This window comes from Scatophagus argus, chromosome 14 (genome assembly GCF_020382885.2).
Source record: "Scatophagus argus isolate fScaArg1 chromosome 14, fScaArg1.pri, whole genome shotgun sequence".
NCBI lineage: Eukaryota > Metazoa > Chordata > Actinopteri > Scatophagidae > Scatophagus > Scatophagus argus.
The window spans coordinates 74,994-196,889 of record NC_058506.1 but is presented as its reverse complement, the minus strand read 5'-3'; the positions used below and the strand labels follow the sequence as shown (position 1 = coordinate 196,889).

The following is a 121,896-nucleotide window of genomic DNA, read 5'->3' as shown; positions in this document are numbered from 1 at the left end:
ATAGCTGATAATATTCTCTCTCTGGACGGCATTACTTTGGCCTCCAGTACGACTGCAAGGAACCTCGGCGTTATCTTTGATCAAGATGTGTCATTTATTCATCACATTAAACAGACCTCTAAGACCGCCTTCTTTCACCTCCGTAATATCGCTAAGATTAGGAGTGTCCTCTCTCAGAGTGATGCTGAAAAACTTGTTCATGCTTTTGTTACTTCTAGGCTGGACTACTGCAACTCACTATTGTCAGGATGTCCAAATTATTCTATTAATAACCTGCAGCTGATCCAAAATGCAGCAGCTAGAGTTTTAACAGGAATCAGTAAAAGGGATCATATCTCCCCCATCTTAGCTTCTCTTCACTGGCTTCCGGTAAAATTCAGAATAGACTTTAAAATTCTCCTACTTACATATAAGGCCCTAAATGGACTCGCCCCATCATACCTGCAGGATCTAATAGTCCCATATATTCCCAATAGATCACTCAGATCACAGAGCGCAGGTTTACTTACAGTTCCCAGAATTTATAAAAGTAGAACGGGAGGACGAGCCTTTAGCTATCAGGCACCCCTGCTGTGGAACCAGTTGCCAATCTGGGTTCGACAGGCAGACACCACCTCCACTTTTAAGACTAAACTTAAAACCTTTCTGTTTAGTAAAGCATATAGTTAGCACCAAATAAAGTGTGTAGGGCTGGTAGGCATAGTTTCACCCACCTCATGATATATAGCCACAGGTAGAATAGGTCTGACTAACTGTTAATCTTTAAATCTCTATCATAGCTAAGCTGCTATAGGCCTATGCTGCCGGGGGACACAAACATGATCCACCAAGCAGTTTCCCCTCCTCCTTTTCCTCTTCTATCCTCTCCCCTCGTCAGATTAACATGCAGTTCATTATTTTATGTCACTAACTGTGTGTCCAGTGCTCCTCGTAGTCTTGTGTCTCTCCCTCCCTTTCTCTCTCTCTCTCTCTGTATCTTTCTGCAGGTATCTCTCCATCCAGATCTTCAAGTTGAACTGTAGCCGGCTCTATGACCAACCCAATGTGTATTGTTGACATCTGCCTGTCATTCCTCTATGTACCGACTATGGGCGGGGTGGTTCTCCCTACGGGCCGAAATCGAACTGATAGGATAGTGATTCTCAACATCACATAAAAAAAAAAAAAAAAAGAATACATGAATGTTACAGCAGTTCATTATAATTTTCAATACTATAAATTTCCTATAACTTGTGAAATGTTAAAATCATATTGAGGTGGTAGCAAAAAGTGAAACTAAACCGTTGAGATTTTGTTTTGCTTATCTTTTTAGTAATGTCATTTCTCATGTTGCAAATTGCTTTCCTGCCTGTACAACATCCATTGCACGTCTGCCCGTCCTGGGTGAGGGATCCCTCCTCTGTTGCTCACCCTGAGGTTTCTTCCATTTTTTCCTGTTAAAGGTTTTTCTGGGAGTTTTTCCTTAGTCGATGTGAGGGTCGAAGGGCAGAGGATGTTGCTGATGTTATGTTAAGCCCTTTGAGACAAACTGCTTGTAAAAATGGGCTATACAAATAAAGTTGACTTAAAGTTGACTTAGGAGGTTAGTCATTTACACAAAACGATGCAGGTCGAGAGCTGAGAAGATCCTCAGGCAGCCCCATCACCCCGAACACTCACTCTTCTCCCTGTTGCCATCAGGCAGTCGGTTCCGCTGCCTGAGAACAAACACTGAGAGGATGAGGAAAAGCTTCTTCCCCCAGGCCATCCGTCTGCCCAACAGTGAGCGTTAATCTGGACAATCCTACTTCCACCTACACTAGATGTAAATACTGTACATGTAAATACTGCACATTTTCACATTTTTAATTTTATTATTATTATAAGGCTTCTATTTTACAGTATTTAATTTTACTCTTTCTATTTTACTTACCTATTTTTTGGTAGCAGGGACAAAAAGAATTTCACTGCACAGTGTACCGTGTATGATTTTGTGTGTGACAAATAAACCTATCTTGTATCTTGTGTGTGTGTGAGTGAGAGAGAGAGGAAGAAGGAGAGAAAGAAAGATAGAGAGTGTGTGTGTGTGTGTGTGTATGTGTGTGAAGGGCTGGGGGGTTGTCAGTGGTTGACTTCTCATCTGTTCATAAGCCTGACGGCAGGCGGAAAGAAGCTGTTTTTTGTGGCAAGAGGTTTAGGTCCGGGAGGACCACAGCCTCCTGCCAGAGGGGAGCACCTCAAAGAGTTTGTGTTCGGGGTGAGAGGGGTCGGCTGCCTCCTGCCTGAGGGGAGAGGGGCAAACAGTTTTGTTTGTGTGTCCCGCACCTGGAGGTTTAAATGTCTGTGGTGGTGGATAGGCTGTGTCCCACAGTCTTCTGTGCAGCTTTCATCACTGCAGAGCCTTTTTCTCTGCTGCAGAGCAGCTGCCGTGCCACACGATGATGCAGGAGCACAGGACGCTCTCCACCACACATCTGTAAAAGGATGTCAGGACTGAGCTCCCCAGTCCAGTACGCCTCAGCCTCCTGAGGAAGTAGAGGCGCTGGTGTGACTTCCTGATGAGGCAGGAAGTGTTGTTGCTCCAGGTGAGGTCGTCCGTTATGTGGACGCCCAGGTACCTGAAGCTGGAGACCACTTCCACTGCTGTCCCTGCAGCTTTGTGTGAGTTTATCCTCTGGAGGGTCCTCCTCACTTCTGTAGTCCTCCAGGTGCACCTCTCCCTCACGGACAGCTGTTTCCCTAAAGACCTGCCAATCTGTGCGCTGGAAACAGTCCTGTAGTGCAGGGACTGCATTGCTGGGCCACACAGTGATGGTCCTCTGTGTTGGCATGTGGCGTTTGAGCAGTGGACGGTAGGCAGGAACCAGCATGATGGAGATGTGGTCGGAGAAGCCGAGGTGGGGGTGGGGAACAGCTCTGTATGCGTCTCGTTTGTTTGTGTAAACACAGTCCAGCGTGTTATTTCCCTGTGTCGGTATGGTGACATGTTGGTAAAACTTAGGCAGAGTGTCTGTCAGGTTTACGTGGTTGAAGTCTCCCGCAACCACGTAGAAAGCCTCCGGGTGCTTGTTCTGGTGCAAGCTGATGTTATTGTGTAGCTCCTGTAGCGCTTCGTTAGCATTAGCACCCGGCGCGATGTAAACAGCCATAACAAACACCGCCGTAAACTCCCGAGGCAAATAGTGTGGCCGGCATTTCACCATCATATACTCTATTGCCTCAGAGCAGTGGCTGTTAACCTTTGTGCAGTTTGTACACCAACCTTTATTGACGTAGACGCATAGTCCGCCCCCGCGAGCTTTCCCCGACAGCTGGTTGCGGTCCGCTCGGAAGAGAAGCCGGCTGTCGATCTGGAAGGCTGGGTCTGACATGTTCTCGTTTAGCCATGTTTCCGTCAGACAAAGCACCGCACAGTTCCTCATCTCACGTGAAACCCCCGGCCTCAGTCGAAGTAGGTCCATTTTGTTGCCCAGAGAACGAACATCCAGCCAGTCCGGTGTTCTTAGCAGCTGCAGTCTGCCCAGCGAAGCTCTGAGTTGGTGTGAGGCCGTTGTTGTTGCTGTCGTAGTGGTCATGGTGCTCGAACCATCCCTTATTTTAAAAAGTTTGGAGTAGTAGTTCAAAGTGGTTGGTGAGACATGGTCCAGTCCGGCTGGTTTTCAAGGGTTTTGCCTTTTGAACAGCCTGTTCACGTCTCTCTCTGTGATAGAGAGAGCCACTCCACTGGTATGGGGGTGAGTGGGCAGAGAACCTGGGGGAACTGGTTGATGTGGTGAAAAACTCAGGAAATAAATCCAATGGGGTTGTTGCGCAGATGTTTATGAGTTCTAGATAGATCTTGGAACCGAGGCATCCACTGGGATAAAAACACAAAAACAGTAAAAATAGGGCTGCACCAAACACCCTGTCAACCATCTGAGGCGCCACCTTGATGTTCAAGATTTCCCATCTATCCCATATCTCATGTTGCTAACTGCTTTCCTGCCTATACAACGTCTGCCCATCCTGGGCGAGGGATCCCTCCTCTGTTGGTCACCCTGAAGTTTCTCCCATTTTTTCCTGTTAAAGGTTTTTCCTTGGTCGATGTGAGGGTCAAAGGGCAGAGGATGTTGCTATGATGTTATGTAAAGTCCTTTCAGACAAACTGCTTGTAAAAATGGGCTATGCAAATAAAGCTGTCTTGTCTTGTCTAGACCTCTCCCTCTGTTCTCTACACACATGGTGCATCTTGGCCATTCTTGCCTTGATTACTACAATGCTCTTTACTCTGGTATCAGAATCAGAATCAGAATTGTCTTTATTGCCATGTAAGTGAAGAGGTTTCACATTACTAGGAATTTGTCTTGGTGATTGGTGCATACATAGAATGTAAGAACGAGTAACATATAATAATACAATAAAATAGAATAAGGTAAACCAAAATAAAATAAGAAATTAAAATAAATATGGCTCTGGAGGTAGTACAAAAGTGAGGTAGTACAGAGTGGAAGTAGTGCAAGTAGGTGAGGTAAACAGTGCAAATGGTCAGCAGGTGGATCATGACATGAGCATAGATCAGTGTCTGTACTGAAGTAGCTAAAGTGCAGATATTTTAATCAGCTGGTGTTCAACAGACCAACAGCAGAGGGGAAGAAGCTGTTCTTGTGGCGTGAGGTTTTGGTCCAAATGGACCGTAACCTCCTGCCTGAAGGGAGTTTCTCAAAGAGTCCATGTCCAGGGTGAGAAGGGTCAGCTGTGATCCAACCTGCACGCCTCAGAGTCCTGCAGATGTACAAGTCTCAGAGAGATGGAAGGCTGCAGCGGATCACCGTCTCGCGCGCTGCAGTCTGTGCTTGTCCCTGGCAGTGGCCCCAGGGTACCACACGGCGATGGAGGAGGTGAGGATGGACTCAATGATGGCCGAGTAGAACTGAAACATCATCTTGACTAGCACCTTCAATTTCCTCAGCTGCCGCAGGAAAAACATCCTCTGCTGAGCCCTTTTGATGAGGGAGCTGATGGTCAGCTCCAGCTCCCACTTGAGGTCCTGGGTGATGGTGGTACCCAGAAAGCAGAAGGAGTCCACCATGGAGTGTCTGTCAGGGCGAGGGGGAGCGATGGAGCTGGCACTTTCCGAAAGTCTGTGATCGTCTCCACTGTCTTCTGGGCGTTCAGCTTCAGGTTGTTGTTGCCACAATAGGACACCAGACGATCCACCTCCCTCCTGTAGGCAGACTCATCCCCGTCCAAGATGAATCCGATGAGAGTGGTGTCGCCTGCAAACTTAATCAGCCTGACAGACTGGTGGCCGTTCAGACATTCTTCCCCAGCCTCACATGCTGTTTCCTGTTTGTCAGGAAGTCAGTGATTATCCTTATCCTTGCATGCTTTGCACCCTCTGTACCCTGTTTGCTGCTGTAATCCTGCAATTTCCCATTTATGGGACTAATAAAGGATTATCTTAGTTCTGAACAGGCTCCCAATGCCAGAACCGTCTGTATTTACTGGTGATCCTATCCAGTTCATTGAATGGAAGACATCCTTCATGTCGCTCATAGATAAAAAGAACATTTCTTCAGCTGACAAATTGCGTTACTTGAAAAAACATGTAGGAGGTCCGGCTCGAAAGACACTTGATGGCATATTTTACAGAAATGACAAAGAAGCCCCTAAAGATGCAAGGAACCATCTCAACCAACGGTATGGTCAGCCTTTTGTTATATAGAGAACATTCAGGGAAAAACTGGCACACTGGCAAAAGATCCATCCAAGTGATGCTGAGGGACTCAGGGCATTTGCTGATTTCTAAGAAGAAGAAAGTGACATATTTTGTCATTGGAGGGAACTCACTCCAATGAAATTCGTGCTCTGCATTTAACCCACCCAAGTGACGTGCACACACACACAGCAAACCCGGGGCAGTGGGCAACTGCGTGCAGCGCCCGGGGAGCAGTGGGGGTTAGGTACCTTGCTCAAGGGTACCTCAGCCATGGACACCGGGACGGGGAATTGAACCAGCGATCCACCGGTTACGGGTCCGACACCCTAACCGCTGATCCACGACTGCCTCAAAGGGAAGTTCCCATACCGGGAGTCGAACCCGGGCCGCCTGGGTGAAAACCAGGAATCCTAACCGCTAGGCCATATGGGATACATATAACCACAGGTAGAATAGGTCTGACTAACTGTTAACCTTTAAATCTCTATCATAGCTATGCTGCTGGGGGACACAAACATGATCCACCAAGCAGTCCTCCTTTTCCTCTTCTAGCCTCTCCCCTCGTCAGATTAACATACAATTCATTATTTTATGTCACTAACTATGTGTCCAGTTCTCCTCGTAGTTTTCTGTCTCTCCCTCTCTCTCTCTCTCTCTGTATCTTTCTGCAGGTATCTCTCCATCCAGATCTTCATGTTGAACTGCATCCAGCTCTATGACCAACCCAATGTCTGCTGTTGACATCTGCCTGTCATTCTTCTGTGCACCGACTATCGGCGGGGTGGTTCTCCTTTGCGGGCCGAAATTGAACTGAATTGAATTGATAGGATAGTGGTTTTCAACAGAATATGAAAACTAAATGAATGATACAGCATTTCATTATAATTTCAGTCTTGTGAAATATCAAAATCATATTGAGGTGGTATCAGAAGTGAAACTGAACGGATGAATCACATGAAAATTAAACATTTTTATGAGTTGAGATTTTGTTTTACTTGTCTTTTTAGTAATGTTGTTCTCATGTTGTTAACTGCTTTCCTGCCTGTACAACATCCATTGCACGTCTGCCCGTCCTGGGTGAGGAATCCCTCACCCTGAGGTTTCTCCCATTTTTTCCTGTTAAAGGTTTTTCTGGAAGTTTTTCCTTAGTCGATGTGAGGTCGCAGCAAAGACTTTAATGTCGACAAAAAAGGAAAGCTTGTTCACAATGCACGCTGAGTACACATGCAGGGCTCCGAATAAAATGGCTTGAGGCTTCACCTTATATACCTTAAGGTCTGGACCTTTCCACACCTATTGTCCATCCCTTTATCATCTTTATTTTTACAACATTAAGTCATCTTTTTGCCCTGGGTCAGCCGGGGACATTTTACACTATTAGGTTAGCTCGTTCTTGGTTAGTTAGGTACTTTCCCCAGGTCATTATTTTTGATTTATCTTGCATCTGCTTGTCTTATTCCAGGGTCCTTCCACTGATTTATTTATTTTTTTAATTACTTCCTAAGCATGTTTCTCTTCTCCTGGCCGGCTTCCAGTTTCAACCTAAGTCACAGCTGGCAGACACCATTATTTCTAGGCCTCTTTGTATAAGATTTTTTTTTAAAATAATTGTTTTATGCAAGATTACAACAAGAAGTTCGTTTAAGGCTTACAGTGATTATAATGAGGTTACAAAGACAGTGTTTTTCTACCATAGACAGTGTTTCACTACCATAAAACAGTTTCACAATTACACAGTTTTACCTTCCATAGCTTACAGGCCCTTAAACAATTGTACCTTTTTAATACAGCTGTATTTTGCTTTTCTTTCAATCAAAATCAAAACATAACATGACTACTTCATGCTCTCATATGGCATTGCATACTACAACTTTAGCTCATCACAACTTACTTAGAAATTATACCACAATTGCATGTAATCTTATTACTTCATTCCACGCTGTCCACTCATTACAGGTTAACTCAGAGAAACATCCTCTGAAAGAAAGGAAATCTAAATCCAGAGTTTTTCATACACAGACAGTTACAGAGGCTGAAACTCCAGGACAGTTAAAACCAGGTTCAAAGCCACCATGTATGTTGTGACGGTAGACATCATTTACATCACTGTCCTGAGTTCAAAAGGAAAGCTCTGGAGAAAGGAAGGAATTATGTGAAAGAAAAGAAGTTTCAGATATGCCTTCTCTGCTCCTTGGGAATAGAGAAGGACTGTGTTAGAGCAAGACCAGCCTCTGTACCATACACTAAATACAAGGGAAATGTTCTTTTATTGAACATACATTACACAGTTGTGAAAAAAGCTGTAATTATTTGAACTGTTAAAGAATTAAAGATTTAAATCTGTTCAGAAATTATTTTGATGTACACAGATCACTATGCGTGATCAGGCAGACCTCAACCCATCCCAGAAGTCCTATTTGACCACCAGGCTCCAACATTAGAACCATTTGAGCTCAAAGAATCCATGAAATGAGGACAAGCAAAACATTGTTTGTAAAAGTTTTTATTTTACTTGGTCTGTTTAACAATGATTTCTATAAAGATGTTTATCAAGAATTTTCAACACCATATGCCCATGCTTTCATCACAACTTAAATGACTAAATATATCAGCTGTAAGAGAAAAGAATAGTAGATGTCACTTAAAACAAACAACAGTGTTTGGGTATGAAATGTTCACAAACTTGCATGGATACCCAAATTAAATTCTTCTGGAATATCTGATCTGACTAGACATTAGGTGTAATCTTTCATTATAAGACAGTTTTAAGTACTTAGTATTGAAAAATTGTCACATTTTGGTCGGTACCAAAAATGTTTGGAAGTTCAATAACAAATCCATGTCCATTATGGCAGATAAATGACTACAAAGACAACTTAACAGCCCCTGAAAATAATACTAAGGCTACAGTGAAGGTTAACAGAACACAGATCTAAAATGCAACAGTAAACAGCATCTTGGCTAAAAAATATGACTTATTCTTGTGGGCAAACATCTAGGCAAGGATCTGGTGGTCTAGATACTGTACATTTGGTCTGGCTGTGTACCCAAAGCCTCTTCAGAATGCTTATCCTCCACACTTGAGGTGTGGAAGTAGTCTCTGGTTATTAATCCATATCACATAATAAGACGAATTTGGCCTTTCATGTCCACATCAATTAAAGAGAGATGCTGCAGTACCTTCAGCTGTGCATCACTCACTATCATCTTCAACTGCTTCATCTTCTGCACACTGATGGAATGACTGCAGGAGGCAAGAGAAACGGTTGTCAACCTTTTATTTCCTTCTTACAATTTTTTTTTTCAATAGAATTGAGGCAGCAGTGTCCCATTTCATGTTTATAGTAATCAGAGGGATTCTTTCTATAAAGCAAATCATCATGAGAATCTTTTATTGAACTGTAAAATTGGACTGAATACCAGTCTTGTCACTATATTTATACATTTATCTAGTATTTTCAGTGGATCAGTTAATAAAATTATTTAAAGATGGTTCCCCTGTCAAAGTTTCATCAAATGGTATGGATCATATGTCATTCTGTCTGTTGGTTGCCAACCTGTTGTCTTTGCTGAAGTGCTGCTGAAGCTGCTTGTAGAAGACATTGAGGTCAGCCAGTTTTATGTTTGAGCGTATGCTGAGAGGAACCATTTTTAAAAGTGCTTCACTCAGTCCCTCACACTCACAGTCTGTGGACACAGGGATGAAGATGTCAGTCAGTCACTTGATGCAAGAATACTGTATATAAACATACATTTTAACTAATCTAAAAGTAGATATATAGGTTATTATACTTTATTTCTTAATTTTCAATTTACACTCAAATTACAAAAGCATATTTTTTCACTTACTTATAATATCTGTTCATGAAGATAATCTTGGATTTATCCACGTTTTGAGATCTGACTCTGATATTATATGAAGAGTCCACAAAGCCTCTAAACATGGTGTCTAAAGTATCTACATTATGAATATCTAGAGAGACGTGAAAAAATAGGTTCTATCTTTCACTATCTTTTGCAATTTTCAGGTTCGGGATTTTTTTAGAATTCATTCTTCTTGGAAGTACACTACCAGTCAAATGTTTGGACACACCTTCTCGTTTGGTGGTTTTTCTTTATTTTTATTATTTTCAACACTGTATATTAACACTGAAGACATCCAAACATATGGAATTATTTAGTAAACAAGAGTGTTAAATAACCCAGAATGTGTTTTATATTTTAGATTGTCCAAAGTAGCCATAATCAGTTTTGATGACAGATTTGAACTCATTCACATTCTCTCATCAGATTTATGACACCTGGAATGGTTGTCAGTTCACAGATGTGCCTTGTCAAGAGCTAATTTGTGCCATTTCTAGCCTTTTTGATGTGCTTTAGACCATCAGTTGTCTTGTGCAGAGGTGGGTGGGTACGGAGTCAATAGCCATATTAATGCTACTACAACTACTGTACAAATCCTTATTATGGTGAGAAACACTCAGTTAAGTAAAGAGAAAAGACAGTCCATCATTATTTAAGGTCAGTCAATTCGTAAAATCTAAAGAACCTTTTTTTCATCAAACACGATGATCCTCTCATGAGGACCGTCCCAGGAAAAGAAGACCAAGAGCTACCTCTGCTGCAGAGGACAAGTTTATTAAAATTACCAGCCTCAGAAACTGCCAATTTACAGCATCTCAGGACGGACCAATATAAATCCTTCTTGGACTTCAAGTGGCAGACATATTTCAACGTCCACTGCTCAGAGGGGACTGCATGAGTCAGGCCTTCATGGTCGAATTGCGGCAAAGAAGCCATTACTTTGAAAGAATGACGAGCAGAAGAGACTTGCTTGGGTCAAGAAACCCAAGAAATGGACATTAGTTCAATGGAAGGCTGTCTTTTGGTCTGAATCCAAATTTGAGATTTTTGGCTCTCAACGCCATGTCTTTGTTAGATGTAGAGAGGGTGAATTGAGGGTTCCTGAATGTGTGGTTCCCACTGTGAAGCATGGAGGAGGAGGAGGTGTGATGGTGTGGGTTTGCTTTGCTGGTGACACTGCTGGTGACTTAGTCAAAATTGAGGGAACACTTAACCAGCATGGCTACCGCAGCATTTTGTGTCCTATCTGGTTAGCTTAGTGGAAGCATCATTTGATAAGAGAGTCTTTATTGTCATTGCACAGTTGTACAGTGTACATTAGTACAATGAAATTGGGGCGCTGTTCTCCCCTCGGTGCAAAAGTATCGAATAAATAATAAATAACTAACAAAGCAAGGCTAAAAATGCACTTATCAAAAAAGAGAGACACTTTCACGCACAATAAAAAAAGATAAAACAAAATATTGCATGTTAGGGTTGCACAGGTATGTAGAAAAAAAATGTATTGCACCCGTCTTGCCTGTGGCTGGAACAACACATGATAGTGTCAGATGTTTTCATTTAACAGGACTATGGGAAGAGTGTAGAGCAGAGGACTCAGTACAAAGAGAAGCCTGGCATAGTGCCCCTGCAGTTCCAGATGGGAGATGGTGATGTGGAGTGCTGTGCAGATGGCGTCCTCTGTCGATCTGTTAGCTCTGTATGTGAATTGAAGTGGACGCCGTGTGGGTGGGAGGTAGGACATGATGCAGCGTCGGACCAGTTTCTCAAAACACTTCATGGCTATAGGTGTCAGAGCAACTGGTCTATAGTCATTTAGACTGCGGATGGTAGTCTTTTTGGGCAGTGGGATGATTGTGGCCGACTTCAGGCAGGGTGGAATGAAGGACTGGGACAGTGACTCATTAAAGATCCTGGTGAAGACCCCGGCCAGCTGGTCTGCGCACTCTCTGAGGACCCTCCCGGTCACTCTGGTTTGTTTCCCAACAGGACAATAACCCCAAAACACACCTCTAGGTTACGTAATATAAAACATATTCTGGGTTATTTAACACATTTATGTTGACTACATAATTTCATTTTATTATTCTGTCATTGTTCAGTATTAATTTAACTGTTGAAAACAATAAAAATAAAGAAAAATCACTGAGTAAGTCACTCAAAGAGTTGGAGCAAGGCGTCTGTACTTGTGAAGATTAACTTGAAGACGTTTCACTGCTAATCCAAGCAGCTTCATCAGTTCTGAAAACTGTTTGGTGGGGAAACAAATATGGGTGTGACTAGGTGAAACTAATCAAACAAAAGATCTGATAGTCCTGCAATTTGCCTGTGTAGTCTGACTGCCAGTGATGGCCCTCTGTGTCTAACGACTATCTGTGTCTAACGACTGGCTAATGGCTGTGAGCCCGTTCTGAGTTCGGGCATGACCGGTTAACGACCTATTGTTCTTATGGCTTTCATGTGAATTGGAGTGAAACTTCCTGGGTATGGATGGACATGGAGGATAGCATTGTATGTTCAAGAGAGATGATGTCTAAGGCCACCACCTCTGTTAAGTGAAGGTTTTTCCAACTTGACATAGATGGCTCCCTTGACCTCTCTTTCATACCACCTGTCCTCTCTGTCCTCTCTTTAAAGGAATGTCCCTTTTCCTTGAGATGCAAGTGGACCGCTGTGTATTGCCATTCTTCTGTGGAGTGGTTGTTTTGTTTCACCAATGTACAGATGAGCATTCTTCACTGCACTGGACTGCATATATGATGTTGCTCTGTTTTTCCCTGGGGATTTTATCCTTGTGGACCAGTTTCAGTTTTTTCAATTTTCAACAACCACGACATCCCGGTCCATTTCAAACCCATGATTATACTTAGACAGAAACTGGTCAACCCCAAGGACAAAATCCCCAGGGAAAAACAGAGTAGGATTAGCAGTGAAACGTCTTCAAGTTAATCTTCACAAGTCCAGATGCCTTGCTTCAACTCTTTGAGTGAATATGACCTGGTTGACTGAGAATCTTCACAGACATCATTGAGTGAGGTGTGTCCAAACTTTTGACCAGTAATATACCTGCCAAAATGACAAGTCAAAATGAACTGTTGAAGAAACCATATCCAAAATCGAAGGGAAAAATCTAAGTCTGCCAGTAGAGATCCTGGAAGCAAAAACATTCATCTTAATATGTTTGGTCCATGGATAAAGGCTATTTTGTTTTTCTCCACATAATTATTATTAATTACTACATAATTACTAGCTTTAATAATTATCTCAGAATGCTTTATTTTTGAATGTTTTTATTTTCCCTACAATTACTACCATATTATGTAGCTCTTTCCCGTAAACTTCCAAGAGATTAGGGCCTGTAAACAGTTTTTACTCATAAACTGAAAAATACTGATCAAACCCTGGTTGACCAGCTGCCAATGCTTCATGATTCTATGGGAACGTGTATTTCAATTAAGTTTTCAGAGTGAGAAGAAGATTTAGAAAGAAACAGACTCACTTTGTGCCAAGTGGTGCATTTACCAGCAAACAGACCAGCTGGCAGACACTAAGTTTTCAGAATGAGAAGAAGATTCAGAAGGAAACAGACTCACCTGATAGCCGCTGATGGTCAGAAGCTACTGCAACAGGAGGCACCTGAAATTTTTTTAAAAGATCAGATAAAACAACCACACAAATAATAATAATAACAGCCTACAATCCTAATTCTGTTGCCTGACTGTGACAGGTAACCAAACATATGAACTTCTCTGATATTCACTCTATTCACTCACCATGCACAGCTTAATGTATCTTAATGTAACTTAAACCAGTGGAAGAAATAATGATAGCTGGGGGCATGACCAGTACAAATAAATGAGTGCTGTTCTTTTGTTAACTGTTTTGCTTCAACCATGTTTCATATTCAGATTCTAAGGGGAGATTACCACCTTTGAGGTTTTAAATGTTAACACCCCAAAAGGAATTGGGGAGTTTTATTACCATGAGCTGAAAATGAATCAACCAGCACAGCTATGAGCCAGGAAGGAACGTTATGCTAGCAAGATTCACAGTCAACTGCAACTACTACTACTCAGCCATGCCATTGTTCCCAAATCAGTTTCAGATTTTCATTTTCATTTCATTGTTGTGCTATCAAAGCTGTAAAATTGTTGTCCTGTTGCATTCCAAAGACATACAGTTTACAAACGACCTTGCCACCAGCAAACCACTGGAGGGTTTTTGTGTGTTGACTTTGTCACAGAGATTACTCATAAATATCAAGGCTCTGGCAGCCAATTGGGTCTTACCTCTGTTGTGTTCTCAATCAAAGTTGAAATCAGGAACTCTGCTGACTCTTGCACTGACTCTGTCAGTGGCTCAACCTGCAGCATGATTACAGAGACACGATGAATGAGCAGTCTGTAACTATAGCTAAAATCAGCGCAGAATGAAATGCAAGGAATGTTTTTCTGTGTCATCATATTCCTATATATTATGATTATGTAAAACGTAGGGTTTTCAGTTTTATTTTTAGGGCTTCTTCATGTAAATGTTCTGTAACACCTTTATTTAGACATGACAGGACCATTACGAATTTAAATGAAACTGTTGTACAAAAATGGGCACTTGGAAAGTGACATATTCTGTCATTGGAGGGAACTCACTCCAACGAAATTCGTGCTCTGCATTTAACCCACCCAAGTGACGTGCACACACACAGCAAACCCGGGGCAGTGGGCGACCGCGTGCAGCGCCCGGGGAGCAGTGGGGGTTAGGTACCTTGCTCAAGGGTACCTCAGCCATGGACACCGGTACGGGGAATCGAACCAGCGATCCACCGGTTACGGGTCTGACACCCTAACCGCTGATCCACGACTGCCCCTTACCTTATTGAATCTCGCTCAATCTGCCAAGACTTAAATTATATAGGAAGGCCCTACAGACAGCCAGAGCAGCCTATTACTCAAAATTAATTGAGGATACCAAGCATAATCACAGGTTTCTCTTCAGCAGTGTAGCCAGGCTGACAGAGAGCCACAGTACTATCGAGCCTTGCATCCCTGTGACCCTCAGCAGCAATGACTTCATAACTTTATTAACAAAAAGATTTTAAACATTAGAGACAAAATTCAACACCTACTGACCTCAGCTGGTACTGATCTACCATCAAACACTGGTGCTTTAGAAACAACAATAAAAACAGATAATAATCTTTACTGCTTTTCTCCTATTGACCCTCATCAGCTTTATTCACTTTCTTGCAAGCCAACAACACGCCTTTTAGACCCCATCCCCACTAAGCTACTCAAAGAATCTTTACCCTTACTTAGCATCTGTCTATTAGACATGATCAATTTGTCCCTAATAACAGGTTATGTACCCCAGTCCTTTAAAGTAGCTGTAGCTCAAACCTCTCCTTAAAAAACACACACTTGACCCAGAGGCTTTAAGCAACTATAGACCAATATCTAACCTTCCATTTCTTTCCAAGATCCTTGAAAGAACAGTTGCCAATCGGCTATGTGACTTTCTTCAAAACAATAACTTATTTGAGAATTTTCAATCTGGCTTTAGAGCTCATCATAGCACAGAAACGGAATTGGTCAAAGTCACAAATGACCTCCTACTGGCATCAGACAAAGGACTTATCTCTGTCCTTGTACTGTTAGACCTTAGTGCTGCATTTGACACCACTGACCATTCTATTTCATTACACAGACTGGAACACCTAATTGGCATCAAAGGAACTGCATTAAGCTGGTTTCAGTCTTATTTATCAGATTGATCTCAATTTGTTCATGTTAATGATATGTCGTCCACCCTCACAAAAGTTAGTCATGGAGTTCCCCAAGGTTCTGTCCTTGGGCCAATATTTTTCACCCTTATGCTCCCCATCAGTGACATTATTAGGAAACACTCCATACATTTTCATTGTTATGCAGATGGAACACAATTGTACTTGTCAATGAAACCAGATGAAACAAATCAGCTAGTCAAACTTCAGGCATCTCTTAAAGACATAAAAACCTGGATGACTTGTAATTTCCTACTTCTCTTGTTCTGGGCCCTGAACAACTTAGAAACAAATTATCTAGTGATATTGCAATGCTAGATGGCTTAGCCATGGCCTCAAGCTCCACTGTAAGGAATTTAGGAGTTATCTTTGACCAGGACATGTCCTTTAACCCACACATATTGAATATTTCAAAGACTGCATTCTTTCACCCCCGCAATATTGCAAAAACTAGGCACATCCTGAGTCAAAAAGATACAGAAAGATTAGTCCATGCATTCATTACCTCCAGGCTGGATTATTGTAATTCCCTTCTATCAGGCTGCCCCAATAAATCTATAAAGACTCTCCAGCTAATCCAAATTACTGCAGCAAGATCACTCACAAGAACTAGCATGAGAGATCATATTTCTCCTGTACCGGCTTACATTTGCTTCCTGGAAAATTCAGGATAGATATTAAAATTCTCCTCCTCACATATAAAGCTCTGAATGGTCAGGCACCATCCTATCTTAAAGAGTTGATAGTTCCCTATTATCCCACCAGAGCTTTGCATTCCCAAAATGCAGTGCTACTTGTGGTTCCTAGAGTCCTCAAAAGCAGATTGGGAACCAGAGCCTTGGTGGTGAATTGGTGCTATATAAATAAACTGAATTGAATTGAATTAAAGCAGTCTTCTCATCTATAGGATTCCCAGTTCTTCTCATGTCACTTCTAACACATTTCCCAGATCAAAAATATCATTCTATATAACAATGTGTAGCTGTTTGTAATTTGATGTAATTTCTATTTTATCACATGCTATGTGAAGTTTTCACACTGTTAGCAGATGACTCAAAGGTGAAACAATAAGATTGACTGTTTAATGTTGACTGTTTCCTCCCCCTCCCCCCTCAACCCTCCCCCTCCCCCCCTCAACTCAGACCTCCTACCAGCACTGAAGGTCAATGTGGAGGAGGTGCATCGGCTCTTCCAGAGGCAGAAGACCAGGAAGGCTCCAGGACCTGACGGAGTGTCCCCCTCCTGCCTGAGAATCTGCGCTGACCAGCTGGCACCCATCTTCACCCAGATCTTCAACAGATGTCTGGAGCTGTGTGAAGTACCCTCCTGCTTCAAACGTTCCACCATCATCCCAGTCCCCAAAAAACCCACCATCATGGGGTTGAATGACTACAGACCCGTCGCCCTGACGTCTGTGGTCATGAAATCCTTTGAGAGGCTGGTGCTGAACCACCTGAAGTTCATCACAGGCCCCCGGCTTGACCCCCTGGAGTTTGCCTACCGGGCAAACCGGTCGGTGGATGACGCAGTCAACATGGGACTGCACTTCATCCTCCATCACCTCGACACCCCAGGGACATATGCCAGGATCCTGTTTGTGGACTTCAGCTCTGCATTCAACACCATCATCCCAGAAATCCTCCGCCAGAAGCTCTCACAGCTCACAGTGCCGACCTCCACCTCTCAGTGGATCTACAACTTCCTCACTGACAGGAGGCAGCAGGTGAGGCTGGGGAGCATCACCTCCAGCACCAGAACCATCAGTACCGGCGCCCCCCAGGGGTGTGTTCTTTCCCCGCTGCTCTTCTCCCTATACACTAACGACTGCTCCTCAGGGGACCCGTCCGTAAAACTACTTAAGTTTGCGGACGACACAACTGTAGTTGGCCTCATCAAGGATGGTGATGAGGCTGCCTACAGACATGAAGTAGACCAGCTGGTCCTCTGGTGTGGTCAGAACAACCTGGAGCTTAACCCGCTCAAGACTGTGGAGATGACAGTGGACTTTAGGAAGAACCCACCCACCTTACCTCCCCTTACCATTCTCAACAACACAGTGTCTACTGTGGACTCCTTTAAGTTCCTGGGAACTACAATCGCCCGGGATCTCAAGTGGAAGTCCCACGTAGACCTAATCAGAAAAAAGGCCCAGCAGAGGTTGTATTTTCTGCGACAGCTGAAAAAGTTCAACCTGCCTCAGGAGCTGCTGACCATCTTCTACACCTCCATCGTCCAGTCTGTTCTCTGCACTTCCATCACTGTCTGGTTTGGATCGGCCACCAAACAGGACAGAAACAGACTGCAACGGACAATCAGGTCTGCAGAAAAAATCATCGGGGCCGACCTGCCCTCCATCCAGGACTTATACCAGTCCAGGGTCAAAAAACGGGCAGGAAGCATCACTGCAGACCCCTCTCACCCTGCACACAAACTGTTTGATCTGCTTCCCTCTGGTAGGCGTTACAGAGCTCTGTATGCCAAGACCACCAGACACAAAAACAGTTTCTTCCCCCAGGCTGTCTGCCTGATCTCTCCATAAACCACCTGCCATTGTGTGAACCATCACACTGTTTGCACTACCTCATTCCACTGTTTGCACTACATGTATATATATATATATATATTTTTTTTCTTGTAAATATTTTATTCTTCTTTTTATTATTATCATTGCTTTTTTGTATTTTGTATGGTGCACAGGACAGAGAAAAATCCGGAGTCAAATTCCTTGTATGGTCACACATACTTGGCAAATAAAGCTGATTCTGATTCTGATTCTGATTAATGATGTTACATACTCCATGTGCTTGTAGTATGTAAGTATGTTTATGTAAGTATGAGCCAGACATGAAATCGCCAATACATTATAGACAGTGTGTGTCTGGAATGTGTCCTAGGTCTTAATTTGACAAACTCTACCTAATATCTGGAACTTCAGTGAAAAGTTGACTAAACATTTTTTTCTTATTTCTATGCTCCAACTTTGACAAGAATAATTCAAACAACAGCATATGATCTGTTGCAATCTGTTAACATCTTAAATACAATCCTAAAATCATATTTGAGAAAAACTCTCTGACACTCAATTTTAGAATATCAAACACCTTCCAGAATGCCCTCCTCCATATACAGTATGAGTTCCTTAAAGTGGTATTTGAACAGTGAGTGTACCTCCACATCAGTACTCTGTTGGAAGTGTTGGATCAGCTCCATGACACTGCTCAGGTTGTTTCTGATGGAGTCCATTGACTCTTTCTGTGCAGCTGTGATCTCCTTCACCTGAGAACACAGCACTGTGTGTTTGGCCTTGATGACTCTCAGATTCTCCAGCATTATTGCCAGATTCTCCTGCAGACACAGCATCAATCATCAGCATTCATTTGCTTTCTGAAACATTCTTCCTTGTGTACTGACATCTAATGAAACAGCAATGTGGTAACAAACCAAGTGTCTACGTGTCTGACGTAAAGGGACAAAATCAGGACTTTTTCTCATATTGGTAATAATAATCTAAATGTCTTTCTTGCATGCTTTTCCTACATTTTAATGAAAAAAATATGTATGTGGATTAAAACGGCAGTGAGAACAATTTATACAGATTTTTAGATAATTTCCATTATTTAATTTAATTTTCATCTTCCCCCTCACTTTAGCTCTCAACATTCTGTGCAGTACACAACCATTATTAAATCAGAAACAGCAGGAAAATTTCCCAAAATTTAAACTGGGATTGTGGGAAGAGCATTCTAGCTACCAAAATGTCTATCCGACTAATTTAAGTCATTTACTAAACTTGAAATCACCTTCCTATATTAACGTATGCAGTCATTTAGAGCCTATACCCTCTTTAGAGTAACTAAATTCTAGAGTCAGGGGAGTCTCTAATTGCAAGGACTAATAATTACAAATGGAAGTTTTATGGAGTTTTGTTTTATTTTAATGTTTACAAAGAACAAAATGTAACAGGAACTAAATATTTTGATTTTTGCATTATGAGAATATGCTACCCTGTTAATGTTACATAAATGGAAACTTATTTGTACTTTGTGCTCATTTTTCTCAATTTATTGGTCTGTTTGTCTTAATTTATTACTCTGTTCTGTTACCTGTTGTTCAGTGAGTTACTATTATCTTTTGTCATGTGTGGTTTTGCGTTTCTTTATGAACTGAAAATCAAAATGTCATACTGAAAGCTATCAGCCGCTGACAATGATTTATCAAATACAGTAACAAATGTGGACAATAAATATTATTAATCCAATAACTGCCATATTGTATCTGATATATTGTATCTGTATCCATATTGTTTCTATCATCACATCTCAGGGTTCCCCTCAGAAGGCACCACTATTTCAAATATTCCTCTGTCCCTCTATCAATTGTAGACCTCAGCACCCCTTCTTTTTCTGATGTAGATGGGCATCTGCAATTGATTTATGAATGTATTTGTTGTTATGATGTGCAAAGTAACTTTACCATTGGAAAAATAATGTCTATCTTAATGTTAGATATGGTGTTGTATTGATCCTGTCTTTAGCTGTGCGAAAATATTAGGAGAAATAAGTAGTTCAGTTACCACCTCAGGACATCCATTCTCCGCAGTGTTGATGAAGTCCAGCTTCAGTCGCTTGTCAATGTATTCCAGGTCTGCCTTTGACTTCAGGAACTGCAAAGACAGTCTAGTTTATGCTTTGATAGTGCGAACTTTCTCAGCAGTAAATCTGGGGTTTCCTGAAAATTTTCAGTGCTAATATCAACTCTGTCTATTTCATTAAACAAATGTTCCCAAATGTTAGCTGTTGTCTAAACAGAAGTTGCTAAAATTGGCAAAATTTTTACCAAAATCAGAAACAAAGAACATGGTAGAAAATTACAAATGTGACCAGAAGTTCAGTGCAACTTGAGAAAAGACCTTTCCTTACATTTCAAGTGCATATGTGAACCTTGAGTCAAAAAGTTTTCCTCAACAAAAAAGTTTCACAATAAAAGCCAATAAAAGTTCAGAAATGGAGAAAGTTTCTGTCTACTGCCCTATTAAAGCAAATGGGAAAAAACATGTTTATAACTGCGACTTAGCTAGGTCAGAGTGCTACACCAAGGCTGCACTGAGGTGACCTCAGACTTGCAAAGAGACACTAGGCAACTGAGGAAGTACCACCACTGACACTGCAACAGGACATATCAGCGTGAGAAGCGAGGAGGTGTCAATGCTAGGCTAAGGGCCAATCCAGCGGACTGGCCATTCCTTCTGTCCTGTTGGCAAATGTTCGCTCACTGGAAACTAAAAAGGATTACATCAGCCTGTGGAGATCGCTACAGTGTGGAGTAAGAGACTGTCCTGTCTTTGTTTTCACAGACTTGGTTGACAGAAAAAATACCGGATTATGGAATTGAGCGAGTGAAGCTAACACTTCACAAAGTAGACAGGGTGACATCAACATCGGGTAAGCTCTGAGGAGCAGGTCTGGCCATTTACACAAACAATTCATGGTGCTTAACCCTAGAACACTAACGTCGGGTGATTTTCACCCACACAATTTTGAAGTGATCAAATTTTACAACCAAATGAAGGGATGTGTTGATACTTCCGACCAAATGTGTGCTCAGTACAGCTGTGAAAGAAAAACCAAGAGGTGGCCACTGTGTGTCCTATATGGCATGATGAACGCTGGTGTGATGATGAAAGTGAAGAAAGTGACATATTTTGTCATTGGAGGGAACTCACTCCAACGAAATTTGTTCTCTGCATTTAACCCACCCAAGTGACGTGCACACACACACACAGCAAACCCGGGGCAGTGGGCGACCGCGTGCAGCGCCCGGGGAGCAGTGGGGGTTAGGTACCTTGCTCAAGGGTACCTCAGCCATGGACACCGGGACGGGGAATCGAACCAGCGATCCACCGGTTACGGGTCCGACACCCTAACCGCTGATCCACGACTGTGATAAACTGTATTTTATCCGAGATATTATATCGGGTAAAATATACCCAACGTTAGTGATGGTGTTACTAATTTTAACGTTAGTGTTCTAGGGTTAAAGTGCTAGAAGCCAAATCAACTGGATTTCTTTTGGCTGTTGACGACGTTTCATCTCTTATCTGAAAGGCTTGTTCAGTTCATGGTACTGTGATGCTAGGATCACAAATTCTGTTCTCTTGGTGTTGAGTTCATGATTGTGAGATGCAAACTAGAACCCTCTATGCTTAAAGTTCATTTGCACTATACATGTGACATGTGATTAGTATTACTCACTTATACATAACATGAATGATGTTCCATCCACCGCTTATCCATCAGGGTCGCGGGGAGGACTGACTGACTGACTACGGGTGCCACACTGGCCAATTAACCTAATGTGCATGTTTTTGGTATTGTGGGAGAACGCCGGAGTGCCCGGAGAAAACCCACGCAGGCATAGGGAGAACTTGCAAACTCCACATAGAAGGGCCCATACCAGGATTCAAACCTGGAACCCTCTTGCTATGAGGCGGCAGTGCTAACCACTGCACCACCGTACTGCCCATGAATGATGTTCCATAACCACTTTAAACTACTTTGAAATGCTTTGAGTTTTTTAGATTACATTTTTAGATATTTTAGACATGCATGAATTCTGATAGGACAATGGACTATCCCTCCCTAGCCTTCAGCTGTATAAAAGTAGATCTAACTAGACAGAGAGGGGAGTTGCAGTGTAGTTTTCCGACTGCTGAAGACAGTTTTTGACTTTAATTTTTACTAATGTATTTTTGCTAGCCGTGCAAACAGGACAGGACTTCACTGGACCATGTTCCAAGGCCTTAAGCACAGCCCAGATTCCAGAGTGAAGGCAGAGTCAGTTAACAAATACAATAGAGTTTTTAATTTGAAAAGAATGTAGGAAGGATTAATTTGTGTAGTGTATTGCAGTAACTTTATGGGAGCAGATCAAAACAAGACTTTTGACAAGACAAGTGCAGGACAAGAGTAGTAGGTTTGTAGCCATCACAGACACACTATGGTGTGGGTATGTACAATTTGTTTTCAGTGACTCAAACTGTACACTCCTTAATTTAATTTAATTTAAATTTTAATTTAACTTCCGATCACAAGCTGCTTCTCCAACCTCTAGGCCACGGCTGCCCCTTTATTTTCAATAACTGGATTCGAAAATATATATATCGAAAATAGACCTAGTTCTACCCATTATCAGATCGTGACATGGTCCAGCATATCCTCTTGACTTGATGCAGTCTAAAAGTAGTCAGTGCAGCTGGTCTCTGCAGTTTTCAGATGCTTTGACAATACTATTGCACTGCTAGCTGTCTCATACAGTAGTGCAATGAAGTCAGAGCACCTGCTAACAGCTGAAACATGTCCTTCATTTTTTAGGTATCTTCGGCCAATTCCATTTCAATATTGCACTAATTTTCTAGCAGGGTAACCAGCAGTTGAATATTAACAGGGCCCTGGACAGATAATTAATTCATTCTTTTATTAGGTATGATTGGAATGGCCCCAAGGTCTGTCGCTCTTCTGTCTAATATTTCTGGTGGTGAATAGAAATGGGAGGAAAGTTTAAGAAAAACTAGTCAACTGATCAACTAATCATCGCTATCTTCTCCACAGCAGGTCCTGGCGCACAGTGGTGTTGCTTTTTCTGGTCTGATTGAATAAAACACAAGCATTTTTTTCCCTAATTTTTATTCAGTTGAAAATGTTCAACTTACAAACACTCCCTTTTTCAAAAATGCTGGTCAGAGGTCGGGAGGAATTCCTTGTGAAGCAATTTGCTTGTGTGTTGTGCAGCGAGTTGTTACAGTTAGTCTTTTGAACCCAAGCTCAAAAGCTAATGCCTGACCTTTGTACATCTGACAGCATCTCACTCTGTAAAAGTCCAAACTTTGAATTTAGCCAGTTTTTCACTGTTTCGCCTTGGATGGAGTTACAGCAGCGGTGAAGCAGACATGCAAAGTGCAAGTGCGATGCAAAGTGGGTATCCGCTCTCATTCTTCTTCTGCTCAGCCAGTCTTTGACATTCAAAATTCAAAAATTTTATTTGACAAACAGGTTATGAATTTGGGTGGTTGATGAACACAATTCTGAATGTCCGTGTGTCACATACTGGTAAAAATGTATATTTTTTAAGAATGTATATTTAAATGCTGTTCCTCTTACAAGATATAGTAAAATCCTACCAAAGGTGTTGTGGATATGTTAAGATTTCTACTTAGAGTTTTGATCCAAATATCAAAAATGTCATATGGTGTGACTGTCCAGCATATGAGTGCCCTCACAAATAAGAGCATATTTCCAAATAAATTATAATGTGTTATCAATAGCCACATAAAGTGTTGATGTCTATGCATATTGTCAAAACAAATTCTGTCCAAATACATTTTGTCCGCAAAATGGTCGTCATACGGTGTGACACTGTAATCTAAATTTTTGAACAGGCAATAATTTGGACATCTTAATTATGAAGAGGACCACCCCCAACCAGGAAGTTACAATAACATCTCTGGAGTGGAGCTGCAAAGTCATGAGTTGAGTTGATTTTTAGTTAAAAAGCTATGAAACTGACATCACCAGTAGTGGTCAATGTTTTGCGTCTTATGGTGTGACATTATTTGCATAAAAAATGAATATTTCTCACAGATTTTACTTATTAATTCTTAAAAAGCATTGCTGCCATGTGGCTAATTACATGGTAACTATTGGCTAGCTGTTTTAGTTTGCTAATAAATTAGCTTAACTGATCAGAATGTCATATGGTGTGACTGTTTTTTCCAAGTCACACCATGTGACATTCACTTTATTTTACATGAATATTTATGTATTTAAAAAGTTTGATCGAAAAAAATATCTATAGGATAAATAATCCACTTTCCAATTTTATATTTCATGCAACCATATTTTACAGTTTCTCATAATATTAAAAGATCTTTTTCCTGCATTTGTTGTAAGAGTGAGGCACATATGTCCATCAGGGAGAGGACACACAAGTACAGGGAAAGTCTGAATGCAGACCCTGTAAGGAGACAGGAAGTCCTCAGGGAAAGGAGGAAAAAGTAAATAGATCATGCCAGTTCACATAAGACAGACACAGCCATAGGAGGTTGAAAGTCTAGGCCACAACCAGCATAGTAATACTTTGAAAACTATTACTACTACTACTGCTTACTATGACTATGATAGTGAATCTGAAATTAAATGTTTAAAAATCTTAGTCATTATATATTTTTCTTTAACAGGTATGAAGAGAAGAAACAAAAAGGAAAAATTAAGCCCTTCAGTGACCTGGACGATTTAATAATAATATGCCTTAATGCCTTAAAAATTATTACTGAATACACAATGGTAAGAGGAGTAAATATTGAACCATTAAGGTTATGTGAATGCTGTTATTATGCTATATTTGAAATTCATGTGTAACCTGTTTCTTCAACTGTTTTGTTTGTGTGTTGTTGTTCTCCGTTGCATGATGTTTTCAAAAAATAAACTGAAATATATGAAATTTTAACAAGGAAATGTTAAATATCAAAGCAGTCATGATTAAAATGTTTGATGAAGGGAGTTAGAAAAAGATCTTTTCACTTAATATGAAATAGCTCTCATGTCACACCATATGACAATTTAAGGCACTGATAGAGCAAACTGATGAAAAAAATGCATATTTCAACTCAAAATCTAAAAAAACACATATATATTTCGAAAGTTAAGTCATAACAACACAAAAAAATAATTATAATAATATTCAAAGTTTTTTTTAAAAAAACTTTTTTCTGGCTTATATGTCATCCACCCACTTATGTCTGTCATTTATCATTTTTTTTTATTCATTTAATTTACTGTGCCTTACAAAAGTATTCCTTACAATTCAGTTTAATTCATTAAAATATTGCCAAATCACAACACTTTCCAATTATAGCAAGCCTTGACCAAACTCGTTAGTTTAGTTTGTAGTACAGAGAGACCCACTCTCCCCACACAAGCACTCTGCGACAGTGGAGAGGAAAACGTTTTTAGAAGACAGAAACCCTGGAGCAGACTGCAGACCTGGCTCTGGGTGAGTGGTCATCTACCTTGACCAGCTGGTATGTGTAAGTGGGGGGAGCAGAGATAACATACCTATTATTGTTGATGCATAGCAACAACAATAATAGGTATAGGAACTATAAAAAAACAATAATAACAAAAATAATAGTAAGAGTGGTAGTAATAATAATAATAATAATATATATATATATATATATATATATAATGATACTCAGTGCCAAGCAGAACCACAGCAGGAGGTTCAAACACCATCCATGGGAAACTGTGAAATGAGAAAGCACAAAGAGTTCAGGGAAGATGCCAGCAACCCCAGCAGCCAGAGCAACCTAAATCAGAATAACTATAACCTCCATCAAAAAGGGAAGTTTTAAGTGTACTTTAAGTGCAAAGGGTTCCAGAGTAGAGGGGCATGGTAACTAAAGGCTCTGGTTCTCATTCTACTTTTGGAGACTCTAGAAACCATGAGTAACCCTGCATCCTGGGAGCGTGGAGTTTTAGTTGGATAATAAGGTACTATGAGCTCTTTAAGATAAGATGGTGCCTGAACATTAAGGGCTTTGTACATATTTAAATTCTGTTCTGAATTTTATAAGGAAGCTGGCATAAAGAAGCCAGTACAAGAGAAATATGATCTCTATTACAAGTTTTTGTCAGTACACATGCTGTGGCATTCAAGATTAGCTGGAGAGTCTTTAGGGACTTACAGGGGCAGCCTGATAACAGGGAGCTGCAATAGTCCAGTCTGAAGGTAATAAATGCATGAACTCTTTTTGTGCATCTTTATGAGAGAGAATGTGCCCAATTTTTGCAATGTTGCAGGCGAAAGAATGCAGTTCTTGAAATCTGAGCTATGTGGGAGTTAAAGAACATATACTGAATGCTGATATTATTGGGAACCACTATTTTTATTTTCATTGTTATGCAGATGATGACTTGCAATTATAATTATCAGTGAAACGAGATGAAGCCAATCAGCTACTCAAACTTCAGGCATGTCTTAAAGACATCAAAACCTGGATGACTTACAATTTCCTACTTCTAAATTCAGACAAAACTGAAGTTATTGTTCTGGGCCCTGAACACCTTAGAAACAAATTATCTAGTGATATAGTAATCCCACCAGAGCTTTGCATTCCCAAAATGCAGGACTACTTGCGGTTCCTAGAGTCTTCAAAAGTAGATTGGGAACCAGAGCCTTTAGTTATCAAGATCCTCTACTATGGAACCATCTTCCAGTTTCGGTCCGGGAGGCGGACACCCTCTCTACATGTAAGAGTAGACAAAAAACTTTCCTGTTTGATAAAGCTTATAGTTACGGCAGGCCTAGGCCGGCCCCTAGTTATGCTGGTATAGACTTAGACTGCCGGGGGTCCTCCCATAACGCACGGAGCTCTTTCTTCCTCTCCCTCTCCTTCTGCACACATTTATGTCCCATTAATGTATATCACTAACCCAACTTCTTCCCTGCAGTCCTTGTGCTTTCTGGTCTCGCAGGTCCCATGGATCGTGGTTGGAACTCATGTTGCAGTCCTGCTCGAAACTCACTGCGATTACTACTGTTTAGTCATAATCTATTTTAATTCTGTTACTACTCTGTACAGCTACTACCATTATTACTGTTACTAATACTGCTATCATAATTCACCATAGTACCTCCTGTATACTTCATTATCATTATCTACAATTCCAGTGTTTCTAGTATTATTACTGCTGCTATGCATCTCTACTTGTGTGCTCCTTCTCTCATGCCCCACACCCCTCTCCCTCTCTCTCTCTCTCTCTCCCTCTCAACCCAACCGGTCAAGGCAGATGGCCGCCCATCTTGAGCCAGGGTCTGCCTTCTAAAAGGCAGTTTTTCCTCGCCACTGTTGCCAAGTGCTTGCTCAAAGGGCAATGTTGGGCTCTCTGTATTACAATTTAATTAAAGAGTTTGGTATAGACTTGCTCTAATTGGAAAGTGTCATGACAACTTTTGCTGTGAATTGGCGCTATATGAATAAACTGAATTGAAATTGAATTAAATAACACTGAAATCAGCTTAATGCAGTTCCTTTAATTCCAATTCAATGTTCCAATCGGTCTCATAAATTATAATGGTCAACAGTATCAAATGCAGCACTCAGGTTTAATAATATGAGTACAGCACAACACCCTCATCTAATGTAGAAGAAGTAGAAGGTCATTTGTGGCTTTGACTAGTGCCGTGCTGTGTTCTGTGATCAGCTCTAAAACCAGACTGGAAATCCTAAAATTAGGTATTATTATGTAGACAGTTGTGTAGCTGATTAGCGACTGCTTTCTCAAGGATTGAGAGAGAGAGAGAGAGAGCGAAGAAGGGTAGATATCGGTGTATCGTCACCCAAAACCTCTGGATCAAGAGTAGGCATTTTAAGGAGAGATGTGATTACAGCTACTTTAAAGAACTGAGGTGCAGAGCCTGTTAATAGAGACTGATTTATCATATCAGGTAGGGAAGTGCTAAGTAAGAGTACAACTTCTTTGAGCAGCTTAGCTGGAATGGGGTCTAAGAGGCTGATTTTCTGTTTAGATGCACTTATTAAAGAGTTTAGTTGGTGAAGGTCAACAGAAGAAAAGCAGTCTTGGTAATCATCTGGTCCTACTGCTGGTTTCTAAGGCTCCTGTGCCTGAAGATATATTGGTGCCAGTTGAGGTCAGGAGGTGATGAATTTTGTCTCTAATGAAGAAAATTTTGTCATTAAAAAAGTAACTACTATTTTACTACTACTACTTAGGGTTACAGGAGTACATGGCTCGATGGCACTATATAAAGACAAGTACTGTTCTCAGTTAGCTTGCAGACAAAATTTTAGAGGGACAATAGTTTGTATGAGAATCTTCGTTAGCATCACAGTGTTCGGTTATATAGACAGTACATGCTGACGAATCACTTCCTGTCCGATAAGGACAGTACTTTCAGATCTGGTGTAGGACCTTTTTCCTCGTGGCTACTAGTCAGATAATAGAAATTAGTTACTAAACAATGATCAGATAAAAGAGGACTTTGTGGAAAAACTATTAAATAATCAATTTCGATGCCAGATGTCAGAACAAGGTCGAGAGTATGATTACAAAAAAACAGTCGGTTGATGTACACACGGACAGAAGCTGATCGAATCTTATAAAGAGATAAATGCTGCGCAAAGGCTATCGTTGTTATTGTCCACATGAACATTAAAATCACCCACAATAATTACTTTGGTTGTTTTAATGACTAAACTTGAAAAACTCCATCCAATCCAAACTATGGACCAGGAATACAGTATACTGTAATAGTTAAAACTGACTGCGCTGTTTTCCAAGTTGGGTGTGAAAGACTAAGAATACCGCTTTCGAATGAGTTATAATGGAGTTTAGGCTACACCACCTCTTTGACTGGTCTCTAGAGTAATGTGAGTATTAATATGACTGGAGTGGATACATTTAGAATACATTCTTTGTGACGAAGCCAAGTTTCAGTTAGAGAAAATAAATCTAATGTTTCATAATCTACATTTAATTCTCCGATTTGTTTGAACTGCAGTGGTGTTTGGGTTAATCTTAACTGGGTTTTATGTTAAACTTCTCTTTCTGTATTTGATACAGTTTATTTAGGTGATTGGGTGACAGACCAAGTCTATGATTTATTTTAGGTGGATAACTGTTTTAAGGGAAGTGCAGAGGCATGTAGGACTGCAACTCTGCCTCCTGGTCTACAATTTGGGTTATCATAGTTTTAGTTTATTAAGACACCAATTCAGATTTCTAGATATGAGAGGTGGTCCATCATACAGTCAGGCAAATCTGTGTACCCTTCGTTCTTCCAATATTTCATTTTAAAACAAAAAAAGATTTAGTTATTTGGTTTTGCCAAAGGCAATAACACTATGTCTTTAGTGTGGAAGTTGAAGAAGATTCAAAATTCAAATTCTTTATTGTCAGACATGTCCAGACAAAATACAGTACACTGGGTCTGGCTTAGCAGCAGGATAATACTAATAAAGTAAAGCAAAAGTAGCAATAAATAAGATAAAAATAAGGTAACAAAATAAACAAGATAATAAAATGGATCTAAAAAGTTAAAAAAGAAATGTACGGTATACGGTATACTGCCTTGATTGTAACAGCAGTAGCAGCAGCAATCAGGCTAAACAGCACCATGCAGGGTAAAACAGCAGCATTCTGATAAGGTGCACATTATGTTAGTGTCTTAATGTCCATTGTTTATAGTGCAGACTTAGGGGTGTACAGTTTATCAGTCTGACGGCATCTCGAAAAGAGCTTTTACACAGTCTGGTGGTTTTGTCCAGATGTTGTGTGGCCTTCTACCTGATGGGAGCGACCATGTGCTGGGTGTGTGCATCTCTGAAGATGCAGGATGCTTTCTGCAGCCGATGATTCTCTGAGTAGATTTAACCACTCACTGCAGTGCTTTTCCGTCTGCAACCATGCAGCCGCTGTGTCAGACGGTGATGCAGGACGTGAGGATGCTGTCCACTCCACATCTGTAGAAGCAGTTGAGGACTGAGGGGCCCAGGCCACCCTGCTTCAGCCTTTGCAGGAAGTAGAGCCATTGACATGTCATGCTGGTGGTGTTGTAGCTCCAAGTGTAATCGTTTGCAATATGCACCCCTAGGTACTTGACGAACTCCAGTGCGTCTCCACTGATGCTGTTGGGGAGGGGTACATTTTCCGTGGAAGTCAATCTTTCCACAACCTTTGTTTTGCTGGTGTTGATGCAAAGGTTGCTGACTTTGTACTATGCCTCACACTCCTCTCCTGTATGCTAATTCGTCGTCTTATCACTGGCCTGTCATCTGTAAATTTCACAATGTAATTGCTTACATAGTGAGCAGTGCAGTCATAAGTATATATAGTGCCAGCTTATTAACCAGTGTTTGTGGGGCGATGGTGTTGAAAGCCGAACTCCAGGAATCCAGGAAAAGCACTCTGGCAGAGGAGTCCCTTTCCTCCCAGTGGGTGAGAGCCAGATGAGCCACGGAAGTGATGGTGTCAGCTCTGGAGGAGTTTTTCCTGTACTGATAGGGGTCCACAGTCATGTAAGTGGTCCTTTTTTTTTTTATCTCTGTCATTACCAGCCTTTCAGAGCACTTCATGACAATAGAAGTGAGTGCCACCAGGCGATAATTGTTCAGACAGGATACTGTGAATCTCTTCGGTACAGGAATGATGATGTTGCTGTTTTGAGGCACGTGGGAACAATGGACTGAAACAGTGATGGGTTGAATATATCTTTCAAGAAGACACCAAGCTCGCAATTTGTAGCTCTGAGATAATTTAGATTATTTTGGTTAATAGATTTTATTAATTTATATAAGATTGCATTAGTGTAGGCTGGCCAAGTACGCATTGAGAAACTTTACTCCTAAGACAGATAAATAAATCTCTTTGGAGCGAACAACTGAAATTTACATTAATTAAGTTTATTTTCTACATTCAATGACTGCCTTATGTTTAGGTAATTTATAAGGTGAATTACGAGGTATTTGATTTCTGAATTGATAGGAATACATCTTTTAGAGGTGGGTCATGAATAGCAAATAATTCACATTTTCTAAGTTTAATGTTGAAGCATCAGAGAATGATGTTTTTGTGGACTGATCTACCTTTTAAGAAACTAGAGTGTGTTTATAATGCATTAAGATTTGAAATCCCTTTTGAAATGACCAGTGAAGGCATAGGCTAATAGTTTAGCTGTCTGAATTTCTAAAAATAGCAGACTCTGTTTACTACAAATTTGGCATCTTATTAGGTTTTGGAATTCTTATATCTTCCCAGAGATATCTGTCAGTCCCCTGTACAGACCTGTGGTTATATTAAGAGAAAGGTCACCAATTATTGCATCAAGGTCTGGGAATTGTTATTTGGCTTTGGGAGTATAATATTATATCTATCTATATCTATAAATATCTGACAGCCCACTTCAGAAAATTTACAGCTGTAAAAATTGAAAGAGTCTTGAGACAAATTTTTCATCTGTGATTTCTACATTATCAACCATCAAAGATCTGAAATGATGTTATCCTTGTGCTCTTCAAGTCAAGGCAGATGGCCATCTACCTATAGCTGGGGTCTACTCCATAGTTTCTGTGTTTCTGCCTTCTTAAAGGTAGCTTTTCCTTATCACTGTCAGCAAGTGCTTCCTCATGGGGATTGGGTCTCTCAGTATTAAAGACTAAATTATAAAGAGTATGAACAAATTGAATTGATTTTTTTTTTCAAGGCCACAAAACTAGGCTAAGTTTTTCACCCCTCTTCTATCCACTTAGCTCTAGACCTAATAAATGTCCCTTCCCCTCTCTCCAGTATTAATTCCCTCTAGTCTGGTTGAAGCACGTAACTAACGAGTACCATGAACTGTATGGCGCTCTCTTTATTACCAGACAGCCCACAATTCATGCTAGGAGTTCGCTTAATTTAAATTAAATTAAAATAAAAAACTTAAATAAAACAGATTTCCTGTTCACCATAATTGCAGAGGAGTGCGACCATTATAACACAATTGTGAGAGAAGTATGTCTAATAAGTTTGTTTACTTTGGAAGGCTGCTATTGAGTCAAAACAACACTGATAAATATTTTAGTTGGATGGAAAATGACTATCCTCTAACTACACCGATATGTCTACAGTCCACAGGCTGAAGCTGAGGCCAGGTGTGTTGACTGTCTGCCGGCCTGTTATGATGCTATTTTACGAGAATATTTTATGAAACGGGACAACAGCCTTGTATCTTGAAGACAGCAGGAAACCGCTCTAGAAAGCACACGTCTGACTTTGTATTGCTAAAACACAGCATCCGCTTCTCTTTACGCCGGAGGATTATATTTAAACGCTTTAGTAATATTTTGTGTTTTTGCGTGGTGAATGGCGTAAAGGAACTTGAATTACGTACTAAGAGAGAGGAGAAAACCAAGACCTCACGGCTTTTATCGTAGTGGGCATTCCGTATAAATATAATCTATAATCAACGAGCTACTGATTTTCTGAAATCGTTCAAGAAGGATAAAAGCAATTCAGAATACGACTCTCTATGAAAATAAAATAGTTTTCCACTGCTTACCATCGCTTCCAGCTTTTCAACTGTTGTCTCCATGTTGAATAGTTTTCAACCTGATGCAAGCTCTGCGATTGGCCAGCTGTCAGGAAAGGAGGTAGTCGATTGGGCAGCTGTGTGAGAAGAGAGCGCCTGTCTGCGCCATATTGCTGTTTCGCTGCATTTTTTTAGAGACACAAACTTTATTTAAAAATATATTTACCACATTTTATATGTAACTGTGGAATACAGGAATCTTCTAGTTTTAGAGTAATCAATTGTCCTATATCAGAAAAAATAATGAAATTAATTTTTTACTGTTTTTAGCTTAACTACATTTTAAACAACATCCAAAAACAAATGGTTAAAAGAATCATTTATTTATCATTTTACAATATAGGGTGGCACAATGAAGTCTCTGATTTTCCATTCGTGGGTCCCATTTCATCCAGCCCGTTTTTTCGTGTCTATAAATTAATCAAGAGTGGGCTGGGTAGTGGACTAGCTTTCGGTTCAAGCTGGGTTAGTTGTTTTCTCTCTATTACTGGTGTCAGACACAATGCCAACCAGTGTGCTAGGTCCTATGTTCCCTGGGTACCATATTACCCAGTTCAAAATTCTGTTAACACACATTAACCATCTTACTGTATTTAGGTCAAATAAATCTAAACCACCAAGGATAAACTATTGACTTGAATCAGTTGTGTATGCTTGTCTCTTATGCCACATTTTGATTCGCTTATTTAACCCCACTTTCTCCATTAGTTTTCCAAAAACTATAAAAGACACATAGCTATATATCAATATACAGACATACATAAGACAAATAAAACAAATACAAAAGAGCTTAATCAGCTGATTATACTTCTATGTAAGCCAATCACTTGGTATGGGTGCAAGAACAGAACGCACATCCTTAATTTTCTGCACTCCCTCACTAGTCTTAAACCCAGTGTCCCAGTGTATTACATAGCACAGGGATTACAATTACTGTTTTGGTTATTCAAATTCTAATCTTCACTTAATCATTATTTGCATTTTGTGTATGCCTCTGGCTGTGTCCATGCAATTAATGGAGAACTGGAATAATAAGAAAACCTTCCTTTATTCCAACTTGTGACAATTCACCTATATTTATTTAGGAATCAAGAGTGACAACGAGATGGCAAATTACACAGAAGTTATTTTTCTTTTTCTGGGACTCCTTCTGCTTCTGCTCACTTTTGCATATCAACATTCAGCTGGGATGGAATTTGACTTGGGGTGAGTGTTGGATTTATTTAAATTTATTTAAATAATAATAATAATTGGTAGAAACCCTTTCTGACAGCTAAAGTAAACCATCATGAATATCCCCAAAAGAAAAAGAATCCAGTACAAGCAGAGAAAGCTATGTATATTTGCACAAATTTATTTGGCCATATGGTAATTATGTAACTGGAAGGTTAAAGATATGGTTTAAGACTATTATTTCTAATTTTCAACATGCACCACATCATTGTGGACTTTACAGTATACTGATCACTGAAGGACTTCATTGACTGTCTGAGGCAGCATCACAGGAAGTTCCAGCTTCTCACACTCTGTCAGCATCAGTGTTAAATGGTGAGCGATCTCATTAGGAGCAGTGAGCAGTGCAGCAGGAACATTCTGAAGAAGAAAGTAACATCTGTGTTAAACTGACAACAATAAATACAGTACATCATAGGAAACAGGGCAGGTCAGGGCTTTTAATGTATTCTGCTTACGAAGGCTTTACACAGAATCTTAAGATGAGTAAATATTTTGAATTTATAATTATTGTCATTGAAGAAAATGACAGTTTTTATTAAAATGCATGATATTGAGAGTTTCCAAATGCTGTAACACTGGCAGAATCTATGAAAATTTCTAGAATATAATTTATATTATAACAAACATGTCAATTATAATAGTGTTTATATGTTCAAAATGATCATTGGGATTCTGAAGAATTATAAAGTATTTTTAATTTCTGTGATTTAAAAAAAACTGAAAATGTATTTGTTGGCGCAAAAAAAAAAAAAAAATACGGTGATTAAATCATCTCACGTATTCCATCTGTCTAAGAGAAGCCAATCAAGAACTTGGGAATGACATTCGACTACATTCTGAGGGACAGCAATAAGCAGTAAACTGGGTACCTTTCTCACAGCTGTGGATAAGTCAAGCCTACCAGGAAAGGTCAAAACATGGATCTACCGGCATGACATTCTGCCACGACTCTGGCCGCGGCTAGTCGACAGTGTTCCACTGACTACCGTCAAGGGCTTTAGGAGGAAGGCTAGCCACTTCCTGCACAGATGGTTGGGCCTACCTCAGCAGCACCACCACACAAACTCCCCTTTAGTAGTATCACTGGAGTTCATGGCTGAGTCTCGGCTGTGGCACAACGAACTAGTGGGAGCATTGACATCAGGATGGCAGGGCTTGGTAGCAACCCGAGATCTCACTCCAAAAGAACCACAGAAAAGGAAATTCACAAGCTGGTGTAGGATGAGATCTGAACTGGGGAAGATGATGCCTGCTCCAGCAGGACACCATGTTGCAATAAAAAAACCAACACTGCCCAACTTCACTCAGTATGTGAGCTGCCCAACCAGAGAGGAGAGGCCCCTGGAATTAACGTATGCAAAGGTTAAGGATGCATACATATCTGTTATTCAAATAACAAAAAGGGCTTTCAGAGCTGGCAATAGGGATTGGGGGAGGGGGCTTCAGAGGGTCCCTGTGCTGTGGAAGACATCCTACCTCATTCCTGTGCCAAAGACGCCACGTCCTGGTGGCTTCAAGGACAAGAGACCTGTGCGAATGACCTCCCACATTATGAAGGCCCTGGAAAGACTTCTTCTGGAGCAGCTAAGGACTATGGTTAGGCCACTCCTGGACCCCTTCCAGTTTGCCTACCAACCCCAACTAAGAATTGAGGATGTCATCATCTAAAGGTAAGGGTCATGTTTTTTTAGTTTTCCAGTGCATTTAACGCCATACATCCAGCTCTACTACGTGAGAAGCTAACAGCAATGTAGGTGGATGCCCCCCCTCGTGTCCTGGATTGTTGACTACCTAACTGGCACAGATCATAGTATGTGCACCTACAACACAGAGTGTTCAGCCACAATGGGGCCCCACAGTTGACTGTGCTTTCTCCCCTCCTCTTCACTGCACAGAGTCTTGCCATCTTCAGAAATTTGCTGATGACTCAGCCATAGTTGGATGTATCAGTAAGGATGATAAGTAGAGGGGTGAGCAAAGGTAGTGGACTGAGGAGGACCAAAGCTCTGGTGACACCTATTTTCATCCAGGGGACTGCTGTGAACATGGTAGAGGAATACAAATACCTGGGAGTGTACACAGACAATAAACTGGACTGAATTAAGAACACTGATGCTGTCTACAAAAGGGCCAGAGCCACCTCTATTTCCTGAGGAGCCTACAAAGTTCATGCATACTGGATCCCCACCTTACCTAAAGACAAATATACATTTTTTTCAAAAATAAACATCCCTGATTGTCAGAAAGCTCACAAACAAGGTTGTCCACAATTTCAATACCTTCGGTCCAAAAATAATACATATGTAAAATGGGCTATTTTATTTTTAGCCCCACACCCCTCTCTCTCCCTCTCTCTCTCTCTCTTTCTCTCTCTCTCTCTCTCTCTCCCTCTCAACCCAACAGGTCAAGGCAGATGGCCGCCCATCTTGAGCCAGGGTCTGCCCTCTAAAAGGCAGTTTTTCCTCGCCACTGTCGCCAAGTGCTTGCTCAAGGGGGAATGTTGGGCTCTCTCTATTTTACAATTTAATTAAAGAGTTTGGTCTAGACCTGCTCTAATTGGAAAGTGTCATGAGATAACTTTTGTTGTGAATTGGCGCTATATAAATAAACTGAATTAAATTGAATTAATTAATTAATTAAACTGAATTAATTAATTATAGGTCACCTTCAGTTCTGCTATTTTGCTTTCCCTCATGCTGAACTCTCGTAGCATGAAATTCTTTCCGGCCTGGAATCAAAACAGAATAATAATTCATTAGTTATGTAGCCTTCACCGCAGTCAGCATCGATTTACATTTAAGTTCTATGACTTCCTCATTATGTACTGCACTTCACTATAACCAGAAAGGAGGAAACCAACTTGCCTCATAATGCAGTCGTGTATCATTTATTCGAATCAGTACTCCATCCACTCGTAGGAAGAAACGCAGCAACAAGAAGAAACTGGTGGGCATCACTCTCTGCATCGAAGACATACAACAACACGTTTGTTACATCTTACATTGTATAATGACACTGTATGTTACACATCTACAAAAAGTAACTTTCGGAATCAGTTTGTTCCAAATTCTACCACTGAACTGGAAAATCCATTGCAAACCCATCCTGATGTCACCTATTGGTTTATCAACTACAGTGATGTCGTGCACATGTAGGGCAGATTTGGTTATTAGAAGACTATTCGTTACTATTATGGATAATCATTAACAGTGATAGAATTGTTGACAATTTCAATTACGGGGCAAATGTGCGAGACAACCTTGCACTAGGGAACAATTGTGTTGTCAATTACGGGGCACCACCCTGTTACCAGGGACCAACATCCAAACTGGAAAAGCAGTCTCAATCTGGAGTTCACTGAGAAATGTCAATATCTGAGAGGCATTGGCAGTAGTCAAATTAACAGTGAATGTTCGAACCTGAGCACTAGCTGACAGAATCCAGCAGCTGTCACACATATGCAAATAATCACAAACAATGACCAGTTAAGCTATAGCAGAATTTATTAATAATAGCTATATTAATTTACAACCAACACCACTTCCAATCAATAAATATCTGCTATGGACTACACCTAAAGAACAAACACAAGCAACTATTTTATAAAGCAAAGCAAGAGCATGATTCATGTGGTCTGTGTGTGTATGTGTGTGTGTGTGTGTGTGTGTGTGTGTGTGAAAAAGAGAGAGAGCGAAGATAGCGGATGGGTTCACATGAGTGACGTGTCTCACTCGGTTCAATATGTTCAATATGAACAAAAGGGGAACAACGTGATCTAACACGTGTCCAAAAAGAAATGGAACAAACCTGAGTTATGCTACCATGTGATCCCGACACTCGTGGATGTCTGTAGTGTGCAAGAGGGTTACTAAGAGAGGAAAACGAGAACAACAGAAAGCAGATAAAATAGGGAGGGCTTTATTGGCTGGCAGTGACAGGCTCAACGAGGGGAACATTCGCGCAGAGCGTAAACAAAACAATAAGCAGATCAACTTAAGTTTAGCAAATAAAGGATGCGGTGGTCCAAAAAAATAAACGAGACACGGCGGGCCAACAACAACAAAGCAGTTAGCGGGAACGAGTTTAAACATGTTTTAAATGCTCAACAACAAGGGACACAGCGCTCCTATAACAACAACACAGTTAAAAGGAACTAACACCTAAGTCTCTATGAGTTCATCATGGACGGAGACGACATGGACGGATTTGTGGTTTGGTGCCAGGAGAACCGCCTCCAAATCAACGCGGGTAAAACCAGGGAAATGGTGGTGGACTTCAGGAGGCGCCAACAAACCCCACCCACACTGGTGAACATCCAGGGAACAGACATTGAGAGAGTCATCTCCTACAAGTACCTGGGCGTTCATCTCAACAATAAACTGGACTGGATTGACAACACGGACGCCCTGTACAAAAAGGGTCAGAGCAGACTCTACCTGCTCAGCAGACTGAGGGCCTTTGGAATACAGGGTCCACTCCTCAGGAGCTTTTATGACTCAGTGGTGACATCAGCCATCTTTTATGGTGTGGTCTGCTGGGCAGGCAGCATCTCTGCCTGGGACAAAAAGAGTCTGGAAAGACTGGTGAAGAGGGCCGCCTCAGTCCTGGGCTGCTCCCTGGACTCAGTGGATGAGGTGGGTGACAGGAGGACGATAGCCAAGCTGTCATCCACGCTGGAGACCCTCTCCCACCCCATGCAGGGCACTCTGACAGCACAGGGCAGCTCCTTCAGTGACAGACTGCTACACCTGCGCTGTGTGAAGGAGAGGTATGGCCGCTCCTTCCTGCCCACTGCTGTCAGACTCCACAACAAGCACAGCTGATAGACTCGACATTTAAGCTGATGAATGTGTTAATTGGACAATAAATCATGTGCAATAATGGGACAATGGGACTGGTCACACCAGACCTGCAATAATACATGTGTAGTAATAATTGTGCAATAATCCTTACTCATGTAACACTGCTACTAGGATCAGTACATAAATACTTAGTCTTTCCTCGGTACAATAATCAATCCATCCACTAATCGTGTGAATAGCCTTTTTCTTTTCTGTATTGTGTACAGCTGCAGGTACTTGTTTCCTGTGTATTTATTCTTTTTTGAATGCTCATCCTTCCCTTATCCGTGCATGTTTTGCACCCTCTATATCCTGTTGTCTGCTGTAATATTGTAATTTGCCAGTTATGGGACTAATAAAGGATCATCTTATCTTATCTTATCTTATCCAGACATAACCCTCTCAGGTTGCTTTGCTCTTCAGGCAGGAGTGGTGCACTTATTGATTCAATTGGGAAGACAGCATACTCCGCCAGAGTTTGAATTTAAACTAAGCCTCACACCTAGGTGTGAAGAGTGAGATTTCGACGCTCATTCAAATAAAGGGTCATTAAACCCTGGCTTCAGCCTTCTGAGGCCAGGGTTTAATGATGCTTTAAAGACAACATATATGCCTCTCTAAAGAGAAGTGGGGTCATTTTCTCATAAGAAAATTAACTGCTCAAAATTAAGGAAACAGAGATCAATCTACCGTATTTTCCGCACTACAAGGCGCACCTTCAATGAATGGCCTATTTTAAAACTGTTTTCATATATAAGGCGCACCGCATTATAAGGCGCATAGGATAGAAGCTACAGCAGTGGCTCGGATTGCGTTTTGCATCCACTAGATGGAGCTGCGCTAAAGGGAATGTCAACAAAACAGTCAGATAAGTCTTTATTATCTTTATTAATAGAATACAAACCAGCGTTCTGACAACTCCGTTCACTCCCAAAATGAATAAACAGCTGTGTTATTATTTTTCCCGAGGTAATGTCAGCGACGTAGTATTTTCACGACACAGTTTATCTTTTAACAACAGCAAGGTATAACAGGTAGTGCAACATTTTTCCTCGATTCAGTAAACACGTGAAAGAGTCTGATGCCGTTACGGTAACTCAAACGAAAGTGCAATAACAATAGAGTAACTCTCGAAATAATGCAAAGTAATAACAATATAACAACCCCGTTCACTCCCAAAATGAATAAACAGCTGTGTTATTATTTTTCCCGAGGTAATGTCAGCGACGTAGTATTTTCGCGACACAGCTTATCTTTTAACAACAGCCAGGTATAACAGGTAGTGCAACATTTTCCTCGATTCAGTAAACACGTAAAAGAGTCTGATACCGTTACGGTAACTCAAACTTAAGTGCAATAACAATATAGTAACTCTCGAAATAATGCAAAGCAATAACCATTTAACAATAACTCAACGTTGCTCAAACGTTAATGTCCATATTCACAATATGACCAACCTTGTTCAGTTGTGAACACACAAAAGAAACACGTAAAGCTCACTTTATCGGTTCATTCCTCATCCACGAATCCCTCGAATTCTTCTTCTTCAGTGTCCGAATTGAACAGCTGGGCGAATACGTCATCCAACATGCCCGGCTCCGTCTCGTCAACGTCGTCATTATCCGAGTCAGTGTCGCTGCTGTTGTCCGGTAGTTCAGTGACGATTCCAGCCTTCCTGAAAGCTCGGACCACAGTTGAGACTGATATATCAGCCCAGGCATTTACGATCCACTGGCAGAAAGTGGCGTACGTCGTTTGGCGCTGTCTCCCTGTCTTGGTGAACGTGTGTTCGCCTTCCGTCATCCAATGCCCTGTTGACACCAATATCTAGCGGTTGGAGTTCTTTTGTCAATCCACCCGGAATGACGGCAAGCACTGAATTAGTGTGCTTCACTTGTTTTTTGACTCCATCGGTGATATGGGAGCGCATGGAGTCGCAGATCAATAGGGACGGGGCTGTGTGAAAAAAGCCACCCGGTCTCTTGACGTAAATTTCCCTCAGCCACTCACTCATCTTTTCTTCGTCCATCCATCCCTTCGAGTTAGCCTTGATAACGACGCCGGCTGGAAAGTTTTCTTTTGGCAAGGTCTTCCTCTTGAAAATAACCATCAGTGGTAGTTTCTGGCCATTAGCCTGGCAAGCGAGAACTACAGTGAATGACGACTTCTCATTCCCTGTGGTGCGAACATTCACCGTACGTGCTCCCGTTTTATCCACAGTGCGGTTCACAGGAATATCAAAAGTGAGTGGAACCTCGTCCATGTTGATGATATACTCCGGCCGGATCTTTTTTTCAGCGATCTTCTCTTTGCAGTATGCACGGAAAGTGGCCAGCTTTTCTTGATAGTCTTTCGGTAGTTGCTGCGAAACACTAGTGCGTGCGCGGATGGAGAGATTACGTCTTTTCATAAACCGATAAAACTCTGTTTAGTCTTCTTTACCTGGCGCAGTTCATCTTGATGCTTCCTCCACTTCCGCACCATTGACTCGTTAATGTTGAAGTGTCTCGCCGCTGCTCTGTTCCCGTGTTCTACTGCATGACTGATAGCCTTCAGCTTGAACTCTGCGTCGTAAGCGTGTCTCTTGCAAGGAGCCATCTCGGGGTCTTCACACACACACAAATGGTGTTGTACTGGAATTCCTTTTCGCCGTACCGGCGCTTAAATCTGTTAATTCGGCCACGCCCCCTGACTACGGTAGCCACGATTGACCAGTATTGATCCACAGATAAGGCGCATCGGATTATAAGGCGCACTGTCGGATTTTGAGAAAATTGAAGGCTTTTAGGTGCGCCTTATAGTGCGGAAAATACGGTATATTATCCTTCATGTTCAGTAAACTTTGTGTTCAAAGTTATGTTTTCTCACCAACAACAGGCCATGAACAATGTGTACATGTGTTCAGTATGAAGAAGAAGAATCAGCTTTATTAGCAGTATATATATTTTTACATACACATACTGAACTGACTACTGCATTTGACCTATCCTAAGTTGAACACACACATGCAACACCCGGCAAATTACATGCAGTGAAACACACACAGGAGCAGTGGGCAGCATCAAGAGCCCGGGGAGCATATTGGGGGATTAAGTGCCTTGCTCAAGGGCATATCAGCTGGCTAATGAAAAGGGGGGGGGCATTTTTTTGCATTAATCACTCCACCACACCCAAATTTTTCCTGCCCGTCCGGTGGGGGAATCAAACCGGTGACCCTCCGATCACAAGCCGCTTCAAGTTTTTCTAACTCATGCTACACTGTTATCTTGTACACGAAATTAATATGTTTTCTGTATATTGCTCCTATGAATTTTCCAAGATCCTGGATGATGAATTTAATATTTGGTTAAGTGAATGTTGAAATGGGAATGTTATCTGAAGCATTGTTAGACCAGTTAAATCTGAATATGTATTCCAAAGTGCTATGTCCAAAGCTGAGTGAGTAAAATGCACTTAGAAACGGCTGAGTCGAGTAATCCTTAGTTCTGTATAATAACCTATAGGAGGTAAGACAGCATTACAAGTACAGTATGTATCCTGTAAAATCACTGTTGGGAGTTAATTGAAAGTGTAATAAGCATGTAATTAGAAGTGATTTTGAGCAGTGACAGATGCACAGTGATATCAATACACTTAATAATAATTTAATAGAAATTTGATTTTGGACAACGGATGACCTGAATGTAAATTGTATATGTGTTCAAGTGATTTAATAGACGCAATTTGGAGAAAGAAACGAGTACTCCTGTCGTTCGTGCTCTGAGAGTCTTCCCTTATTTTCCAGATTCGTCTCCTGTCTTTTTGTTACCGTGGTCACCGAGCCTGGAACTCGTAACACGGACCATGTGCCTTTTTGGGAGTACCTATCTGTGTGAAAAGCGCTTCTTCACCATAAACTTTAATAAGTCAAAGTACAAATCCAAACTTACTGATGAGCATCTTCAAGTCATACTGAGGATCTAAATTGCTTCGTCCCTCAAGCCAAATGTGGCTCAGCTCTGTATGAGGAAGCGCTGCCAGGTCTCTGGCAGCAAGGAGTAGGTAAGAGAAGCCTATGTTCTGAAGAACCATTCATGTTCGGAATTGGTATTAATAAAGATTGTGAAGATTGGATCAGTTGTACTTTTTTTGGAATACTTTAACTCTTTTTTGTGGAATACTTAATGCGGCCCAGCCTCACCAAGAATCTACTTCCAGTGGCCCCCAGATAAGTTGAGTTTGAGACACCTGATCTAGGAGTTCCTGAGGAGCTTAAGCTTTGCCCAACTGAGGTATACAGGGATTAATTTTTACCAGTGGGGAGTCTGTCTGGCCCAGTGTGTCTATTATCTCAGCAAACAGAGCTAGACTGCTGACCCAAATGCACAGGTAAGAGGGTCAACCTGCAGCCTACAAGCTGCAATACTATGCTGCGGTCCTTTCTACCATCTAATCACTCAGATGGTTGGTTAGGGGGTCTACTACTTCTATGGGTAGTAGCTATACAGCAGTGTTAGCGGTCTACTGAGAAGTAGTAACCTACAACCCACAACTTTACTAACCAGTCCCAAACATTGAAGGCAACCACAAATCACACAGCACATATGCTTAGCATGCAGAATGTGTTGACATTGTGATTAAGTTGGTATCTTCAGAACCTTTAGAAGATTAATAAAATGGGGCACCACTGGGAAAACAACCAAATTAGTGAGTGAAAAAATGTCAACATCTAAGACATACTGGCATTGTATGATGAACAGAGAAGGTGTGAATACAAGCATTGATCCTGTCAACCAGCTCTTTATCGCAACATACAAGCAAAACCAGGGCATTTTCTTCTTAATATGACAGGATTTTAACACTGGCAACATTAATCATTTATCAACATCAGTCCTATCATATGGTATGATTACTAACTACAGCTATAAACATCAAGAAATCAGTGTCTGTGTGTGCATACAGCTGAGAAAAGCAAGATGGCAGATGTGTTTCGGTGGAGTTGTGTCACTCGAAAATGGACAAAAGCAAGATGCAGATGTGGGCTTAGTTTACTAGTGTTTCACCAAGTGGGAGCTCACACTTCCACTTAGACGCACACCCCAGATGTAGTGTGAAGGGTATGTGGGTTAGTAATGAAAAGGGAACAGAGGGAGAAACGTTCAGCAGCACAGCTCTTGCAGTCCTGGAAGAGGTACAGTAGCTCCTTTGTTGTTTCACAGAACAGATCTAATGAATATAACTGAGGTTTACATTAATAATTGCCCAATAATTGTGCACACGTAGATATTCTCCCAAAAAAGCAAAAGGCTCATTTTTACTTCCTTAAATATTCAGGTTTGAGGTTTATTAACATTTTGACTGAGAGCACTGTAGTTCAATAATAAAATTCAAAAATACAACTTGCCTAATAATTGTGAACACAGCAAAAGGGAAAATACCAGCAAAACGTAACACATGCTAATTAGCTTGGTCTGCCCAGAGCTAAAGCCTCTTACAATGCTTTTCCTCGGGTGAGGTTGCCATGTGTGAAGCCTCATGATCCTACGATGCAGGTGTTGGGATGGGTGTTTAGCACAAATCAGCCGCACTGACAGCTAATCTCAGACTACATCAGAGAAAGGCTTCAGGGCCTGATGGCATCACACCCAGGATCATGAAGACCTGTGCCAGCCAGCTGTCTCCTGTACTGGGACATCTGTACAACCTGAGTCTGAGTCAGGAGAAAGTCCCGATACTGTGGAAGATGTCCTGCCTGGTTCCAGTCCCCAAGAAGTCAATGCCATCTGACCCAGCAGACTACAGACCAGTCGCCCTCACATCTCATGTGATGAAAGTCCTAGAGAAACTGGTCTCAGCTCAGTTGGTGAGAACGTTTTTGGACCCCTTGCAATTGCCTACCAGCCCCATTTAGGAGTTGATGATGCCTTCATCTACCTGCTGCAATGAGCATATTTGCATCTGGATGGTGGAGGAAGTACTGTGAGGATCACATTCTTTGATTTCTCCAGTGCTTTCAACAACATTCAACCTCTGCCACTGGGTGAGAAGCTGCGGGTTGATGGGTGCTGATGACGCAAGGATCTACTGGATTACTGACTACTTGACAGATAGGCCATAGTTTGTCTGTCTGGGTAACGTCCTGTCTGATCTGTGATGTAGGAGCTCCACAGGGAACTGTGCTTTCTCCCTTCCTCTTCACGTTATACACCACTGACTTTCAGTACAACTCAGTCATGTCACCTGCAGAAGTTTTCTGATGACCCCGGTGTTGTTGGGTGTATAAAAGAGGGATAGGACGGCGAGTACAGGACACTAGTGGACAACTTTGTAGAGTGGTCCAAACAGAAACCTTCTCTCACGCCCCACACCCCTCTCCCCTCTCCCTCGCTCTCTTTGCCTGTCTATCTTTCTTCTCTCTCTCTCTCTCTCTCTCAACCCAACAGGTCAAGGCAGATGGCCGCCCATCTTGAGCTGGGGTCTGCACCATAGTTTTTGTCTTCTAAAAGGCAGTTTTTCCTCACCACTGTCGCCAAGTGCTGGCTCAAGGGGGAATGTTGGGTTCTCTATAGTACAATTTAATTTAAGTGTTTGGTCTTGACCTGCTCTAACTGGAAAATGTCATGGTATAACTTTTGTTGTGAATAGGCGCTATGTAAATAAACGGAATTGAACTGAATCACCTGAGACTTAAGGGTCAACAAGACCAGAGAGATGGTGATCAACTTCAGGAGGAAGAGGACGCCTTTACAGCCACTACGGATCGGGGGGAGGTGGTGGAAGAGGTGGAGGACTACAATTACCAGGGAGTGGTGATCAGCAACAGACTGGACTGGACAGACTCTATTTCCTGAGGAAGCTGGAATCCTTCAATGTGTGCAGCAAGATGTTGGAGATCTTTTACCAGTCTGTTCCTGCCAGCACCATTTTCTTTGCTGTTGTGCGTTGGGGCAGCAGCATCACAGTCAGCGACACTAACAGACTTGATAAGATCATCAAGAAGGCTGGCTCTGGCTGGTTGGTTTCAGGCTGGAGTCTTTTGAGCGGTGAAGAGGAGGATGCTTAATAAACTGATATCCATAATGGACAACGATCAGCACCCTCCCCATCACACAGTAGACAAACAGCGGAGTACCTTCTCTCACAGACTGCTACAGCTCCACTGTCAAAGGGAGATACACGAAATCTTTCCTGCCGCATGCCATCACACACAGCACACAGCAACATCTCCAGTGGTGATGTAAAGTGACCGATGGTGACCTTTTACACATGCTATGGAGTTGCCCAATGACAGAAGAATTTTAGAAACATGCCATTGAATTAACCTCAAAGGTAATAGGAAATCAAATTGAGTCAGACAAATCAAATCTGAAGTTTCAACCATCAGTAAGACACTGGATTAATGAGCTTGTATCTTACTGCACACCTGAAAAGATATTATATAATGTGAGAGGAGGCAATGCACCTTCATAGACATTCTGCCCTCTGTGGACTTGGTTGTAGCGGAGTGTCTGTATGTTCTCCTTGTATAATGTTTTAATTGGTGCATTTGTTATCAGTAGTGTGTTGACTCCATTTTCTATACCGCTTATCCGTCAGGGTCACGGGGGAGCTGGAGCCTATCCCAGCTGACTACGGGCGAGAGGCGGGGTACACCCTGGACTGATCGCCAGTCAATCGCAGGACCAACACACAAAGACAGACAACCACACACTCTCACACTCACACCTAGGGGCAATTTAGAGCAGCCAATTAACCTAATGTGCATGTTTTTGGTATTGTGGGAGGAAGCCGGAGTACCCGGAGAAAACCCACGCAGGCACAGGGAGAACATGCAAACTCCACATAGAAGGGCCCAGACCGGGATTCGAACCTGGAACCCTCTTGTTATGAGGCGACAGTGCTAACCACTGCACCACCGTGCCGCCCATCAGATGGGTATATGTAAGCTGTAAATGTAGATAAGGAAACTGAGAGACATATAAGGGAGGAGAGTGGGATCCAGAAAGTATTCACACCACTTCACTTTTTGCACATTTTGTTATGTTACAGTCTCATTCCAAAATGGATTAAATTCATTTTTCCCTTCAAACTTATACACAAAATACCTCATGACAAAGTGAAACAAGTTGCAATTTTTTTTTTGCATTTTTTTGCAAATTTATTAAAAATAAAACAATAAAAATATAACATGTACATGCATATTCACACCCTGTGGTGAATACTTTGTTGAAGCCCTTTCAGCAGCAATTACAGCCTCAAGTCTTTTTGAGTATGATCCTATAAATTTGGCACACTTATTTTTGGGCAGTTCCATCAGGTTGGATGGGGAGCGTCAGTGCAAAGCCATTTTCAGATTTAATGCGGCAGAAATCTTTCTCTACCCTTCCCCAGATCTGTGCCTTGACACAATCCTGTCTCGGAGGTCTACAGACAATTCCTTTGACTTCATGGCTTGGTTTGTGCTCTGACATGCACTGTGCACTGTGGGGGCTCATATGGACAGGTATGTGCCTTTCCAAATCATGCCCAATCAATTGAATTTCCCACAGGTGGACTCAGCTTAAGTTGTAGAAACCTCTGAAGGTTGATCAATGGAAACAGGCTGCACCCAAGCTCAATTTGAGTGTCATAGCAAAGGGTGTGAATAGTTTTGTACATGTTACATTTTTTGTTTTTCATTTTTAATAAATTTAACAAACAACAACACACAAATTTAATAAATTTGCAAAAAAAATCAACCAAACTTGTTTCACTTTGTCATTTTGTGTAGAATTTAGAGGGAAAAAATGAATTTAATACATTTTGGAATGAGACTGTAACATAAGAAAATGTGGAAAAAGCGAAGTTGTGTGAATAATTTCCAGATGCACTGTATCTTTAATGTTCACCAGTCAGGACAAGGGGTGACGAAGCTGTGCTGAGGACCCAACTATGCTGAACCGTTAAAGGGGGTACATGTTGAAGTCTAGATAGAAAAAAAAAGTCCAGACCTCTTGCCCCTTTATGTACAAACTGATCAAGACGCCACACAAAATGAATGAGTCTGTTCGGCTCAACATACATCTGTGAGCAGACATTCTCTCTGTTAACGTTGAACAAAAGCAGATTGAGAATCAGAATGACCGACAGCCATCTCCGTGATGTCCTTTGCATCTCAACCACCTAACTTACTCCTGACCTGCCAGTTGTCCTTCTAAAGTAGACTAAAGCGCAGCATCACTGCTCCCACTGAGCGTAACATTCTTCCCATTACAGGTGAGTCAAAAATATACACAGTTTTCATTTGTTAATAAGCCCAATTACTTAATAAATTCAGTTAATTAAAGTTGAGGACAATAGTTTTTAACAAACATTAGTTGACGTGTTAACAAGCCCAATTATTTATTTGTGTAACAAGCTTGAAATATCCACATCTGCTGTTTCTCTTCTTGTCTCTCCCTTCATACAGGACAACAAGTAAAATCAGCATCCTAAGAACGAATCTGAGGCTGTCACTGACAGAATGAACATTTACCAATATTAGTGCATTAGAAGTGAGGCAGTTTACCTCACGTTTTATTTATAATGAAGCAGACAGCATTAAGGTTTTAATTTATCTTATTTAGTGGTCCGTTTTTCCTTGGGAACTTGGGATGGGAACTGTAATTTGAAAACACTAACTCATATATTTAACTAGTCTTACGACTTTGTCCAGTAAATTTGTGAAACCACCTGAGGAAATGGCTTAAGTAAACACCAAATGTTGGACACTTGTAGTACAAATGTGTATTTACTCACTACTAGGAAGGGCCCCTACAGTGTAAGGCACTATACCCTCCTCCCACCAACAGAGAAAACAATGGATGGCAAAATTCATCCTTCTTTGTGGAAGTCTTAAAGTTCTGTGTTCAACTGAGATTCCATAATTCATAATACTTTTTTATGTTTTCTTCTGAATTGCCAAGTAATTCCATAAATAGGACTGATGGAGAAAGAGATTAAGATATTATTGAATGTTAATGGTCGAGAAGATAAAGAAGATAATGTCCAAATTAAGGAAGGATAAATCGCAGTTTATATACCTACAGGAAACGCATTTGTTTAGATGGGAAAGTGAGAAACTTTGTGGTTTGGCTACACGAATACATTCTATGTATATATTATGTGTGGGAGGATTTCACAGTGTTGACTGCAGTCCTTCCACTTCCTGGGAACCATCATCACCCAGGATCTCAAAAGCGTCGGCATAACGAAGGATGTCCTTTCTGCTGGGTTGGATCTGTCAACACTGTATTCTTCATTTAGGAAGGAAGCTGTAAGTGTTTCAAACCATTTACAACTGGAAAGGTTTACATGTCAGGAGCTGGTATTTTTTCCATTCGCCCCCCCCCCCCCCCCCCCCCCCTCTCTCTGTATGTTGATTCAGAAGCCAACCTGGAACTGAGCCGGGCATTCCCACCTGCACACCGATTCTGAATCTGCTACAGTCAGCTCACTGCTCCGGCCACCAAATTTTCCCTGCTACTAAGTGGTATCATGACCGGCCAATTCTTGAGACTTTTTTAAAAACCTGTTTCCTCCTTCAAGGCCAATCTTTTGTCTGCTTTTTTTGTCCAGGTTTACTTGCTCACATCTGTCAGTCAGTTCCTCTTGACCCCAGTTCAGTAATTTGCCAATTTACTTTTGAAACTCTCCTGTCGGCAGCTCCAGGAGGAAACTCTCGTTTCCCTGAGGCCATGTACACTCAGCTGCCACCCCCACCCTTTGGATGCTTTGGAAAATCTAGTCAGGAAGCTTTGTTAGTTAAAGTAACTCAGCCATCATTATAACGCATCATTTGACTTTTTGCTGATGTAATTTGATATTTGGATGATCCAGACACAAGCCGATCAACTTGAAATGTTTGGATTCTATTCTGGATATAGGTTAAACCTGGCTAAAACACAAATCTTAATACTAAACTCTTATCCAAAAATATACAACAAAAAAATATAAGGTGAACTGGAAAGCTGAACAAAAATGAAATATCTTGGGGTTACTTTAACAAGGGGAATTAATGACGTATTTAAAGACAATTAAAATGGATAAGGACATCCTGAATGATACTGAGAGATGGGCCATATTTTCATCGGATTTCAGTTCACAAATAGAAGCTATAAAGATGAGCATTCTTCCACCACTCCTCTACTTCTTTCAGTCACTACCCATTGAGATACCTGAGACACAATTTAGAAAATGGGATAAAGAAGAATCAAATATAAAACTCTACAAAGGAGGCACGGCACTGCCAAACCTCAGGAAATGTCTTCATGCAGCACAAATTAGACCTGTAATTTACTGGTGTGCAAAGGTTTATGAAACAAAATGAAAAAATTTAGAATTTTATTTTATAATTCTATTTTAAATTTTTATAAAATTTAGAATAGTATGCACAAGGAAAGGAAATTCAAAGCCTGGGGATGGAGATGAAACAAAAAATTTACTGAAGCAGACAGACAGCATTACCCCATTTACTTTAAAACTGTGGTTTAATATTTTGCAAAAGTGCCAGCTAGAGTTAAGAACTCAGATTATTTTGATGGGTAGCTTATGACATACATTTTATTCCGAATACCTTTGACGAGAGGTTCAAACAACGGATACCCTGTAGAATAACACCATTGTGTATAGAAATAAAAAATGGGAATTTCATGAGTTTTCAGGAGATAAAATTACAGATTGTCAGGATCACTTTAGATATTTGCAATTAAGGGATTTATTTGATGGTGGCGTCCTGTTTGGCTGTGGCTGCATTGGCTCGCAACAGTTATGGATATCTATATGGTCAACCCTCTCAGTAAGTTAGTATATGATAGTCTGCACTTGCTGGAATTACAATCTTCTAGCAACTTCAACTTTGTAGATACAACTACTCAGGAGTGTTTGAGTAGCCTTGAAGTGCTATGCTGGCAAGGCCCAGTGCCCAACAGTGCTGCATATTGCCTTGCAGCACAAGCCTGCAGAGGAGCAAGCGGAGGCAATGTGACCGGAGGTGGAAGCACAGCTGCCAGGATGGACTAACAGCTAAGCTAAAAGCTAACCCCAGCAAAACACTGCTTCTATCCATCTTCCTCTCCCAACATTCACTCCCTGGAGAACAAAATAGACCATCTGCAGCTGGAATTAACATCAAAACGAGAGATGTGGAACTGTTGAGGAGCTGCACACTCAGCATTAAATCCTAAGGGGGTAGATTGTGCATCTACAACAACTGCCTGACATATCAATGACATGTTAAGGATAAATCGAAATAAGCAGTGGAAGATTAACAGCCATTAATTTTTCAGAAAACCACAGAAACTGAAATTACATCAGTAAGATACAGTGCATAGTCAGATTTTTTTCAATGCAATCACTCTGTTTTTCAGTCACTATCTGGTAACGCAGGGCCTTGTTGTTTAATGATAATACTGGGAGACATATTACTTAAAGCACAACACACAGTCACAATATTATCAGTGAGGGAAAATTCCTCACCCTCAAGTGGAACCAGGAGGCTCACTGGTGTGGTGTGCTGAAGTATGTTATACTTATTGCGTACCAAACCTATAACTCTTTCCACATGGACCCTTAGGCGAGCTATTTGCCGCGTCTCCTCCACAGATTTCGAGTCCATTCGAGCACGTCCTTTTGTGAAGCCTGGGCTTTTCACCTCGGCACACATTAGTCCAACTTCATCCCTAATGTTAAACCCACTGTCTGCCAAAACCAAATCTTCCGGTAACCGTTTATTGAGGATGCCATACTGCTCAGTCAGGTGCTTGTTGCTTACACGCCCTCCCCACCCTTTAGAAATGAAAGATTTCACCCCATCGTTTTTTTACAGAAGCGATCATGGGAATGATTGTGGCTGTTAACGACACAGCACGTTTGCACCACCTTTTAACTTAAAACAACAGGACACAAGAACAGCGTCACGCATGCAGCCGGCGTAAACACGCTTTTCAGTTGCCCGTAAAGCCCACAACGCATTGCGGTTTTCCTACTCTGCTACGTCACACTTTCGAGCTCCATGGTAAAACTTCCCACGTGGATGATCCGATATGATTGGAGCAGAAGCAGCCAATAACAAGTTTTCGCCACCCAAGTGCTCTGATTGGTTGACCTTTGTGGCACATTTATAACGTGCAAACTTGAGCAAGCACACAAGTGAAGTTGAGCTGAGGCAGACTGAAGGAAAGTCGCATTGTGAGCGTGCAGAAGTCTGCCTGAGCGCGGAGGAAGATATTTTTGAGCACAGAATCGACTTTTGTGTGCTCAACCATAAGTTTTGTGCGCTCCATTTTAATTTTTCGCGCTCTTGATTTTAATTTTTCTCGCTCAAAATTTCCTGTGCGCGCTCAGAATTGTGCATGAATATAATTCTATACCTGAAGCGTGTCTTCTTTTCCCGGAATTTATATCCAGCGCGACAGCCTCTGCGGGTCTTCCGCAGCACCTCTGCGGGGATCTGATGCATGTCCCGAGGGAACACCACCGCGCCCCGCAGCGCTATCATCTGTTCCCAGCTGTAGAACTTGCGCACGCCGTGTCCCACACACATCGTAGTTTGACCCAAGATTACTCCGAATGCAGTGTGAGTTCAAGATAAAGTATAGCCAAAAACCTAAAAAAAAGTTAGAGAAAAAAAAAGTGGAAAAGAAAAGGAAGCAGGAGCTGTTGCAACCAGCGGCCAGCTCTCACCAGCGATGTATTTTTTTCTTTTATATACTTTTCATATATTATAATATATTTTACTTAATTCTGTGCTGATCCAAATTGCAACAAAATTTAGTTCTGTGTAGACTGTTGCATACTGAATGACAATAAAGTCTGTTTAAGTTTAAGTCTAGGTCTTTTATGAGAAGAAGCAAAACCCAAGGTAGGCAACCACAAAGAGAAGAGGAAATACATTATATGTAAAACACACAATGGGAAATTGGCTCTGTCTGTATTGTACAGTTTTGAGAGAATGTTCATTTGCTTACTGTTAAAATTCTGGGCTATGATATACCTAGGTCATGTATTGTGTTGTATTTCTGTAATATGGCAGGAAATACTGTGTCAAAAGGAGAAAGAAAATTTGTTGAAAATCTTTTTAGCAGCCAGTAAAAACACGGTCACTAACAAATGGTTGGACTCCCGAAGCCAGATCCACCAACACAAGACGAATGGCTGAACACAGTGAGTGAAATATATGCTATGGAGCAGTTCTTGTTGACAGTATGACAGCACTCACAAATGCAGCGGCTCCTGGCTTACTGACATGGTGCTTATTGTTAGTATATGTGTTTTACTTGTGGCTTGTGTAAATAGTCAAGATAAGATCAGGCTAAACACATTTACAGTCGGTTGGCTTTGTTAGACATCAGAGTGCGATGTCCAATGTTACAGCTCATTTCCAACAGACTAATAACATACCATAGGACATAGCATGATCACACGGGTCTCCCTGGATTGTTGCCAGGCCTGAGAGATAGTGCACAGTGGCAAGAGCAGAAGCAGAAGTGAGGATGTCAGGGGGGCCTATTAGCTAGGCTAAGGAAGCAGGCACACAGACTGCTGCTGCCAAACATCTTCCTTGCAAATGCCAGATCCATCGTCCACAAAACCGCTGAACCAGAAATGCTGTATGATGATCATCACAGAAACGTGGCCACACCCACGGATCTAAGACGCAGCAGTACAGCTAGTGAACGTGACTGTGGTAAGAAAAGAGGAGGAGGTTTGTGCATTTATGCCCATGATGACTGGTGTATGAACTGTAAGATCATATCCGTTATAACTGTTCTCCCAACCAGAAAGCAGTGACAATCATTTGCAGACCCCTCTATCGGCCTAGAAAGTTGACAGTTGTGATTATTACTGCACTCTACAGTCCACCTGATGCTAATACTAGCACAGCTCTCAGCTATCTCCAGGGCATAATAAAGAAACAGCAGAGGTGTGCCATCCTGACCCAGTTCACATTGTAGCTGGGGATTTCAATCACACATGCTTAAAGACAAGACAAGACAAGACAACTTTATTGGTATAGCCCATTTTTACAAGCAGTTTGTCTCAAAGGGCTTAAAAGATATATTATTCCAACAGGGGGCAAGAACACCTTGGACCGTGTCTACCCTAATCTGAGGCATGCATACAGAGCAGTACCCCTGTCTCACTTAGGCTTGTCTGACCATCTCTCACAGCTCATCATCCCTGCTTACAATCTTCTCAGGAGGAGGACCAAACCAGTGATAAAACACACACATCCTTCTACCGGGCCACCACAGAGAGTGTGCGGACATACTGCATTACAGTACGGTATGTCAGCTGTTCGGCAGCTGACAGAAAGAAGCTGCAGATGATGTCTCTAGCTCCTGCTGCCTCCACAGATGCAACAAGATTATAAAATACTGCTCCCATCCAGGTAATAAACTGCTATTTCTGCTGCCCTCTGGTAGGAGATACAGGTGCCTGAAGGCACACACAAACAGACTCAACAGTTTCCGGCCATCAGGCTGAAAAATCAAAATCCTGCTCTGCACGCTTAGTGCAATATCTCTTTTAATGTGCAATATCTAATTCACTCCCTTAGTTCTTACCATTATTCAAATTTTAAATTATTTCCTGTCATCTTTGAATGGTATCAGGTCTGTCTTTTGTTCGTTTTTACATATTTAATGTTTGGCACTTGTTCAAAAGTAGCACTCTTTTTTGTACAACGACAATAAAGACTTATCTACATATCTTGACTCATAAGATACGAATTCAAGAGGAGCAATATCGAGAGAAATGGTAGAAAGGGACCTTATTTTCATATCAATGACAGGATGAGGACTGAAATATTGTTATGTCACAGGGACAAATTTTAGAGTCAGGGCAATCCAGATTGTTCATGGGTTGATGTAATTGTTCTTTGTTAGTTTATTTTAGTTTTCTTCTATTCTTTTGTGTAATAAAAAGCTGCTCTGCAAATTGCACCAAATTAACAATACATGTTCTCAGATCCCTGCTAAATGTGAAATAAATGAGATCATGGAAAGGTTCTCAAGATATTCGTGGGAAATTAGAGATTCCTTTCTTTATAGTTAGACAGTATCAATTACATGAAAATAACATGAAAAAGAACTTACAATTTTGACACTGATCATTGAGACTCCATGGTCATGCAGCTCATCCTCGAATAACAGCACCTCATCAAAGAACATGATCTGTTCCCGAGCCTTCAGCTTTTCCATGTCTATACGATCTGCTGTCTTAGTCACCTTCAGATGAACAATAGGTTGAAATGCAACACAGGTAGAAGCAGAGCTGTTCAAAGACATAATCGCTCTCCATATAACAGCTGTCGATACTATGTTCCACTGTATTACTGAAAATGACCCACCTTTATCTGCATACCTTCTCCAATCAGAGTTCCTCTGTAGTCTGTGGTGTACGTCCAGTCGTAGGGTCTAAGCACCTCTTTGGAGTGCTCAGAATCCACTCTAGAAGAAGATCACAGAGATTCACGCTGACAATGCTAGTGACATTCTTTATGTTTCTGAAAGTTGTATTTTTGAACACAAAACAGTGTTTCTTTGTGTGACATCTGAAACTGGTGATCAACCTAAATGGCAGCCTAACAGCCCAAGCGGACAGTGTGCTTTGTAGCACTTCTGTTGTAAAAAAAAAAAAATAAAAAAAAATATGCCCAATATCTCAAGCGCTGACTGTTCCTAGTTCAAATCATGGCAACTACAACTGGTAAAGTCATATAGCTCTAGGTATCCAGAAACAACCAGTATTACTTTCTCCTTTTTCTCCTTCACAGAATTTCCCAAGCAACTGTAAACTTCATCGTCATCCAAAAAGGCCAGCCTCACAATACATCTGAGGACAATGAGGAAAAAAGACAACCTAGAGCTTTTCTGTTTTTTTTCTATGCAGGCATTCAGTGTGTTCTTCCAAAACATGAGACACTCAGAGCAGTTGTGAGGCAAACACTTTCTGCCTATAGTAATCAACTGGACAAGACGAGTCCTACTGCAAAAAAGGTATTCTGTCTGGCCCTTAGATAACAGCACTTTCAAAAAAGTCAGCCCTGTTACATCGGCAAGAATGTAACATGCCTACAGAATAACTGATCTGATAAGGTGGGCAAGAAAGGGAAAAACCGAAGCAAATAAAAAAAAAAACCACATCAGTGAAAAACCTGTAAACAATAAAAACACAAAGAGCTGCTCACTTACACAGGGATAAAGTGGTGAGTTTAGCTAGAGTTTCTGAGAATATATGGAACACTTTTATAAATTTTGGAATATCAGGAACTAATAAACCAACAATCTGGCGAGACAAGAAATCAATTGTTTAAAAAGCAATGGGCACTGTAAAAACCTATTTGAAAAGCTGCTGATTATGACAGACGACAGAATAACCTCCTGCTGAACATCAGCAAAACTAAGGAGCTGATTGTGGACTACAGCAAGAAGCAGCAGAAGGACATCCGTCCACTCTGCATCGGCGGGTCTGAGGTGGAAAGGGTGGACAGTTTTAAATACCTCGGTGTGACTATCACACGGGACCTGTCCTGGTCACTGCACATTAACAGGACTGTTAAGAAGGCCAGGCAGCGTCTCTTCCACCTCAGACGCCTCAGAGACTTCAGGCTCCCCCTCAAGGTGCTCAGGAACTTTTACACCTGCACCACTGAGAGCATCTTGAGTGGGAGCATCACCACATGGATGGGCAGCTGCACAAAGCAGGACCTCTCGGTCCTTAGGAGGGTAGTCCGCTCAGCTGAGCGGACAATCAGAACAACCTTACCCGACCTGCAGGACATTTACACCAAACGATGCAGGTCGAGAGCCGAGAAGATCCTCAGGCAGCCCCATCACCCGGACACTCACTCTTCTCCCTGCCATCAGGCCGTCGGTTCCGCTGCCTGAGAACCAACACTGAGAGGATGAGGAGAAGCTTCTTCCCCCAGGCCATCCGTCTGCTCAACAGTGAGCATTAATCTGGACAATCCCACTCCCACCTGCACTACATGCACTAGATGTAAATACCACTCATGTAAATAATGCACATTTTCACTTTTTTTAAATTTAATTTTAATTTTATAATTTTTTCTTTAAATTAAAATTTTTTATTTACCTATTTTTTGGTAGCAGGGACACAAAGAATTTCACTGCACATTGTACCGTGTATGATTGTGTGTGACAAATAAACCTATCTTGTATCTTGTATCTTGACAACGAAAATGGCTCAAAAACCTAGGTTAATATATCGAGTAAGACAATAGACAAAATAAGATAGTAACAGAATAAGTAGACCTGGGGGAAGAACCAACATAGTCGAAGGTAGTCTGCTGGTTAGACGGTTGACCTGCCCAGCCATCATGTGACTCGCTAGAGTCTCAAGTGTCCTGGGCGGAATGAGGTGCAAGTCTCCTGGCCTTCTACTCCGTCCCTGCCATTGTTTCCAATGGTGTCAACATTGCTTTGAGTACCGCCATACCGTACCTCTCTTTCCTTTGACCAGTATATATATTGTATGATCACTACTGATCGTAACTGTATAAAAGGTGCTCTTCTACCATTATTCTTGGTCAGATCTGCTACTGACTGTTGGTACTGCTGGACACTGCTGGAATTTAAAATGGTTCCTATTTTCACAGCACCAAATATCCAATGCTTTGCTAAAACACTGTTGCTCCTCAAACAGTCGAATGGACAAATGATATGTTCAAAGCCTTTAATGATCTGAAGCTAGTGCTCAACGCGACTCCAGCCTTGGGCCTGCCTGATTTTCATCAGCCATTCAATCTACACGTTCATGAAACGATGGCTTAGCCAAAGGCATCTTAATAGCAAGACACGGGTTGCATTATCATCCTGTGGTATAGTACTCGTCTTGACTCTTCCCTGTAGTTCTTGGTATGCAAGACTGCCCCAAATCTGTGGTCGCAGTTGCTAAACATGATTGAGAAGTCATATTCCATTGTACTAGCTCATGATTGTGTCATGCATGTTCACCCCAAGTGTATGAAAGCGTTACTGCTGTAAGACTGCTGTGAGACCGTACAACCACAACTGCCCCCAGCAGACCACATACACTCCACAAAAAGCTGAATTTCAATTAATCATTGTGCAATCATTTATTTTACATATTTTGGTCTACCTCGGTCTACCTGCACCTTGGTTTGGCTATCCTTGTGCTCCTGTGACGATGAGAATTTCTCCATAGCGGGACTAATAAAGGCCTATCTGTATATCGCTGAGGTTACAAGGCGCTCATTGTTTCCAGTCCCCACATAACTTTGAAGCAACTCTTTTTTCATTAGCTGACACTGACATGAAATATGACTGTACTGCTACTACTGATATGTGCATATTTCCATGCCATGAAAGATAGATTTAATTTCTGATAATGTATTATTATAACTATCAAGACCTATTTCCTCAGTGATTAAGTTGACCCTTACAGATGGGTGAGCTGCAGTAGTTAGCCAGCCTCCAGTAGCCGGTTGGGATGGACCTAGTGCAGCTCGTCCCAGCTGGCCCCTGGCAGCTCCCAAGCACCTAGGAAACCTGGATAACTGTATGAAGGAAGCATAGTCCTAAGCAAAAGCCCATGGTACACCTCCAAACTGTTCACTATTTCAAACAGATTTACCCCACTCAACAACACACCTGCAGAGAAACAAATTCTAACTGGCAGCACTACATTGAGAAATTTGTAGTAAGTTAGTGACATCAGCGACCATAGTCATTCTTGGGGGCCAGGGACAAGTATCATATCTAAAACTGCTGGCTAAGAAGAAAGCAAGACTAAATCACTAAAATTAGTAATGAGTCAGTGTTTACATTTGCAAAAACTCTGTCTGACATTTTCTAGACTACGTCATCATTCAATCGCTGGCTGTCAAGATGGTGTCCAGCAAACAATGCAAGCTGTGTAGACAATTGGCAGACTTTCTGAAGAAAACCTGGTCTGATTAGGAGAGATGGCATTCATCACACCAGGGGGCAATGTAGAATAGCCAATTATGCATGTTTTTGGTATTAAAAAACAGGAAGCCGGAGTACCCGGAGAAAACCCGCGCAGGCACAGGGGGAACATGCAAACTCCACACAGAAACAACATGGAAAACAGTGCAGTCAATTTTATTTGTGACAGTATACACAGGGAGAACATGCAAACTCCACACAGAAGGGCGCAGACTGGTATTCGTACCTGGAACCCTCTTTCTATGAGACGACAGTGCTAACCACTGTACCACTGTGCCATCCAAGTCTAGTCCTTAAAACAAATAACGCAATTATTGTGGGTGATTTTAATAATCATGTGGACAATAACAACCAGAGCCTTAGTATTTCTTCATTAAATTCGACAACTTCTGTCAGCGTGTACATAAACCGACTCATTGTCACACTCTTGACCTTGTTGTGACATATGGCACTGAAATTAATCATTTAATAGTTTTTCCACAAAATCCTCTTTTATCTGACCATTGTTTAGTAACTTCTGAATTTTAATTATCTGACTACAATCCACCAAGAAAAAGTCCTACACTAGATGTCTATCCGATGTTGTGCTGTGGCAAAATATACGGAAGTGATCCATCCACATTTACTTCAGTATCATATCTCAATATAACTGAACACTCTCATGCTAAGGAAGAGTCTCAAGATAACTATGGTCCCTCTCAAACTGACCTTTTTGTTAACAGTGCTGCAAGCTCACTGAGAAAGGTACTCGACTCTATTTGCCCCCCTAATAAAGAAAACTATACAGAAAAAGAGATTAGCACCATGACTTAACTCTAATATCTGTATATTAAAGCAAAGCATATTAAAACTTGAAAGGAAATGGCATGCTAACAAATTGGAAGAATCTCACTTGAATAAGAACAACCCCAGGTTTCTGTTCAGCACTGTAGCCAGGCTGAGAGAGAGCCATAGTGCCATCCAGCCTTGTATTCCTGTAACCCTTAGTAGTAATGCCAATGCAAATTACTGTATGACCTTTTATAATTACAAAATTTTTCTCATTAGAGAAAACCAACTCCTCAATGAGCCGATAAGGCAGATTAATTTCACTGTTGAAGGGCTGAAAGAGAAAACAGAGAAATTACTACAGAAACTAACATCACTCCTACCTGGTTCTATGTTGGAGAAAGTTGTGGATTTCACCAAGAAAGTCCAATTATCTCAACACAACAAAAGCAAAGAAAGACAGACCAGAAAATTCCAGAACCTGCAGTCTCGGAACAATAACAATAACAACACAGAAACTCTTACTTGGAAGCAAAAGACCGACATTCCAGCACAGAATAAAATGGGCAAGACAGATGGGTAAAGAACTTGTCAGACAGAGAACTCACCCAACCAGAGAAAGAGGTCTTAGCCAAGGGCTTGAACTTTGCCATGACACCAAAACAGTTACCTATAGTTGATTTGATTACAGCTACAGAATCAGCTATAAAGAAAAACAACTTAACAAAAACCGAAGCCGAACAGCTTAGGTTAAAAGTGTCAGCAGCTCTGTCCAATGCCAAGGCTCCCCCTTCCAACCTCACTTTTGAGGAAAGGAAAGCAGTTACAACACTCAACAAAGACCCCAAAATCACAATTCTTCCAGCAGATAAGGGACGATGCACAGTTGTGCTCAATACAACTGATTACCATGCCAAAGTCTCTACACTACTCAGCGACACAGAAACATACGAAACTCTGAAAAGAGACCAGACTAGTGGCTACAAAAAGAAGGCAATAGAATGTCTACAGAAACTACAAAAAGATAGGATTATTGACAGAACACAATATCACCGTCTTTATCCGCAAGATTCCATCCCTTGCTTATATGGACTTCCTAAAATCCATAAAAAAGGGGCTCCACTCAGACCCATTGTCAGCAGCATTAACTCGGTCACTTACAACATCGACAAACACGTGGCATACATCCTGGCTCCCTTGGTGGGCAACACCCCCCACCATATACAAAATTCCATTGATTTTGTGAACAAAGTCCGGAACTTAAAAATGGATTCAGATGAAACCATGGTATCCTACGACGTGACTTCTCTGTTCACTTGTATACCAACCATGGAAGCTTTGGAAACAGTAAGAGAGCGACTTACACAGGACGACTCCCTCCAGGACAGAACAAAACTCAGACCAGAACACATATGCCAACTTCTGTATTTGTGCCTAAACACCACATATTTCCAGTTCAATGGCAAATTTTACAGACAGAAACATGGCTGTGCCATGGGTTCACCAGTATCTCCCATTGTGGCCAATTTAAACATGCAGGAAGTGGAATGCAGGGCCGTGAACTCCTTTGAAGAAGCAACACCGAGCCACTGGTTCAGATAAGTGGATAAGTGCAAGCCTTTACTGAACATATCAACTCAGTGGACAGGAACATCAAGTTCACCAAAGAAGATGTTAAAGATAATAATTTGCCCTTCTTAGATGGTGACGTCCAAATAGAAAAGGACAGGAGCTTCCACATTGGGGTATACAGGAAACCCACACACACAGACCAATACCTCCTTTTCGACTCACACCACCCTTTGGAACACAAACTTGGTGTTATCAGAACCCTGCGACACAGAGCTGATAAGGTACCCATCAGCTCACAGGCCCAAGGGGAAGAACATGAACACCTGAGGGATGCCCTCAAAATGTGTGGTTATCCCAGTTGGACCTCTGTGAAAACTGCAGCTGGTTCCAGGAAGAACACCACCAAGGTGGTTGAGAAGGAAAAACAGGACAAAAGAAATAACATCATCCCATATGTATCTGGGGTATCAGGAAAACTCAGGAGGATCTTCAACAAGCACCGTATCCCTGTGTATTTCAAACCCAGCAACACACTCAGAAATGTTGCTGCATGTGTACTGAAGTTGATGTGCTGGAAGCAGAAAAAAACTGGGCAAGTGCTCATGGGCAAGGATTTGAGCCACTTTGACAAGGGCCAAATTGTGATAGATAAGCGACTAGGTCAGAGGATCTCCAAACTGCAGATCTTGTGGGATGTTTCTGGTCTGCAGCGGTCAGGACCTACCAAAAGTGGGCCAAGGAAGGAAAATAGATGAGCTGCCGAGAAGGTCATAGGCAGCCAAGGCTCACAGATGCAGGTGGGGAGCAAAGGCTGGCTCATGTTGTCTGATCCAATAGAAGAGATACTGTAGCCCAAACTGCTGAAAAAGTTCATGCTGTTTCCAACAGAAAGGCGTCAGTTTTTTGCGCATGGGTATGCGTAGCCACAGACCAGTCATGGTGCCCATGCTGACCGGTGTCTATCACCAAAAACACCTACAATGGGCATTTGAGCATCAGAATGGGACCATGGAGCAGTGGTGGATGGTGGCCTGGTCTGATCAATCATGTTTTCTTTTCCATGAAAAACTGTGTGTCGCTTACCTGGGGAAGATACGGCACCAGAATGCACTGTGGAAAGAAGGCAAGCCTTTGGGAAAAATTCTGCCTGGAAACCTTTGGTATTGCCATTCATGTGGATGTTTGAAATGTACCACCTACCAAACACTGCTGCTGACCGAGTACACCCGTTCACAAAAATGGTATTCCCTGATGGCAATGGCCTTTTTCAGCAGGATAATACAATCTGCCACACTACAAAAATGGTTCTTGAATGGAAAATGGAGGGAAGTATGAACATATAGATGTACTGGGATGTGGGCTCACGTACAGACAGTCAATCTCGAAATCAGTCTTGAAATGTTGCTCACTACTCCAGTAAACAGGACAAACCTTAAATACAACTTGGCAGCGACAAATAATTCTAGTGTGCTCCACTATGGCTCACCCGTGATATATAAATATTAAATATTCACTTTACACTTGTTTATTTGGCTCATAATCTAACTGATGACGCACCCAGGTTTTCTAACCAGAGTCCTGTAGTGGTCACTTTTCCAACAAACCAGTTTCCTCCAACTGTGGGTTTTGGTAATACATTGTAATGTTCTTCTTACCTGCTCTCCTGCCATTCCTGAGCACACGCCACCTTGACAACATCCTCCATGTTGTTGACTCTTTTAAGGGCATCGGTGGCATTGAATTCAATGCCATAGCCCTCTGTGTGCTGGATGCGCAGGAAATTGTCCCCAAACAGCATCTCTGGAAGGGAGGGCATGTTCATCTCATCTGCTAACCTGAAAAGGCAAACAACAAACAGCTGACTATTGTCAACACAGAAAGAAAAAAGGGCTTTATTCATGTGATGAACAGGTGGCTCCTTGCACTGTAGCCTCTGCCACCAGCGTGTGAAAGGGTGAATGCTTACTTGGTCTGTAAAGCACTTTGAGAGGTAAGAATATAAATGTGCTACTGAGCTTTGTATATGTAGGATGCATGCTGGACTATGACAAAGATAAAGCACCATGATCTCTTTGGTTGCACAACTACAGATTATTGCACCATTTTACACAAACTTGAACTACAATCAAAAACAAAGATCGGCAGGGATGAACGTTTCTAGAAGCTTAACCCAACAGAGTGCCCAACATGTAAAAGACAAGTACATATTGATGCCAAAGCTAGTCACTGTCAGAGGAACATCTCACCGTTCAATGTCTTTGGATTTCATGATGTGGTTTTTGGCAGCAGTCACTTTCCATGGTCCAAAGGTGAATTCCTGCTTACTGCTCTTGAAACCATGTGACATCATAGTGAAGAGAGAGGCGAACACCAGCTGCAAAAGATCATTAACAGACTTTTCAAAGAAACAAGCAAATAAGGTATTTGGATGGACGGTAAGATCTGTTTTACTGGTGATGCTTTCCAAGAAAATCGATGGCATGAACAGCAATGTCCTACATGAGTTTGTATGGAATGACTCAGTACTGTGTTTTGGACTAAATATTACTAGTCTGGATTAACTAGACCTGACAATGTAACCAATTTTTGAGTTTTATGAACCAATGGAAGATTGTTGTATATTTTTTTCTTTTTGAATGCACATCCTTCCCTTATCCCTGCATGCTTTGCACCCTCTATATCCTGTTTGCTGCTGTAATATTGTAATTTGCCAGTTGTGGGACTAATAAAGGACTATCTTATCTTATCTTAACAATGCTTCATTGGGTGAGTTGCATGAATTTCTATTTGTTTGTTGACAGTATTTGTTGTTGATTGTACCTGCTGTTGTGACAGTATCTTGAAATGGTTTGCATCAATCAAATCACAAGAATCTTAGCTTTCCAACACTGTGGCACATGAATAGAATAGTGATGTAATTTTGCATGGTTTGCACATTTTGTTATGTTACAGTCTCATTCCAAAATGGATTAAATGCATTTTTCCCTCAAAACTCTACACAAAATATCCCATAATGACAAAGTGAAACATGTTTGCTTGAAATATTTGCAAATTTATTAAAAATGAAAAACAAAAAATGTAACATGTACATAAGTATTCACACCCTTTGCCACGACAGTCAAAACTGAGCTCAGGTGCATCCTGTTTCCATTGATCATCCTTCAGGGGTTTCTACAACTTGAGTTGAGTCCACCTGTGGTAAATTCAGTTGAATGGGCAGGATTTGGAAAGGCACACAGGAAAGGCACACATCTGTCTATAAGCCCTCACAGTTCACAGTGCATGTCAGAGCACAAACCAAGCCATGAAGTCAAAGGAATTGTCTGTAGACCTCCGAGACAGGGTTGTGTCGAGGCACAGAAGTTTGGAACCACCAGGACTTTTTCTACAGCTGGCCGCCCAACAAACCTGAATGTTCTGGGTAGAAGGGCCTTAGTCAGGGAGGTGACCAAGAACCCAGTGATCACTCTGACTGAGCTCCAGTGTTGCTCTGTGGAGAGGGGAGAGCCTTCAAGAAGGACAACCATTTCTGCAGCACTCCACCAATCAAGCCTGTATGGCAGAGGGGCCAGACAGAAGCCACTCCTTAGTAAAATACCTATGAAACCCCGTCTGGAATTTGCCAAAAGGTCTGATGAAACAAAGATTGAACTCTTTGGCATGAATGACAAGCATCATGTCTGGAGGAAACCAGGCACTGCTCATCACCTGGCCAATACCATTACTACTGTGAAACATGGTGGTGGTGGCATCAGCTGTGGGGATGTTTTGCAGCAGCAGGAACTGGGAGACTCAAAAGGGTCGAGGGAAAGATGACTGCAGCAATGTACAGAGACAACCTTGCTGACAACCTGCTCCAGAGTGCACTGGACCTCAGACTGGGGCGAAGGTTTATCTTCCAACAGGACAACGACCCTAACCATACAGCCAACATCACAAAGGAGTGGCTTCGTGAAAGTCCTTGAGCCAGAGCCCAGACTTGAACCCTACTGAGTATCTCTGGAGTGATCTGAAAATGGCTATGCACCGACGCTCCCCATCCAACCTGATGGAGCTTGAGAGGTTCTGCATTGAAGAGTGGGAGAAACGGCCCCAAAATAAGTGTGCCAAGCTTACAGGATCATACTCAAAAAGACTTGAGGCTGTAATTGCTGCCAAAGGGGCTTCAACAAAGTATTGATCACAGGGTGTGAATACGTTATGTTATATATACGTTAATACGTTACATTAAATATGTTATATTTTTTGTCTTGTTATTTTTGATAAACTTGCAAAAAAATTCAAGCAAATTTGTTTACTTTGTCATTATGGGGTACTTTGTGTAGAATTTTGAGGGAAAAATGAATTTAATCCATTTTGAAATAAAACTGTAACATCACAAAATGTGCAAAAAGCGAAGCGGTGCTCTCCTGCTCGGTGTGTCACACGTTTAGCTATTCTTCTGCCTCCTTTAGTGAAAATGGTAAATGTAATAAATGTAGTTTACTTGTAGCGCTGGAGGCGAGGCTCAGTGAATTAGAAGCGCAGCTCCGCACCATGGAAACAAAGTCTTTAGCTACTGTAGTTAGCCAGCCCCCGTTAGCCGGTGCAGACCTATCTAGTGTAAATCCTAGCCTGCCCCCGGTAGCTCCCGAGCAGCCGGGAAACCAGGGAGGCTAGGTGACTGTACGGAGGAAGCATAGTCCTAAGCACAAGCCCACAGTTCACCCCCAACCAGTTCACATTTTCAACAAGTTCTCCCCACTCAGCGACACACCTGCTGAGAAACCAACTCTGGTAACTGGGAGCTCTGTAGTCAGAAAAGTGAAGTTAGCGACCACAGTCAAATGCATTTCTGGGGTCAGAGCAGGCGATGTTGAATCATATCTAAAACTGTTAGCTAAGGATAAGCGTAAATTAGTAAAATAGTAATAAATGTCGGCGGTAATGACACCGGACTGCGCCAGTCGAAGGTCACTAAAATTAATGTTGAATCAGTGTGTAAATTTACAAAAACTATGTCGGACTCCGTAGTTTTCTCTGGACCCCTACCCAATTTGACCAGTGATGACAAATATAGCCGCATGTCATCATTCAATCGCTGTCGAGGTGGTGTCCAGCAAATAAGGTGGGTTTTGTAGATAATTGGCAGACCTTTTGGGGAAGACCTGGTCTCATTAGGAGAGATGGCATTGATCCCACTGTCGATGGAGCAGCCCTCATATCTAGAAATCTGACTGAGTTTCTTATTAAACCAAAACCCTGACAACCCAGAGTTGAGACCAGGAGGCAGAGTTGCAGTCCTACACGCCTCTCTGCACTTCCATTACAGTTACCCACCCAATATCTCATAGAGACTGTGTCTGTCCCCCGACCACTTAAATGAATTAAATCAAATACAAAAGAGGAGTTATACATAAAAAAAAAAGATCAACACCAACACTTCCATAGCTACAACAAATACGAGAATTAAATGTGGACTGTTAAATGTTAGATTTCTCTCATCTAAAGTTGTACTAGTAAATGAGTTAATATTGGACTATAATATAGATTTATTTTGTTTAACCAAAACCTGGCTTCTGCCAGAAGAATATGTCAGCTTAAATGAATCCACTCCCCACAGTCATATTTACACCCACATTCCTCGGGACACAGAGGAATCGAGTCTCGTCCTTAAAACTAATAAAGTAATTATTATGGGCCATCTATGCTAGATGGCTTAGCCGTGGCCTCAAGCTCCACTGTAAGGAATTTAGGAGTTATCTTTGACCAGGACATGCCCTTTAACCCACACATATCAAATATTTCAAAGACGGTATTCTTTCATCTCCGCAATATTGCAAAAATTAGGCACATTCGTCAGAAAGATGCAGAAAAATTAGTCCATGCATTCATTACCTCCAGGCTGGATTATAGTAACTCCCTTCCATCAGGCTGCCCCAATAAATCTATAAAGACTCTCCAGCTAATCCAGAACACTGCAGCAAGATCACTCACAAGAACCAGCATGAGAGATCATATTTCTCCTGTACTGGCTTCTCTACATTTGCTACCTGTAAAACTCAGGATAGATTTTAAAATTCTCCTCCTCACAAATAAAGCCCTGAACGGTCAGGCACTATCCTATCTTAAAGAGCTGATAGTTCCCTATTATCCCATCATGTGCCAGCTACTTGTGGTTCCTAGAGTCTTCAAAAGTAGATTGGGAACCAGAGCCTTTAGTTATCAAGCTCCTCTACTATGGAACCATCTTCCAGTTTCGGTCCTGGAGGCGGACACCCTACATTTAAGATTAGACTAAAAACTTTCCTGTTTAATAAAGCTTATAGTTACGGCTGGCCTAGGCCAGTCCCTAGTTATGCTGCTATAGCCTTAGACTGCCAGGGGTCCTCCCATGACACACTGAGCTCTTTCTTCCTAATCTTTTTTAATTCTGTTACTGCTCTGTACAGCTACTACCATTATTACTGTTACTAATATTGCTATCATAATCACCATAGTACCTCCTGTTTACTTTATTATTATTATCATTATCTACAGTTCCAATATTTCTGGTATTATTACTGCTGCTATGCATCTCTGCTGGTGTGCTCCTTCTCTCATGCACCACCCCCCTCTCCCTCTCTCTCTCTCTCTCTCTCTTAACCCAACCGGTCAAGGCAGATGGCCACCCGTCTTGGGCCGCAGTCTGCTCCAAGGTTTTTGCCTTCTAAAACGCAGTTTTTCCTCGCCAAGTGCTTGCTCAAGGGGGAATGTTGGGTTCTCTGCATTACAATTTAATTAAAGAGTTTGGTCTAGACCTGCTCTAATTGGAAAGTGTCATGAGATAGCTTTTGTTGTGAATTGGCGCTATGTAAATAAACTGAATTGAAATTGAACTGAATACTTTCCAGATGCACTACAGATGTGTCAACACACACATGCTAGAAGTACGAATATTCCTTCTCATGTGCCATCTGTTTATGTCCACTCTGATTCCCCTTGTTACTCAAGTCAAAAACTATAATTGTTAGTTGTGCTTTGTCTCACTCGCCACTTGTAAGTCTGTATGTTCTTGGACCTTTATTAAACATGCCTCATGCTTTGTTGGTTATAACTAATACAAAAAATGAGTTGTTAGCATATTATTGGTCATTTTAGTTATCTATGGATTTCATAACTTAATTACATTAACATTTAATCATTAGTAATTTGTCACATTGGCTTGTTAGTTAGTCAAACCTCTCAGAAAAATTGTTTGGTTATTCAACCAAAGTTACCATTTTTCAAATAAACCGATTATAATATTGGGTCAGAACACTTAATTTGTTGTACAGATAATTTCATCAAAAACAACAAAAGCAATTCAAAATATCTTTATGTACCGTCTGCTTTCTGAAAAAAATGTAATTACATTCACAAATGTAATAACTATACTCTGCTTTCACCTCAGTTTGATCTTTCCATGTACAATCACACCACTAGAATGAACCGTTTTCGGCTTCGCTTTGGCGTTCCGGGTGATGGTCGAATATAAAAGACGGCAGTTTATGACCAGACGAACTTTAGTCAGTCCGACTGTGGGTTACGACGTACTTTAATAGAAAAAAACACCTGTTTACCTTGGTATTGTTGTCAACTGCTACTTGTCATGGAGGCTACTCGAGTGTGCCGCTAAAAACAATCCGGTTAGTTTTCTGCGTTCACACTATAGTTCCGCTATTTTTCACGTGTCAGTTTCCTGGTGCTGTTGTTGTTGTTGCTGTTATTCTTCTTCCTCTTCCTCCTCCTCCCCTTTCCTCTTTTCGTCTTCTATTTGATATTTCACTGCAGTTGGCAACAAACATGTTAGGCGCATTACCGCCAACTACCGTTCCGGAGTGTGGACCAAAGATTAAATCCTATCCAATAATTTTGTTTGTCTATTAAAATCAAAGAAAACTCTGCTGGTCAACCTACTTTATTCAACTTTTAATTCTAAATTCCTGAATTTCTGTCTTTCTAAGTTCTTCCTTAGTATTGCTTCATCGTCTTTCTTGACCATATTTGGCACAATAGGAAGTGTCCTGTCCTGTTGACTGTACTCGCACAGCTCAAATGGATACTTCTCTATTATTCTAAGAGTTCTGTTTAAGTTGGAGTGACACAGCCTTATTTGATTGCAAAAAAATCTCTTCTTTCCTATGTTTCTTACTGTTGAATTAAGTATAGTAATTAAAAATCTGAGAAAGCTGTTAAGCTCTTACTTTCCCTTTTTCTGCTTTTTTGAGCTTCAACAAGTGTTTAATTAATCCATGGCTCACTTTCTGGATTTACCGTTGTTGGGGTCAGCTTCAACCCCCATAGCCTCTGCATACATTTTCCAGCTCAAAACTCTTTGTCTTCTTTGTTCCGGGCACTGTGGTAATACTGCTTTTGTGGGCTGATGGCTCTTTATTCCCTTAGAGGTTAACCCAGTGACTGACCACTAGCTCCTTTCTTCTCTAATATCTAGTGGTCTATCGCTCCTGCCAGATCTTCAGCTTGCATTGTATTCTGCTTTTCCAACAGAGTTTTTGAGGTTGAACCATACACCACACTGCCATAATCAATCACAGATCGGATCATTGTCACTTACACCGAACAGCTGCAACACTAAACCCATCTGCTTGGTTGTAGCTAAATAGGTTACGTCTGGTCAGTTTCCTCATCTTTGTAGAAAAACACTTCTTCTAAAGCTCTCAAGAATGACATCACAAAATAAAACTGTTCAGGAAGGTACTGTTTTCTGGCAGAAAGAACTTCTTCAATTAATTAGTCTGCAGACCTTCCATCTGCATCAATATCAAGAATGACGCACATATGACCCAGTAGCCAGTGCTCTATGAGGAGATGGCTCATACACATATGACTTAGTAGGCAGGGATCATTGCGGATATGGGATTGTCCTCTTGTTGCTTTTAAGCTAATTTGCTGCCTTTGTACATCAAATTGCTCCATCAGCTATCCTAGGCCAAGAATGTTGATTTTCCTAAGAACATCGCACACAGGTGAACCAACATATAGCTGTATTTTGTTATATACTCCAACAACATAGCATTACTCATACATTTTGAGTGTGGTGAAGTGATTAATCAATTCCCCCCACCCCCCAATTTGCTCCCCGGGCTCCTGAAAAGGCCGGCCACTGCTCCTGTGTGTTTCCATGTTGCATCTGCATGTTGCATTGGTGATGGGTTAAATGCAGAGAAGTATTTCGGTGTATGTAAAAATATACTGACAATAAAGGTTTAAAGCGGGGTTTAATTTCGTGCACATGTACATGCTATTACCACTTGCTTGTATTACTTTAACCCCTGTTTCATCCTATATCTCTCTCTCTGAAGATGCTCCAGTTTCATGAAACTACTGGGGTGTGAGGGTTTGTAGTGAGTTTTTTCTTTCTTCACCATCTTTATGAGTCTCATGTTTTTATAAGAATGAGGGAAGCCATTTTACTCCTTTTCTCTTCACATCATGGATCACAGATATGTATTTTACACATTTGAAAACAATAATCATTAAACAATGAAACATACTTTTACTTTGGGATAAAATTCAAGTTTTTGGATAAATCAGACATTCAACTATAAAACAAAACTTACACCACAGACACTAGCAGTGGGCACTGTGTTAACCCCATGCATCAACCATAAATCAAATAGGTGGGCCCATGAGTGAGGTGAAAGGTTTGTTCAGATATTTCTGTATGCAGCACAAAAAGCTGGTTCTAAAAATGATTTTAGAAGGGAGCTTTGGTGCATTTTATAAAATCTTTTGTCCTCACACAGTAATCATAGTTGTTAAAATCACAAAACTTCCAATTTCTTACAGCATGTGCTATAGCTGATGTAGCTTTAAACCTATGAACGCAATCTTGTAGGAAAGACATATGAAATAAATAACTGAATGAGAGACTGTATTGACTTACAGAAGCTAGTTGAACAGAGGATTGTCTGAATGTGACAGGAAACTTGTTCTACTGAATGTGTCAGGGTAAATGAAGTAGCTGCATAGGATATACTGGAAGTACTGCTGTTAGAACAAAAATCTACATTTGCGCTACTGGGGCTGTGGCACCTTTATTCAAGAGGAAAAAGAAAGAAACACAATGACGCAAAGACCACTATTTAGAAAGTATTCAGATAATTTAATATTTCACTTAAGTGATATCTGATGTAGTGCTGTGTTATGGCACAATCAGCAGGCTTTCACTCCAAAGAGCCAGGACCAGACTGAGTTTGTCCTCCTGTGTGGGCAGCTGGAGCTGGGCCACAGCCAGCTGCTCTACCTGTTGGAGCTGCTGTAGGGCCCGGAGGTGGGAAAGAGGGAACTGCAGGCCCTGCAGAGACAAAGACACATGGAAATCGGGTTGGGACAACTAGGGACACATACACAGGAGAGTGTTCATTGCCAATACACTACCAAAGTGCAAGACAAGAATGCTTGAGGTATTCATTTGTGTCCACTGATGTCAGACCATGTATCAGCAGCTGTCAATACAGACTGAGAAAGGTTTTATCCCCTCTATAGCCATGCGATGGCTCACACACTCTCCCCATATACCAGACCCAGTGACTAATGTAGAACCAATGACCATGACCAATGCCCATGCACATAGAAACAATAGCCTTTCTCGCAATGCTTTCTGACTTACCTGTGATTGAAGACAAATCTTTTTAAAACAGCTCCCAAATATATGAATAGTTTAAAGTTTTAGGTTGTGTCCAAATTTCGCTAAAAATGAAAACTGAATGATGGACGCAGATAACAACTGAATTTTTATGACCTTGTCCATGTAAATGACAGACAACAAGAAGACTACAGCACAATTTTCCATTGGTACATGTAAGATGAGCTTGGGCCCAGAGAATTTGGCAGTGTTTCTGGCTCTTTATGATATATGGATTTCTGAATGGTTAATCAGAATTTTCAGATGCCGCAACAACCTGTGTTTACTGACAACAGCTTTCTGAAGAGTTCCCAAAGACATATGGTAATATCCTGTTGTCAGGGTGTTTTTATTATTTTTTTTTTAATTTAGTGCCACCTGAAGGATCAAAGGTCACAGGCCTTGACTTGTGCATGGAGAGATTTCTCCAGATTCTCTGAATTTTAAAAATTATATTATGGATTGTGGTGAAGTAAATTCCTTGAAAAACTCCTTGAAACTGAAGTAAAAGGTCTTGTTCCTCAACTGGTCATCAAAAAGGTCATTCAGACTCAATGGTACATAAATTCCCAATTACTTTATGGATTTAAATGCTAGCACAGAGGAATTTAAGAAGTAGTCTGAGACCTGACTGTATAACTTGATCACACTAGGACTAAAATGATGAAGGATGAGGGGTCTGTCAAAGACAGCAAGATATCAGTATAAATACTTGTATTATGATGTACTTGCTTTGATAAGATGCATGCAATAGTATCATCTTGCCTCATAAATATAGCCATATATTCAATGAACAATGCAAATAGTCGAGACACTGGGCATCCCTAGTTCCTAGTGTGAAAACAGAAAGGTGGAAAGTTATGCTATGTTATGCAGATGTGCATTGTATAATATCACAAAAGGAAGTGGAGGTGAAATGGCAGTGTGGTGCATGGTTCAACCTCAAAAACCCTGTTGGATAAGTGGAATATAATGCAAGCTGAAGTTCTAGCAGGAGATATGCTATGAGATGGAAGAAGCATCCTATATTGTCCAACACTTGTTTTAAGTCAAAGATACGATTGCTGGTTTATTGACAGGTTTCAGCAGAATGAGAGGATGTCAAAAGATGTATTAAATTGGACAGCCTCTGCAGGTTTTCTGAGGAAAATTTTTGCATTTTGACGATTATTTATTTACTTATGTCTGTTAATTAATAATTATGAAAATAATCATCAGATTAATTGACATGAAAATAATCAATAGTGACAGCCCTGCAAGCACATCAGCAAGAAGAACAGGATTCAGTGAGTCAGTGGCTTACCCTGGAGATGTCCCATTCCACATCTTCATCACAACTTTCACCCATCATGTGGCTCTCCCTTTTGTTCTTCAAAGAATGCAAGACAAAAACTACCAGCTCTGTGGCCTCATCCTGAAAAGCACACACACATAACTAAGCATGTCAGTGAAATCAATCTTTGCCAGGATATGCAATCAATGTTATCACAACAACAGAGCAGCCACTAGCACTGCCCAAACAGAGACTGGTCTTCATTCAGGGTCAACAAGCTGAAAGCACTTACTGTTCTCTCTTGGCTGGGCTCCACTGTTATTACCATATGTTCCTTAAACCTCAAAGACACCATATCCTCCAAGGTAGGAATCTTCCCAGCTGTGAGACACATACACACACACTTATATATGCACAAAACAGAAAAGCAAATTCTATGAAGGTCCACACAGTATTCAGACACCTGTCCATATTTACACACAAAAAAACACAAAAATGACCGCAAACAAGCTCACATGGTGTGAGCAGCTGCTGCTTGCTGTATGGTGGAAGTCTGTTCATGATGAAGTCTCTTTTCAGGTGGGTGGAGCGGATTTCTTGCATCCCTGTTTCCATTTTATTAGCCAGAGATCTAAGACCAGCAGCCAGCTGCCTTCTGACATCCAAGCCTTCACTGCTGCCCTACAAACATAAAAATAGCAGATAGTCAGTAATGACTGCTTGTGACTGAGGATGTGAATTAATGAGGTTATAGTACAACCATCAAATATACAACCTCAGAAGCAAAATGGCTGGAGTCATAAATCTCCAAGACATCAAAAAATGTTTCCTTCTGCGCAACAGTGTCAAAGTTTAGAATTTTTCACATACTGCCTAATTTGTAGGTATTGTAAAAATGTGAGTGAGGCAGCACAGCAGACCATGCACCATGCAAACTATCCATCTACCTACAGGTTGTCAACAGAAATTATACCATTCTCCCTCTAGTAATGGTAAATTTGTCTCACCACAAGGGTTAAAAGGAGTGGTTGAAACAAATTTGTGAGTATACAGAGGTCTCTGTGAGACTCCGAATACTTATAACCTGGTTTAGAATGGAGTTTTTCAGAGCAAAACCTCAAAGGGGCCAAAGGCAGAGTTACCTAGATCAGCTGTTGTCAAAGCATTAGCTCTTTAATATTGGCATCCCAATAACAGTGTCTGAATACAGGTAAAAACAATCATTCTTCAGACAGGTTCCTCAGATCCTTCCTGAGGTTCACTGTCCCAGTATATATAACGTGTATATATACACCTGCTCCCAGTGCCGGGTGTCACCCAGTATGGCCACGTTTTGCTGTACTTTGGTCCTTCCCTTCCGAAGCAGACTGAGCCAGGAAACTGAATGAAACAACCTCTTAACCAGATTTGAGATTGTGCCACCATTTGAACCCAATGTGTAATGTTTGCTGCCCAAAACTATCTTCTTCAGTCAGTGGCTGCACACGCTGCCTTCCTCTCATGACCACAGTTTGCCTCACTGACTGCGCACATCAGTGCACAGCAGACAGTGTCAGCCATCAAAAAAAATCTTGTTGCTTACCTCCTCCCCTACTCAGGGAAGAAACAAGGAAGACAACTTCAGCAGTCCTGACCCTCTCCACAGCTGCAGATGTGGCACAGACCCGTATTATGACATGGAGGACAATGCTCCAGAATCAGAATCAGAATCAGAATCAGCTTTATTTGCCAAGTATGTGTGACCATACAAGGAATTTGACTCCGGATTTTTCTCTGTCCTGTGCACCATACAAAATACAAAATAGCAATAATAATAATAAAAATGAAGAAAATGAAGAATAAAGTATTTACAAGAAAAGAAAAGAAAATATATATATATATATATATAGATATGTAGTGCAAACAGTGGAATGATGTAGTGCAAACAGTGTGATGGTTCACACAATGGCAGGTGGTTTGCGGGGAGATCAGGGAGACAGCCTGGGGGAAGAAACTGTTTTTGTGTCTGGTGGCCTTGGCATACAGAGCTCTGTAACGCCTACCAGAGGGAAGCAGATCAAACAGTTTGTGTGCAGGGTGTGAGGGGTCTGCAGTGATGCTTCCTGCCCGTTTTTTGACCCTGGACTTTTATAAGTCCTGAATCGAGGGCAGGTCGGCCCCGATGATTTTTTTCTGCAGACCTGATTATCCGTTGCAGTCTGTTTCTGTCCTGTTTGGTGGCCGATCCAAACCAGACAGTGATGGAAGTGCAGAGAACAGACTGGACGATGGAGGCGTAAAAGATGGTCAGCAGCTCCTGAGGCAGGTTGAACTTCTTCCGCTTTCGCAGAAAATACAACCTCTGCTGGGCCTTTTTCCTGATGAGGTCTACGTGGGACTTCCACTTGAGATCCCGGGCGATTGTGGTTCCCAGGAACTTAAAGGAGTCCACAGTAGACACTGTGTTGTTGAGAATGGTAAGGGGAGGTAAGGTGGGTGGGTTCTTCCTAAAGTCCACTGTCATCTCCACAGTCTTGAGTGGGTTAAGCTCCAGGTTGTTCCGACCACACCAGAGGACCAGCTGGTCTACTTCACGTCCCTGGGGTGTCAAGGTGATGCAGGATGAAGTGCAGTCCCATGTTGACTGCGTCATCCACCGACCGGTTTGCCCGGTAGGCAAACTGCAGGGGGTCAAGCCGGGGGCCTGTGATGAACTTCAGGTGGTTCAGCACCAGCCTCTCAAAGGATTTCATGACCACAGACGTCAGGGCGACGGGTCTGTAGTCATTCAACCCCGTGATGGTGGGTGTTTTTGGGGACTGGGATGATGGTGGAACGTTTGAAGCACAATGTACGGCTCCACGTGTTTTTTGCCATGGCATGAGTTTAAGTTTTACAGTAGTAGACATTTCTTTTCCCTAAGCTAGGTGGGTGAGAATAAATGACAAAATTAACAGGAAAATGGTTTCACTCTCCATTTTGACAATCCATTACCCATCAATGGGGTACTGGAGTCCATCTTATCATTTGTCAGAAATGGCCACTTAGAGTCCTTATGCAGGAGGGGCATCAGAGCACTGTTTTATCTGGATGATTGGACTATAATGGCAACATACAAAGAGCGCGCTGTGCCCCACATAGTAGAGCTTCTGAAGCATCTGTCAAAGCTGGGTTTTGTTATTAACTGGAAAAAGAGCTCTCCTCTTCCCTTCCCATCTATAACTTATCTGGGAGTGTGTCTGGATTCACTCAACATGAGAGTGAAATGTTAAATTCCCCAATGTTGCTCTTCAGGCCTCACAAAGTGGTGACAGCTCAGTCTTTGATGTGCAGTTCTCTGGGTGAAGGTCAGAAGAGAACGGCCAGATTGATTCCAGATGATAAAAAGGATACAGTAACTGATACACTTGTTACAACCAAGGTATCCAGAAGATCATCTCTGAATGCACAACACATCAAACCTTGAAGCAGATGGGCTACAGCAGCAGAAGACCACAATAGGTGCCTCTCTTGAATAGGACACTGAAGCTACAATTAACATAGGCTCACCAAAACTGGACAACAGAAGAACGGGAAAATGTTGCATGGTCTGATAAGTCTTGATTTCTGCTGCGAAATTTGGCCGAAATTTAGAGTCAGAATTTGGTAAACAACATGAAAGTATGGATCCATCCTTCCTTGTATCAATAGTTTAGGCTGGTCTTGGCACACATTGGGCCCCTTAGCACTAACTAAGCAATGTTCAAAGGCCGCAGCCCATATTATATTATCAGTATTGCTATCATAACAGTATTGCTGTTGACTATGTCCACCCCTTTATGACCACAATGGACCCATCTTCTGATGGATACATCTAGCAGGAGTACGTGCCATGTCACATAACTCAAATGATCTCAAAACTGTTTCTTGAACATGACGAGGTTACTGTACTCAAATGGTCTCCATAGTCACCAGATGCCAATCCAACCTCCATGCAAAGCAAAAAAATAAGTGTGTTCTGAGTTTGCCACATTACAGAAAAATATGTTATAAACCACCCAGACTAACAACAAAATGGTAATTTTTTTATCTCTCATTTAACCAAGTTAGCCATATGTATTACTAGCATAGCATAGTAATACAAAGCACACACAGTTTTCCAATCAGTCCTAACCAACCTCCCATTGTGGGGGATTACAAGAGGTGATTAACTGCTCTCTCACTCTGCTCTATGTATTTCTCTGACAAAGACATAGCTAGCTAGCTAGCAAAAACGCGGACTGTAGTAACTTTGTGACACTCCCAACTCACAAACAAGCAATAAAACCACAGACACAAACGAGCGCTGCTTTTGATAACAAGTGTTTTGATAAGAGTGTTAGGGGTTATCCTAAGTATGGCTCTAGTGCATCACCGAGCCACCATTTCAAACCTGCCAAAAAAAATCCTAAATTGAAAATTCTGAAAATCAGAATCAGAATCAGAATCAGAATTCCTTTATTTATCCCTGGAGGGAAATTCTTGTTTTTACAGACATTGCACATGCTGTATTCCCGACCAAGAAAGGAAAAAAGTGTGGAGTATAAAAATAGGATAAACAATAAAGATAGGATAAACAAAAAGTAAAATCTCAAAGTACAGGTATTTACAAAAACTGTATTCAAATTTTTTTAAGAAAATTTAAAATGCAGGTATGTACATGTGTAGAAGACCAATTGTATATATAAAGTGAGTGTGTCCGTCACAGTGCTGAGTTTAACAGTTTGATGGCGACAGGCAGGAATGATTTCCTGTGTCGCTCTGTGGTGCATCGTGGCAGTAAGAGTCTTTTGCTGAACGAGCTCCTGTAGCTGATCAGCACATTGTGGAGAGGGTGAGAGGGAAAGTCCAGTATAGTCCTTATTTTGGACAACATCCTCCTCTCAGACACCACTGTCAGAGTCCAGTTCCTCTCCCTTCTGGCCTTCTTGATGATTCTATTGAGTCTGTTAGTGTCCCTCACCCTCAGGCAGCTGCCCCAGCAGGCAACAGCATATGTGATGGCACTGGACACCACCGACTCATAGAACATCCTCAGCCGCCTCAAATAATAGAGGTGACTTTGGCCCTTTCTGTAGACAGTGTCCACGTTCTTGCACCAGTCCAGTTTGTGGTCCAAGTACACCCCCAGGTATTTGTAGTCCTCCACCACCTCCACAGTGTGCCTTTTGATGTTGATAGGGGTCACTGGAGCCTTAGTCCTTCTCAGGTCCACCACCAGTTCCTTGGTCTTTGCCATATTGAGCTGTAGGTGGTTTTTTCCGCTCCATGTGACAAAGTTGTCCACTACCGTCCTGTACTCTCTCTCATCCCCCCCAGTAACACACCCAACCCCTGCAGAGTCATCAGAAAATTTCTGAAGATGGCAGGACTCTGTGCAGTGCTTAAAGTCTGTGGTGTAGATCGTGAAGAGGAAGGGAGAGAGGACAGTCCCCTGTGGAGCCCCGGTGTTGCTGATCACTTCATCTGACAGGTAGCATTTCAGGCATACATACTGCGGTCTGCCCGTCAGATAGTCTGCAATCCAGGACACCAGTGGGGCATCCACCTGCATCGCTGTTAGCTTCTCAGCCAGCAGAGCTGGCCTGATGGTGTCAAACGCACTCGAGAAATCGAAGAACGTGATTCTCACAGTGCTTGCCGGCTTGTCCAGGTGAGTGTAGACTCTGTTCAGCAGGTAGATGATGGCATCGTCCACTCCAAGGCGGGGCTGGTAGGCGAACTGAAGGGGATCCTGAAGTGGTTGGACCATGGGCCGGAGCTGTTCCAGGACGAGTCTTTCCAGGGTCTTCATGATGTGTGACGTAAGGGCCACAGGCCACAGGCCTGTAGTCCTTGAGGTCGCTGGGACGCGGTGTCTTGGGACAGGAACGAGGCATGACGTCTTCCACACCACGGGGACCCTCTGAAGACTCAGACTCAGGTTGAAGACATGATGGAGTACTCCGCTTAGCTGGGGGGCACAGGCTTTCAGGACCCTGGGGCTCACACCATCTGGGCCTGCAGCTTTGCCTGCACGGAGTCTCTGCAGCTGTCTTCTCACCTGATCAGCTGTGAAGGTCATCGTTGGGGTGATGGGTGGGGGAGGAGTGCATGTGGTACCCAAGTGAGAGTGGTCCACCCAGGCTTCTGGGGACGAGGTGTGAGCGAGGCCATCCAGATGGAATGTGGGGGGAGGGAGAGAGGCTGAAGTGGCTGGTTGCTGCAACCATACTGCTGAGGAGTCGTTTGAAGCGTGAATTGGGGTCCCTGTGTCAAATCTGTTGAAAAACTGATTCTCCTCCGCTGTTTGGCCCGTAACCTGTGATGGTCCTCATGCCACTCCACACCTCTCTCATGTTGTTCTGCTGGAGTTTCCACTCCAGCTTCCTCCGGTACCTCTCCTTGGCCTCCCTGATCTTTATTCTCAGGGTGCGCTGAATAGCTCTCACCTCCTCCCTATTGCCTGCTCTGAAAGCCCTCTTCTTGTCATTGAGGATGGCTTTGATGTCCTTCGTTACCCACGGCTTGTTGTTGGGGTAACACTTCACCGTTGTGGTTGGGACAATGGTGTCCACACAGAAGTTTATGTAGGCAGTGATGCACTCAGTGAGCCCATCAATGTCCTGGCCGTGGGGCTCACAGAGTGCCTGCCAGTCTGTCACCTCAAAACAGCCCTGGAGTGTCTCATTGGCCTCGTCTGTCCATCTCCTCACAGTCCTTGAAGTTACAGGCAGACGCTTTACGAGAGGCACATAGCAGGGGGAGAGGTGGATCAGGTTGTGATCTGACCTGCCTAGTGGGGGGAGGGGGGGGAAGAGCTGTAACAATCCTTTGCATTAGCATACAGCAGATCTATTGTTCTTCCCTCTCTGGTAGGACAGTTCACAAACTGAGTGAAAGTGGGGAGTGTTTTGTCCAGGTTAGTATGGTTGAAATCACCCGAGATTGCAATGAATGCACTCGGGTGCTGAGTCTGTATCCGGGATATTGCAGAGTGAATAGTGTCACATGTCCTGCTGGGGTTTGCAGAGGGGGGAACATAAACAGTCACCATGACAACATGTGAAAACTCCCTGGGCAAGTAATATGGACGTAGTCCAACGGCACACAGTTCCACATCCGGGCTGCAGATGCGCTCCTTCACTGTGATGTGAGCTGGATTATACCACCGGTTGTTAACGAGCACGGCAAGCCCCCCCCCCCCTTGTGCTTACCGCTGGTAGAGCAGTCTCTGTCCGCACAGACCGTATGGAAGCCCGTTATTGTCACATTGTCGTCGGGTATGTCCTGGTGCAGCCATGTCTCTGTAAAGCACATCAAACTGCACTCCTGGTATTCCTTCTGACTCTGCGACAGTGCCGTCAGTTCGTCATCTTATTCCCGAGTGACCTCACATTTCCCATGACGATAGAGGGGAGACACGGCTTAAACTTCCCAGTCATAAGCCTCCGTTGTTTCAAAGCTTCCCTCTTCCTCCGTAACTTTTTATTTCCCCTGCATCCCCTGTGAGTTTTAATCCAGCATTCAGCAGGGATTACTCTCGGTGTTTTCCCTGGAGTGGTGGCCGGCTTCAGGTCCATCAGCTGATCCCGAGTGTAAACAATGCAGGCAGCGAGGAGTTGCATCGCCCCTCCGAAAAGTGTAGTTCAGCGACGAACAAAAACACCAAAAAGACCCACAACTTTCCTGGTGTGTGGTAGATAGAAAACAGTGTAGTCCAGAGTAAAAGAAAGTAAAAGGAGTCGCGAAAATATAATAAAAACAGTAGAAAACAGTGAGAAATATCGGGAGCATCTGTAACAGGCTGCACACGTATTGACGCATGCGCACTGATGATGATGAAAACTGTTATAACAGTCCAATTCCACAATTCACTTACAACAAAGTTCACATTCTTTTCATGTTTTCACCAACAATTTTCTGACTCTTTTTTCAAAACACATTAAACACATCTCTGAATCGGCTTTACAAAAGACTTTAAAACAATTTGAGAGTGAACACAGTGACTGGATAACTACAGAAGGCTTAAGCACTAGATGCCCTCCAAAACAGGTTCTATCCATACCCACCACCACTGACTGTCTGCATACACATAAATATCAACATGTAGACTTGGTGCTCACGATTCATAGATTTAGACACATGAATCTCCATACAGAAACTGCAAGGACTGTCGCATGAACCATTCCAGCTGAACAGAGTTTTTAGTTTTGCCAAAGTAAACCAAACCAAGTTTTACCAGTAAGAGTTTTCTGGGCATGCCCTCTCTCAGGCCGACTTCAGTCTTGCTGCTGTCACACAGAAAGCTTGGGAATATGTCTAACAGCAGATCTCCCCATGACCTGAGGTAAGGACAGATACAGAATGCAAGTGAAAACAGTATCAGAGAACATGACATTCTTTATCAGCTACATCATAAAGGGGCAATTATCTAACAACCCTACACCTGTTGGTCATCCATCTGTAGAGGTGAATGTGAGATGTAGCCAGATGCGAACACGACATTATTGCTATAGCACCTCACATAAGCCAGCGTGTTATGTTGCCATGTATATTTTGTAATATTTTTTGTTCTCTGTTCAAGACATGCTGAAGAAATTGTACAATGAAAACACAGTCATTAAATGTAATTAAAATTTAATACATAGTACATTTCTTTCTGGGTGGTTCATGGTAGTGCATTGGTTAGCACTATTGCCTCACAGCAATAAGGTTCTTGGCTTGAACCCCAGCCAGGGTCTTTCTGTGTGGAGTTTGCATGATGTCTGCATGTCTGGGTTCCCTCCAGGTATACTGGCTTTCTGCTACACTCCAAAGACATGCAGGTAAGGTTAACTGGTAACTATGAATGTGAACATGAGTGTGAATGATTTGTTTGTTGTTGCTCAGGATAAGCAGTGATAGATAATGGATGGACATTTCTTGAGCGAAATCCCACATTTACTGTATCGTGCATGTCTAACTTTTTATCAAATGATGCATTTATAACAGTAACAGAAATTGTGGAGTTTGATGATTTAAGTCAGAAGCTAACAGTAATTCCTGCTGGTTTTAATGAGCTCCTTGACACAGCACCATCATACCACCTGGTTGATGTCTGACAGAAACATTAATGAAAAGATGGCATGCAGGTCACCAAACTACATCACAGTTGTACAAAACAAACAGAAAATATAGACCCACAGAAGCCAGTACAGCTTTGTATTCAGAATTTTTTTGCGTGGAGTTACTCTTGTATTGGCTCTACAGTGCAGCACAAGGAAGTTTTCTCTGCTTTTGATCTTACTGATCTGATTCAGACAATACAATACAATAATACAATAAATTAATACAAAAGTCTACATAGGGTGTGTAAGGGAACACACAACATGCATTGGCGCTATACATGCATTAGCACGCCCTAAAGCATGTTATTGCACTTTATCTGCTGTTTTACATGCATAACTACAGTGACTGTGTGTTGGGCTTGAAGTGCTGCCAACGCAACACTCAACACTGTGCCTGAACGCATCCTGTGCAGACACAGACAAAGGACTGAAGCTGCGGCCGCTCTGATAACATGCTGCTTTCACAATGCCTCCAGTGTAAACACAATGTTAACATAAAGACTATGGAGAATAGCATCCTTCATACATTCTCTGGTAGGTGCTAAGAGTCAGGTGAGTGGAGTGGTCCACTCCTGCTGGAGTGCTGGCTTGATGGATTGTGCCTCTGGGAAAATAGAGAAGATCTCCTGCCTATGGAAAGAGACAATAATTTCCACTGAGAAACATGGTGCCTTCACTTTGAGACTATTTTACATAGGACTGTTAGAGAGCTTTATCATCTGACAGATCACCTGAAGCTCAATATCAACAAAATCATTTGCGTGTCCAAAATTGTGGACATCTGCTGTGTGTTTATTAAGTATAAATCCAAGGAGAGAAACAAAAAATAGAATCAAATTCTTTCTATATGTTCACATGCTTGGTCAATAAAATTGTCATAATTAGTGTGGAAGTTCTACAGCTATGTCCAGAATGTGTTTTGAGAGGTCACACTGAGCTTGATACCAAAGTACGAGTTCAGTCCAAGTGGACTTTGGTGCCAAATCTGAAGAAAGTGTTCCGCATTCACAAGGACTGGACAGACAGAGGTTGTCGAGGTACAAAAAGTGACACTGAACAAAACATTGGGTTCGTGTTTTGTTAATAGTTTTGGAAAACAAATAGTGCTGTACCTTCAGTACAATATCATGAGTTGGGCTGCCAATCCTCTGCTGTGACTCCACACTGTACTCTGTTGCCAAGGGAACAGTAGGTCTGTACAGAAGCCAACGTTTCTGTCCCTCAAGCTGCAGAATAAACACCTGGGAAAACAGCACCATCAGCATAACGGGGAAAAAAAGCATTATGTTAACAAGTTGGTAAGTTGGTACCCACTGTCTGCTGATCAGGATTTCCAATTCCAAATTACTGCAAGCAGGTTTCTTCAAGGCACAAAAAGTTCTGATGATAATAATAATAACAACAATAATAATAACTGACTAATTTATTCTGCCTGAAAAGTACTTTCATGTTTTCACATGAAGTTCAAAGTGTCCTCCATTAATAAAGCTTACAGAAGAAAATTTAATGTTGAGCTTGAATGCTACTGCGGCAAAAGGAGGACTGGAGACTACACGGAGAACCAATCAATGGCAGTCAGCATTTTGTGTTTGTTGGTAAGTCACAAATCCCTGTGTTGGCTAACAAATGCGTGAAAGAACATTTACACAGTGCTGTCACTCAGTTAAAGTCTGACAAACATAAAATTAAGAAGCAGCAAGAAGCTATCAATTAGTTAATATTAACTCACTCGTGTTTAGGCATGAATTTAATGTTGCCATTTCAACGGTGCTAACAAATGTAATGTATTGCTTTGTCATTTGCATCAGAGTCTGGCTAGCAGAGCACCAGTCTCAACAGGGAAGCCCAGACTGTCCTCTCCTCGCCTACTTCCACCAGCTCATCTGAGGGGACACCAAGGTCAGGCGAGAGACATAGTCCCTCCATCGTGTCCTTGGTCTACCCCGGGTCTCCTGCCAGATGGACATGCCCGAAACAACTCCCCAAGAAGACATCCTATCCTAACCAGATGCCTGAACTACCTCAACTGACTCCTCTCGATGCAAAGGAGCAGCGGCTCTGTTATGAGCCCCTCTCCGATGTCCAAGCTACACACCCCATCTCTACTCATCTCTACACTCTGCAGAGGAAAGTCATTTTGACAACTTGTCAAACTCGTGCAATATATTTACATTCTGTACATCTACAAAAGTACTATTTATTACAAATACTCACTGTGCAATAATAATTACATATGTATATATGCTGACTGACTTTTTATACAAACTACCTCACTTTCAAGTACTTTTTACTGCATATTTATTGTGTGTATATATTATATTTTTTGCTTTTTTTTCTTTTAAAAAGAATATGCCACTGTACCGAAATTTCGTTTGTGATGAAAATCCAAATGACAAATAAAGAAAGTCTAAGTCTAAGTTCTTGTGTCCAGGATCTTGCTCTTTCGGCCACTACCCACAGCTTGCGACCATAGGTGGGACTCATGCCCTCCTCAATTTGTGGAGGAAGTAGAGGCATGTTTGAGCCTTCTTGTCCAGCAATGTGGTGTTTGGAGGACCAGGAGAAGTCCTCAGAGATGAGCAACCCGAGGAACTTGGTGCTGCTCACCATCTCCACAGCAGCATTGTCAATCAGAGGGGGATGCTGTGACTGTCCTCTACTGAAGTCGTCTACAATTTCTTTGGTCTTCCCCACATTCACGAAGAGACTGCTGTCTTTATAGTATCTGCATCACAGCAGATGCTGGCCCAATCTGCCAGTCACCCGCTCCATTTTTCCCCTCACTTGAGCACAAGACCCCGACATACTTCAAATCCTCCACTTGGGACAGCAATTTTCCTCCAACTCGGAGTGGGCAAACCACCCCTTTTCCAGATGACAACCATGACCCCTGGAAACCACCCCAGTACAAGCTGGAGGTCACTGTTCAATGCCATCAATAGGACCTTGTCATCTGCAAAAAGCAGAGATGGAATCCTAAGGTCACCAAACACACCTAGAACTTCTGTCCATAAAAATTATGTACAGAACCGGTGAAATAAGGCAGCCCAACCCTAACTGGGAACAAGTTTGACTTACTGCTGGGAAACCACGCAAACAACAAAGGCAAACCAAGTTTTCATTCTGACAATAAAGAGATTGGATCGCCCGTAGCAATCTACCCCATATTCACGGAGCCGTTTAACTACCTTAGTGACTTATGCCACTTATGTCACTCCAACGAAATTTGTTCTCTGCATTTAACCCACCCAAGTGACGTGCACACACACACAGCAAACCCGGGGCAGTGGGCGACCGCGTGCAGCGCCCGGGGAGCAGTGGGGGTTAGGTACCTTGCTCAAGGGTACCTCAGCCATGGACACCGGGAGGGGGAATCGAACCAGCGATCCACCGGTTACGGGTCCGACACCCTAACCGCTGATCCACGACTGCCCTAAAAAAGAGATCCTCAATGTATTCCTTCCACCATCCAACTATATCCTCAGTCAAGGTCAGCAGCTCCCCATTCCCTACTGTAGCATGGACTGAGTCGCCGGACAGTTTGCAACAATTTCTTCGAGACAGACCAAAAGTCTGTGTCCATGCTATCACTGAACTCCTCCCATATCCGGGTTTATCTGGCATCCTCCTGACAACGTGATTTCAGCTGAATACAAGCTTGGAATTTTAGTGTAAAGTGTAGTGTAGAGTTTTGTGTTTTAGCTACAAACTGGGACAGGGCTGGTACAGATAAAGACAACCTTGGTACAAGTGACTTTTACCCCAATTCTGCAGAACCACCAAAGTCACTAAGCAGTGCTGCTCTTGCCTGATAGCAAGCAGCTATCTGGGAATGCAATTGCTGCTTGTGTGTGTGGGTGTGTGGTTGTGACAGTAGGCTTATGCCTACTAATTTTTCATTCACTGCTTTCATTTGTTGCATCTTCCAGTGCGGTGCAGCAGTGAAAGTGTTATTCTGCTACCTGCTGGTATGTTCATGTTTTCATTGTGTAAATGTTCTGTAAATTTCAGTAAACTATGCATTCATTAATAATCAATTATGGTTTCTGAATGCCATGTATGTTTCTACCAATGTCATAACATGCTTCATGGACTAAAGAGCCACTTTGCTAATGATGTCTGTATACTGTACACTGTACTCATAATATTTACTGTAATGTAATTCCATGTATAGTCAGTTTAGAGTAGCATTGCCTGGGTTTTGCTTCTGGCTAAGATCGATCATATGGTACTGTGCGTCTGTGCGTGAGAGAAAAATATGTTTTCAAAGTGCCAGTGTTGGTGATTTCTCTGATCAGCAAAAAGTAAAAAGGTTATATTTGTGAAATATAATAATTATATATATATATATATATATATATATACATATATATATATATATATATATCAAATAAAGTATTTTGTGAAAAACATGTAAGTATGATATAAATATCATTCATGTTTTTGAGTACCAATGTACCTCCTTTGAAGCCACTCACATTGTGTGTGTGTGTGTGTGTGTGTGTGTACATGTGTGTTGGTTTGAGAGATATAGTCAAGCCGGCGGTGCAAACGTTTTCTCTGATCAACCTAGAGTACAAAAATATATGTGCATATGATATAAATGTCATTCATGTTTTTAAAATACCAATGTACTGCCTTTGGAGTTCACATGCTGCATGTGTCTGAAAGAAATTTTGTCTACACACAGCAAAAATAAATGTAAAATTGGGGGAGAAAGGGGGGGAGTTTTGGTAGGTAGAAAGGGAGTTTTACTGTCTAAGCTTTTTTAATTACATAGTGTTTGAAGAAAATGTGACTGGTGAAATGTGTACACCTTACCATCCACCTGTACATGGATGTTAGACAAACACTTTGCCCTTTCATAATAAATGTAGCCCTTTGATGGCCCCTGACTCACAAAAATCTGAGATTCACCACGCTAAAGACACACACATGGCCACCCTCCTCCCCCCACTGGGAAAAGTCGATCACAATCTGGTGTTTCTTCAGTCTGAGTACACACCGAAGATTCAGAGGCAGCCCACAACCACCCACTGCTTCAGGAAGTGGTCTCCTGAGGCAGAGGAGATCCTGAGGGACTGCTTCGATTCCACGGATTGGAATGTGCTGAAACTGTGCGCCACTTCCCCAACAACAAGCCCTGGATTACCGACATCAAGGATGTCCTCAATAGAAAAATAGGGCGTTCAAGGAGGGAAACAGGGAAGAGCTGAAGCAGGTACAGAGAGAGCTCAAGGTCCACCTGAAGGAGGCCAAGGAGTCCTACAGTAGGAAGGTGGAACAGAAACCGCAACAAAACAACATGAGGAAGGTCTGGGAGGGGATGAAGACCACCACAGGTTGCAAAAAGACCTGCAGCACTGCAGAAGGGGACGCAGAGAGAGTGAACCAGTTCAACCAGTTCTTCAACAGGTTTGACTCTCATGCTAATGTCTCCATTCCTCCCTCTAACCCCTCAACCCACTCAAAACCCATCCACACCCATCCTCATGCAAATAGGTCTGCTTCCTCCTTCATGCACTCAGCACAAACCCCCCAACACAAGGACACAGACTCAGACCCCATCAACATCACTTGTCACCAGGTTAGCAGGGAGCTGAAGAAACTTTGCTCCAGCAAGGCAGCTGGCCCGGACAAGGTGTGTCCGAGAATGCTTAAGGCCTGTGCTATGGAGCTGGGGAAGAATCTTCAAAATGAGCATTCACCAGGGGAAGGTTCCAATCCTGTGGAAGACATCCTGTCTTGTCCCAGTCCCCAAGAGGCTACACCCGAGACAGCCCAACGACTTCAGACCGGTGGCCCTAACATCACACGTGATGAAGACACTGGAACGGCTGATGCTCCACCATCTCAGACCCCAGGCCCGTCACGCCCAGGACCCCCTGCAGTTTGCCTATCAGGCAAAGGCAGGGGTGGAAGACGCCATCCTGTACCTGCTGCACAAGGCCCACTCTTACCTCAACAACGGAAGCAGTGCTGTGAGGATCATGTTCTTCGACTTCTCCAGCGCTTTCAACACCATCCAGCCGGTCCTCCTGAGAGACAAGCTGCACAACATGAGAGTGGACCCACACCTGATCTCCTGGATCAAGGATTACCTCTCATAGAGACCGCAGTTTGTTAAGCTGGGTGACTGCACATCTGACACCCTGCTGGGCAGCACCGAAGCACCTCAGGGCACAGTGCTCTCCCCGGTCCTGTTCACACTCTATACGTCTGATTTCCAGTACCAGTCGGAGCTCTGCCACATGCAGAAGTACTCAGATACTGTGATAATGGGATGCATTGAGGATGGACGGGAGGGGGAATGCAGGAGCCTGGTGAGGGACTTTGCTGAATGGTGCTGGGCTAACAAGCTGCAACTCAACACATCCAAAACCAAGGAGTTGGTGGTTGACTTCACGAGGAACAGACCCCATTCCACACCGGTCTCCATCGAGGGCACGGAGGTGGAGGTGGTCAGGATGTACAAGTACCTGGGTCTGCAGTTGGATGACAGACTGGACTGGTCAGTGAACACAGACACCATCCACAGGAAAACACAGTCATCTATATTTCCCAAGGAGGCTGGGGTCCTTTAACATCTGCAAAAAACTGCTGCTGATGTTCTACCAGACTGTGGTGGCCAGTGTCCTCTTCTATGCTGTGGTGTGCTGGGGAGGCAGCATCAAGAAGAGGGATGTAACATGGCTGGACAGACTGGTGCGAAGGGCAAGATGTGTGGTGGGCACAGAGCTGGACTCTGTAGTGTCAGTAGCAGAAAAGCGGACCCTGGATAAGATCCTGTCCATACTGGACAATGCTGATCAGTCAGAAGACTGTGTTCAGCACCAGGCTGCTGTCTCTGACCTGCTCCACAAATATACTCAGGAACTTGTTTGTTCCCCTGGCCATTAGACTCTACAACACATCTCTGGGTGTTCAGGGGTCACGATCCCAGCGACAGTCTGTGTCTGAGTCACATTAGGTGTAAAAATCACATTTATTTATTGGACATTTATTGGACCTACCTCATATGTTTGGGGGTTTTTTTTTGCACAATTAACCTGCACTTTATAACTCATTTCTGAGTAGCAATTTGTTTACATATGTTTACACTGTAGCTTTTTTTTTGTTTGCTTTTTACACAGTCAATCTGGTCGACCTGCTTTCTCTGCACTCTATTGTACTTATTTACCTAGCATATGTTAGTTTATTTAGTATGTTTAGTCTATTTTTCCCACTGACAGTCAGGTCTTCTTTGGTTGTTTGTTTGCATACTTTTGACTAACCTACACTGCTGTAATGGGACATTGGATGATTGAATTTCCCTCAGGATCAATATCTATCAATCTATCTATCTATCTTGCTTACTGTGGTACTTCTGATTTTTCAACTTAATTATTTACAGCACTCTTTCCACTAATGATGAAATTACCACCATCAGTGAGTAATTTTCATAAAGGTTGTAACAGGCTCACAGTGATTTAGGGGTTCAGTCATCAACAGTTTGTGGAATAGGGTGTGCCATAAATATGTCCAATCCTGGATACAATGTTGTACCTCAACATCATCATAGTGAACCGGAAGGCCCTGGGACTCCTGTGGTGTGATATAGACATTAGAGCCTACCAAGGCTCCAAAGAAACACTCCAGTTTCTCCTGGATACTCCATAGCTCATCCTAATGACAAACAGAAAAAACATTATATGAAAGTTGCTCATGACAAATGTTCATTCAACTATCTAATCCAAGTTAAAAAATAAAAAAAAGAACAAAAAAACTTTGAAGAAAGAAAAAAACTTAAACCCTTTTTACCGCTTGTTTATTTGAACTAATTGTCATAAAAACAATTGAAACTAATTATTCAGTCCCAAACAGCATAACATACCTACTTTATACTTCCCTATGTTACAATTTAAAAACAAAACTATAAACTAATGAATAAATCACATCACAAAAATAAAGTTTTTCAAAGGTGGAGTGTAGAGAATTAATTCAAGAGTGTTGCAGCATGAGGACAAAAACAGGTCTGCAGTCTGGCTGTATGGCTGTGGAAAGTTTTGTGTCTTTTGCCAGCTAGCAACAGGGTAAACGGACTGTGGCTGGGGTAGCTGTTGCCTTTTAGCATCCTGTGGGATACTTGTGAACTACATTTCAACCACCTTCAACACTAGAGTTCAACACTGAAAATACATGTACCTTGCTACCACTAAATGAAAGCAAGAGTGTGATCTTTCTATTTTGATTAATTATTATAATAATTATTGTCAACAAATATTTAATGATGCATTTAAGAATTTTTACATTTTCTGGTAAAAACTGTTTATACTATAAACAGAGTGCTAATAACAGATTAGACTGACTTCAGCAATAGTATGGCAAGTAAGGCAACAAAGCTATGATTTCCTCTTTGCTGGCAGGAGTCTCACCTTGAACCTCTGTGGCTGGTGGAACTGGATGGTGGCCTTATTCTGAACCAAGTTCTTCCCAAGATCACTGTTCTTAACTTGCCCCTTCTTGTTGAGTATTTTTTTCTTGCCGTTGATACAGCGAACAACATTGATGTCCCTGTAGTATTCCAGACCTTGAGAACACAAGCTCTGCAGGTCAGACAGCTGGAACAAAGACTGGTAGTAAGAGGCTGTGCTGGCATCAGACCTCTGCAAATGGAGGGGTTTCTTCTCCCAGTGCTCCCTGAAGAACTGCTCTGTTTCCATGGGCTGGATGAGGCTCTTGAATAAGCTGACTGGGCTGTGAAAGCACAGAAGGGATGGAGTCTCGGGGTGCATTACTTTGCTCTGTTTACGAGGGACCTGGACATCATCAGTTCTCTGCCTCTTGACACTCTTCACTTTGCTTTTCTTTGGCATTTCTAAGGAAAATATCGAAGAATATCAAGTGTAAGATGGTCAACTAAAATCAGGGTGTATCTCAGAGGTAGTGGAAAATTATTTGTTGTTATGTCCAGAAATTAGGAAAGAATCTACTAAGCCTTGCTGCCATACCTGCTACCACAAAATATGTTTTTTCCCCCCAGCCAAACTGCTCCACAGACAACACTATTTCCTCAGCACTCCACCTGAGCCTGACACATCTGAAGGAGAACACCTACGTGCAAATGCTACTTGTTGACTTCAGTTCAGCACCTTGTTAGCAAACTGGCCCCTTAGGCCTCAGCACCCCCTGTATAACTGGCTACTTGACTTCCTCACAAACAGGCGTCAGACTCTGCAAGCTGGTAACAACATCTCCAATACCATGTTTCTGAGTACCAGTTCCCCCCAGGGCTGTGTCCTGAGCCCATTATTGTTCAGCCTGATAACCCAAGACTGCTGTGCCAGATTTCCCACCAACCACATCATGAAGTACATAGACAACACAACAGTTGTGGGTTGCATCAGGAATGGCAATGACATATAGAGAGGGGTTGAAGGGACTGGAGCAACCAAAACAACCTGGTCCTCAACACTGAAAAAACAAAGATCATCACTGATTTAAGGAGACACTAGCACAGTCATGTGCCGCGCCCTTCATCAATGACACCGCAGTGGAGTTTCTCAGTAGCACCAAGTTCCTGAGGGTGCATGCATGAAACAGAACAATTTGGAACTGTTAATCACATTCTTCAATAACATCTTGGAAGCAACGGTTAACCAGTGTTATTAACGTTATTAGTAACACAAGTTTCTGCATACACTGGCAAATAATTGTGCTCACAGTAGCACCACTTAGTGTCTACTGAAATGAGTCAATCAAAGGGATGACACACAAAGACAAACAACCTGAAACACACACACTCGAGACACCCAGGGGCAATGTAGGGTAGTCAATTAACCTAATGTGCATGGTTTTTGTATTGTGGGAAGAATTAAGATTTAATGAACAATGATGATTTAATATTCCAGAGCTCTAATAAGATTTACTGTGTTAAAAGTCTACACTAGACTTTCTTCCTCTTTTCTAAACATGTACTATAAACTACACTTGTCTTTCCTATAAAATCCATGCACACCAAAGGAAAAGAAATTAAAATTAATTTATATTATCATGCATTTAAAAATAAAAATCAAAGTTTTTCAAAACTTGCAACTGTTAGACTTGCAGTGTTGATCTTCAGATTATTTTCAAGCAATTTATTTCTAATGTCTAGGGTTCCTGCAGCCAGCCAATTAATCAAATCGTTTTTATTATGACCAACCACTTCAGTCTTGCCATGTTATTTTGAGCTGCAATAAAGGAATATGAGTGTGTGGAATCCTGTCGACAATGAAAGAGATTACACAATTAAAATGCAGCCTACATTATTCTGTATTTATTGTATTAAGCTGTCCATCCATTTGTTATAATCTCTGTTTAAAACGAAAGTGAAAATGGAAAGTCTACTGTCACCGTATTATGCGCACTTTATATCATCGCCAATTCTGATTGGCTGCAGGGTGTCAATTAATTCCTGAAAATGGAGACCAACTTAGCATCTTAACTTTAAGGGAATGTTCTCTAAAGGTTATACAGAAACCTAACAAAGCCCAACGTTCCCTAAACATTGAGGGAACCAACCAACCAGCACGTTCTCCTGTGGTTGCACTGTTATCTCCACTCAGCATTATGTTTGGTTGTTTTTTGGTTGATCTGAGAACTACTGAATCAGGAATCCCCTCAGATGTTTTATTAGGAATGTCACACTTTAGCCAGCTGACGGATGTGTTGCCCTTGCTTTAGTGTAAAGTGATGTAGCCTAATCAGTGTCATTGTTTTATTGTGTAGCAGGAGTAGGTGAGAATAGGCATTACTTCATCACCAGCATTTAGTCATATCACCTACACCATTAAAGGAGAAATGACTATTCGTGAGCCATTTAGTATGTACGTATGGATATAATTAGTATGGAAATAGCATTGTCTGCTGCTCTCAATGCAGCCTATGCTCTTAATGTAAATGCCCTTCAATTTTATTGGCACCAGAAGATGGCTAGAAGGATAAAGTGGGAAAAAAATACTTTTATCAAAATTACATGTCACAATTATTGGCACCCCAGTACAACTAAAATTATCCTGTTCATAGTTTGTATTAAACTTTTGTTTGTTTGTTAATTTTTTTTTTTTACAGCAACACTTCCTAGAAACTCTTGGAGGCAAATGTAGAGGCAGCAATTCGACGGATTCTTCGACGTGTGGCAACCAACAACGTCCTTGCGCAGTACAGCCTACGGGGGAGAATGGCGAAAAGGTCCTTCGAAGAACTAACACTGTGCAAGATTATAACAGGTGAGTATTTATATATTGTTCACATTAGTTATATGCCAAGTTTGACTAATGAGGTTTTGACGTGTAACTTTCCTTTGTTTCGGCTTTTATCTCTAGCGGCCTGTGTGAAGAAATGCTCTGGACAGACCGAAGCCAAAATCGAGTAGTGCATAGGACAAGCGCTCAAGTTTTCTCCACACAGACGGTAAATTAAACTTCTGCTGTCTCTGTCTGTCTCAGTTGAATGTTCAAAATAATTAAATGAACTGGAAATCTTTCAATCGCTTTAGGTGATCAGAAATTTCTGGGTTTCTCATGCTTTTGTGAACTTGAGGTCATTCTTCTTGTGTTTAAACTTTTGTTTCTTATTCTTTTTAGGTCAGTTTCGGGACCAGCCATCCAGAAGTTCTCCGTCAGTGCTGATGATGACAGCACGTCTCAGCGGCCACATTAAAAACAACTATTTTACAACCAACCAATCTTTGCACCTCTTTTACTTTTTATTTTATATTTATTTTATTGTCTGCTATAATTTTCTATTATTATATTTTATATTAAACTTTCAAGTCCTGCCAAATTTGCCTGTTCATTCATCACTGACCATATTCTCAGGTAAAAACCAAAAAATAACATTCTACAGAGATGCAATGTTAGCTGAACATAATGGAGGATAATGTTCAAGGAAACAAACATGCAACCAACAACATTAGGGGAACGCTGAGGGAACCAAACATGTAATCAACACGTTTTGAGAACGGGAAAAACGTAACCAAAAGTAACGTTCAGGGAACGCGACTGCAACCTGAAGCTAACGTTCTCAAAACGTTCTGGGAACCAAAATGTGCTACTAGGGTGGATGCGGACTCGACACTGGAAATACATTTCATTGAAAGAAAAAAAAAACATCGCTCAGTAGTCCTCAGTTGCCTCATCTTCACCACAGGATAATTGGCTATCTCATTAATCTCACTTTAAGAGACTCACATTGAGTCTTTATGTCCACAAATAGTTTACTGAATTAACCATACAACTGTAGATGCATCCAAAAAGTAAAGACCGTGTCACCGTTTAAACAGTTTTTAATCATAAACTAGTTTTCCAATGCAGCCATGAGAGCTCCCGCAAGGAACATGTAGTTCATGAGAAGTTGAATTCGGCACCTCAAGCACGGCAGCAGCTCAGCTTTCTCGATAAACCTTTCCTGATTCACATATATTCACGCGTATATTGCGTAAATGTTACAATTTAACTACTTTCTACTCACCTTTCCAACAGCGTCTGAGAAAGACCCTTCACTGTTCCACGTGATCTGATTGTGTTTCCCTGAATATGTCCGACTGGAAACTACGCCTGAGGCGAAAGGAGGTAATTTTATGGAAAGCCAAGAGGTTCAAAAATGTTGATTCACCCATTATCTAAAAGATGTGTTTTTGTCTTCGGTCTTTGGTTGTTTATTTACTCACATAAAACACTGCCAGTGGAATTCCGAACCTGCTAAGTTTACGAAAATCGAGTGTGTGTTTCTGGAGGAGCCTGTAGACGAAGAAGCAATACTGATTCACAGAGAAATGTGATTGCGTCGGGCGAGGATTTTCCTCGCACGTCTGGATAATCTTTCATACTGTCCCGACTTTTTATATGAGCCTTATCGTTTTTCGTTACAGTCACTGCAATACATTCACAACCTCATCCGTCCTCTCATCGCTCACATCACCCACCGTGGCCGTGCACTCTCCACTGAGCAGATACTTTGCGTTGCTCCGCGTTTCTGCAAACGGGAGTGTTTTATACAACACTGGAGATGCAGAGCACATAAGTAAAGCACCTGTTTGCAGAGCTGTCAGAAAGGTGAGCCTCGTTCTGAAACGGTTTCTCTCAGTTTGTCTTGTTTTTCCTGGCCACAAGCCTGTGAGAGCCATCAAATGGGATTGCGGGTAAATAATTTCAAATGAATAATAATTTTTCTGTTGCTGAGACCTCTGGGAGCAAAGATTTGAATGTCTTTTAGGATTTCCCAATGTGATTGGCTGCATTGATGGCACTCACATTCCTATCACTGCTCCTTCACAAAATGAATATTATGTGAACAGGAAGTCTCATTTTCTGTACTGTTAAAATCGTTTGTGATGCAGCTCACATCATCACAAATGTGGAAGCCAAGTGGCCTGGGTCTGTGCACGACTCCTGTATATAGCAAGAGTCTACTCTGAGCAACAGAATATACTGTGGCAAGTGGCCTGAAACACTGCACTGGTGGCTGTTTGTCACTGTAAAGATCTTTGAAAAATATCTGTACTAAATAAATGTGACTTTACTTGCAGGAGAGATTGAAGGCTTCCTTCTGGGTGACAGGAGTTACCCCTGCTAACCCACACTCATAACTCCTTACCCAGACCCTCAACCAGGCCCCCAGCAGCACTTGCAGGACAAGAGCCAGGGTAGAGATGACTGTAGGCCTGCTGAAAGCCTGTTTCCAGGGCTTACGTCATCTCAGAGTAACCCCTGAGAAAGCCTGTGTGGCATGTGTTATTCTCCATAATATTGGGACTATTAGAGGAGAGCAACACCCTGCCCTACAAACAGAAGACCACGAGGAGGACCCCATCCACCTCCCAGAAAACCAGGATGGAAGAGCAATCAGAGATCTCATATGCAATAATCATTTTCCAGGTTAAATCAATAAAAGCACGACCACACTGTCACACATTGATTTTATTTAGTCTTCCTTATATCCTACTGACAGAGAGAGACAAAGAGAACATTTTTCTGTTAGTTTTTCATATTGTTCCAATAATAAATTAAATTTACCTGTAACTGCACACCCACCTCTAAGTTGTATTTAAGTATCTCGATTTCCAGATCTGCCTTTTGGATCTGGCGGTCCAAGTACACCATTTCCTTATCTGTTATATATTATTCTACATGTACAATTGTACAGAATTAAACTGTGTTGTTTACTGAAACTCTCACTGTGTTCATTGGTGCTGCAGAGTTTGATGGGCCCTCTTCATGCTGTCCAGTTACGCTCTGTTAACAAAGGATAACAGTGTCAGCTTCCATGTCGATATAAATCCATACAAGAATGTCACATGTACATGTAAAGCTGATCTAATATGATACCTCTGTAGGCCTTTCTGTGACAGCAGACACAGTGTCTTCATCTTCATTATCCTTTGAAGACAAGCATTTTATTCTGTGAACTTTACACCACTATTGGTTATGAGTTTTGGTGTGTTGAGTTACATACAACAGGTTGGAGTCTGGAGTCTACCCTCTTTCTGTTGGCCAGGCAGGAGTCAAATGTTAACTTCACCACATTAATTAATGAAACATTACAGAGAACAGAATGTGAAAACATCATGCGGGGATGAAAGAGTTGTCCAGTATTAAATCATTTAAATACATTTAAATAGTTTGACATGTCAAATGTTAGCAAAGTGAGATACAACCAGGCATGTTATGTTTCCGCCTCACCTGACTGAATTATATATTTTTATTTCACCCGTTTTTCATCCCCTGGGTTGCACCTACATGAACAGAGGGTCAATACCATATTTTACATGCAATATTTTATGAGTGATTAAACAAAACTTACGCATTGACTCGAGCAGTGATTTTTTTTCCCCACGTGTTTTCGCTTTCCTTTTGCCGCAGGTGTTACTTTTTTCCGGATTATATACCGATATTCACCGTACGCCTCCATCAAAATTTCCAGCTCCAGCGGTGAAAAATATGCTGAGCGCTTTCTTTGCCCTCCGGCCTCCGTGGTGAATCAGTGAATTGGGGCTCCATTGATGAGGGCTTTTTTAGAGTCGCGGTGCACGAGCTTAACATACTCAGAGTCGACAAAACTAATGCGAATCCGCTTTGTTGAAACAGGAAACTCTGAGTTTTTCATCTCAGGGTTTGTCAACTCAGAGTTAACATATATACTCAGAGTTTGTTGAACCTGCTTCATGAAACGGACCCCAGGGCTGCTTTGTCATTAGAACAAGAATAATAATAATAAGACGAATGTTTTCATTGTCATTGCACAAAGTACAATGAGATTGAAATGCCATCCATAAGGTGTAATAAAAACATTTAAAAATCCAATAAACAAGCTGCATCTGAAAACATATTTAAAAGGTACATCTAAAACTATAAATAAAAAAGCACTGAACAGACAAAGAAGGCAAGGGAAGGGATGAAGGTAGCTGATACTCTCTAGAAGAAGTGCAAGAAGAAGAAACTTTATTTGGCAGTATATTTTTACACACACTGAAATTTTTCTCAGCATTTAACCCATTTCTGGTTCAACACACACGCAACAGAACACACTACATGCAGTGAACCAATAGTGGGCCGCCATGCAGGAAGCCAGGGAGCAGTTAGGGGGTTAGGTGCCTTTCTCAAGGGCACGACAGCAATTACTAATGGAGGAGGGAGTAATAGAGCAATGATAAAAGGACACAAGTAGTTTCCATGTTATGTGGTTTTTTTCCTGAGTATTCTCAGGAATTGAAGTCTCTGCTTTGCCCTCTTGATAGTGCTAGTGTTGTCGTCCTCTATGTGGATGCCCAGAAATCGTAAATCTGAGACCCTCTCCACACAGTCCCCACCAATGAACAGGGGCTGAATGTCTGTTTTATTCTTCCTGTAGTCTATCATAAGCTTTTTAATCTTGGTGGTGTTCAAGACCAGGTTGTTTGCTGTGCACCACACTGACAGTGCTCCACCTCATCATGCCTCCAGGGAGATGAGAAGTATGATTTTCTCAAAGTTTCTCAAAAAACTTTATTATGACCAGTGTGAGTGCTGCCGGATGGTAATCATTCAGGCTGCTGATGGTGTTCTTCAGGAGTTTGATGATTGTGGAGGACTTGGGTGGGATGGCAGCCTGATGCAGGGACTGGTTGAAGATCTTGGTAAAGACCCCAGCCAGCTGATCCCTCAGCACCAAGAGATGCCATCGGGTCCCACAGCTTTCAAGGCCTGCAACGTGTGCCTTACCTTGTATTCCCACACTGTGAGGATATGGCTGCTGTGTGTGTTAGTGTGTATTTAGTGTGGCTGCCTCAAAAGACTTCACCTCAAAGTAGGAAAAGAAGTGGTTCAGCTCTTCCACCAATGAGGTGTCACCATTCTCAGCCGAGAGGATGCACAGTCTGTAGTTAGTAAGGTGCTGGACGCCTTGCCACACCTGCCAGTCCTCGAGCCAGGACAGCTGTCGTGCACTGCTCCAGGTTCTGATGTTTGAAAACATTCTAATCTGTCAAAGCAGTCCTGCAGCTGTTGAAAAGCATCTTTGGGCCAGGTTTTAACAGTTCTGGATGGGATTAAAGACACATAGATCGATACTTTATTGATCCTGAGGGAAATTTAAGCATCCGGTAGACCATTACAGCAGTGCAGGTTAGTCAAAAGTAAGCAAACAAACAACCAAACAAGGCCTAACTGTTAGTGAGAAAAACAGACTAAACATACTAAATAAATTAACATATGCTACATAAAAAACATCAGAGTGCAGAGAAAGCAGACTGACTGTGTGTAAAAAACAAAAAAAAGCCAGAGTGTAAACATATGTAAACGGATTGAGTTGAAAAGTGCAGGTTAATTGTGCAAAAAAACATATAAAATAAGGTGCATAGTGGAATAAATGTCCAATAAATAAAGGTGATTTTTACACCTGATGTGACTCAGGCACAGACTGTCACTGGGATTGTGACCCCTGAGCACCCAGAGATGTGTTGTAGAGTCTAATGTCCAGGAGAACAAACGAGTTCCCGTGTCTATTTGTGGAGCAGGATAGAGACAGCAGCCTGGTGCTGAACACACTACTCTGAATGACCAGAGTCCTGTGCAGAGGGTGGGAGGCATTGTCCAGTATGGACAGGATCTTATCCAAGGTCCCTTTTTCTGCTACTGACACTACAGAGTCCAGCCCTGTGCCCACCACAGATCCTGCCCTCCGCACCAGTCTGTCCAGCCGTGTTGCGTCCCTCTTCTTGATGCTGCCTCCCCAGCACACCACAGCATAGAAGAGGATACTTTTGGCGGGTCTGGGATCTCAGATGGTGGAGCATCAGCCGTTCCAGCGTCTTCATCACATGTGATGTCATGGCCACCGGTCTGAAGTCGTCAGGCTGTCTCGGGTGGATTGATTATTGTACTGATTTGTTTCAGGAAAAGACTAAGTATGTATGTACTGATCCTAGTAGTAGTGTTACATGAGTAAGGATTATTGCACAATTATTACTACACATGTATTATTGCAGGTCTGGTGTGACCATTTGCCCCATTATTGCACATGATTTATTGTCCAGTTAACACATTCAACAGCTTAAAATGTCCAGTCTATCAGCTGTGCTTGTTGTGGAGTCTGACAGCAGTGGGCAAGAAGGAGCGGCGGTACCTCTCCTTCACACAGCGCAGGTGTAGTAGTAGCAGGAGCTGCCCAGTGCTGTCAGAGTGTCCTGCATGGGGTGGGAGGGGGTTTCCAGCATGGACGACAGCTTGGCTATCGTCCTCCTGTCACCCACCTCACCCACTGAGTCCAGGGGGCAGCCCAGGACTCGGGCGGCCCTCCTCACCAGTCTTTTCAGCCTCTCTTTGTCCCGGGCAGAGATGCTGCCTGCCCAGCAGGCCACACCATAAAAGATGGCTGATGCCACCACTGAGTCATAAAAGCTCCTGAGGAGTGGACCCTGTATTCCAAAGGCCCCCAGTCTCCTGAGCAGGTAGAGTCTGTTCTGACCCTTTTTGTACAGGGCGTCCGTGCTGTCAATCCAGTCCAGGTTATTGTTGAGATGAACGCCCAGGTACTTGTAGGAGATGACTCTCTCAATGTCTGTTTCCTGGATGTTCACCAGTGTGGGTGGGGTGTGTTGGCGCCTGCTGAAGTCCACCACCAGCTCTTTGGTTTTACCTGCATTGATTTGAAGGCAGTTCTCCTGGCACCAATCCACAAATCCCTGGATGAGTTCTCTACACTCTCGGTCATCTCCGTCCATGATGAGGAAAGGAAAGTGACATATCTTGTCATTGGAGGGAACTCACTCCAACGAAATTTGTTCTCTGCATTTAACCCACCCAAGTGACGTGCACACACACACAGCAAACCCGGGGCAGTGGGCGACCGCGTGCAGCGCCCGGGGAGCAGTGGGGGTTAGGTACCTTGCTCAAGGGTACCTCAGCCATGGACACCGGGACGGGGAATCGAACCAGCGATCCACCGGTTACAGGTCCAACACCCTAACCGCTGATCCACGACGATCGCAGAGTCATCTGTTAAGCAGACCCATTTGCATCTCCAACCAGTATTCCCCACTCAGCAACACACCCGCTGGGAATAAAACTCATTGGTGACTCTGAAGCTAGAGACTCCAGCGACCATAGATAGGTGCCTTCCTGGAGCCAGAGCGGGTGACATCGAACCTAATCTGAAGCTGCTGGCAAAGCGTAAACTTAACGGCACTAATGATACCCTACGACAGTCAGAGATCACTAAAGTTAATGTTGAGTCGTGTGTAATTATGCTAAGACAATGTCGGACACCGTAGTTTTCTCTGGCCCCCTGCCCAATCTGGCCAGTGACGACATGTTTAGCCGCATGTGGTTGTTCCATCGCTGGATGTGTAGATGGTGTTCAGTAAACAACGTGGCCTATACAGACAACTGGAAAACTTTCTGGGAAAAGCCTGGTCTGGTTAGGAGAGATTGCATCCATCGTATTTTGGATGGGGCAGTTCTCTTGTCTATGAACATAGTAAATTCTGTACGCCACCCAAAACCATGACAACTACCCAGAGTCCAGACCAGGAGGCGGAGCTGCCATTTTACATGCCCCTCTGCAGGCTCCTTTCTACTGCCAACCTGCCAACCATCTTCACACCCCACAGAAACTGTGTCTGCCTTGAGGCTGTATAAGCCCACAACCAAATCTGGAGGAGTTGTTCATAAAAATCTAGTTAAAATCAAAACAACTAGAAACTAGCCAACCAAGCTAATCAATCCAAGTTAACTTTTAAGTGTGGTTTGTTAAATATTCGGTCCCTCATAAATGATCTGATACTACATCACCATATTGATGTAATGTCACTCACAGAAACCTGGTTGCAGCAGGATCAATTTATCAGTTTACAGGGCTCTCAAGTTTTGAACTGAGTTCAGAGTGAGATTTTGGTGGCGGCAGTGGTGGGGGTTTAGTTGGGGTGAGGATGGGGATCTGAACTAAGCAGCATCAAGTGCCCGGGGAGCATATTGGGGGTTTAAGTGCCTTGCTCAAGGGCACATCAGCCAGCTAATGAAGGAGGGGAGCATTTTTCGCATTAATCACTCCACCACACCCAAATTTTTCCTGCCTGTCCGGTGGGGGAATCAAACCGGTGACCCTCCGATCACAAGCCGCTTCTCCCCCTGGGTAGCCCTGGTGGTGAAGCCACCATTTAGCTTTTCTTCTACAGACAGAGAACAGAAAGTGATAAAGCAAATTAAGTACATGTAGTTTAAACAATATCTCAGAATCAAAGCCACTTTTTATTCACTAAATGCATCAGGTAGAGACACAGGAATTTGATTTAGCAATCAGCACTTTAATTCAAAACTAGACAAACAGTAAGTGCACATAGATTCAGCAAGATATGCACAATAAGTTCAAGTGATTGAAGTTATTCCTCTGTAAGCATGCCATTTTATCCATAGACTACATGTATAAGCCTACATATATTTTATGCCTGTTCCATCAGATCAAAGATATCACTTGAAAGTATTACCTGGCAGTTGGTCCTTGTAGGGGATATCCTGGACTTCCTGGCCTAGCTGTCTCCTCCTCTAACCTGGCCACCTTTTTGGGGAGCTGATCCTTCTAAGCGAAGCATGAAAGAATGCTCATTTGCCTTTCCTGACATCTTTGAAGACAATAATGCAATAATTACAATAATTAATACTATGCATTGTCTGGATAAAGTGTAATTAAATAGCCATCAAGCAAAGCAGAACTTTATCTCATTAATTGCAAAGTCCTCCTAGAAGTGGGTCTCAACTGCTTTGTGAATTACTCTTAAGAAAAAACTATATTTATTTAGTTTAGAAGTAGCCTGCTCTTACTGGTGGCCTAAGAGAAAAGCTTTGTGAATAATGGGTTCTGAGCTAAGACAAACTGTTCACTAACAATACTGATTACCAACCAAACTATTACCAACCAAATTATTCAGTGGTGGTTCCCGAGAGCTAAAGCTAAACATAAAATGTGTATAACACCAGCCTTGACAAAATGTTACTACTAGATTGATTAGCGAGCTACTGCTAGTGTAACCTCTGCAAACTAACACCCGAAAGTCAGGATAGATAACTAACTAAAGCTTCCATGCTAGTGGAGCATGACATAAAAACATTGATGATAAAGATATCTGGGCTAAAAGAAACAATTGAGTACCAAAATGCATTTAATATAAAAAGGACAGGACTGTACATAGAGACAATGTTCCCCAGCAACGGAAATCAAAAGATGAGATGACTTACCATACTCATAGTACATCGTCCTCTTCCACATCGATCATCAGAGTAGCGAGATCAGTGTCACTGGCTGTGTTGTTGTTGTAGTATTAATACCTAAATCTGACCCGGATACAGCAAGGCTATTTTTGATTGGCTGTTCGGTAGCTATATTCTATTTGATCGGCTGGTGCGTGGCAGGCGCCTTCTGAACTCTGGGGAGAACCAACTTGATTCCTACCTGTTCCACTATTATATATATATTAAAAAAAATAGTGGCGCAACTTGGTGGACGTTACCCTGCTAATTCCTCTGCGTGAGAAATACAAGATGTGAAATGGTTTAAATGTGTGAGTCTCACGCTCAATGCGTGAGACTTGAGAGCCCTGAGTTTAAATGAACCCCTCCGTGCTACATTAACTACCAAGTTCCTGGAAATACTGGTAGAGGAGGAGGAGTGGCAGCAGTTTATCAGTCACATCTGCATATTAACCCCAAACCTACTACTAAATAAAACTCATTTGAACTTACTTATTACTTACTTACTTATTCTGAGTTCTTTGATGAATTCCCTGACTTTCTATCATACTTAACAATAAACTCAGACAAAGTTATTGTGGCGTGGTGTACACTACGGAGCATAAAAATCGTGGTTGCGACAACACCACCTGGGGAATTGCACCCCAGGAAATCTGAGCCCAACTGTGTTGGTTATTTAGACCAAGGCCACACAGATTCAGTACCACGGGGCGAGACGGTTCCACAACAAAAGCAATTTATTAACAAATGAAATAAACATAATACAATTCAAAAACAGTCACACCAATTAAACACACAATAAAATAAACCAGGGGGCAAGTGAAGCTGTGAAGTAACGAAAGAGTAGCAGAATGCATTACCTGAGCAAAGAGGATCATACGCCCACAACGACCACGTCTCACAATCACGGTGGCCACAGGAAGGAAGCGGAAGAGGAAGAGGCAAGTGCATCGCACATCTATATATAGAGACGCATCGCACCGCCCCTCAATCAAGGCGCTCAGTCCTTATATATATATATAGTGGCAGGGAGAGAGACGACCGGTCACATTATCATAGGGGGAGACTTTAACATTCATGTGGATGTTGGAAATGACTGTCTAGCTTCTGCATTCAAACCACTGGTAGACTCAATTGGCTTCTCCCACTCACTCTTTTAATCATATCCTGGACCTGGTGCTAACCTATGGCACTGCGGCTGACCACCTTACGGTTTTCCCCCAAAATCCTGTATTGGCTGACCACTCTATCATAACATTTGAATTGACTATAACAAACAATACTTTGCCTGGAAAAAAATTCCACTACAACAGGAGGGCAACGATGCCAATTTCAAGATGGTGGCACGGGTGCACGCAACGGCTCGAGGCTCGAGGCTTTTTGTGTTTTTGTTCATGTTTTTATTTGTGTTTTCATCACTCGAAGCCTTAATTCAGTATGGAAGGGCTGAATTGTGGGAACTGGGGAAAAACTCCAGACTGTTTGCACCTCCAAAGCTGGATTTTATCCCAGCAGAGCTGCAGCGGACCACAGAGGCTCTTGACCCCCCCCCGTGGCCTCGGAGATGGAGGAGAAACGTAAACAAAAGTGGGTTAAGCGGAGCGAGATGCGCGCTAGGGTACATGCTAACCCACACAGACCGGCTCTGCCCAGTCTCCTCCTCGCCAACGCCAGGTCACTCGCTAACAAACTGGACAAGAATCGAATGAGGAGTGTCTCACATAAGATGGACAGCTGTGTGGCGATCTTCACTGAGACCTGGCTGGATAAAAACATCCCCAATGCAGCGGTGGAGCTAGCGCGGCGCTTGCTGTTCCGTGCCGTCAGGAATGCAGCTTCAGGCAAGACTAAAAGCGGAGGTTTGGCGCTGTACATTCACAATTCGTGGTTTACAGTAACAAACATAATAGGAACTTTATGCTCCCCCGATTTGGAATATCTTGCAGTGAAGTGCAGACCATTTAAACTGGTTAGAGAACTCAAGTCAAGTCAAGTCAAGTCAACTTTATTTGTATAGCCCATTTTTACAAGCAGTTTGTCTCAAAGGGCTTAACATAACATCAGCAACATCCTCTGCCCTTCGACCCTCACATCGAGTAAGGAAAAACTCCCAGAAAAACCTTTAACAGGAAAAAATGGAAGAAACCTCAGGGTGAGCAACAGAGGAGGGATCCCTCACCCAGGACGGGCAGACGTGCAATGGATGTTGTACAGGCAGGAAATCAATTAACAACATGAGAAATGACATTACTAAAAAGATAAGCAAAACAAAATCTCAACTGTTTAGTTTCACTTTTGCTACCACCTCAATATGATTTTAACATTTCACAAGTTATAAGAAAATTATAGTAATGAAAATTATAATGAACTGCTGTAACATTCATGTATTCTTTTTTTATGTGATGTTGAGAATCACTATCATATCAGTTCGATTTCGGCCCGTAGGGAGAACCACCCCGCCCATAGTCGGTACATAGAGGAATGACAGGCAGATGTCAACAATACACATTGGGTTGGTCATAGAGCCGGCTACAGTTCAACTTGAAGATCTGGATGGAGAGATACCTGCAGAAAGATACAGAGAGAGAGAGAGAGAGAGAGAGAGGGAGGGAGGGAGAGACACAAGACTACGAGGAGCACTGGACACACAGTTAGTGACATAAAATAATGAACTGCATGTTAATCTGACGAGGGGAGAGGATAGAAGAGGAGAAGGAGGAGGGGAAACTGCTTGGTGGATCATGTTTGTGTCCCCCGGCAGCATAGGCCTATAGCAGCTTAGCTATGATAGAGATTTAAAGATTAACAGTTAGTCAGACCTATTCTACCTGTGGCTATATATCATGAGGTGGGTGAAACTATGCCTACCAGCCCTACACACTTTATTTGGTGCTAACTATATGCTTTACTAAACAGAAAGGTTTTAAGTTTAGTCTTAAAAGTGGAGGTGGTGTCTGCCTGTCGAACCCAGATTGGCAACTGGTTCCACAGCAGGGGTGCCTGATAGCTAAAGGCTCGTCCTCCCGTTCTACTTTTATAAATTCTGGGAACTGTAAGTAAACCTGCACTCTGTGATCTGAGTGATCTATTGGGAGTATATGGGACTATTAGATCCTGCAGGTATGATGGGGCTAGTCCATTTAGGGCCTTATATGTAAGTAGGAGAATTTTAAAGTCTATTCTGAATTTTACCGGAAGCCAGTGAAGAGAAGCTAAGATGGGGGAGATATGATCCCTTTTACTGATTCCTGTTAAGACTCTAGCTGCTGCATTTTGGATCAGCTGCAGGTTATTAATAGAATAATTTGGACATCCTGACAATAGTGAGTTGCAGTAGTCCAGCCTAGAAGTAACAAAAGCATGAACAAGTTTTTCAGCATCACTCTGAGAGAGGACGCTCCTAATCTTAGCGATATTACGGAGGTGAAAGAAGGCGGTCTTAGAGGTCTGTTTAATGTGATGAATAAATGACACGTCTTGATCAAAGATAACGCCGAGGTTCCTTGCAGTCGTACTGGAGGCCAAAGTAATGCCGTCCAGAGAGAGAATATTATCAGCTATTCTATTTCTAAGGTGTTTGGGGCCTAGAATAATGATCTCAGTTTTGTCTGAGTTTAATAATAAAAAATTGGAGGTCATCCAGTCCTTTATGTCCTTAAGACATGCCTGGAGTCTGGCTAACGGCTCTGTTTCTTCAGGCTTTAAGGATAAGTACAGCTGAGTGTCATCAGCATAACAATGAAAGTTTATGTCATGTTTCTGAATAATATTTCCTAGAGGGAGCATGTATAAGGTGAACAGGATCGGCCCAAGCACTGAACCTTGTGGAACACCGAGGCTAACCCTTATATATGAAGAGGAAACATTATTAACTTGAGCAAAGTGAAATCTATCTGTTAAATATGATTTGAACCAGCATAGCGCAGTCCCTGTGATCCTAGTCTCATGTTCTAATCTGTGTAATAAAATGCTGTGATCTACAGTGTCGAAAGCAGCACTGAGATCTAGCAAAACAAGTATGGAGACAAGCCCCCGGTCTGATGCCATGAGGAGGTCATTTGTGACTTTAACCAGTGCTGTTTCTGTGCTGTGATGGGCTCTAAAACCAGACTGAAACATCTCAAAGAGACTGTACCTGTGTAGGTGATCAATCAACTGATTTGCAACCACTCTTTCGAGTATTTTAGATAGGAACGGGAGGTTGGATATCGGCCTATAGTTTGCTAAGATGTCTGGGTCAAGTGAAGGTTTTTAAGTAAAGGTCTAATAACAGCGGTTTTAAACGCCTGTGGTACATAACCTGTTGTTAAGGATAAGTTTATCTGATCTAAGAGGGAAACGCTAATCAAGGGAAAGACGTCCTTGAGGAGCTTAGTTGGGATGGGGTCTAAGAGACATGTAGTTGGGTTAGATTTGTTAATGCTGGAGGTCAGCTCGGGGAGGTCTATGGGCAGGAACCTGTCCAGGGACCTGTCCAGGGATGGAGTAGGATTAAAAGAGATTACTGGAGATGACACTATATTGGCTATTCTGGGAAGATCTTTATTGATTTTTTCTCTAATGTTATTGATTTTATTGGTGAAGAAACTCATGAAGTCTTCACTGCTAAGAGCTGCAGGAATACAAGGTTCAACAGAGCTGTGACTCTTGGTCAGCCTGGCTACAGTGTTAAAGAGAAAACGTGGGTTGTTCTTGTTTTTCTCTATTAATGTTGAATAATAGGCAGTTCTGGCTTCACGAAGGGCCTTTTTGTATGTCAATAGACTATCTTTCCAGGCTCTCTGGGATTCAGCTGATTTGGTGGAGTACCACTTCCTCTCCATCCGTCTTGATGTTTGTTTAAGTTTTCGTAAATTTGAATTATACCAAGGAGCTAGCCTCCTATGATTTCTAACCTTCTTTCTCAGTGGGGCAACCATATCTAAAACTGTGTGCAACGTGGCTGCAGTGTTGTTGACAAAGGAATCAATTACTGCAGGAGTAACGTTTAAATCAGTACGGTCTGTTGTACTGGTACATGGAGCTGAGGGGAGCTGTGATGGGATTGCATCCCTAAATCTGTCTACACTATCTTCAGAGAGGCATCTGGTGTAATAGACCTTTTTGTTGTGTGCTGTAAAGTCTTCTAGAGTTAGTTCAAAAACTACAAGCGAATGGTCTGAAAGGAGAGGGTTTTGAGGGGCAACTGACAGGTTCTTAGTTTCTAGGCCATAGGTGAGAACCAGATCGAGTGTGTGATTGTGGCAGTGTGTTGGTTCATTCACTCTCTGAAGGAAACCTATTGAATCTAAGAGTGAACTAAAGGCTGTCTTAAGACTGTCAGAGTCAACATCCATATGAATGTTGAAGTCACCTGCTATAATGACTTTATCTGTGCTGAGCACTAAACTAAATAAGAAGTCAGAAAACTCAGACAGGAACTCTGAGTAAGCAGCAGCAGGTGGGCGATACACAACAACTAATAAAACTGGCTTTTCTGACTTCCAGTTTTGGTGAGACAGGCTGAGAGTGAGACTCTCAAATGAGCTATAGATGGATTTAGGTTTGGGGTTAATCTGAAGACTGGAGTGGTAGATTGCTGCCACTCCTCCTCCTCGGCCTGTGCCTCGAGGAACATGATAGTTAATATAACCAGATGGAGTTGATTCATTTAAACTAACATATTCTTCATCCCGTAACCAAGTCTCAGTGAGGCAGAATATATCAGACTGATGATCAATAATTAGATCACTGACTAGGAGGGATTTAGAGTGGAGGGATCGTATATTTAACAATCCACATCTGACTGTCCTATTTTTTGGCTCTAAATATTTGCTAGTTTGTATTTTTATGAGGTTATTATGATTAACACTTCTTAAATTTTGTGCTGGTTGGACTATGGGAGGACGAGGCACTGACACTATTTCTATGGGATTATTAATCTTAGTATTACTGTGTGAATTTATATTTTTATTTATTCTAATTTTAACGGAGGGCGGCAGTCCTACAGAAGCAGCAGAGAAGTGTGTAAGACAGCGACTCTGCTTCCTGGCCTCGACCCTGGGTTGTCAGGGTGTTGGTTGTCTAATAAACTTGGCCATATTGGTAGAAATAAGAGCCGCACCACCCCAAGTGGGATGAACGCCGTCTCTGCTAATGAGGCCAGGTTTTCCCCAGAAAGTCTCCCAGTTATCTATAAAGGCCACGTTGTTTTCTGGACACCACCGTGACAGCCAGCGACGGAGCGATGACATGCGGCTAAACATATCATCACTGGTCAGATTCGGGAGGGGACCAGAGAATACTACGGAGTCCGACATGGTTTTTGCCAAATTACACACCGACTCAATATTGACTTTGGTGACCTCCGACTGGCGTAGTCGAGTGTCATTAGCGCCGACGTGAATTATAATCTTACCATATTTACTCTTATCTCTCGCCAGCAGCTTTAAATTGCCCTCTATGTCGCCCGCTCTGGCCCCCGGGATGCATTTGACTATGGTCGCTGGTGTCGGCTTCACATATCGCAAAACAGAATCGCCAATAACCAGGGTCGGTTTCTCAGCGGGTGTGTCGCTGAGTGGGGAAAAGCGGTTAGACACATGAAGCGGTTGGTGGTGAACCACGGGTCTTTGTTTTGGACTACGCTTCTTTCGAACCGCCACCCAACCTCCCTGACTTCCCGGCTGCTCGGGGGCTGCCGGGGGGCGGCTGACATCAGCTAAAGTAGCTAAAATAGGCCGGTCCGCACAGGCTAACTGCTGCTGGCTAGCTGTCGGGACTAATGGACTGTGATCTACAGTACGAAGCCGGGCCTCTAACTCACTTAGCCTCGCCTCCAAGGCTATGAATAAGCTACACTTTCTACACATCTCACTCTCACTAAAGGAGGCAGAGGAATAGCTAAACATTTCACACACCTTACAGAAGACGGGAGAGGGAGAGGCAGAGGGAGAGTGAGTGGAAGAAGCCATGTTAGCACTAAGCTAAGCCTAACGACAAACAGGACGGGGATCGGAAAAGGAAAGAATCTAGATGATCGTGCGGTTAATAAACTTTTCCTAAAGTGCTTGTGTACTTATTTGTAAGAACCAACCACAGTAAAAGCTAACACAAAATATGTCGACTCAAGTACACCAATACCACCGAACATCAAACGCTAGCAAGTGAATGAGTAGTGCGAGAACAGGAAGTGACGCAATACGCAATACGTTACCCAACGCAGGAGGAGTCAATCACAAACTCAGCTCGGTCATGATCATAGTGACCTACATACCACCAAGGGCTAACGCTAAGCTAGCGCTAGAGGAGCTATACTGCCTGATTAGTAGCCAGTCGTGGCTGGAGATTTTAACCACATGGAATTAAAAGCTGTTCTCCCCAAATTCCACAAATTCATCAACTTTCCAAACAGAGACTACAATATTCTGGACAAGGTCTACTGCAACATCTCAGGGGCATACAAGGCTGTAGCAGCTCCTCACTTGGGCATGTCTGATCACATCTCCGTGGAGCTGATCCCTGCCTACAGACCTCTGATTTGCAGGACCAAACCCACCACCAGAACCATCCAGGTTTGGACTGAGGAGGCTTCCTCGGCCTTACAGGACTGCTTTGAGCACACAGACTGGGGAGTGTTCAAAGCAGATGCTGATCTGGAGGAATACACGTCAGCTGTGTTGTCTTATGTTCACTTCTGTACTGATGCTGTCCTACCCACAAAGATAATCGGTGTTTCCCAACCAAAAGCCATGGGTGGACGGCACAGTGTGGCCCTTTCTAAATGCCCGGGATGCAACCTATAGGTCAGGAGATAAGCTGGATTACAACAGGGCCCGGAAAGAACTGAAAAAGGGCATCCAGCTGGCAAAACACAGGTACAAGCAGTGCATCGAAGAGCACTTCAATGACAACGATCCATGTAACATGTGGAAAGGCATCAGGACCATCACAGACTATAAGCGCAATGACCAGCAGTCACGGACTGGACTGTCTTCTCAGCTGCTTGCGAACTTTTATCGGGCCACAATTGAAAGCATCCTGTGTCTCAGTGTGACTGTGTGGTATGGCAGTTTCACAGCACAGGACAGGAAGGACTTAGCCCGGGTGGTGAGGACAGCACAGGGGATTGTGGGCTGCAGTCTACCAGATCTGGACTCAGTTTACACTGCCTGAGTCCAGAAGAAGGCAAGACGCATTGCCACAGATCCCACCCACCCAGCACAAACAGACTCAGGGACAGCTTCTTCCCCAGAGCTGCAAAAGCAATAACCCCCCAGCAGTGAAACACTCACATCCCACCCCCCTACAGGACTTCACACTAGACTGGCACTACGTGCACTTTATTTACCTTACTTGTATTTTATATTTTTATATTATTCTTAAGTGTACAATTTTAATTTTCTGCTGCTATTCATAAGTGTGCTTTTAAGCCGAGAATCTGCACAAAATGTCGTTATGCTTGCATAATGACAATAAAGACTCTTGATTCTTGATTCTTGATTGATTCACTCCTTCACAGGTAGGCCTTCTTGTCGATAGCACTGCAACATCACTTTTTGGGACCCTTAATTCTCTCAATGGGTCAGAGAGGCAGACACTCTCTCCACATTTAAGTCCAGGCTAAATGGTTCAGAGTCACAGAGGGTCACACAGAAGGTGCCAACTCCGGTAGGAAAACTTCTGAAAATGCCAAGCAGTGAGCCAAACATGTTGTTGATTTTCTAGAGTACATGGCAGACTCAGCAATCCCAAATGGTGACTTTCTTTTCCTGTGTAACCATGGTAGAATCTGTGGGCAAGTACTACACTGTAAGAAGCATCAGTGTATCGTAAGGTAGAGGACATGACTGTATTTGTATTTTTGTCTTTCAAGTTTTGTTGCAGTCCTTCAAGAAAAAGGGTTCACACCAACAACCCGGAGAAGCTATTTGATGGATGCTGTGGCCTTTATGAAATACATTTCAAACATGCAAACACCATCAGTCAGACTGAGAACAAAAAAAATCAACGGCATCTTGGTAGAGCTGAGGGACCAGATCAGAGATATTTGCCGGGATGTGGATGTAGGACATCATCATTGCAAGTTCATGCATACAATGTCCTTCCTCTGTTTTTACAGTTAACCTTGAGAAGCATCCAGAGGGCCAAGCATGTCTGAAAGAGTTTTTTGGATTGTTGGGTGGATTTATTGTAACAACAAAAGCCCACCAAAAGGGTGTCAAGGCAGCAGAAAAGACTAAGCAGGGTATCCATGTAAGTATAAACATTATTACAAAAACTGAAAGAATCACTTTATTGGCAGTATATATATTTTTACATACACACACTGACTTTGTCTTCTACATTTAACCCATCCTTAGTTGAACACACATGCAACACCCAGCAAATTACATGTAGTGAAGCACACAGGAGCAATGGGCTGCATCAAGCGCCCGGGGAGTAAATTGGTGGTTAAATGCCTTGCTCAAGGGCACATCAGCCGGCTAATGGGGGGGTGGAGCATTTGTCGCATTAATCACAAAAGTCATATTTCCTGAATTATTAGGTTGGACAGCACAAGACTCAAAGGTACTTTGATGAAGCAGCTGTACCCCTCAATCCAAGCATTTGTGGTTGCAGTGTTACAACCTGCTTCGATACAGAATCGAAGGAGGAAAAGAGGCTTCTTCCTTCTTTCACACAACCAGTGGAAGCATCCTGCTGTAGGTGTCTGAATATTTCAAGGAGGCCTGGGAGGGATGGGCTTGGGGACAACCCCCAATGTTCAACATGCTGCGCTCCTCTGTTGCCACTTATATGAGATAATTTCTCATGGTTTTTGTATCTTAAAAACAATTAAGTGTGGTGAAAAGTTAATGAATTTTTCACTTGTATGCATTTCTTTTTTAAATTCCAAACCTAATTTTTCTTGTAGCATCCATCAACTTGTATTTATTTTATCCATTTCTTTGCACAGCGGAGGACTCAGCAGAGGTCACACTCCAGAGCAGAGGATTGTCAATGATGGCAATTCCTACATATATTATGCACCAAAGAAAAGGAAACCCAGAGAGAAACTCAAGAAAGACAACACAATGACCACTGCTTCTTTGGAGGATGAAAGGGAGGACAAAGAACCTGCACAAAATGAAGGCAATCAAGAGTTTGAAGAGAAGGAGCAGGAACCTTTTTGCCAAGAGAAGCCTGTGAGAAAAATGCTTAACCAGCTGTAAAGCAACAAGACCCTTGTGCCATCAGATCAGCAGGTGAGATATGTAAGTAGCTGCAGTGTTTCCACACATTAAAATACGTCATTCTAAAATGAGCTTAATATACTTTATATTTCCTAAAAAAAGATGGTGAGCTCATATGATGAGAATGATGGAAGTGATATGAAAATCATGTGCCAAATGCCCTGACCAGCTGTGTGAGAAAAGGGCATCTATGCCTTTGAACCAACAAATGATGAGTTTTGACAGTTTTCAGTACTTCCACATATTACAAAGCTTTCAATATTCTTTTGACTTAAAAAAAATACAGGTATTTACATGTGTGAAACAATATATACATTGTATAAATAAAAGTAAGTGTGTCCGTCACAGTGCAGGTTTTAACAGTTTGATGGCTACAGGCAGGAATGATTTCCTGTGTCTCTCTGTGGTGCATCGTGGGAGTAAGAGTCTGTTGCTGAACGAGCTCCTGTAGCTGATCAGCACATTGTGGAGAGGGTGAGAGGGAAAGTCCAGTATAGTCCTTATTTTGGACAACATCCTCCTCTCAGACACCTGTCAGAGAGTCCAGTTCCTCTCCCACAACACGGCTGGCCTTCTTAATGATTCTATTGAGTCTGTTAGTGTCTCTCACCCTCAGGCAGCTGCCCCAGCAGGCAACAGCATATGTGATGACACTGGACACCACTGACTCATAGAACATCCTCAGCATCATCCTGCAGATGTTGAAGGACCTCAGCCGCCTCAAATAATAGAGGCGGCTTTGGCCCTTTCTGTAGACAGTGTCCACGTTCTTGCACCAGTCCAGTTTGTAGTCCAAGTACATCCCCAAGTATTTTTACTCCTCCACCACCTCCACAGTGGCCCCTTTGATGTTGATAGAGGTCACTGGAGCCTTAGTCCTCCTCAGGTCCACCACCAGTTCCTTGGTCTTTGTCACAATGAGCTGTAGGTAGTTTTTCCCATTCCATATGACAAAGTTGTCCACTACCATCCTGTACTCTCTCTCATCCCCCCAGTAATACACCCAACCACTGCAGAGTCATCAGAAAATTTCTGAAGATGGCAGGTCTCTGTGCAGTGCTTAAAGTCCGTGGTGTAGATAGTGAAGAGGAAGGGAGAGAGGACGGTCCCCTGTGGAGCCCCGGTGTTGCTGATCACTTCAACTGACAAGCAGCACTTCAGGCGTACATACTGCGGTCTGCCTGTCAGATAGTCTGCAATCCAGGACACCAGTGAGGCATCCACCTGCATCGCTGTCAGCTTCTCAGCCAACAGAGCTGCCTGATGGTGTCAAACACACTTGAGAAATCAAAGAACATGATTCTCACAGTGCTTGCCGGCTTGTCCAGGTGGGTGTAGACCCTGTTCAGCAGGTAGATGATGGCATCGTCCACTCCAAGGCGGGGCTGGTAGGCGAACTGAAGGGGATCCTGAAGTGGTTGGACCATGGGCCGGAGCTGTTCTAGGACGAGTCTTTCTAGGGTCTTCATGATGTGTGACGTAAGGGCCACAGGCCTGTAGTCCTTGGGGTTGCTGGGACGCTGCGTCTTCGGGACAGGAACGAGGCATGACGTCTTCCACACCACGGGGACCCTCTGAAGACTCAGACTCAGGTTGAAGACATGATGAAGTACTCCGCTTAGCTGGGGCAGGCTCTCAGGACCCTGGGGCTCACACCATCTGGGTCTGCAGCTTTGCCTGCACTGAGTCTCTGCAGCTGTCTTCTCACCTGCTCAGCTGTGAAGGTCATCGTTGAGGTGGTGGGTGGGGGAGGAGTGCACGTGGTACCCAGGTGAGCGTAGTCCACCCAGGCTTCTGGGGACGAGGTGTGAGTGAGGCCATCCAGATGGAATGTGGGGGGAGGGGGAGAGGCTGGAGTGGCTAGTTGCTGCAATCATACTGCTGAGGAGTTGTTTGAAGCGTGAATTGGGGTCCCTGTGTCGAATCTGTTAAAGAACTGATTCAGCTCATTCGCCCGTTCAACACTGCCACCAACTCCTGCTCCGCTGTTAGGCTCATAACCTGTGATGGTCCTCATGCCACTCCACACCTCTCTCATGTTGTTCCACTCCAGCTTCCTCCAGTACCTCTCCTTTGCCTCCCTGATCTTTAATCTCAGGGTTCGCTGAATAGCTCTCACCTCCTCCCTATTGCCCACTCTGAAAGCCCTCTTCTTATCTTTGAGGATGGCTTTGATGTCCTTGGTCACCGACGGCTTGTTGTTGGGGTAACAGTTTACAGTTGTGGTTGGGACAATGGTGTCCACACAGGCAGTGATGCACTCAGTGAGCCCATCAATGTCCTGGTCGTGGGGCTCACAGAGTGCCTGCCAGTCTGTCGCCTCGAAACAGCGCTGGAGTGTCTCATTGGCCTTGTCTGTCTATCTCCTCACAGTCCTTGAAGTTACAGGCAGATGCTTTACGAGAGCATCTGCCTGTAACTTCAAGAGAGCAGGGGGAGAGGTGGATCAGGTTGTGGTCTGACCTGCCTAGTGGGGGAAGGGGGGAAGAGCTGTAACAATTCCCACATTAGCATACAGCAGGTCTATTGTTCTTCCCTCTCTGGTAGGACAGTTCACAAACTGAGTGAAAGTGGGGAGTGTTTTGTCCAGGTTAGTATGGTTGAAATCACCCGAGATTGCAATGAATGCACTCGGGTGCTGAGTCTGTATCCGGGATATTGCAGAGTGAATAATTTCACATGCTGTGCTGGGGTTTGCAGAGGGGGGAACATAAACAGTCACCATGACAACATGTGAAAACTCCCTGGGCGAGTAATATAGACGTAGTCCAACAGCACACAGTTCCACATCGGGGCTGCAGATGCGCTCCTTCACTGTGATGTGAGCTGGATTACACCGCCCTCCCCCTTTGTGCTTACCGCTAGCAATGCAGTCTCTGTCCGCATGGACCGTATGGAGGCCCGTTATTGTCACATTGTCATCGAGTATATCCTGGTACAGCCATGTCTCAGTGAAGCACATCAAACTGCACTCCCGGTATTCCCTCTGATTCTGAGACAGTGCCGTCAATTCGTCCATCTTATTCGCGAATGACGTCACAATTCCCATGACGATAGAGGGGAGACATGGCTTAAACTTCCTAGTCATAAGCCTCCGTTGTTTCAAAACTTCCCTCTTCCTCCGTAACTTTTTATTTCTCCTGCATCCTCTGTGAGTCTTGACCCAGCATTCAGCAGAGATTACTCTCTGTGTTTTCCCTGGACCGGTGGCCGGTTTCAGGTCCATCAGCGGATCCCGAGTGTAAACAATGCAGGCAGTGAGAAGTTGCATCGCCTCACCGAAAAGTGTAGTTCAGCGATGAACAAAAACACTGAAAAGACCCAAAACTTTCCTGGTGTGTGGGGGGTAGAAAAACAGTGTAGTCCAGAGTAACAGAAAGTAAAAAGAGTTGCGAAATATAATAAAAAACAGTAGAAAACAGTGAAGAAGATCAGAAGCATCTGTAACAGGCTGCACACGTATCGACGCATGCACACTGCAGGTCTTACAAAGACCTTGTGGCCAAAAGAAAGAGATCTGAGAGCCTTGCCCCACATTGAGAATTGAGATATATCATCAGTGTTAGCCCTGTGGAAGCCCTGTCAAACTTAAATATGTGGAGGAAGATGTTGAAACTTTAAAACCCACACTTGTCTGTTTCAACCAGTGTTGCTGAGAGGGAAGCTGTAAAGAGCGGGAGTGGATGGACATTTGGCTGCTTGGGTCATCGACTACCTCACCAACAGGCCACAGTATTCATTCAATTCAATTCAATTCAGTTTATTTATATAGCGCCAATTCACAACAAAAGTTATCTCATGACACTTTCCAATTTGAGCAGGTCTAGACCAAACTCTTTAATTAAATTGTGAAATAGAGAGAGCCCAACATTCCCCCTTGAGCAAGCACTTGGCGACAGTGGCGAGGAAAAACTGCCTTTTAGAAGGCAGAAACCTCGGAGCAGACCCCGGCTCAAGATGGGCGGCCATCTGCCTTGACCGGTTGGGTTGAGAGAGAGAGAGAGAGAGAGAGAGAGAGAGAGAGAGCAAGGGAGAGAGGCAGAGGGGGGTGGGGTGTGAGAGAAGGAGCACACAAGCAGAGATGCATAGCAGCAGTAATAATACCAGAAGTATCGAAATGTAGATAATGATAATGACAATGAAGTATACAGAAGGTATTATGGTGATTTTGATAACAATGGTAGTAATAATAATGGTAGTAGCTGTACTGAGTCTTAACAGATTTAAATCAGATTAGGACTAAACAGTAGTAATTGCAGTAGGTTTTGAGCAGGACGACAGCAGGACCACAGCAGGAGGTCCAGTCATGATCGCTAGGAATCTGCGGGATAAGAAAGCACAGGGACTCCAGGGAAGAAGTTGAGTTAGTAATATGCATTAATGGGACATGAATGTGTGCAGAAGGAGAGGGAGAGGAAGAAAGAGCTCAGTGCGTCATGGGAGGGCCCCCGGCAGTCTAAGCCTATAGCAGCATAACTAGGGGCCGGCCTAGGCCAGCCCTAACTATAAGCTTTATCAAAGAGGAAAGTTTTTAGTCTACTCTTAAATATAGAGAGGGTGTCCGCCTCCCGGACCGAAAGCGGAAGATGGTTCCATAGTAGAGGAGCTTGATAACTAAAGGCTCTGGTTCCCAATCTACTTTTGAGGACTCTAGGAACCACAAGTAGCCCTGCATTTTGGGAACGCAAAGTTCTGGTGGGATAATAGGGTACTATTAACTCTTTAAGATAGGATGGTGCCTGACTGTTCAGGGCTTTATAAGCAAGGAGGAGAATTTTAAAATCTATCCTGAATTTTACAGGTAGCCAATGTAGAGAAGCCAGAACAGGAGAAATATGGTCTCTCATGCTGGTTCTTGTCAGTAGTCGTGCTGCAGCGTTCTGGATTAGCTGGAGAGTCTTTATGGATTTACTGGGGCAGCCTGATAGAAGGGAGTTACAGTAATCCAGTCTAGATGTAATGAATGCATGGACTAATTTTTCTGCATCTTTCTGACTCAGGATGTGCCTAATCTTTGCGATATTTTGGAGGTGAAAGAATGCAGTCTTTGAAATATTTGCTATGTGCGAGTTAAAGGACATGTCCTGGTCAAAGATAACTCCTAGATTTCTTACAGTGGAGCTTGAGGCCACGGCTAAGCCATCTATCAATGCAATATCACTGCATAATTTATTTCTAAGGTGTTCGGGGCCCAGAACAATAACTTCGGTTTTGTCTGAATTTAGAAGTAGGAAGTTGCTGGTCATCCAGGTTTTTATGTCTTTAAGACATGCCTGAAGCTTGACTAGCTGATTTGTTTCATCTGGTTTCATTGAGAAGTACAATTGTGTGTCATCCGCATAACAATGAAAATGTATGGAGTGTTTCCTAATAATATCACCAATGGGGAGCATATACAGGCTGAATAATATTGGCCCAAGGACAGAACCTTGGGGAACTCCATGACTAACTTTTGAGAGTGTGGATGATGTATCATTAACATGAACAAATTGAAATCGCTCTGATAAATAAGACTGAAACCAGCTTAATGCAGTTCCTTTGATGCCAATTAGGTGTTCCAATCTGTGCAGTAATATAGAGTGGTCAATGGTGTCAAATGCAGCACTAAGGTCTAACAGTACAAGGACAGAGATAAATCCCTTGTCTGATGCCAGGAGGAGGTCATTTGTGACTCTGACCAATGCTGTTTCTGTGCTATGATGAGCTCTAAAGCCAGATTGAAAAGTTTCAAATAAGTTATTATTTTGAAGATCTTTCAAGGATCTTGGAAAGAAATGGAGGGTTAGATATTGGTCTATAGTTGCTTAAAACCTCTGGATCAAGTGTGTGTTTTTTAAGGAGAGGTTTGACTACAGCTATTTTAAAGGACTGGGGTACATAGCCTGTTATCAGGGACAGATTGATCATGTCTAATAGACAGGTGCTAAGTAAGGGTAAAGCTTCTTTGAGAAGTTTGGTAGGGATGGGGTCTAAGAGGCATGTTGTTGGCTTGGATGAATATATGAGTGAGTATAGCTGATGGGGATCGATGGGTGAAAAGCAGTCAAGATGAATATCTGTTTCTACTGTTGGTTCTAAGACACTAATGTTTGCTGTTACATCAGGATCAGCTGAGGTCAGTAGGTGCTGAAGAGAAACCTGGGATTATGCTTGTTATCCTCAATTAATTTTGAGTAATAGGCTGCTCTGGCAGTCCGTAGGGCCTTCCTATATAATCTAAGACTGTCTTGCCAGATTGAGCGAGATTCAATAAGTTTGGAGGAACGCCATTTCCTCTCAAGTTTTTGCACATTTTGCTTTAATTTGCGAACCTCATTATTATACCAGGGTGCAAGTTTCTTTTGCTTTATGAGTTTCTTTTTTAGCGGAGCAACAGAGTCTAAAGTTGTCCTTAGTAAACTTGCAGCACTGTTCACGAAATGGTCGATTTCAGAGGGATTATTGTCTTGTTCACTCACATGGGGACATGATACTGAAGGTAATGACAATAGAACTGTTTCTTTAAATTTAGCCACAGCACTATCAGACAGGTATCTAGTGTAGGAGTTTTTTCTTGGTGGTATGAAGTCAAATAGTATAAATTCAAAAGTTATTAAACAATGGTCAGACAGAAGAGGATTTTGTTCAGAGACAGTTAAATGTTCTACATCTATACCATATGTCAAAACAAGGTCAAGAGTGTGATTGAAGCAATGAGTGGGTTCATGTACACACTGACAGAAGCCAATTGAATCTAAGAGAGAGATAAATGCTGCGCGAAGACTATCATTACTATCGTCCACGTGGATGTTGAAATCACCCATAATAATAACTTTATTAGTTTTAAGGACCAGACTCGATAGGAACTCTGGAAATTCCAATAAAAATTCAGAGTATGGGCCAGGAGCGCGGTACACTACAACAATAAAAATTGGTTGTATTGTTTTCCAGGTAGGGTGTGAGAGAGTAAGAATAAGGCTTTCGAATGAATGGTAGTTGACTTTGGGCTTTGGACTAAATGATAAGTTTGGGTCAAAAATGGCGGCAACTCCACCTCCTCGACCGATGTCTCGAGGAATGTGAGTATTAATATGACTTTGGGGAGTGGATTCATTTAAACTGGCATATTCTTCTGGCCGAAGCCAGGTTTCGGTTAAGCAAAATAAATCTATATTATTGTCCAATATTAACTCATTCACTAGTACAGCTTTAGATGAGAGAGATCTAATATTTAACAGTCCACATTTAATTCTCCTATTTGTTGTAGCTGTGGAGGTGTTGGTGTTGATCTTTATTAGATTTTTATGTATAACTCCTCTTTTTGAATTTGGTTCAATTAATTTAAGTGGTCGGGGGACAGACACAGTCTCTATGGGATATTGGGTGGGTAACTGTAATGGAAGCGCAGAGAGGCGTGTAGGACTGCAACTCTGCCTCCTGGTCTCAACTCTGGGTTGTCAGGGTTTTGGTTTAATAAGAAAGTCAGTCAGATTTCTAGATATGAGAGCTGCTCCATCCAAAGTGGGATGAATGCCATCTCTCCTAATGAGACCAGGTCTTCCCCAAAAGGTCTGCCAATTATCTACAAAGCCCACATTGTTTGCTGGACACCACCTCAACAGCCAGCGATTGAATGATGACATGCGGCTAAACATATCATCACTGGTCAGATTGGGTAGGGGTCCAGAGAAAACTACGGAGTCCGACATGGTTTTTGCGAATGTACAAACTGATTCTACATTAATTTTAAGATTAAAGTGACATATTTTGTCATTGGAGGGAACTCACTCCAATGAAATTTGTTCTCTGCATTTAACCCACCCAAGTGACGTGCACACACACAAAGCAAACCCGGGGCAGTGGGCGACCGCGTGCAGCGCCCGGGGAGCAGTGGGGGTTAGGTACCTTGCTCAAGGGTACCTCAGCCATGGACACCGGGACGGGGAATCGAACCAGCGATCCACCGGTTACGGGTCCGACACCCTAACCGCTGATCCACGACTGCCCCAGGGAAGCTCCCATACCGGGAGTCGACCCGGGCCGCCTGGGTGAAAACCAGGAATCCTAACCGCTAGACCATATGGTGACTTCCGACTGGCGCAGTCGAGTGTCATTACCGCCGACATGTATTACTATTTTACTGTATTTACGCTTATCCTTAGTCAGCAGTTTTAGATAAGATTCAATGTCGCCCGCTCTGGCCCCAGGAATGCATTTGACTATGGTCGCTGGTGTCGCTAACTTCACGTTTCTGACTACAGAGCTGCCAATCACCAGAGTTGGTTTCTCAGCGGGTGTGTCGCTGAGTGGGGAGAACTTGTTGGAAACGTGAAGAGGTTGGGGGTGAACCGTGGGCTTGTGCTTAGGACTATGCTTCCTCCGTACAGTCACCCAGCCTCCCTGGTTTCCCGGCTGCTCGGGAGCTACCGGGGGCAGGCTACGAGCTACGCTAGATCGGTCCGCACCGGCTAATGGGGGCTGACTAACAACAGTAGCTAGAGACTTTGTTTCCATGGTGCGGAGCCGTGCTTCTAATTCACTAAGCCTCGCCTCCAGCGCTACAAGTAAACTACATTTATTACATTTACCACTTTCACTAAAGGAGGCAGAGGAATAACTAAACATTTGACACACCAAGCAGGAGAGAGCAGGAGAGAGAGAGGGAGACAGAGAAGCCATCGCTAATGAACAGGCTAAGCTAGCTTAGCGGAATTTGGCAAATGCTAATCGGTTATAAGATTAGCGTCAAATTAATAAAGTGAGTGATGAAGTCTATGACTAGAACAGACGATCAGGGTAACAGTGTGAAATTACTCGCTACAGCGAATATTAGAACAACTTAAGCGATCTTTAATTAAAGCGCAGACGGAGCTGCTCGTACCACCACTAACACACAACAACAGGAAATGACGTAGGACGCTTACCGCAGCAGGAAGTCCAATGTCAGTAAAATGTTAAAATTTTACTGATGATGATTCAATTCAAGATTCAAGAGTCTTTATTGTCATTATGCAAGCATAACGAAATTTTGTATAGATTCTCATTTCAAATGCACACATATAAATAGCAGCAAAAATTTTAATTGAACACTTACGATAAATAAGAAAAATATAAAAATATAAAA

The 121,896-nt window shown here is 42.5% G+C and overlaps 3 protein-coding genes and 1 non-coding gene across 9 annotated transcripts; all 4 read right to left on the bottom strand.

Annotated features, from left to right (window-relative positions):
* Nucleotides 1–6,037: 6,037 nt before the first annotated feature.
* trnae-uuc lies at nucleotides 6,038–6,109 on the bottom strand. Its single transcript has one exon. It is a non-coding gene; the product is annotated as a tRNA-Glu (tRNA).
* Nucleotides 6,110–8,164: 2,055 nt separating this feature from the next.
* Nucleotides 8,165–32,633, bottom strand: ska2 (spindle and kinetochore associated complex subunit 2). Of its 2 annotated transcripts, XM_046410076.1 has the most exons (8): nucleotides 32,433–32,633; nucleotides 19,894–19,980; nucleotides 18,486–18,662; nucleotides 13,831–13,905; nucleotides 13,135–13,177; nucleotides 9,235–9,364; nucleotides 8,858–8,921; nucleotides 8,165–8,289 (listed from the first exon to the last, which is right to left on the bottom strand). In XM_046410076.1, the coding sequence occupies exons 1-8, from the start codon at nucleotides 32,463–32,465 to the stop codon at nucleotides 8,269–8,271; spliced, it is 630 nt and encodes a 209-aa protein (XP_046266032.1). In that variant the 5' UTR covers nucleotides 32,466–32,633; the 3' UTR covers nucleotides 8,165–8,268. The 2 variants fall into 2 exon arrangements, with proteins under 2 accessions (XP_046266032.1, XP_046266031.1); XM_046410075.1 differs by having other exon boundaries at nucleotides 8,165–8,921.
* A 1,163-nt stretch (nucleotides 32,634–33,796) lies between these two features.
* Nucleotides 33,797–68,568, bottom strand: tiprl (TIP41, TOR signaling pathway regulator-like (S. cerevisiae)). Of its 3 annotated transcripts, none has more exons than XM_046410071.1 (8): nucleotides 68,412–68,568; nucleotides 63,078–63,205; nucleotides 62,487–62,666; nucleotides 54,888–54,987; nucleotides 54,634–54,765; nucleotides 36,563–36,658; nucleotides 36,364–36,426; nucleotides 33,797–34,055 (listed from the first exon to the last, which is right to left on the bottom strand). In XM_046410071.1, exons 2-8 carry the CDS (start codon nucleotides 63,179–63,181, stop codon nucleotides 33,927–33,929), a joined length of 804 nt encoding a protein of 267 aa, XP_046266027.1. In that variant the 5' UTR covers nucleotides 63,182–63,205; nucleotides 68,412–68,568; the 3' UTR covers nucleotides 33,797–33,926. The 3 variants fall into 3 exon arrangements, with proteins under 3 accessions (XP_046266027.1, XP_046266029.1, XP_046266030.1); XM_046410073.1 differs by lacking the exon at nucleotides 68,412–68,568 and adding an exon at nucleotides 68,238–68,388; XM_046410074.1 differs by lacking the exons at nucleotides 36,364–36,426; nucleotides 36,563–36,658.
* A 2,374-nt stretch (nucleotides 68,569–70,942) lies between these two features.
* riox2 (ribosomal oxygenase 2) lies at nucleotides 70,943–94,553 on the bottom strand. Of its 3 annotated transcripts, XM_046410822.1 has the most exons (11): nucleotides 94,530–94,553; nucleotides 94,331–94,416; nucleotides 90,253–90,695; nucleotides 89,384–89,503; nucleotides 82,951–83,079; nucleotides 82,365–82,468; nucleotides 80,971–81,073; nucleotides 73,268–73,433; nucleotides 73,045–73,133; nucleotides 72,783–72,914; nucleotides 70,943–71,149 (listed from the first exon to the last, which is right to left on the bottom strand). In XM_046410822.1, the coding sequence occupies exons 3-11, from the start codon at nucleotides 90,691–90,693 to the stop codon at nucleotides 70,997–70,999; spliced, it is 1,437 nt and encodes a 478-aa protein (XP_046266778.1). In that variant the 5' UTR covers nucleotides 90,694–90,695; nucleotides 94,331–94,416; nucleotides 94,530–94,553; the 3' UTR covers nucleotides 70,943–70,996. The 3 variants fall into 3 exon arrangements, with proteins under 3 accessions (XP_046266778.1, XP_046266777.1, XP_046266779.1); XM_046410821.1 differs by lacking the exon at nucleotides 94,530–94,553 and having other exon boundaries at nucleotides 94,331–94,496; XM_046410823.1 differs by lacking the exon at nucleotides 94,530–94,553 and having other exon boundaries at nucleotides 72,783–72,893; nucleotides 94,331–94,485.
* Between the last annotated feature and the right edge of the window lie 27,343 nt (nucleotides 94,554–121,896).

Bases quoted from the DNA above. Each gene is read 5' to 3' on its own strand.
- ska2 (XM_046410075.1), bottom strand. From the start codon at position 32,465: ATGGAGACAACAGTTGAAAAGCTGGAAGCGATG. The intron at 19,981-32,432 runs GTAAGCAGTGGA...CTGTCTTTGCAG, and splicing joins TTGAAAAGCTGGAAGCGATG to TTCCTGAAGTCAAAGGCAGA. The intron at 8,922-9,234 runs GTTGGCAACCAA...TGCCTCCTGCAG, and splicing joins CACTTCAGCAAAGACAACAG to TCATTCCATCAGTGTGCAGA.
- tiprl (XM_046410071.1), bottom strand. From the start codon at position 63,181: ATGATGTCACATGGTTTCAAGAGCAGTAAGCAGGAATTCACCTTTGGA. The intron at 36,659-54,633 runs GTAAGTTCTTTT...TCTTCGATGCAG, and splicing joins CAATGATCAGTGTCAAAATT to AGAGTGATGCCCACCAGTTT. The intron at 34,056-36,363 runs GTGACCTATAAT...TTTCTTCTTCAG, and splicing joins GCAAAATAGCAGAACTGAAG to AATGTTCCTGCTGCACTGCT.
- riox2 (XM_046410822.1), bottom strand. From the start codon at position 90,693: ATGCCAAAGAAAAGCAAAGTGAAGAGTGTCAAGAGGCAGAGAACTGAT. The intron at 81,074-82,364 runs GTATGAAGGATG...TCCTTACCTCAG, and splicing joins CTTAGCACCTACCAGAGAAT to GTCATGGGGAGATCTGCTGT. The intron at 72,915-73,044 runs GTAAGTGCTTTC...TGACATGCTTAG, and splicing joins AGCCCAGCCAAGAGAGAACA to TTATGTGTGTGTGCTTTTCA.